The 144,179-nt window shown below is 42.9% G+C and overlaps 3 protein-coding genes across 4 annotated transcripts; 2 read left to right on the top strand and 1 right to left on the bottom strand.

The window, feature by feature from the left end:
• Positions 1-29,897: 29,897 nt before the first annotated feature.
• AKAP2 (A-kinase anchoring protein 2) lies at positions 29,898-51,655 on the top strand. The gene is made up of 3 exons (XM_026061557.1): positions 29,898-32,211; positions 40,404-40,582; positions 51,563-51,655. Exons 1-3 carry the CDS (start codon positions 29,931-29,933, stop codon positions 51,653-51,655), a joined length of 2,553 nt encoding a protein of 850 aa, XP_025917342.1. The 5' UTR covers positions 29,898-29,930.
• A 23,093-nt stretch (positions 51,656-74,748) lies between these two features.
• SLC46A2 (solute carrier family 46 member 2) lies at positions 74,749-82,042 on the top strand. 2 transcript variants are annotated; one of them, XM_026061551.1, is made up of 5 exons: positions 74,749-74,780; positions 74,902-76,064; positions 77,952-78,035; positions 79,595-79,751; positions 81,250-82,042. In XM_026061551.1, the coding sequence occupies exons 2-5, from the start codon at positions 75,002-75,004 to the stop codon at positions 81,305-81,307; spliced, it is 1,362 nt and encodes a 453-aa protein (XP_025917336.1). In that variant the 5' UTR covers positions 74,749-74,780; positions 74,902-75,001; the 3' UTR covers positions 81,308-82,042. The 2 variants fall into 2 exon arrangements, with proteins under 2 accessions (XP_025917336.1, XP_025917335.1); XM_026061550.1 differs by having other exon boundaries at positions 74,762-76,064.
• Positions 82,043-84,372: 2,330 nt separating this feature from the next.
• Positions 84,373-137,330, bottom strand: SNX30 (sorting nexin family member 30). The gene is made up of 9 exons (XM_026061568.1): positions 137,169-137,330; positions 115,750-115,938; positions 109,875-109,985; positions 105,598-105,756; positions 103,011-103,206; positions 102,153-102,352; positions 96,807-96,893; positions 90,085-90,237; positions 84,373-88,113 (listed from the first exon to the last, which is right to left on the bottom strand). The coding sequence occupies exons 1-9, from the start codon at positions 137,328-137,330 to the stop codon at positions 88,054-88,056; spliced, it is 1,317 nt and encodes a 438-aa protein (XP_025917353.1). The 3' UTR covers positions 84,373-88,053.
• Positions 137,331-144,179: the final 6,849 nt, after the last annotated feature.

The raw sequence follows: 144,179 nt of genomic DNA, 5'->3' as shown, positions 1-144,179 counted from the left end.
TCTGTGCAACTTCACTGCCATTTTTAGGTAGTAATAAGAACCTGGTTCTAGTAATGTGTTCATAATTTTTTCTGGGCCCATTTTGAAAAAAATTCTAATTAATTAAAACTTGGCTCAAGTTCCCATTAGAAGATTCTTGCTCATCTTGTGCCAGGAAAGCAAAATAATATCTGGACTTATGGACAAAAAAGCTGAAGTCAGGGTTTTTTTAATCATAATTCCTGGAAGAAAAACTTTTTCAAGCCATAGCAATCAGCAAGGAAAAAAGTTCTTTAGCAAAGTCATAGTAATATACGTGATTAATCATAACCCACCCACACCCAGGCTCCAAATCACCAGACACATTGCTGGAGGAAGGAACAGTACAGTTGGTATTCATGACTCATTATATTCATGGGTTATAAGGCTTGAAGAGCCAGCTGTGATCGCATATTGTGACCATTATTATGACATAGACCACTGGATATCCCCAAATTAGCTCCTGTTTGGATTAGTGCTTATCTTCTAGAAAAACATCTAGTTTTGATTCCACATGTCCAGCAAGGGAGCATTCATCACAGCCCTGGATTAAGTTGTTCCATTGATTAATTATACTCACTGCTAAAAACTCCCTGCTAGAAGATACATATTATTTTGGTCTTGGTCACCCTGAACGCTCCCCAGTGCAGGCAGAAATGCCTTGTGCTCCTTTTTTCCTATGAGGAGTTGGCTCTGTCTGAAGATTGTTGGGGGGGTTCCTTTTCTTCTTGCATGATCTGTGGGCTTTGGAGAAGTTTTGTTTTATGGCTTTAATTACAGTCTGTCTACCTATCTAGAAAACATTCTCAGTGTCTTCCTTTAATTCTTACCTTTGCTGTGATGCCAACACACTTACAGCCCTGGCTGGAAATTGTAATGCTGTGGGTGCGTACTGTGGCCTCTGCTTTTCGTGCATACTAATTTCACTTTGTGTTACCCGGTATTGTACCTTACCTGCATGTATCTACCTCTTCGCTTATCTCTGATTGGAGGCAGTGACCAGGCTTTTGTTGTTAAGACTAGGATAGTGTCTAGTATGCTGAGGTCCACATCTGGGCTGTGCCCAGAGCTGCTGTGCATTCATCACATTCCCTGATGCAGTGATCGAGGTGAGATGTCCCAGTTACAGTTCTGTTTGCTGTTTTGGCAGAGTTTGGGGCTATGTTTACTGTATGGCTTGCAATACAAAGTGAAACGTGTCTTATCATCAGGGACTCTCCTCATCACAAAACTTGTAGTGTTCATAAGGCTTCCTGAAAAGCTGATGTCTCTACCTAGCAGTCTGTTAACCTCCTTAAGCCAAAATCAGGAGAAAACTGCCGGAAAGACCACTGGTAATGCCGTCACTTGTAAAGTTAGCTGAGGATAGCCAACCCGCCYGCCCTGGATGCAAGTGGCCATGCTATGGAGTCACTGCCTGCATCCTGGGTAGTGCTGCACATGCTGCCATGTCTGCGTACTGGGACTTGTAGGGCCATCGTGTCTCACAGGGTGTTGTATGCTTCATCAGCATGTTGCGAGAGACTTGCCTGTCCTTCAGGCACTGTGGCCAAATAGGAGATGGTGCTGGTGGACCATCCACACTCAAATCCTCACAGCAGAACGGGCAGTTTTACAATCAACCTGGCAACACCACTGACCTCAACCAGTGTTATCAAGCCCAGGATGGAGTTTCTGCCAAACACAAGAATGAGGTTTCTCAGTATGAACCAGAGTGGTGACAGGATGCAACAAGCAGCAAGGAGTCTGGGCTAGCTCAGCCTTGAAGATGCATCCTTAATTAAGCAGCAGGTTTCTGCTATCCTTCTGTAATAGCTGGCTGTCATGTCACCYCATAGATGTGATGATCTTTTCTTTCTCCTTTTTGAAACCCTGTAAGAGATAAGAAGAGATGTCAGTGCTAAGAGCTAGATAAGCACATTAGCCAGGTTGTTTCTTAGCCAGTGGCTGAGACACGGAAAGCAGTAGTTCCCTATTTAAAAGTATATATTGCCTTCAAGTGAATTCTGCTTAAGTGATGTACTCAACAGGGCTGTGTGCGGATTTGTTTTTGGAAGTTACCAGCTGACATTATATGAAATACTTCTTTATAAATGTCTGTACAAAGGGTCCAAAGTGAGAAGGTGTTTCCAGAGAAGGTGGTGCCCGTGGAGCAGAATACCAGGATGCTGTGGAAACCGTTTCTGGGTGGAATAACAACACACTCTTCCCATGCTCTGACAAAGCAATCCAAAGGACCCACCTAGCGACTAAGTCAAGTTGGTGTTTCGTTCTGCAGGCTGAGTACTTCCCCTCCTACCTGGCAAGGTGAATAATGATTGTCCTTGGTTCAGCAAAGTGTCAACCCTTGGACTGTTGTGTGGTGTGTTTTAAACTAAGCCATCAGCACACTTTTTGAAATAATTTGTGTAACTTCCCCATTGAGGTGGTAATAAAAATTAAGTAGCGCAGTAGACCTTTCCTTCCAGAATCTCTGAATTCTTAGACATTAGAAGTTACATGAATAATCAGACTGGCCTTCTGGCACATATTTTATTTTTCCTTTGGATAGGACCTTGGCAAATCCCAAACAAAACACTTGAAGTTCAGCAACTAAATCTGAGTGTATACTTATAAATAAGGTCTAACTGTATCACCTTCGGAAAGCACTTTTTAAGGTGGCAGGACCTGAATTTAGGAGTTTCGCTTTTGGGCATCAGGGTTCCAGCGTTTTTTTCAAGGGCCTGGTGTGTACTCTTTGTGGTTCCAAAAAACAATGATCTCTGCTTTCAATACCTTTGGATCTGGTCCAGCTTTTCCCCTCATTGCTCTCTGCTATGTTGGTCAGTGTACAAGCTGCTGCTCACCATTCYAGAGGAGGGGCTGCTTCCCACATTCAGTCCATTTAAAGACTGGAAAACAACTTTGTTTTCTTCAAGTAGCTTTTTCAGTGAGGGACTTATTAATGGTACATTTTTATCCTTATCTTCACAGAACTGTTAACATTTCATGGCAATTTTGAAGTGGTGCTATGATTATGAGCTTAATTTTATTTGATTTTTAGTACTAGACCTACTAAGAGGATTCTCTTTTTTTCATCTGTGATGTAAGAAATGTTAAACACTATCTGGTGAAAATGCATTTGTTATTTATAGCTAAATCCAATTACTCAGTTAGTTAATGGATTTTAAAATTAGCTACAAGAAATGGTCCTTCATATATTTTCAACCTACTGCTACTTTCTCCCGTAAAAAGCATCCATTCTGATTAATTGATTGGTGAGAATCCAGCTTTGTGAAAAGGAGAACCAGATTTGTTAGTATAGCTTTATCTTGCATTATAGATAACAGACAAACCAGTGGTCATTTAGCCACCCTGTAATTGCATTAGTCTGTAAACWTCTGGTGGCCTGGTTTCCTTTCTCCTTAAACTGAATGAGAAGAATTGGAGACATGCTTGGATACTTGCATTTCTAGATTAGAGATTTCCTTTTTTGGAGGTCTGTTTTACTGGCTTCTTTTTTCATTAAAAATGAGATGTGGTTTTGGTCTGTTATTTTTTGTTCAGCTAGAAAACTGTAATGCATTAAATCCTGCATGTAAAAAATGTTCATTTGTTCTAAGTTTATTTATAGCCCACAGATCTCACGTAATGGAGTCTGCCAGATATAAGTCATCCCAAAGAACATAAACTGAGTTCTGGGATTAGCTGTTGTATTTATTGTTTTAGGTATTATAAATACTTTAGGTCCCTGCCTTATTTTGAATATGTTTCAATTTTGAAAAATGATACTCAGTTCATAGAGTACATGCAGCTTTGCTGTCTGTCATTTACTGAGTTGCACAACATATTCAGAGAAGAATAAAATGCACATTTATACTCCTCATAAAAGTCCCTTTTGAATCAGCAAGCTTTTTGTTGGCCTGTCCATCACTCAGGGAAACCATCAAGACTAACTCTTACTTGGAAAAAAGAAATGTCCTGCATTGATTCTTTTTGTTCTGTGAAAATCAGCTTGATTTCTTTCCAGTGTCCTGAGCTCCTAGGTTCCTATATCAAAACCAGATAAGCCACTTATGGGCAACAGAGTTAGACAGGTGCTTACACATTTTTCAGGAGTCTAAACCAAGAGGAAGGAGTTTTGACCTGCAGACTCCAAAGGCACACATCACTGCTTCAACTCACAGCTTGCACTGCCCTTGCCTGTTGCCTGCTCCCTGCAGTTGTTTATTTAAGAAAGTAAACAGTTAAGATTTGTCCCAACTCTCCTGTATGACCAGAGAGAACCCTGCTGTGACAAGAGCTAGTCAAACACCTAACAAATAGACAGTTCCTGCTCCAAAAGGCTTTCAGCCTAAAATTGATTACAGTTCCAGTATGTTTACAGTGACTATTATTTGTGCCCAAGAACTCTTATTGTTAACCCCTTCCCGAATCCTGAAGCCAGTCAATCAATCTAAACAGGGCACTGAGAAAATGTGTAACATAAAAATGAAATTAATACTCAGGCTAAGTTATGACTCTAGAAAGGTAGACAGTGCCAGAAACTCCATGGAGTCCACTAGGGTGGCTACTATTGCCCTTTTACAAGGATTTTTGCCCAGATGTTGCAGGGAGAAGGACCAATACAAAATCCTAAAAAAGGACTGATGCTAGCATGGGCACTTCAGTTTTCCTTTGGTGGAGAGAACATGCCAAAGAATCAATAAAAAATGTTCTGAACGACAGGTAGAAGGGGAGACACTGAAGACCTGTGCATACACTGTGGACAACATCTATAAAACAAAAACCTTTAGCAGAATACCTGTACAGCACATGGCTGAAGTGCTTTATTTAAAACCTTTATAGTTTTGCTCAAAAATGCTCTCCTGTCATGAAAAATTTCTCAGGAACACCACACTCCATTTTACTGACCACCCATACTTGCCCTTGCTATGATTCACTGTGTTTTAGGGAGGTGGGAGGCCCTGGAATGGACAAGTTATGTCCAAATTTTTTGCTGGAGCAAAAATGTAGGAGCAGAGACATGAATCATGTGTTTTCCCCTTCTCTGTGATTGCAGGCCCCTTCGATGACTGTGTTTCACTTGGTGGTATTCCACCAGCAATTGACAAGATAGTAATCCGCCCCTTCCTGCCTGCCTTTGCTGCTGCTCTGCCTGCCTCCCTGTTCCATGTTGCAATTTTGTGGTGATATTTTGGTTCTCTTTATCCTATTACTGGAAAGGATTTCTCACATTGGAGGGAGATGAGGCATTAGCATAGAGCCGTTTGCCAGCAGCTCTCTGATAGAATGGAGTGGAGATATCTCAGAGCTTTTCCAGTATCTTGGGTGCAGTCTCATAGCTAAAGCTTTAACACCTGGGAGTCTAACACACAAGTGTGGTACCTTGCCATGACTCGGACTTGCCATTTGGCAAACTGCTTAAGCTGCTATTTTTTCAAGTACCCCACAAGTTTTAGGTATCCCGGTTTGGTGGCTGCCTTACTTGAGAGATTCAGGGGCTAAGCATACGCAATCCTGGTAAAAAGTACCAGGAGATGGTCTCCTAAGAAAAGAAGACATTTTTTAAAACATTGATATAGAACGCTTTGTAAAATGGAGGCAACATCCGGGAGTGTTGTGAAGCACCTTAGAGCTTACCATGTGGTTTGAGGTCCTTGTATGGAGGGACTAGAGAAATGCAAGGTGTTGCTCTGTCCATCATCCCTGTAACAGAAAAAGAAATACAAATGGGCAACATGTTTTTTTTGTTGTGCCTGCTCTTTTCCAGATTGCAGCCTTTACTACCTGAAATTGCAGTGCCATCCGATATTTCTCCAGCTGCCTCTGTGCAGATTGTTACATTAATCATACAGGAATATAGGTTGGGAAGGCAGTCTCAGACAGTCTGCCTTCCCAGACCTAAAATTGGCATGAGGTGGCATAAATAGAGCCTTGCACAGATGTATGAGACAAAGTCCAGCGTAAAGACATCCTCTGAACCCACAGTAGCTACCCCTGTGGGTGCTATTCCCTATTTCTTCTAGCTATGTCAAGATGGCAGGAGGAGGAAGAGATTAGCTCCTTTCCCTACACAAGTATGATCACTGTGACTCCCAGGTGTATCCCTGTTGGGGAGAGCTTTTCACTGCTCCTAAAGATAGCTGCAGACAGGACACACATTGTTTACAATTGCTTTCCAAAACCCTGCAGCCTTGTCATTGTTAGAACCTTGATTTGCACAGCAGCTGGGTCAGGCCCAAGAAATCATTATGGGTTGATTTTACTGTTGTTGTTGCTATTGTTGGAATATGAGGAGGGGATTAAAAGCAAATGTTTCTGTGCTGATGTTTGCCTAGAGTGTGAGACAACACATTGCTTTAGAGACCAATACATTTCCCCAGACTGTATGTGAACACTTAAAGATATAAGCCCGGAGGAGTGTTGAGCAGTTTATGAGACATGTTTCAGTGTTACCTTCTGAGTGGGATCTATACACAGAATCTCAACAGGAGCCAATTTACATAGAGATGAGAGAAGCTGACTCAAACCACAGTCCCCACTCTTGCAAGATTCTGGGTGAAAATAACTAAACTTGATGCACTAAACATGAACTCCTGCACCAGCCAAGAGTAGGTGGTGGATGCAGGAAGCTAGAGGGGGGAAAGAGGAAGAGCTGACACTGAAGAGAAAGCTGAGGGAAAATAAAGACCAAAAAGAGGAAGAGAAATCATTTTGGAAAAACTCAGAAAAGAGAAATTGCAGAGGGGTATGTTTATACGAGTAGTTGTCATTCCAAGTTCTGCAAACTCCCAAGAGGCAGCAGCTGCCGTTTATTTGTTCGTAGCGATTGAGCAGCAAAGGTCTCCAACTTCCCCCATGGAACTACACTCACCACTGCCCAAGAGAAAGCTTATTCTAAGAAACAGGAACGATGGGAGGTCTCATTTCACGAACTGTGGTTTCACAGTCTCTTGTGCAGTTGGCAGGTCTTCTGACAGTGGTGATTACCTTCATTAAAAAGTATGGCTTGAAGAAACCACCACCCACCGCAGTGTATCCAACACTCCTGCCCAACATAGATGTAGCAGAGTGCTTGGACTATGGCTTTCAGCAGCTAAGGAGCCATCATGTTTCTTCACAGGTGTCACACCTACTAAACTGTTGCAGCTGCAGCTGCTCGGCCCTGCAAATTGACATCATGAGAATTTTTGATGGATCATTTTAAAGAAACTTCTCTGTGTGTCAGTAAGGCCAGAATCCCCTGATTTTCCATTATAATGTATTAAAGAAAGAGCATGTCCAAGCTGAATTCTGTGTAACCACTTCTTCAAAACATGATGTCCCCAGCACACCACTCAAGCAATGTGAAGGGTCTTCAAATTAATATTTTATGTTCACAATGAGTGTTCCAGTGCGTTCACAACCACTGCAATGTCTTTTTATCTTGTCACAGTGATACAGACAAGTCTTAGTCTTAGGAGAATTAGCTCTTTTGGAAAAAAGAAGGAAGAAAGATAAACAGTTGCCCAAATAATTCTTGAGTTAGTAAATTTTTTTAACCAAAAGCACAGAATTTATATAGAGACAGCTGAGGCCTGCCAATATCTAACACTTTGTAATTTGTACATCTAGGACCTAATTCTTGATATTTGAGTCGAATTTGTAGTGAAAAGAAGCTGACAAATGTGGCAAAACAGTCCAATAGGGTATTGGAAACAGTTGCATAAGCTTTCTCCATTTCACACATGAATATGGATATACAGAGAACTCTTCACCTTTGGTCCTTAAATGAGGAGAAATAGAGTTGTAAAAGAATAATTTCATAAAAAATCCTGTCATAAAGACATCGTGTCGTAATGTTCTTAAGTAATAACAATAGGCTCTCTCAGGTATTCAAGTTTATTTGCACCATGAATTAATCATTTCACATACCAATAAAAGATATCTGTAGCCCTCTCTTTAACAAGATTTTGTGATTATGAATCTTTTTATTGCAGTTGTTTTTTCCTTTAAAATACACATACTTCCTTGGTCTCAGATACACTTCAGGATTAAGCATGTGCAAACCTGTATGCATCTCTACACATATATTGACTTTCAGAGTATCTTGCCTATTTTTTTACGATTATTTGAATTTTAAGCATATGATTTCCTGACTCTGGACCTAGGTCTTTTTTTTTTTCTAGGACAAGTTTTGCCACTTGGGCATTTCTTTGTGTGACTCTTCTGCCCCAAAATGGAAATGTTCCTTCCGCATTCTTCTTAACCTCAGTCTCCAAAGTGCAAAAAGCAGTTCAGATATTTCCAACACAGCATTTTTTTAATAAGAAAATATTATTGCATCAGGAGGAGTATGCTTATAGTGGAACATGGTGCTTGTTTCAGTGTATTTACTGTTGGCATACTCATTGCTGTTTTCTCTTACTCAGTTTGGTAGTTAAAGTTTGTGTCTCAGAACATGATAGAACTTCAGGGAGACTGTGTAACCCCGGAATTGATGTTACACCACAGTTACATCTGATTAGAGAAAAAAAAATGCATTGATTACTTAGTTTAAGAATTAATTATGTTTTAACACTGCATTTCTGTAGAATGTCATACTGGAACCATGTTTATGYCCTTTTGCACAGTGCCATCAATTTAGTGGAGCTTAATTTTATAGCAGGGAGCATTAAGAAATTTCTAATCATCAGAAAAAATGCCAGTGCCTTGATACCAGCTCGTCGGTGAGGCATTGCTGGAAAATTTTAAATAATTGCCTCTAAAGACTAGGAAATCATTGCAACTAGGGAATATAGGTTCGTGTTTCTTTTACAGTTAAAGATTCCTTAACATTTCCCTGATATGCCCTTCCTGATTTGGTAAGCAGCATCGCACTTGATACTGTCTGTTTTATCTGGAACTTGTAGTTGAAGAATACCGTGGTCGTCCCCTTCAACAGGACCCTAACATCTCGCTGGATGGCATCATCCTGCACTGAGGTTAGAAATATGAATCAGATTTAAGCTGTAAACAGCATGTATCTTATCTCTTGTGTTTGTTTGCCCCCACACCTTTCTGGAGTCATAGGAATGCAAGATTACGGATGTCTGAGAGGTTTTATTAAAAAATCGTGAGTTGGGTTTTTAGACTGGGAATAACCAACCGCACCTCCTGAGCTGCATGCGGCTGTTTTTCAAGGAAAATGCAAATCTTTGAGTTCTGGCTGACGCTGAGCCTCTGAAACTGCTGCCTGACACAGGAGAGACGTAATGCCAGTCAGACTGTCAGTCCGACTGCCAGTTGACCCATCAGCATCATTTTGCTGCTGTGCAGGATGCCCACTGAACTCCTAACCCTGCTCAGGCTGAGTGATGGTGCGGGGCAGGGACTAAGGATTTGTGCTAGGAGGAAGAAAGGCCAGGGAAAAGGAGTCCAAACCCTCTTTCTCTRCCATAGAAAGTCATTTTGTATTGCTGTTGTTATTTAATAAAAAGCACAGCTATGCTATTAGAAAACAAATCAATTTTAATATACCAAACGTGTGTGTGTTTTGACATTTACCAGTATTAAGTATAGAAGAAAGGACAGCTGAGTAATTACAGTAAAAGAAGCAGTAAATAAAACTTTAAAATATGCACTTTTTCTAAGCTTATGGCTGTTTGACATTTTGTACTGTTGATTCTTTGTCTGTAAAAGGTTACCCACCTCCAGTTTATATTGGTAATTTGCCCTGTGCTTCCTACTGCTAGTGGTGCTTCTTAAGTAGATGGCAGATAGCAGTAAGGGCTGTTATTGCAAGTAGGTGTTCCTTTCTTTACCGAGCGCTGGGGTTTCTTCTTTCTAATTTTCTCTGCATACGTTTTGTTAAAGTACTGTATTCGTTCAAAGCTAAGGCAACCCCGCATCTGAAACAACCCTACACATTCTCTTGTTCTGCTTAGAGAAACATGCCTTAGGTCTGTTTTATTTATTCAACAGGGGGTAAGGGCAGGGTGTCCTGGTAATATCTGGCTTAAAATGCATGTCCTGAAAGCATAGCTAGGCTGAAGACAGCCTGAAGGATTTTCACTCTGACTTCAGACATCTATCTCCCCATAAACTCAGTAGGTTCTTGATAAATGTGGAAGAAGGTTTAACTCCATGCAAAAAGTCTGAACTCCCATAACCCTGAACTGTCCCYTCTCTGCCTGTGCAGGATGTGGAACTCCTAAACAAAGCATCAGAGTTAAACACTCAGATTTCGATTAAATTAATAGAAATTAACAGACATTACTCCGACTTGCAAGACTGGGAGTTACCTAAACATTTTGTTCTGTTTGAAAACAAGCATTTTTCTGCTAGCTTTTTCAAACTTCCCCAAATCTTTGTTTGCAGCCACCCTATCTAAACAAATCTAAACAAACTCTGTGCACGTGCTCCTTGCTACCATAATAAATAGCTTGTTTAAACTAGTGTTTTTTCCCCCCCCTTTTCTTTTGTACTCGTTTGAAAAACAGCCTCAGCATGTAAGATGGCGAGTCATCTCCAGTACTAACAATATTTAAATCAGTTCACGGTAAGCTTCTTAAAACGAGGAGGCAAGGGCCTGCAGAGGACGGTTCCCACAGGGCTCCGCCGCTGCCCTTGCGCAGACCTGACACGGGAGCACGGAGCAGCTGAAGGCGGCTTGTCCGTCGGTGGAAGGGCGGTTAGCCAGCTGGTGTTTGCTGTGAGATAAGACTGCGCTCCTTCAGCAGGGTGAGCACAGCATGGCCTGTTTGCCGCTTTACGGTGACCGTGCATGTGCGGTCTTCCCTCGCCACAGAGCACAGCGGCTTCCCACTCCTCTGCAGAGAGGGTGAGCCAGGCTGTCCTGAGTTACCTCGCCTGTACCACAGGGTAGAAACCCAGCTATTTGCCTGCCTCTCTAGCGAGGGATGCTGAGACAAGCTTAAGATTTTTAAATCTCTAAAGACTGGAGGGGAACATTTTACCTTGGATTGAGGTGGCTGTAGCACTTGTTACAGTGTGCCACAGGAATTGCACGGGGTAGCAATGCTTGCCGGTTGTAACTGCTTGCAGAGCACAGTTTTCACCCACCTCGGTACCCGCTGCAAAAGAGTGTACATAAGCCAATGCTTTTGAGAGCAGCTAAAAAGGGGGGGTAAAAATGAGGGGGGGAGTCTCTCCCTCTATATATGGCTTATAACAAACATAAGCAGTTTGTCACTTCATATTCGTTTTTTTCTCAGAAGGTTAGATAAACAGATGAACAGGCAAATATCTACTGTAAGTATATGAGAAAAACAACTTAAGTGGAATGTAGTATGGCCTTTCTAAGCTTGTTTTTCTAGCACCATCTTTTCATGAAATCTTGCACTTTGGCACTTATGATTCCAGCACTAGTAATTTTGACAAGATACTTCATATTTTCTGTGGCAGGAGTAGGAACCGTGTCATGTGATGCTTTCCGCCTGAATTCAGAATGCCCCTGAGCCCCAGTTTTCAGGGCAGTCAAGCGTGAATACATCTTTTAAGAAGTTTTTCCTGTTTAGCATGGGAAATAAGAGTGATCGCACACCTTTTTTACCCTTGGGAATAAACTTCAACCCAAACAGCATTAAGAGAGGGCCTCCAGGTATTCTTTGAGTCAGGCTGAACACAAACTCTCAAGTTTTTGCCAGGGTTAAAGGTTTTCTGCTGCGTGAGTCCATGCTGCTTTTACTACCAAGCCCAGCTGCCTGCACAAGTACGTGCTCTTGCTGGAGGGATTTTCTTTCTGATGAGCCGCAGTCCCTCTCTGACTCAATAAGACACAACCCTGACAGCAAGCAATGGCAAAACCTGACCCTGATCTCCTCCCCTGTGAACGTGGGTGAGAGCAAGAGCGGCAAGAGCTGCACCTGCCCACTTCAAGTCGCTCAGCAAATGCAAAGCACCAGTGAAATGTAAGAGCCCAGTGCTCCCATATCAAGGTTTAATGTGACAGCTTCCTCTTAGAAATTTATTTCAGTGGCCATTCTGGGATAATTCATTCAGAGCAGTTATTCTCGTGCAGTTCCTCTGACAGACCGTACTCCTGAAATATGAGTGTCCACTGAGGGATCCGTTCTGGAAAGGAGAATTTTGAAATGCAAGTGAGCTGCCCATGCAGCCTAGTCTCAGAAATTGTTTTTATTTCTGCTTAATTCCAGTTGTCTTTGTAAGAAGAACAGCAGGTCTGGTTACAGCACCAGGGGAAATTAAACTGACAGAGCCAATTTGTTCTCATAAAATAAATAGAAGTGGCCTTTAGATTTAAAGTGTGTGATTTCTGAGGCAGGAGAAGGAAGAACAATTAAGATTGCTCACCAGATTAAATTCCTTATAATTGCTGGTTATAAAATAGCCACTTAAACATGAGGCATCATCCAAGAAAACTATTTATTTTAGAAAAGTATTTGTTACAAGAAAGAATTCTGTCAGATTAGCTTCCCTGCCTGCTGTAAGCAGATATGTTGCGCTTTCTGCCGAAAACTGAAAATTGGCTCATGAGCAGGCCTGACCTGACCAGAATCACAGATGAATTGAGACCTGCACAGAGGACTGTTTCCCCTTGCCTGACTTGTGCTTTCTCCATCCCTCACACTCTGTGGGACTTGTTTTCTAGTTATGCAGGGAAGTTAGAAATTGGAGCTAGATGTGGTAGCTAGAAATGGCACTCATGGATTAAATTCAGGTTCCCAGGTCTGTCTTACAGACACAAGCCTTAGAAATATAGAAGTCCAGAGTTCTGGTTCATGTCAACATTGGCCTGTCAGTCCTTACACCAAGACTGGGAGGCAGAGGAGGACTGCAGGGTTATTTCTGTTTTACGTGGAGAGAAGCCCAAAGAATGGGGCAATTACCTGAACAGTGGAAGACCACAGAACTATCAGTGACAGAGATGGCATTAATATGGAGAAACCTTACTGTATTTCCTGTAGCTTTGTGTTTTCACTCTGGATCCCTTGGACCTGATATTCTGTGACCTACATAACCCATATTTGCTTCTCTGCTGGCTTGGTGAGGTGGATTTGTAGAGCAGGTATGAAAAATGAGAAGGAGATCTTTAAAATGTTTAGTAATCTTCAGCAGTTGTACGCTCAAGCCACAGTCTTACTTACAGGAGCCTGCCATCTGGGGCACTTTTCGTTTTATAGCCCCAGTAAAATTTGGCTGTGACAGAAATTTGTGGAGATGATATAGTTTGAAGATAACAAGCTGCAATGGTGGCAATGGTGAACTTCCTTCATGTGCAAGCAATTTTGTTGTGATGCAGAACAGAGCGATAACACCTTCTCTAATGAGATGCATGTCCTGAAAAGGTTGTTGATACAGAAAAAAGGAAGGCAATAYTTCTGGTATTTGTTTTCATCCACTGTTGTGCATTTTGAATTTAGTGGTCAAATAAGTGGTCTCACAAAGTCACGCAGAGCATTTATTTCCTGAACAGGAAAGGAACCTGCAATAGGATTTATTTAGTTTACATTAAGCTTTTATACAATTTCCATAAAGAGGTGCACCTCTTTTTTTTTGTTCCGAGTTTGTTTTAAGAATTAACCCTTTGCAACAGGTTGTAACTCTATCAGTGTAATTCAAATGCCATGGTATCTCTCCTGTAGAAAGGTGTTTGAGCTGGTGAGAAAGAACATGAGAAACTACACTGGTGCCAAGGACGTGTGTCCCTATGACTATAAGATCTTGGGCGTATGTGAGCACTGTAGATTTGGTGCTGCTTAATGAGGATGTATAACAGTGCAAATCTCTGCTTCTGCCAGATTTTACAAAACTTTATGGCCCCAGCTTGCCTAGCCATAAACACAAACTATAACCAGTATTTCTCCCAGAAATACTCTTAGCATAGTTTGTGCCTCATGGAGTACCTTGAAGATTCACCAGTGAGGGTTGCTGTGACCCAGAGGAGCACCGCAAGTTTAGGGGGTCTTTGCAGAGAACGTGGCCCTGCATCTTATTCTTTGATCAGTTGTCCTCTTGCTTACTTGTTTCTTCTGGCTGTACAGGTTTCGTCCTGGCCTTGACAGGGGCAGCTGTGCAGCCAGGTAGAGATCTTTAAGCCTTTCTCATTGAAAAGTTTTAGATGAGCACTAAAACTACACATGACCTGCCGTGCTGAGAGACACTTTTGGCTACAGACCCGAGCATCCTCAGATCTGCAGCCAAAAATAGGATCTGCCTGTCCCACGTTAGTTTTTAGTATACATAGATTCAGCTGCAAAATTGAGTATCCCTTGCTTTAATATGCATTTGTGATCCAAATTTGGAAGACCTAGMGGCCTGAAACTGGTAAATCACTTTGCATTGCAGTTTTATTATTATTACAGCAATATGTAGGAACTCTCTATTCTTGGCTGATTTAACATATATTCCACATTTAATTATTTTAAATGTCTGTGTTAATGCAGGTCAAAAACATTACATAGAACAGAATCACTTACTCAGAATGTGGTAAGTTAGAGATTTCATTGCAGTATAAACTGCTTCTGCCAAAAGGAAAGCAACACACTACCTCTTTTGTGGTACAGGTTTAAAGATCAGTGTTTGAAAACACATAATGACACAGTGTGGGACTAAGATACAGGTATACTCCTTTTTTCCCAGACACTGGGGCCAGCATCACTCTGTCCTTAATAATTTTGTCCTTGATATCTCCAGAAGACAATACTTGTTGATTGTTCTGTGAATCTGTGATACTTACGTAGACTCTCTACTGGAGTTTAATCTTCGTACCCTTGCCACCTTTCAATAAGGTGTGGTTAGAGGGCCCTGTGATTCTAGGACATGTCAAGAATCTTTGCACTTCTAATAAGTCAAAAAGGATCATTTTAAAGTATTTTTGGACTACTCTGAGATAGACTTTTAGTATTTTTATTTGTTTCCTTATCATTCAGATTTTTCAAGTTTATGTCTAAGCTTTTCACTTCAACCAAGAGAACTAGAAATAATATTAGAAAGAAACCTGAGGTTCTCTTGGAGGGGACTAGGGCTTTAAAGGGAAAAAAAAAACATCAAAAAGCAACCTATTTAAAATTGACAGTAATGGTGGGTCTGAATTCCTGAGGAAAAATGTGGTTGGATGATCTGTTTTGCTTGGTTGGTTGGTTTTGAAGCCAGCTATAGCAAAAGAGGGTTGAGTATTGTTTATCTGCTGTCTTAGCTACTAAGCTACACCGCCATATATATAAGGTGTTCATTATCAATAACCAGTCCATTCTTGCAACATACCAATATGTTAAGGAAATGTTGTTATTCTTGTTTTACAGAATTAAGTTGTATGAGTAACAGCTGTTTTAAAAAAACTATTTCCCAAAGCAGCTCTTGTAGATTTTAATGAAAACTGAGTATCTGCATGTCAAGTGGGCAACTCTTGTGGAGTCTATAGCAAACTAGTGACTTAAGTACTGTCTCCTGCATACCTAGACAGTGCTCCGATTACAGCAGTGTCCTCCAATGACCTCCAGAGCACACAGGGCTTTGGACAGTCTGTGGCAGGGACAGTATATAAGATATGTATCTTGTGACCTTCTGCTCCTTCAGTGACCAAAGGTGGAGTGGGCTTACTTGAACTCTGTATTTTTTGGGTGGTAGAAAGTGACTGATAGTCACTTGCCTAATGACAGGGCATGCAGACCAAATTAGGTAGAGTTTTAATGCCCCTTCTTTACTCTCAGCTGGTTCTCCTTGTCTCTGAGGAAAAATGTCACATAATTTAGCAGTGAACAAATCAATATGGAGCTGCAGAAATTGCATTAAAAACCTGTAAAATTGAATAGAGAATTCAGTTTCTCTGTAAGGTATTTATCCCTCATTATTCTGTAGAATTCTTGAGTGATCAAAGGAAAAAAAAAACTGTATGGAARAATTGTCATTGTGTATTATGATTTTGGTTCCTTGCCCAGATAGCTGATATTTCTGCATGAGGTGTGGTATATGAAAGTACCCAGTATTTCCTGTCATTCTGAGCTCACCAAGGACAGTTTTGTTTTTATGTTAGGACGGGCATTTTGAATGAGAACAGGTGGGGTTTTTGTTTTTGTTTTTTTTTTTTCCTGTGAGAACATTATTTCCATTCTGTTTTCATAGAATTATTCAGCAGATGACAAGAAACTTCTTACTTACCAATTTTAAGACTGTAAAGACTGAGGGTTGGTCAGACTTGCCTCCTTTACCATGGTTTGGATAGGTGGTCAAGCGTAGGATGAAGTGAGCTACCAGGTTCTTCAAGGGTTCTCAAGGAAGAAATTCCCACTGCTGTTCTTTTTAATCATTGCTGGCAGAGGATGTCTGGTCAACAAGCTCGTGTTTTTAGTTTTAACTATCAAGCCTCCAGGAAACCTAATCCATGGATACTCAAATATCACTAGCCTACAGGCAGCAGTAATGAACAAATACTGTGCTATAGAAAATATTGTACTTTCTGTCACCCTCTATTCTAATTTCCTAATTATCTTCATCTTCAGATACATTACATGTGGCTGATATATTTCCTCCAGGTCTGAAGACCATTGCCCTAATCTGGGTCTTCTGAAAGCATAAGGTTACCAAAGTTGCCCTRAACATTTCAGTTAACATTTAAGCCTCACCTATGGAAAGAATATAGTCAATTCTTTCTTGTCTCCTAGTAAGTAAAAATTACTGCTTGGAGCTTGTGTCTTTCACAGCAGCCGTTCTTGTAATTGCTCCTTTGCTCACACAAAGGCAGCCAGCCGCATGCTGTGTTGTTGGGTTGTTCCCCCACACACACACACACGCTTAAAAATGTAAACTCTTACTTCTGCTTGTTGAAAACATGCCTTTGGGTCTGATCTACATGATATTTTTGAAGGGAACTCTGATGAGGTAGCTCTGCACAGGTAAAATGAAGTCATGCACTGTTTGAGTAGCCCGAAGTGGCATTTTCTTCTTAGAACAGCCTCTTTGTGTGAATGGGCTAAGGGAGTGGGCCGCCTCATTTTTTGAAACCAGCCCTCCCTCAGTCCGTGACATCACAGTCATGTAAGGAGCTGGAGAAGGAGTTTGACTTGACGAGCCAAAAAAAGTGAAGGCTTTTGTGGGAAAGGACACTTTTGGGTTTTGCTTCAGAGCTTACCGGAAGAGAGAGAGAGAGAGAGAGAGAGAGAGAAAGAGAGAGAAAGGGTAAGCTAAGTTTTCTGACCTAAGAACTTGTATCTTCATTAAGCCTTTATCATTTGAAAGAGGGAGGAATATTTTAAATATCAGTCATTTTTCCCTGTGACTGCTGTGGAATTCATAGCTCTTTGGCTGGCCTGTCCACTATAGACAGTAGGCAGAGCTTACTGAAATTTACAGCTTTCTTTTTACTTACACATAATACAGTAGAATATTGGTTCTAGAGATAAGAAATACTATTATATCTCCTGTATATGTGACAACCGAAAACCACCCACATGTTCAGTATGTGTATTCTTTAGACATTGCTAGCAACATCTTTTAGCTGAATTCTTTAATTGTTCTGGAGGGATGTTTGGGTGTTTCCCACTAGTTAAATGTGTTATTATCTTTAACACCATAAATCAAGCTTTGGTTGGTAAATACGCTTTCAAGAGTATCTGTTCAGCTTCATCTTTTAACTGTTTAGTACTGAGGTAAATTCAGCACAGTACTGTGAGCAGTCACATTTAGCAGCGATGACATTCCTGGTTTCTATGGCACTTGATACACACTGTGGCTTTTTGTTGATACCTCTGTGCATGAACCGGGATAGCCCATTCTTTAGCTCTTGAGAAATGAGGAAGGATATTTTAGAATAAAATAACTGAAAGCCAAGACAATATGATCTTTTCTTGTAGTTTTCCTTTGGTTTTTTTACGTACACAGACTCCATAGTGCCAGTGTCATTTAATCACTTCAAATGTTGAAAACTTGGTTACAGATGGAAGAGTGGACTAATAAACAATGCGGTTTTGAGCTTACTTGGGTAAATGATTTTTGTCTGTTCCCTTTCCCCTCTAAAGCAACTTGACCCAGAATGTGTCAGATTTCTGCTTGTACAGAAATCTGAGGTGTTGCTTACTGTTTAATGGGGAGCCTTTTTATGACTGTTTTAAAATACTCCAAGCAAACATTTCTGATCAGTTTAAAAGTCTGAAAAGTACTAATGACATGAACTCTTCATATAACAGCTCACATGACTATAATGATCTTTTCAACATTAAATGAATTAATTATTATTTATTTGATTTTTCTCTAATAAAGGAAAAAGAAAAACCTCAATTTAGGGATTGCAGAGTTACACTCTTCAGACTGAGCTGTTTAAGCTGGAATAGAGTCAGTTCAGTTCACAGCATTTTTCTCCACCATTATCTTAATTCTCCACTTTGCTGAAAGAGCAAGTGATGAATGTCTTAATCAAATAATATCCTAATGTAGTCCAGATGTGCTGTAGGTCATTTAATCAGTGGCTTTTCAACAGGAAAAGAAGGAATAATGAGTCTTTGGTTGAAAGGAGGAGGGGGTGCAGGGGCAGAGGGACGGGAAGCAGTAGGTGCTGAAAGGGAATGTCTTCCTCCCCAGGGTTTCTCAAGTCATTTTTCCAAATAAGGAATTATGAAAAAAAAATCCAAATCGAACTTGCAATTAAATATTCTTCTACAGGAGATGGTAAGATGACTGTAATGCATAGTTTGTGCTATGAACAAAGCTTAGATGAAGTTGCTAACTGCTCACAATGCCTGACTCACATGGTAGGTCATTTATATAGCCTGGGGACAGCAATGGCATGTGGAGAATTTACCAACATCCTCCTTACAAGAAACTGTAGACTTTTGGCCTCTTACTAATAAAACTGTTCTCTAGAACCTATATAATCTGACTTCTTTTCCTGTTAAATGTTGTTCTTTTGCTAGCCATTTTTTTAAATGGTACATTAAACTCCACTGATTATTTTGGCTAGTTTGGACTGATTTAACATGATAGCAGTTTTCATTTTGTGGGTGTATGTTTTTGAATGGGTATTTTGTGTGTGTGTGATCCGGAATGTGAAATTATGTACATGCCCTTAAAGAAAGGGCTCCACGGATTGCATTCCATCAGAGTTACAAGGTTTTGGCTCTTTGGTAAAGTCTGTAGCTTGTAGCCCAAATGCTGTTTTCACTGTTGCATGTTTCTAGAAAAGGGCACTAGAGTGAAAGTGTTTTTGTGTGGTGCTGTTTTCCTGAGGCACTCTGGAGCACAGGAACCCATTGGAGCATGTGGTTCAAGCGAGGTGGAATTCCTGACTCTTGTTGGAAATGGTTTCTCATCCATAGCCCAGCTATTGACTGAGACTTCAGTTATTTCCTTTGATCACAGAATCACAGAATGATTGAGGTTGGAAGGGACCTCTGGAGATCATCTAGTCCAACCCCCCTGCTCAAGCAGGGTCACCTAGAGCACGTTGCACAGGATCGCATCCAGGCGCGTTTTGAATATCTCCAGAGAAGGAGACTCCACAACCTCTCTGGGCAACCTCTTCCAGTGCTCTGTCACCCTCACAGTGAAAAAGTTTTTTCTCATGTTGGAAGCGTCTGTGTTTCAGTTTGTGCCCGTTGCCTCGCGTCCTGTCGCTGGGCACCACTGAAAAGAGTCTGGCCCCATCCTCTTGACACCCTCCCTTCAGATACTTGTACACGTTGATAAGATCCCCTCTCAGCCTTCTCTTCTCCAGGCTGAACAGGCCCAGCTCTCTCAGCCTTTCCTCATAAGAGAGATGCTCCAGTCCCCTAATCATCTTTGTAGCCCTTTGCTGGACTTGCTCCAGTAGTGCCACATCCCTCTTGTACTGGGGAGCCCAGAACTGGACACAGTACTCCAGATGTGGCCTCAGCAGGGCTGAGAAGAGGGGGAGGATCACCTCCCTCCACCTGCTGGCAACACTCTTCCTCATGCACCCCAGCATACCATTGGCCTTCTTGGCCACAAGGGCACATTGCTGCCTCATGCTTAACTTGGTGTCCACCAGCACTCCCAGGTCCTTCTCTGCAGGGCTGCTTTCCAGCAGGTCAACCCTCAACCTGTACTGGTGCATGGGGTTATTCCTCCCCAGGTGCAGGACCCTGCACTTGCCTTTGTTGACCTCTCCGCCCAGTTCTCCAGCCTGTCCAAGTCTCTCTGAATGGCAGCACAGCCCTCTGGTGTATCGGCCACTCCTCCCAGTTTGGTATCATCAGCAAACTTGCTGAGGGTGCACTCTGTCCCTTCATCCAGGTCACTGATGAAGAAGTTGAACAAGACTGGACCCAGTACTGACCCCTGGGGGACACCGCTAGCTACAGGCCTCCAGCTAGACTCTGTGCTGCTGATCACAACCCTCTGAGCTCTGCCATTCAGCCAGTTCTCAATCCACCTCACTGTCCACTCATCCACTCACTTCCTGAGCTTGTCTATGAGGGTGCTGTGGGAGACAGTGTCAAAAGCCTTGCTGAAGTCAAGGTAGGCAACATCCACTGCTCTCCCCTCATCTACCCAGCCAGTCATTCCATCACCAACATATATTCATACTTTCCACTTGTCCAATTCAAAAGATTTTTAAGCTAAAGTTCTTTCTTAATGTCCTCTCAATTTTCCTTCAGTAACATACTAGTGATCTGGTTTTGCCTGAGTCTGGAGGTAACAGCTTAAAATACATCTGGGACAGAGATGAATTATAAATTTGAGCCTTTCTGAGCTGCTGCGTGCACTGATGACTCATTACAGAGAATTTTAGGGGTCTTTAGCCTTAAGATAACTATTTCCTTCAACTGCTGGGGAGAAGGTAATCCACAGGGTGCTCAAGCCTGCTGGGTGGTTCAGCTTTGGTACTCTAATTCTCCCAAGACTCACTGCCTGCAGTAAAATAAACACTGTCCTGCTCTTCATCTTCCGGGCAGACCAGGCTGCCAACCAGTCCAACACCAGTTACTTTGGCTTGTCTTTGCTGATGAGATTTTGCTGTGTCTGGTCTTACTTGGYGGGTGAGAGCAGCCATAACAAGTCCTACTGATAGAGCCAAAGCATTAATAATAATTCTAAACCTTTTTCAACTTTCAAAGAGAAATACAGAATTAGTCTTCTTTCCCCACATTTATGAATATAATTTGTTGCTTTATCCCTCTCTACATCTTCACTCCTTACTATCAAACTCCAGCAGGTCTTGAACAGTCCTGCCCTTAAGAAGTGCGGTAAGTATTAGTTAGGCTTTAGGAAATAGTAAGTAAAAGGCACTATGATCTTCAGCAGTTCAGGTTTATGAAGTAGGGAAGTGAACAAAAGTGAAAAATACATCTATCTTTAGCCTCATTTATGATTGTTCTTGGGTACTTACTTCAGTTAAAACATTCAGTTCCTTCTATATTGTCCTTGAAAGTAAGCAGTGAAAGCACTTCAACACAGATATATGAGAGCTCACATATCATCTTTCAGATAACACAGTTTAGGCCATTTATGAAAGATTTACAGAACTGTATCCGCCAGTGAAAGAACCTTTATCATCAGAAGACTTAAATTTTGTACTAATACATCTCAAAAAGCCTCCTTGCAAACTTACTGCACGTTCATCTCTGTTCCTCCAATTTATTAAAACAGTTTTCTCTGCAGCCATCAGATCTGCTAGGAAAATAAGAAAACTGTATTGCTTTTTATGTCCGTTTAGTGCCTCCTCCTGCCTCTGCCTAACCCAAATTCCTTCCTGAGGACATCTCTGACTTTCCCATGTATCCAAATGATTAACAAGCTCGTATTTTTCTCAAGATCTCACATTTACAGAGGAGGGTTATAGCTTCATTCTTTAGTTGGAATGGGAAGCCCCTGATTCAAAAGACTAAGGAATTTTGGAAATCCCATTGTCTTATTGTTTCTTGTGCAAGTGACCGTAAAAGGTCACCCCTTCCTTGCACTGGCATTGTCTTGATGTGTTAGAGAGTATAGAAAGCAAGGCTTAGTTTAGCATCCTTTCCACTCCCTGCTGAGTTTAGATCGTGCTTTACCAGAGCAATTGTTCCATCTTTGACATATGTTACATATATTTCAGCTGCAGAATTGTGTGAAACTGTGATTTTCCATTCATACATGTTCTACTCAAGTCAATATCTGTATTGGGCCCACTATTAAGTTGAATATCTTTCTATCCTTATTCAGCTGGGATTTCTCATTCTTCACTTAACATCAAACCAGTGGCCGAACATAAAAGAATACTCCTAACAACAGAGCTCTGAGCTCAGATCCACTAGTGCTGACTGAGCGGAGTCTATCCAAGTGGCCTCAGCAAATGTAACAGTTCATGGTGAAAGACGTCTCATCTGTGACCTTTAATTGTGAAGAGGAAATTCTCCTTCTGTTCATTAAAAATTGTATCATACTTTGTATTCCCTGCTATATAGTAACTGAGTAATGCTCCCTATGTGTTAGTAAGATATGGCTTCTTCATTTCTTCCAGCAAACTGTTATACTTTCTTTGGTAAYCATATGCTTCAGGAGATCACATTTACCATTGTAGGTGACTTAGCACCACATGCTATGTAAATGAAATATCCCAGCTCTTGGAAATTTTCGTTCATGTTTGAACACAGACAGATTTTAGAGGCAAGGTGATGAAAAGTAAGACTTCAGAAGAACGTGTAAGAGCTAGAAAGTAATAACCAGTCAACACCACTGTTGTCAATTAATATGCTAATATTTTTCTACTGGTTTATTTCCCATGCCTTCAGACAGGATGTGCTGTGTGGTTATTCTGTTCTGGGGAGGAAGCGAGTGAAGCAATCGAAGAGATAATATTTAGCTGTGTTCTACTTTTGAGATAGAAATCAATTTGGAAGTGAAAGGAGCATCAGCATTGGAATTTTTAACTGATGAAAATGATGACAGTTGAGAAAAACATTCTTCTGTATGAAAAGCCTTCTTATGCTGCATTTACTGCTCTAATTTAATTGCACTTTCAGGCTGACCTATGTTGCAAGAAATGAGCAGTACAGAGAACAAGAAAATGGTCTTTTGAATACAGGTTCTTGTATCTGAAATCATGTTATCACCATTTTACTGATCTCTTGTGTACCAGAAGCTTCCGTTCCCTCAGAGTTTGTGAAGCACTATTCTAGAGCTCTTCAAAGCATCCAGTTATCTGGTGCTGATAGAAAATGGGGGTGGTGGAATGTGACATTATGAAACAGTGCTGCAGTTTCTGAATGAAAGTTTAATCACAGCTTCCTGTAATTTCAGATTTGCATCTTGTTTACTTTACAGCCAAAAAGGGCTTTCACATTAAAGCTGACCGGCCCCACGTACTGTAGAATCCTACTCTATTCAACCTGAATATATACTGCGTTGCCTAGCACCAGCTTTAAAACAGCCATACTTAAACACTTAAATGCCTTGTATGACCCCCCTTTTTTTTTTTAATCAGAGGAGATATTTCTTCTAGTTTAGCAGTTGGCAGCCTTTTGGTTGCTAAATATTCATTTCCATGTAAGTCATTTTGTCCATGCAGGTGCTTCTTACAATTACAGTTCTTTGCAGGAATGAAAGTATTTAATAAAAAGTAATTGGCCATTCAGAATTTTTTTTTTCCAACAGCTGCACAAGCATTTAATTGCAACAGGGAAGGTATCTATTGTTCTTTTCCCAGCAGCAATAATGGAAATCCAAACAGATAGGGTTGCAAATTCTTCACAGAACCCAGGTCTGTATTTTTAGAGTAAGAGAAAATAACTGGCTTAAAAGATATGGTCACCTCATACCTGGAGAAAACTGCTTCCAATTTACATACCTTGGCTTTAGTGGAAAGTAATTGGGGTTATTCCAGAGATGGAAACCTGGCTGCATAGAACAAGCTTCAGCCATTTGTCACTGAGGGCACAGAATATATTTGAGCTATAGAGAAATGTTTAAAAAATAGCATATTGTTCAATGCATGCTCATCATTAAAATAGCCTGCCATACAGTATATGCTCATGATTAAAGTATTCATTTTTTTTCTCTTTTGACCCACTTTTCTCCATCCTTAATTTATTACATCAGAAAAAGAAAATTGGATTTTGATTTGATAAAAGAGCCTTATTGTGTATCACATGGGGAAGCTGGAGTTTGTGGCTCAGCTGGAATGAAAAATAATATTGCAAAGCCTTTCACGTGCTTTCCAAGCAAATGCAATCATAACTTCTTCACTAACATAGACAAAAAACAGACATATAGAAAACCACTCAGAAAATGTCACACAGCAAGTTCTCCAAGTAGCAACTTATTTGCTGTCTCCCCACATACTTTATTACTATCTCTGTTCCAAAAGAATGCCCTGATCGTTTTGTTTTGGGAGATAGTGTGAGGTTGCATTGACTTGGGGCTGTATCGTGTGTTTTTCTGAGGTGATTAGAAGGGGATGAAACTGCTTTTCATAAAGAAAATTTGCCAGTAGTATTGTCTCACTAGCTCAGTCAAGTCACTCCAGACTGTAGCCAGTTGCTCACAAAGAACATTGCTTTTGACACTCAAAGCTAATGGGTTTTAGTCATCAAAATGGTTTTCATCAGTGTATTGAAGACACTGTGTACTGCTCTGTGAGAGGGACAGACCAGGTTTTGCTCCTTTGCAAGTGGGAGGATTATGAGTATTACTAATCAAGGGAATGCCAGCCTCTGTCTGACATGTTTTAAAATCAAAAAAGTTTGGCCATAGGATTTTGCGGAATTTTTCTTTTCTGAAATTTGAATTTTATCCAATTTCATTAAGTGAAAAATCTTAGGGGTTTTTTGGAGAACATTTCAATAGTATTTTCAAAAGTATTGAGGAGTCAGTCAGCATAAAAATGTCCTACAGAAAATGCAAGTTTTTCACACAGGAGCAAGAAAACAATACTTTGTTTTTTTTGTGGGGTCTTTTTAATGAAAAGACACGATTCTTGCTGGAAGTGTCAGTAGCAATCCCATTCCTCTCCCTGATTCCCCCATCACTGTCAGCATCTCTTTTCTTTTCCAGTTCCAGGATTGGAGTTTTCCCTTGCTGCTGCCTTCTCTTAACTCCCGGCAACTGCTTTCCAAAACACAAGTGTTCGGCCCATTTCTCCAAACTAGTGTCTGCACAGACTCCCACCTGCAGTGGTCCTGTTCCTGCAGTGATGAGGGGGACCACTGCATTTCTGGAGCTGGATGGGGTGGCTGCGCCCTGTGGGAGTGTGTGAGGAGGAGGCACCGCAGGGCCGGGCACTGCCGTGCTTCAGACCATGATTCTCATCTAGAAATGGTGGGATGGCAGCACCTTTCTGAGCCCTGGGCTGAAGAGCAGAGAGATGAGAGACTGGGGTGCACAGACAGGTAGTTGAAGTTACCTAAGCTGCAGAAAAGGTTTTCCTCCATCTCCTTTGCATAGTAGTAAATGGTAGCTGTGAGTGCCAACACCTTGACTCCACCACTGGGGTAGAGTTAGTACAACTTTGCTTTTGCTTTCCTTCCTTGTAAAGAACTGCAGCACTTTTCTGTAGTGCTGTTCTTCTACAGAAAAGACTTCTGTGACGAGATACTTGCTGTTCAGAGAGTGAGTGGGACAACCCCCAACTTGGCTAGGAAGTTTCTCACTAGACAGGGTGGCTGTCTGGGAGTAYGGCAGTGCCGATGTCTTCAGTATCTTCACGGTGCTTGGAACTGTCTCCATCTGTGGTGCAGATGGTGACTGCCTTCTTCAAAAGGAGAAGTTGAATGAAAACAGCCGCTTTCTTGAAGTTTTGCCAGAGTCAACCCCCAAGCAAATACATCATTTGGTTCCTTCTCCTATGCAAGAGGACATTGGAAAGGCAGGCCAAGATAGTAGGTGAGGAGAAATTAGATGATTCACATCAGCAGGGAGGTGTAGATTAGCAAGTCAACCATACACAAATGTGGTTTTACGTTACACTTGTGAACTCCTAGAGACATGGTGGGCCCAAGGGGTAGATCCAAGAACTGAGGGGAAAGGCTTGAACAAAGCACTGACAGTGATCAGGCAGTGAGAAGAGAAGCAAGGGCAGCACAGGACCTCTGCAGAAGAAAACAAAATCTGAAAAAATGAGAAGTGCACAATGCTAACGATGCCAGGAGATCAACAGTGTTAAAAATCTGTGCTGAAACATGGCTGGAGTAATTGGTAGAAACCCACAATGAAGAGACTATGTTTTAGTTTTCCTAAACTACAAAATGTTTTTAATTAAGGGTTTAATTAAATCTCTTTTTTTCCCTTTCTTTTTTTGTCATGCTGTTGCTTCAGAAGAATGTGGATGTAGCTCAGAAGGCCTGCCTCCCACTTATTGTCATATGCTTTTTCTGTTGCATGAAACAAAGGAAGGCACTGGCAGTGTATTTGCTGGATCTTGCTCGTAGTACACCCACATTTTTTTCCTCCTGAAAGAATTGATTGCCCAAACACTTACACTTTTGTAAATGAAGAATTCTACCCACAAAGAAATATGCTAATCATTCTCTAAGCCGCTAATAACTGCAGCTTACCAAAGTGCAGTGGCATTATAGAAATGACACCAATTACCCTGTTGCATCTTGACTTAAACAGAGGGAGATGAATGCGCATTCAGAGACTGTTTAAATGTAACAGTGACTTCTGGAAAGCCTGGATCTAGATTAGCAGTGTATGCCAATCACTGTTAACACTGTATTGCTCACTACAATTAAGATTGAATGCAGGCCTTTTCCTGACTTACAGGCCTTTGTAGTGATGCAGGCTCTGAAAAGCGTCCTCCCTATAGGCAGCAAATACAAAGCTGTTGGTACATATTTACTGCACATGGAACAAAAGCAGTCCTCTGGCAGGCTGGCTTCCTTCTGCAAAACAGCCAAGGCGGGGGGTCCATGTGCCTCTTGCTGCCTTCTTCCTCCTCCAGGCCTCCTCCCACCCACAGTAGTGTCATCCCAACATGCACCATTTTCCCAGGCCCTTCTAGACCCTCCTGAACTGTGGCCTGGACTGGCTAAAAAAAAGTTTGTTTTGTCAGCTATTCCCATCCTCATGATTTTCTTGGTTATCTACTCCTGCTAACTAATCAATAGATTGGCTTCTGCTTTTCATAGGAATATATGGAGTATTGCCTTGTTATCTTGATCTCATGAACGTGTCCCCAGATCCTATGAGAATGTGTTGAGGAAAAAACTGGCATTTTTTTTAATAATATTTTTCCCTCTTCCACCATTCCCCCAGCATCTCTCCGCTGCTGAGAGCCCTCCTCCCTGCTCCCCRTTCCTAGTCTCTGGCAAAAAAATTCTCCTTCCCATAAATACTAATTTTTCCTGGTATGTTTTACTGTCTAAATAGATATTTGCTCTATTACATGTGCCACACTAATTACACAGACACATGTGCTTTCAGAATTTGTTCTGTCATAATTGCATGCCCTGATTAGATAGTTACTTGTATGCCTTGATTGTGAGCTACGGATTGCAGCCATGATAAGAGGATGGACTTACTCATTAAGAAATTGGCTGATAAAGTACTTCACCTTTGGTTCTGTTCTCTAAAAGTAACTTGAATAGCCAAGTGTTACATGACCTGAAATGGTTCATTCATTAATACAGTGATGAAAATTGACCTGCTTTATTGCCTGGGGTGTCTGGGACAGTCAGATGTTTTCCTAGCTCCACTGTACAGTGGAGTGTAGAAGTACAGCATTCAGTGGTCCCTCAGGTCTGGTTCAGCTGCAAGTTCAGCTCTGCAGGAGATGTGATTTAGTGATTGAGTGTATTGTCTGGGATGCATAATTTCATTACATCGTTTTCTGCATCCATTGGAGACATGGCTGCCGAGGATGTGTAGTTTCAAATGTCTCTAGTGGTTTTGATCCATCTGATTAGAAGCAGTTGTTATGTCCCTTCACACAGACTGCGCCAAGTAACAGCATCCGTGGTTCTGCACCATTGAGGCAGCCAGAGCAGGTTTAAACCTTAATATCAGACTCGCTGTGTTAGTCCTGTTACCTGAGTACCTGTTGTGTCATGTCACCAGGAGTTCGGCAGGCTGATCAAGAGCARTTTTGCCCTTTCACATTAAAAGAATGGTTATTCTTTCATGCCTGCTGTGCCCACTCAAGAGTCAGGACTTCTTATACTGACTCTCCTATATTTGTTTGCAGAACATGTGATTTCTCCCATACATCCTTAGTGGAACTAAGGAAAAAAATGACCACATTTAGATGTTTAAATAGTGAAAAATATAACAACCTTTAAGAAAAGCACTGCTAGAAACTTAAGTTAGAGAACTGTTAGATTCAACAGAAAGTGAAATGAAACCAGGTAAGAGGTCAACTAAAGTAAATAGACAAAAGCAGGTTGATTGATTGTTTTTTTGTTTGGAAAGTTTTTTCCTGCTCTGTGAGAACAATTAAGAGGAAAATGTCTAATGGATGAGGCCAGCATTATCTTCAAGCATGTACAACTGCATAATTTGACAGAAAGCTCATTCAAAGTGTGTTTAGAAATAGAGCTCTTCTGTCTGGCTATAATTCTCTGTCAAATGCATTTTATTGCCTTTGTAAACCCAGAGGCAGTGTGATTGCTCAGGTCACTGGTAAATGCCATTCTGCTCATAGCTGATCATTTTCTGCTGTAGAGTTTATTAATAACATGCATAATAAAGGACAGCAAGGGAGTGTGACTAGCAGACAGTGGTGGCCATTGTTGGGTATCCACTGTGTTTTACAGTTTTGCTCAGTGTTGTTTGCTTCCCAGACCCGTGCCTCAGCAGTCATACTACATAAAAACACATGTGGAAAAAGGAATCAGGGGAACAAATGTATCAAGTTGCTGTTTTAAAATGTTAGGCAAAGCGAACAGACCTGCCACTTTCAGTTGTTTTCATATTGTACTGTGTTCTGATGAGGAGTCACCAAGTTCTCCTTCAAAAGCAATGTAGAAAATGAGATTTCATTTCTTTTGGTACTTTCTTACCTGCCTTTCAGTAATTAAGAATTATTGAGAAATTCACTAATTTGTTATCAGCTTAATCAAAAATTTCTTCCAACTTTACTCCCAGGAAATTCAGTAGGCTGCTTGACAGGTAAAATCTGCCCCATACCAAAACAGAAGCAGTATTTGTTACAATACCCTCCTTGAGACCAAAGGTGACCCATCAGGGAGGAATATGGATCCAGTGTGTCTGCAGCATAGATTGAAGCTGTAGGAGGGAGGAGACCATGACGCTGGTCCCCGCTGTGTGTGCTGTGGCTTTGTTCACGCTGTGGGAGTTGCGAACACATCCTGTCTCCCAGGCCCTGTTATGCGTGGGTTTCCGTGTGGGCTGCAGAAGGACATGGTGCAATTCCACGCCTGTTTAATGACCAAGACTGATCCACTGAGAAATGAACATCCCCTGCTGTTGCCATGTCTTTTTATCTAACGTGGGATGAATCGCCTACTCTTCCTGCTCCTGTATCTGTAAAACAGGGGCAGTAATACTTTTCATCTGTGGAAGTATTATGAGATTTCCTTGGGATATGGAAAGCATTTTTTAAATACCAGGATGCTAGGTGTGGTATGCTGCATGTGTGAATCTTTGAAGAACCTAAACTCTCTAGTCATTAATAACTTGGAAATACAAAGCTAATTTTTTTAGTGGCAAACCGGAATGCAAGCATAGGTGAGAGGGTGGATGATAAACAGATGGGAGATACTTAAATGAAAGACTATTGTTGTTTTAGAGCATTTTCCAGGTTAGGTAAAGCAACTTTCTATTTTTTGTAAGAAAGTATTAATGATTTGCCCTGCTTTCCCACACTGTGAAGGGCTGCTTTAATTTCAAGTTTAAGAAGTGCTAGGATTTGTTTTCCAGATGGTGTTTACTCTGCATAAAATAAAATGTTGCTTCTTAGGACTTTATCATCATTTTGTTCTCTTTCATTTTAGAAATCTTCCAGAATCCCTGAGGATGACATCAGGTTGAAAAAAAACAGAGACCAAAACTGTGCCAATTTCCTGGAGCCAGCTAGTGTGCTTGCTACAAAGGAAGAGAAAATGGAAATTGAAGTTCCAGTTTCTGAACACAAAAGCATCACCACAGTGGCTTCACCACATCCCGTAGACAATCAAACCCACTTCTTTTCCCCTGCTGCCAGCCACAATGGACTTAAGGACAGGCATGAATCTCTGGACAGTGAAGTTGCTAAAGAGATCAGATATCTAGATGAAGTGCTGGAGGCAAATTGTTGTGATTCTGCTGCAGATAATACCTTTAATGGGACATCTTCCCCTGAACCAAGTGCGGTCTCTGCTGTAGATGGTTCAGGAACATCTGTTAATGTTACCAACGATTCAGTACCCAGTGAAAGGGATGAAAATGTCGCTGACAAGCAGACACCCTTGGTGGTTGAACAGAGTGAAGCTAGTATAAATGATGAGAATCTGAAATCTAATGGCCATKCTTCAGGGGGATTGAAAGAAGACACCAGGGACAGTCTGAGGGTGCCAGGGAGTCCCGCTTCTTCAAACAGTTCTAGAAGATCTTCTAAGGATGGAGAAACAACTTTTACAACCCTTAAGAAAGAGGCTAAGTTTGAACTACGAGCCTTCCATGAAGACAAAAAGCCATCTAAGCTCTTTGAAGAGGATGATGAGAAGGAAAAATACAGGGTCCGGAAAGTGAGACCATCAGAGGAAATGATGGAACTTGAAAAGGAAAGAAGGGAACTTATTAAAAGCCAGGCTGTCAAGAAAAACCCCAGCATTGCCGCCAAATGGTGGAACCCTCCCCAAGAGAAGACCCTGGAAGAGCAACTGGATGAAGAGCATCTGGAGTCCCACAAGAAGTACAAGGAGCGCAAGGAGAGGCAGCAGCAGCAAGGTGCAACACCAACATCCCCCAAACAGGTCAGCTGCTCCTTTGTACCATCGGAGCCGGTCAGTATCAAAAAAGAGGATATTGTCACAGAGCAAATTGATTTCTCAGCTGCCAGGAAGCAGTTCCAGCTAATGGAGCATTCAGGTCCATCTCAGGGTCAGGTCCCACCAAGGCGATCAGGGACACCCAAAATGTTCTCCATCAAACCCTTTTACAAGAGCCTCAGTTCTTCACATGTAGACAGGCCACTGTCCTCCATGGCAAGACCTGTTTCTGTCTGTGGACAAACAGGACAGCTTGAGAATAATGATGTCACTGTTGTCAAAGCGCAAAAGGTCTCCTGTACCTCAGAGGATGATATGAATGCTCAGACTAACACTGCTGACCCAGTAAGAGAGTTACCATGTAGTGACAGCTCCAGAGGTGGTCAGACCTCAAAACTGTGGTCAGAGGATGGTGAATTCATGAGTGCAAGAGCGGTCTTCACCATGGTGAAGGATGACGGACAGGGTGTGCTAGACCAATTCTCAAAGTCAACCAGCGCCTCTTCCCCTCCAGAGGAATTGGACTCTGGCTTGGATGACTTGTCTGTAAGGTCTCAGGATACCACTGTCTTGGAGACCCTTTCCAATGACTTCAGCATGGACAACATCAGTGACAGTGGCGCCTCCAATGAGACCATGAGCGCCCTCCAGGAAAGCTCGCTGGCAGATTTCTCCCTGCCACAGACCCCCCAGACCGACACTCCCGCAGAGTGCAGAGGGGAAGGCGTTTCCAAGTCATTCAGCGACCCAGGCTTTGACTCACCTTCCTCCACCTTGGCAGACTCCATGCTGATCGATGACCAGCTGGAGTATCATGCTGGCCTGCTAGTTCAAAACGCGATCCAACAAGCCATAGCTGAGCAGGCAGACAAAACAAGCCGTAAGCAAGAGAAAATCATGGCAGAGCAGGAGATCTCAGTCGAAGAGCAGCCAGCCACTGGGCCAGTGCCATGCTCTGAGGAACAGCAGAGCCCCACATTTGAGCCACCCCAGGTGTCTTCTCCTGTTCAAGAAAAAAGGGATACAATACCAAAGACTTCAGAAGAGGAAGACTCAGGACTCAGGGAACGGAAGACTTTGCAGCCATCACCCATATCCTCAACCAGCCAGCCATTCCTTGTGGAGGAAAATAGGCAAGAAGTCAGCTATTTTAGCAAGTATTCGGAGGCAGCTGAGTTGAGGAGCACCGCCTCCATCCTTGCCACACAAGAGCCGGAAGTGACCATGGGCCCTTTTAAGTTACGGTCGAGGAAGCAGCGGACATTGTCGATGATAGAAGAAGAGATCAGAGCAGCCCAGGAAAGAGAAGAGGAGCTGAAGAGGCAGAGGCAAGGTCTACAGGTCGCACCGAGCCCTCTTGTGAAGAGCGCACCACCCCTGCCCACCAGAACAGTGTCTTACAAAACTGCACCAGGTAAGAGCCCAAAGCGTAGAAGGGGAAATGAAACATCACTAAGGTCAGGTCAGATTCTTTCTTTGTCCTTTTCAGGTGAATCTGTCATGTTTGTTTTGCCAAGGGCAGAAGGGTTGCCATGATTTTTTCTTCCTGGAAACAGAAATATTTGGGGAGTGGGGGGAAGGGTGTATTTCCTCTGGAGGAAGGCCCATGACAATCCCAGCTTTCTGTCTGTGAGCATGCATATGGACATTTTTGCTTTTTCCCACATGTATTACATAAGGAACTTACCTACTATACTGATCAGTCTATAAAAAACCTTAGCGCTATTCATCTCATGCCATTTCATAACGTCATGTTTGTCACCGTGCTGGTCAAATCACCCACTGAAATTTAGGATCATCACCTGGAAAGACAGCAACATTTTTCACAGCTAGGTGACTATTTGAAAGGTGAGCATACAAAGACGTTTTTTATTAAGGCTTTATATTCTCTTATAAGTCATTAAGGAACTGTAAAGCTTGCTGAGACCTACAGATTTGGGGGGGGGGGTTGCATCAGATTTCTTTTTGTATTTTGCTTTGCTGTTATCTGATATTTCTTGTTTTTTCTAATGAACTTCTGGTAAAAAGGTCTCCAGAGCTGTGAGATGCCRTTCAGTACTGGAGTTAAATAGGAGTACTGGAGTTAATCAGAAAGTGCTTAATAGATTCATTGGAAGTCCTCTTCTTCTGACTGATTAGCTGTTGTGTTCATGTGCTTGCATTCACAACAGTTACAGTGTAAAAATCAGTAGTAAATTGCTCTCCCTTGTCCCTTTCAATAAATAAAACCAAGATCTCATGCTTTCTTAATATATCATAAAAAATACATCATAAAAAACAGAAAAAGACAAATGCCCAGCTTGTTTCTTCGTAGTCATTATTGTGAAGATAGATCTACATATACTTTAGAAGTCCTTAAAAGATTTTGTCAACAGTGATCTTCATGAAGAAATGTAAAATTAGCCAGAGTGCTTAAAGTCCATCCTTATTTCTGGTGATGTAAATATGAGCCAGAGATGCTTGAAAGAAAATGTGGGGGATGAGCCTTTTCTTTTGAAAGCCATGGCAAGCTTGAGTTGGGTCTGGGTTTAGTCTGTTGCCCAACCTGATTTTGAACTCGGAGTGTTATGCAGTGCATAAATAGCTAACACTTGGTTTTGTTTCTTCTGTTAAGGGAATGATTTTAGTCTGTGTTTCTTGCCAAGACATGTAACAGATGTGATAATTTCTTTGAAGTGCTATTATTATTATGCCTATAGAACAAAAATATTTGGAAGGGAATATCTGGAAATTGTAACAAATGGGTTGTTTTGAGTAATGTTGTCTTGCAAGATGAGAGAGACATAGGACCATGGGCCTCAGCTAATATAGTTCTTTGTTGTGAGGTAAGCTCAACCCTGCCTTCAAAAAATGCTTCATCTTTAGTTTGAAATGAGACTTAGATTGGTTGCATTTGACTTGCAAGTAATTTTGGAAGGACTGCTTGTCTTCAGTGCTTACTTTAATGGAGTATCTGGGAAGACAGTGTACCTCTGCTACTTCTTATTTCTCTGGGTAACAAAGCATTTGCTTTGAGTTTGATGTTAAAATGTTCATTATAAATTACATTTTAATGAGAATGTTAAACTCATAAGGAACCATTCCAGACAGTGTCTTTTAAATGTCCAATTGTTCTATGTTCAGGAAAATAAATGTGGATCTTTGGCCGATRACTCAAACTACTGCGATTTGCAGCTGGTAACAATTCAAAGAATTACTTTTTAAGGAGATATGTCTGTGACAATCTGTAAGCATAGCATCCATAAAAAAATAAATAAATAAACATTGCCAACATTGCTCTYAAATCTGCTATTTCTGGTGCTGTTTTAAACAGTGGATGCAGAGTTCTCAGCTGTTGTAAATTAGCCAGGCTCTCTTGGTCTTCCAGATTGAATAGCCTCAGCTCACCTTGTCCTTGCTGTCCCTTTATTCAGCTGCATGGCAGCTAAAGTTGCAGTCTTTATAAAAGAAAGGGAGAAAGGATACCATGTAATCCTTAAAGACTGCAGCAACTTTTTTTAATACATATTTACAGTACCTTTTTAATATTTACAAAAGCAGGGGCAAAAGCTGCTTCAGTGGAGGTTGCAAAATCTGACTGTAAAGCTTCATTGACTGTCAGTTACAAGGTGATTTATAGAGCAGAAACGAAAATCTACTTGTGATAGTTACTATAAAGAGTGTGATGTAAAACATGTCTGATGTTGTAATATCTAAATTCACAGAGAAAAAAGTAACGATGATTGAAGAAACAGGCGTTTCTGTCACCAAAGTGCCTTTCCTAAAGAAAGAAGTAGCACTCTTCTTTTAACATCAGGGTACCTAGGCAAAAAGGGATTAAGGGGTCATGTCTAAATTTGAAAAATCTGTAACTAATCCTAAAATGGGGAGGCATAAATTTACCAGAACTCTTTTGAGAAGATGCAGTGATTAATGTCATTAGAAATGACCTACCTATCAGGTTGCTTTTCTGCAGTAGACTGGGCAGAGCAGCTTTACTAGGACTCCTAGTGGTCCCCAGTTGTTTATTATTCCCATCCGATCTCACTGCTTTGAACTGTCATTCTGTGGATAACAGAAACACGAACCACAGAAAAAGGACTGCAGTGAACTGAGCTGCTATTTTGACTGAAGTGTGGAGGATTAATGCATTCATGTGGGYGTACGTGTGAAATAGCTGCTAATTACTTCAGATAACAAACAAGCTGTTTTTGCCACCCTGACACACAACTTTCCATCACAGACAGTGACACTGAAGTTTGTGTCTGCCAACTGCTCAGTGCAAGCCAGGGTGGCTCCCAGTAATAAACCTTTTTACTGTTGACATTTTAGGTATTTCCCATAGTAAAGGTCAGAAGGTACAATGAGTATTGAGGAAAATGCTTATGTATAACCAGTGTAAGACTGGAACACAAAGGGAGAAAAAAGCAATCAGACAGCAAGCATCCTTTAAAACTGTTTGGGCTGTTGAGAAGCAGCCTTTTAACCCATCTTGAGCCACCAGAGCAAGACATACTGTAATTTCATTGGAATGAGGACTAAGTGTTGTGCATACACAGGACAGTACCCTCTCCAAGGTAATGTGAGAAAGGAGAAAGAAAGAATCTTTGCGAACTTTTCGCAAAAAGTGACATTTGCATGAGCAAACCCAATAAAAGGAAAAACATTTGCTTCAGGGTGCTTAAACATAGAGATACTGTGCATCCCAAAAACTCTGTGGAACTGTATTTAAATATGAGCAGTTCCTAGGCTATTTTGCTGCAGCACCTGCAGCACTGGGCAAGGTGTTGAGTAGTCAAATAGCAATGCAGTGGTTTTCCTCTACCATATGCAAGGCAGCACACATTGCCTCCAGGCCAGAATGTCAGGGACCCTTCAATAGTTTATTTAAACAGGATGGTGAGTATGTGACATGAGATGCTCCAGTGTACATTTGCTGGTGTGGTCCCTTGTTCCCTTTATTATGAGTACTTAGACTATGAAGAATTCGCATCTAACTTGATATAGTTAGTACCTGGCCCTGGTAATCCTGTTCATCATAGGAACTGTATTTTTGAGCTATGAAAATCATTACACACAAGATTTTGGTTCAGTTAAGGCTTTTTTGTTTGAGAGAAACCCTTTGTGAATATTTGCCGTCTCGTGACCAGCCATGGGAAGTCCCTAACATGAGAAGCCATGCCTAGTAGAAGCTTCCTGAAGCTGCCACATCTTCTTTTTTGACATTTGTGAATAAACCTCTGCCTCACAAGGCAGAAGGCCTGTTGCACTCCCTGCACTCGTGGGCAGGAGCTCAGCACTGTCTGCATGCACATCAGGGGGCACTTGTGGCCAAGCAGCCATCTTCTGTCATTCCCAGTTAATTAATTAGATGGGAGAATTTCAGTGGATGGCAAAAGCCCGGGGGGGTTGTTGCAATTTATGGATGCAAGTAATCACTGATCTTTAAATTTCAGATAGCCATTCCTCCCTAAGGAATATGTGCGTGCTGGCTTTCTTCTCCTCAGTAACAGCTGTAGATGTAAGTCTCTGTCAGAAGAGCCACTTGCTTCTGAAACCATTTGCTGCTCTCATTTTTCACCAGTAAATGCCTACTGTAAGGAAACTTCTCAGGTTCTACCACAGCCTGAAGATACTTTTTGCGGGGTGAGAGGAGAAGCAGAGACTTTGGGACAAGGTATTTTCACTGTCTGTGGGCAGTACAAAATTTCTAATGCGCAGCATAGGTGTAAAGAATAAGAATCAAGTATAATGCCCATGCGTGAACACCTTTTTAAAAAGAGAATTTTGGGGAAGGCCAGAGAGGAAATGAAGCCTTTGATTTTATGGAAGGAACCATTTCCTTACCCCTTCATAAGCATTAGTATGAAAAAAGCAAAGTTCCTCATTCTCTTCTACAAGGATTCTTCCAGGGTGCTTATCTGTTACCCCCTGAGCACCTACAGGAGAGCGTCCTGCTGGATCAACGTCCTACCCCAGCTCATTTGTCAGTTATTCTCTTATTCCCTACCTAGTGGAAAAGGTATATTAAATGGAAAGGTCTCAGAGTGGGGCAACAGAGTTGTTTTCTTCTGCTGGTGTGTTTGCATATTCGTGCTGCTCAYTTGGTGCTCAAGAAGATGAAAGAGGCCCACCTTTCACCTGAAGTGGTAATGAGGCTCCACATTACCAGAGGGGTTTTTTTGCACRTACTTTAACCATCCCATGGCTCCAGCAMTGACTAGTTTCCTAAAACAACCTGTCTTGCTGAAATACCTTCTTTTGAAAGGTATTTTTAAGGTATTTTCACTGTTGTACAGTTGTCTTAAAAATGCAGACAGTGTCTGTACAATAATTGCAACTGTTAGATGTGTGAAATCCCATTTCCCCCCTCTCCTCTGTACTGTAGTTACTGCTACATGCTTGTACTTGGTACCTGCAGGTTACTTCATGGTGATGAGTGCCTTTGTCCCAGAGCCTCTCCTCAGCCACTTTTCTTTGCCCTTGGTTTTGCATCCAGCCATCTGGGCATGCACAGCCTATCACTCCTCAGATTGCAGTGAGCACTTGGATGCCTGTCAGGCTCCAAGGGGTGGATAAATCACTTTCTTCAAAACTCCTCTTGCTCCCCAGAACTGTGCGGAGGTTTTGCTTAGGACGAAACTGGTCTGGACCTAGCCCTTCCACACCTTTCGTTTTGCACAGAGGTGTTTTCCAGCCACCAAACTGGGACATAACAGCAGCTCTGAGTTCCCTCTTCTCTGAGCTTCTTTCTCTTCCCCTCCCCAGGGCTAAGGAAGAGCATTCTCTATAAAAACAGCTGTTCCCTGCCCCCAAATAGCACAAGAGGCAGGAAATGCAGAGAAATCAAATTCCAGGAGCTTCCTGGAAATTCAAATTCCCTAGTTTCTTGAGGCCAGAGAGTGAAGGGAACTCTCGCCAGAACTGAGGTCATAGAACATTTTTCAGAGACCCTTTAAAAGAGAGAAAAAAAAAAAGGTGAAAATTACAGGTGAAGATTTCAGATGTTTTAGCTTGTACTCAATATGTTGCAATAGCTCCAAAAGTGGCTTCAAGGGACTACCTGAAGAGGAAGGTACTACTGATAACTACTGTTAAACTGCAATGACGATTTGCAGGCTGCAGTTTTGCTGGTATCCCACAAGTGTGATCCTATTTCCTTCTGAGTTAGACCGCAGCACCATGTTTATTCATTTTAGATTTGGGCAAGGATCACCAGCAGTGTCTATGTGGATCAGGTGTGAGTGTATGACCGCAGAAAAAGAAAGAGCCTGTTAGCATGGCATCTTATGATGGGTTTATGCCTTTTTGCTAGATGCATAAGGACATCTACTGCACCTTTTCTGGCTGAAAACCTGCCAGAAGAATATTAACCCACCAATATTTACAACACAGCCTGAACTGGCAAAGTAAGTCTCTGCTGGATCACAACTGTGCTTCAATTTCATAGTGTTTTTCTGTGGTGGTTCTGAGAGCCCTGGAGCTTCAGCCACCCCATCATCTAACCACAACCTCATCAAGGGTTTTGCCAGTTACTTCTGCCAGTGTTTTAACTGGTAGGACCTCTCTCTTTCACCTGCTTGCCTTCTTTCACAAAATTTTTAGGAACTTAAGAGAGAGACTAACTTTTCTGTCGAATGTAGTTGAAATTAGGCCATGAGTTGCCAAGTTTTTAGTGGAATACAAATACATACGCAGAGAAAATGATTGTGTAAGTTTCATTTCTTCTGGATCCAAGCCAACAAACTACCATTTTGCTGTGGGGGAATCTTTTTTCTGTCTTGGCTTCTCAATTTCTGAAAAGACAGCTGCGACACTGTTCAGTGCAACGCTGTGCACAACATGCCCCAGACAGGCGCACAGTGCTGCAGGATTGCTGTAGCAATACAAAAATTGATCTCCACCCCCCACCCTACCCCCAATCAAGGGCAGATGGATCCTCTTGGAGAGATCCCTTTCAGAAATGCAGATTCCCGAAGCCTACACTTTGCAGTGTTTTCCAGAGGGAACAGGGGTAGAATGAGCACTTTTCAGGCGAGGGGTTTGTCTGTGGCTCCGAGCAGCTGTGACATGATGCCTGAGTCCTTGGGGGAAAACAAAAAAGCGGGTGGACAACTGAGAGGCTTGATTCTTCCCGTATTGCCTGCATATGTCCAAGAGAGTTATTTATTAGTGTAAAAGTAAAATAATGCAGCAATGTATCTGGCCCCTAATCAGGCCCCTTACTTTGAATAGATTTTTTTGCCCTGGATCTGAACAGCAGCGTGAAAGTTCTTACTTTTTTCTTTTGGATAGTCTTAGCTAACATGCATGGATGCAGCTGGAGGGCTCAGGACCTCTTGTTGGTCCCTATTTTGGCAGTGTACTTCTCAGATATATGTGGGGCCAGGCTGGTATAACCAAGAAGAACCTGGGTCTGTAGAAATGCACCCCACAGCTCTGGAAGAGCAAGGCTGGGTTTGGGGATGAAATCCGAGCCTGATCCCTGCATGGGCCAGTTTAACCTAAGGTTGTAACAAGAAACTAATGATACTGGGATTTTCCATACTGGTCAGAAATGAAACAAACCCGACAAGGGGATTTCTTGTAAAAGGCATCTGTAGTGTTCACTCAAGTTTCGCTTCTTCAAAAATAAATCTGTCTGAGCGTTGCAAGAGCTTTCAAAACTGCTCTCTAGTGGTTGCCACGGTTATGACACTTTCTTGAGGAGCAGCTGGATTTTTCATTTGTCTCAGCAAAACAAAGTTTGATTGAAAATCCACCACAATCCTTCTGGTTATTTTACTTATTTATGGTTTTTTTTTCCATTATCTCCCCCACCTCCTTCCCCATTGCTTGGACAATCTGATTTCCAAGAGCTTCCATGTCATGGAAAAAGGAACCTGATTTTACTTCAGGATTTCTTTTCCTCATCATAGCGTATGTTTCATTCTGGTGTGAATAGATGACTTTCTCCCCAGCCAGAAGAGTGGGGGTCCTCAGATTCTTCTGTCTCAACAGAGGGGGGGGGGCACAGAGGTCACATCCCTTTCTGCATCATGGTCCTTTCCTTCCATCATCGCTTCCGGAGTACACTCTGCACTTGCAGAAAGTAGTTCCAAGGAATAGTGATACTGGGAACCTACCCAAAGCCGTTTAGCTCTTAAAAGCAGATAAGGAATACCAAAAGAAGAAAAAGAGTCAGCAGGGTTTAACCAGACTGCCTTCTTTGGACTTTTGAATGAGTGCTCCCTGAAGTACAGCTCAGGATCCTGTGCATTTTATTGTCTGAGCCAGAAGAAAATCACCCTGTAATTTTCCAGGTCATGAGTCCTGTGRGAGGGAGCGGGGAGCCAGATACTACTGTAAGCACTAGTCGTRGGTTAGATCTGCATGGTATAATTTGGTAACTTTGCTAGGTTTTATAAAAATATTTTGTAATCTGTTGATATAGTGGATTTCAGGAAGAAGGGGCCCCTTTTAAACACCCGTTGACCATTCTGATTTACCAGATTGCTTCATAAACTTCATTCCAGACTGTTTCTTTACTCAGACCTTGATGAAAATATTTCTCCAGTTGTATTCTTTTAGAAGCAGCTTGCAAGGCCATTCATTTAGAAAGGATCATTCCTTTTCATGTCATTGCAGGAAAGATAGAGAAGATCAAGCCTCCTCCATCTCCAACCACCGAGGGCCCCATCTCTCAGTCCGAGCTGCTGCCCGAGGAGCCTGCAGGAGCCCAGCGACCTAAGAATTTGATGCAGACCCTCATGGAGGATTATGAAACACACAAAACTAAAAGGCGAGAAAGGATGGATGATAGCAGTGTAAGTACACTTTTCCTTTTCACTCTTTGCTGTGCAGTAGATACCACGGGTCATGAGAACCAAGATTCAGAAAATAAAATATATAGCTACCTAGAACCAGCTCAGATCATCTTGCAGGGGTTTAATGGAAGGATAAGGGGTAATGGGAAGGAAAAAAGAGTGTTAATGCAAATATAAAAGGCAAATCATATTAATTTTCATTTTAATTAATTGATTTTATTTGAGTTAATAATAAGGGCAGTGAGTAGCTGCCCTGCAATTGGCCAGCTGCTATAATTCACACATCATGAAGACCCTGCAGTGAGCCATTTTAGCTGTTCTTTGACCTTTGTGAATCAGGCATGTGTTCCTGCTGTGCCTGTTGACTCCCAAAGTCCAATCCCAGTGTGCTCAGGGTTTCAGTGTAAGCGGATAATTTCCCCACAAATGGTCTCACACACTGYGGTGGTATTGGATGGGGAATGTTTCAAGAATTAACTTGGATTCTTCAATGGACAGCATGCTGTTTCCCACTGGAAATATTGTCTTTCTTCCACACAAGCAGAAATGGAAAATTGGCCCAAGTTCTGCTTTCAGTTTATGAAATGGGTGCCTGCATTTTAGTGGTTACTGTAATAGAGTTTAACCCAATTATGATGTTCTTTACTGGAGGCAATAATAAGAGCAGCTATGAATTTCAGAGCTGAAAGTATCAAAATGTAGGTGCATACGCTATACAACCTGTTTCCCAGCAAAGCACAAGCTGTTTCTCATTCAGACTCATTAATACTGTGGACAAGGAATGCAGAATGTGTAAGTGAAATATWAAATTCCTTGAACACACACAGTTGTTAAGCATTTGTKGAAGCAGCCACAATTTTCCAGGTATCTCCCAGACATTTCAGAATGACAATCCCAGCTCCAAGGAGCTCACACTCCAAACAAACTGCTTTCTAATAACTTTCATTTAGAGGTGGAGTCTTACAAGGTCTATAGAAGTGAAAGTGTGTAATGTCAATACTAGCACACATAAGTCTGGCACTTTTTAATCACTGCTGATGAATATTATGCAGTAGCATAAGATACTTAAAAACAGAAGGAATGACATGACATTGCATTTCTGCTGGTTAACTTAAACACAGTAGAAGAGCTGATCTGAAGTGTAAACAGATTAATTTCTGACTTACACCAGAAAATTGAAAATTGAAAAARTTCCCACTGGCTTCACTGGAGCAAGATCAAATTGTTGATCAGGCTCCCTGCCTCTCTATAGAAGGAAGCTCACACAAAGAAACTTGTCTTATTCTGCCTGACAGTGGGGTCATGTCTTGCGAATAAGTTACTCTCCAGTTTCACCTCTCTTTCCAGAGCACTCTGTCATCTATCACCTAATTTCACCTACTGTAAGGGCAGTTTTTATTAACACCTCCCCAGTATTTCCCTGGGTTTCCGCTGTCCTGAAGTGTCACTGAATGTGGCTCAGAGCCATTTGGGAGACATGTCATGTGCTCCTTCTCATTCCCTTTGCAGAAACTAGGAGTAACTTTTTTTAAAGTAAGAGGCATAGGACTTAGGTAATCAAAAGAAAAACTGGTCCTCAAGAACCCTGCAGTTGACTTTGGTCARTCTTTTGGTTTAATATCTTGGCACRGTGGAGAAGCTGCTTTGCTTAAGAGGTAATGCTCAGCTGCACACTCATCATGTGCTTTTTCTTGACCGTCATGATGAGTGAAGGTGCCTTACCCAGCCCRCTAAGCAGTGGTTTGTGGTTGAAATCTTTTCGCGCAGTTGTGATGTAGTTACATGCTGTTTGWTGTACGTGTTTTAGCACATATGAGACATTATAAGATGTCATTAGTGTGAAAGGCTAAACTCTCTCTTCTCCATTACATGAGTGCAACTCCGCTGATGTTTGCAAAGTTGCACATGTGCCTCCTAGAAAAGAAGTTGGCCAGAATTGCCTTGTCTCTTCTTGCAATTTGAAGCGTGCCCTGATGTCTTGACTGAGAATGCCAGTCTGGGCAGTGTCTCGAAGAAAAGGCATGCTGTGGGTATCAGCTCAGCTGTCCACTGCTGCTAAAACTACTCAAGCACTTAACTACCCAAGGGTATACTGCCAGAGCATTAGTACCAGTCAGACAACTTGTGGGCCAGATTATTTTCTGGAACAAATTGTCAAGGCTGCATTGAATTTACAGAGCCCCACTGAAATCCTGTAGAGTTGCAGTTTGTTTTCATTCTCTTGTTCTCTAAGCCCATTACGTGTAGCCAAACACGACTGACACTCTTGCTGCTGCCTATCCAAAACCTTATTAGGGACAGTATCCTGCAGAGTTCAGGGACAGCATCTTCAAACTAGCTGCAATGTTTGCTTTCTTTTCCCTGTCTTTTTCTTCTCTCCTTTTGTAAATAATTCCCACCATGGACAGGAAAAAGAGAAATCAAATTAGAAGTGTGCTTTGCCTTGCTGCACTCGCACCACCAACCTAGTATTTTACATGCCAGGCTAAGCAATAATTATTTAAACAATAAGTAGTTTTGATTCGTCAGCAGAGGCCTTTTGACAATGTGCTCAGGAAAAAGATCCCTGGATCAAATGAAACAGAATAGCGCATCACTGGCCTGTTTTAAAAATGTATGAAATAAAGTGTGGGAAGGAACATAATTGACAACCTGATAGGCAGCCGCCACTTTGGGCATTAAGTCCTGAGAACTGGACTGTGGCTCAGCATTGCTGTTTGTTCATGAGGAGTAGCAGAGACTTCCCCAGATACCAGGAGGAGACAGTCGCTGTGCCACCGTGCTCTGCCGCACCTTGCAACCATGCAAAGCTGGACAGAGCCAGCACTGCAGGTGCAGAAGTGAGCAGCCGCAGTTACGGAGATGGGATTGTCCAGAGGTTTAGTGTCCATTGACATGGAAATTCTGCAGCAAATGCTGAGCAAAACAGTAGTACTGGCGTTTAGAGCTTTGGTTTCTTCCTACACAAAACACACCAAAAAGCAGGAGAGTAGTTTCAGCAGGACGTCTACCCCAGCCTCTGCTGTAAACACCACTGCTGCTGTCATACATCCCAGCTCCAGCAGTTGCAACGTGGCAGTGCCTGCTGGGGTCCCGGGTCTGCCTTTCAGAGACAGGGCAAATCAACTGCATCTGCTCTTGGAAGAACCCTCCTGCTCAGACCAGGGGCAATTTCTTCTGAAGAGGATGTGTTGCAGGAAAGGTGAAGGCAGGTGAGGAAAAAGATAAGAGAGCAGCAGCAAGAAAGCTGTTCAATCACCAATGGTAAACAAGACTGAGACTGGCCAAGCAATGTCATTAAAAAAACGCTGAACTGACTAATCTTTTTTTTTTTTATGACACCAAGCTGCTTGAAATCCTGTACTCTGGGATGTGCCAGTCCTTGCAATTTCTTTATTTTGTTCTTGTTTCCTAGTTGTAACATGCTTGTTCAATGTACTAATGCTGGTCTTTTCCCTTTTTACCAGTACACCTGTAAATTACTGTCTAGCAAGGTTACTTCTGAGGTACTTTTCAACTGCTTGTTTATTTTTGCTTCCTCTTGCATGGTGATTCCAAATGCATGTTGCTGCAATTTGCATTTTCATGCTGTGTGCCAGTGCTGTTTCATATCAAAACYGCGATGCAAATGGGGGATATTCCTTCTTATCTCCCATAAACAAATATTTGTGTGGCTGGTTTTCTAACCCTTGGATTCTTGTTACAATTTCTGGAGTGGGAGGGATTGTAATTAGAGGGATGGGAGCTGCTGCCCAGGACTGGGACATTCCTGGGATGTGAAATGAGAACTCTTCTGCTCTCTAATCCCTGCTGTCATTTAGCTGGCAAAGCTAAACCTCAAGCACCCTCAGTTGCTGAAGAAAAATGCTGTGGCTTTCCTTTATCTGCAATTATAGTGTATATAACAGTATCAAAATACACAGCATTTTGTAAGAAAATCAACACACCAACCTTTCATCTTTGGAAGCGCAGTCAAATCCAAGCTTGCAGTCTTCATTTGGTGAATTTTGTGTACTTGTCCTTGTCCCTGTGCGTTATCATATGATGACTGATCACAGTCCCACAGCTTAGCACCAATGTTGGTCTCTGCTTAGAAGAGACCCAGACCTACTAAAGAAAGTGTGTTTTCACTGACACTTTGGTGTTTTACCACAATGTGTGAGGCAGAAACTTGCACAGTCTTTATCTCTGCAAAGCTGGACTCTGCCAAATGCTTCAACTTTAGGAGCAGGAAGTTGATACCAGCTACATTTTTGCCATGTTTTTAGGGATTATGTGTCCAACAATGCGGACACTTGAATTACCTGTGATTTTCTATCTATGCAGATGTGTGCATAAATCCAGACCCATCTAAGAGACACAAACAGATCCTGATGTTGACTTTCATCTGTCCAGAATCAGTGTTTCATTACAAACACATACTTTCTGCTATTTCTCCAATTCCCTAACATATTTTGATCACATGAGCTGCTCCAAGACAAGTGTCTGAACATGTTATGTCTTCAAAAGTAAAGCAAAGTAAAATCTAGCCCATTTCCTGTTTATGAGTGTGTGTTTGTCTCACTGATACAATCCAGTGATTTATCTTGTGTAGAACATCTACAGAGATTTAGTCAGTCCAGGATCAGTGTATTTTCCGAGACCTGGTGTTAAACATAGGCTGAGCCTCTTCTCCCTCATAATATCTGTGAAATAATCTGGGTTACAGTTATGAGTAGTCAGTAATGGCCAGAGCATCTGATGTGGTGTAGGAGGCAGAAGCTCAGGTGTGGATTTTGCATGGCTAACTCACAGCCCCTTCTGCTGGGAACGGTTACATGTCTTCTTATAAAATGGATATTGACACAGGGAATGGTAAGCTGGAAAAGAATGGGTGTAAATGGGAAAGGTGTGAAAGATGAAAACTGCTGTTGTAAAAAACCGTGATTTTGTACAGGGATGAAAATATGCCACCTGCATWATCTCCATTATTAAGCCTCAGTCTCCTGAAACCGTTTTTCAGTCCCAATCCTTTTGATAAGGGTTCTCAGCTGCAATCAGAAATCTCTGGAAAGAAAAGGCTTATCAGCACTGCGGCAGTCCACTACCACTCTTAAACAGGGAGTATTCCCTGCAAACCTAAGTTAGATGGTTATTTCAGACATAGAGGCAATGCTCAGGACACCGCCGCTTCCCCTCCATTATCGACCCCGTGGTTGAGCACTGGTTCGTTCGCGGGAGCCCCCCTGGTCCCCTGCAGCGCAGGCAGGTTTTAGCGAGCTTCGTCGCAGTCACCGTCGGCAGCCCCCGAGGCTGGTGGTGGGCAGGGAGGGACTCTCGTATGGTCAGTCTCATACAGCTCCGCTCATATGTGTGACCCAGCAGCAGTAATGAACAGCAGCCTCTGAAGTTAAGCTGGATGCCCACAAACCGCATAAGTCTTTGCTACTATTTCATTCATCTGATGTGGTTTATCGCCTTAAAAATCTTAGAGCCCGTGTTAAAAGCGCATCCTTTTATTGTTTTAAAGAGGTGGCTGATAACCTGTATGCACGCACATGTACACGTTGCATTTATCCTTAAGGTCTTCTACTTTTGTCTTTTAAATTTACCAGGCATTATCCTGAGTTTACTTTATGCCCACCATGCTGCAGGAGATATTACAGTAAAGTGATATTTAYGGGATTTTTGAAAGTGGCCGCTAAAAATTTAAGGATTACAAAATAGAAAAACAACAGACCGTATTTGGTGGCAGAGGACACATAGTTTATGTTCTAACAGTGACCAGCAGTAGCAATAGCAGGTTCTTTCTTCATAAATAAATTTTTGTTTCAGATTCCCTGCTCCTCACTATGCTCACTAAATTTCTGATATATCCAGGGATTAGCACTATRTAGGTACAGTAAAGAAAATGTCTTTATACTGAAGGAATAGATACTATTTGTCTTGCAGTAGTTTTAGTTGTCTGTTAAAGCATTTAGCTTTTCGTTACTGGGAAGGAGTGGTCATGTCTACAGGAACAGTCAGCTTGCTTCCTGCATTTGTGTTTCTGTTTTTTTGTGCACTGTGTGCTTCCATGAAGGTGCCTTGTGCAATGTTTTTGTGCATGGAACTGGTAGAATTTAGAGACTCCGACATTTGCATTTTTTTTTCTTTGCTTAAAGCTTCTTCCAGATCCAAATGGGAAGAAGCAGTAAAACATTAGGCACCAGAAACATCATTTTGCTTCCACATCAGTGTTGCTGCTACTATTAAATAAAAATGAGCCTGTGCAGCATAGTACTAAGTGCCATTGAGCACCAGGTGCTTGGGATAAATATGCTCTGGACTAAAGCATATCCCTGCTTTGCTTCTTAATAACTCGTTACTAGTAAGAGAGTAGCTATGGTTGCATCTGTTGGAGGGAAATGGCTTAACTCAGGAAAGACTGGTCTCTGTCTCTGTCTCTCAAATGGATAGATTAATCTTGAGCCTGACTATGGTAGCTGTTTCAGTCTTCTTCTTTTTTTTTCCAAATCCTCAGTATCTTAAATGAAATCTGTCAAGAAAGAGCCCTCTGTAATTCCTAGCAAGAACTCAGAGCTGCAGCCACGAGATCCACACATCAGTTCTTTTACAAGGGGAAGGCAAAGAACATTTTTTACAGCTCTGTATATTTTGGTATATTTGTCTCTCCTTCACACTTATTTCTGCTCTCCAAATTCTTCTTTTAATGCAGCTGGTGGTCAAATTGTTATTCCTGTGTGAGACATATTTTATATCACGTTGCTTTTTTCACTGACATAGTATTTCCTTTATGAGATACCATGAGTCAAGCATCCACTTCAGGATCTTTCCTGAGCTTAAAAGCCAATTTTAGTAGTCATTCTAGACAAGTGATAAAATGCAGAGAACAGCAGCAATAAATGAGGTGTCTATTCCCATTTCTGATCTTCAGTATACGCCTTTGGCATGTGGTTATGTGCCTAACTGCCTTAGGTTGCTCTGGCCACCCAAGCCATGGTTTGACAGGATGGGGATAATTTTGTGGTCAGCTACCTCCACTCGGTGGTATCTTCAAAGAGGCTGCGGAGGTGCGGCTGATGCCAGGGGCTGGGACTCAGCAGCTGCACGAGTATTGGGCAGCCGCTTGTTCCATGTACAGGTCTGTGAGTCCAGTCTGTTTGCTCCCCTTGCCAGGGCGCAGCAGTGTTACTCTCCAGACAGTGCACAAAGCTGTAGGTGATTTTGGGTCCAGCGTGCAGGTGTTGAATTTAGGCCAGGCCTTTGCGGTTGATGCCGAATGAAAACCGCAGTAACCTCACAGGCAGAAGGGTGCAAGCTGCTTAGGGCTGTCACAGGGTGTGGGGGGGCTCAGATTTGGAAATCTTCACCCCAGAAGGGGCCCTACTGGGCTGGTGTGCTCAGCRTGGTGACACAGGGCATCATCGGTGAGGGCATTTAGGAAGTCTTGAGGTAGCATTTTGCAACATGGCCCAGAATGGAGTATGTTACAGACCTCCAAAACAAGCAGAAGACTTTCCTTCAGCCTGCCTTGGAGAATCACCGAATGCTGGATTCATGGTAGGTCTACAGCCGATCCTGGTGTCTGCTGAGAATATTTTACAAGGGAAATCAAAGGGTGCTATTGTAAGCAAGTGGCTTCTTGGATGATGAATGCAATGCTACGCTGAGGAGACCTGATCGTCCACTCAGTCATTGCAGCCTTGTACTGCAATTACCACATTGTATTCTGTACAAGATGTAAAACTGAAGTGGAAGAGTAAAAATGAGGGCTGTTTTAGATCAAAAACTCTTTTCAGTAAATTAAAATAAGCCTTCTGGCTAATGGCTAAAGAAGCTAATGTAAATGGATCTTTAGCTTAGAAGCCTCTGCTCTAATATTTAATAGTAAGTCAGATATGAATACTTGTTTTCATGCAAAGGCCAAGTCCATGTTCAGTGCCCTCTCACTGGGCTGTCAGCGCTGCGCAGAGCCCAGGGGGACAAATGGTGCAGGCAGCAACACAACGTGTGTGGGCAGCCTCTCTCCCCCAGCCCACGGGTGCTGCATCCTGGGGCGAGCTGCACTGCCCTTGGGTGGCAGTGGCACCATCCCTGGGCTTGTGGACCTCACCCGAACCTTCAGCATGAAAGTAACAAAATTTAGGGAAGTAAATCCGTATAATATGTTCACAACATTAAAATGATCACAGCAGTGTTTTAGCCATCATGATCTAGGGAGAAGGGAGAGGAAAGGTTGGGATGAGGAGTAACAGCTGTTTTTGCAGCAACTGGTGAAGTTTGCAGAGTGGACAAGCTTTTGGGCACATGGGCAGACAGGTAATAAATGGAAGAAAGCGTGTTCTCCCCATCACGCTCTCTTTTAAGACAAAGAAATGCTGACTGATCCAAAGCAGAAGTCTGCACAGTTTCTGTTTCAAACCAGCATCAAAGACCTTTGCAACATGTTGGTTTCCACCAAGGTAGACAGTGGTCAGAAACTGTAAATTATGTAAAATTTATTTTATATTCAGCTAGCCTAAATCTAAAGGCCAAATTCAGCAGACAACATTTAAGTATGTCATTACTCTGTGACAGCGGTAATTTCAGTCTGAAATTTGTGCTGAATTTGGTATTTTTTCACGTATGTTTCAGTTCCCAATGGAGGGGAAAAATGGATTTTCTTCATTTTCTTTAGTCATTATGTCATGCTGACCTTGCTGTTCTGCTGCCCAACCATATTTGCCTGCTTGCCATCTAAAAAAGTCACTGTGTTTTTCCAGCTCATTGCTAACCCTGGAGCAGCTACCCTGTTGTCTTCTTCTGCAGAAGATAATAAGATGATACATACACTGATGTCCAATCCCAATTTTGTTTCTCCATTGAGCCTCTTGTTCAAAGGGTCAGTTCCTGTTGCCATTTCTTGTTTTTGGCAGTCAGAATCCCAAATACTTAATTTAAACCATCAGTCCTTGGTCTTGCACCTGGAGCAGCCTCAGTACACTGCTTGTCAGGTGATGTCTCAGATGGATTTTTTCAGTGTTTTGTTGTTGTTCTTGTTTTTTAGTGAAGTGTTAGGTTTGCAGGCATATTTGCCCTCTGCTGGATGAAATGTAAACTGCTCCAGCCTGTTCCCACTTTCCAGTGGTGGCTCTGCAAAATGTGGAGATGCGATTTTGAGCAAAATTTCAGCAATTAGTCCTCTGGGTAACCTGGACCAGCTTTGTAGTCCTGCTCAGTGGTAGGAAAGCAGCTGGAGCTTCAGATCAAAACTATCTCTGTTGGCTGAATTTTACCTTTAGTTCTGTGTCTTTTTTCATGGCCGTAGTTGAAAGAAACTAGGAGGACAAAGAAAATAAAGGCAAAGAAGTAAGAAAGCTTGCCAAACTTCACCTTACCTTCAGTTTCTGAATGGAGGTTTGGGCCTTAAGTTAGATCTAGAAGGATGTTTGTATTCCCAAGGAAAATTATGGCCTGTAATTTGAGCTGATATTGTTCAAAGCTGATTTCCCAATGTTACCTGTGTAAGAGCCTGTAGTACCTGTCTACTTTTTCAACCGTAGCTTATTACAAGCTGAAAGGGCAAATTCTGCTCACCCATCCCCCTTCAGCTGTGCATTAGATCTGGTAGCTTTAGACTTAAGTTATTTATTTTCTTTATTTTTATTCCAGTCAAGACTTAAGATCTCACTGCATTTGGCTTTCTACACACAGGCATGAAATATAGCATCATCCTTTCCCAAAAAGCCAGTTACTCATCTGGAGTCATACAAAATGGGTTGCAGAGCAGCTTGTACAAACGACAGGCATTTGTTCAGTGAACAGTCTGAGATAGTGAGCTTTGTTTTCTGTTGTTTGTTTTTTTTTTTAATTTGACTCTTTAAACATCTCCAAAGTTTGCTCCTCTGTCAAGCAGAAGACGGCATGCGTTACGGAGCAGCTTGTGGAGGCAACTAGGGGGCTGAAACGACAGGCATTTGTTCAGTGAACAGTCTGAGATAGTGAGCTTTGGTTTTTGTTGTTTGTTTTTTTTTTTAATTTGACTCTTTAAACATCTCCAAAGTTTGCTCCTCTGAGCGGACTGGCTTAAAACCCATTAAGGCAGTGGACTTTGGTGCAGCTTGGTAGTTTGATCAGATGGCTGTTCTTCAGTGTGGGTCAGGAAATACCACTGCCATGTGCTTCTTCGACAAGGTCCCAAGCCCCTGTGCGTGCCCCCACTGCCATTCATTGTTTGCAGAGGAGTGCAACGCCTAAACTCCACACCCTCACACCTGTTGTTCTACTCTGAATGTCTTTTTCCTGCTTCAAACATATATTTAAACTGTTTCCAACTTTCTTTTTAGTTGTTTTTGTGTGTGCATCGTATACGTATGAATAGTATATATATGGTATGTATGTTTATACAGAGAGATATGTGTAAGTATATATACATATATATACGTATCAAAACATATGTATATATTTATACATGTATGTGTCAAAACATATGTATATATTTATGTGTGTGTGTGTGTGTGAAAAACATATGAGTACATGAGTGCCCACCTTGGACCAGCCTCTGCAGACAGCGGAGGCCCTCCTTGTGCAAACCCCCTTTTCCGTGCACCAGGGGTGGCTTTTCGCTCTGAGCGCGCTGCAGCCGCAGCGTTGAGGCCCCCTCCCAGCACGGCCGCAAGCCAGAGACCAGGAGCATGGGGTGCCCCGAAGCGAGCACCGGGCTGTGCGGCCACGGCTCCCGAAGGTCCCCTAGGGTGCAGGGACAGGCGATCTGCCTCCTCTCCCCCCCAGTGCCACGGCTTTTCTCGGGGGCCTTCCCACCAGCAAGCACGTCATCACGTGAGCAGCCCCGGTTTGCAGCCCCACGTTTGCATGCAGAGCCCGGCGCAGGTAGGCTCTCTGCTCCGCACATGGACGTGATGCGCGGCGCACCCCAGCGCTGGGGCCTGGGCCGGGGCTGCAGCCGCGGCTGTGGGCAGCTGAGTGACACGGTGTTTTCTGCTTTTCTTCCTTTACCAGGTCCTGGAGGCGACCAGAGTGAATCGGAGAAAGAGCGCTCTGGCGCTGCGCTGGGAAGCTGGCATTTATGCCAACCGGGAGGAGAACGAATAAGAGTGCCGTAGCGTGAAGAAGGCGGGTAGGGACTGGTAGACGAAAAATAAAAAAAAAAAAAAAAGAAAAAAAGGAATAAGAATAAGCAGTAGCATTTTAATCCAATATTTATTAAAGATACAAGAAACTCAATGATGCACATAGACACAGAAATGATCCGTCTCCCAGCAATCCTAAAACAACAGGAAATCCCACCTGGAAAACACACGCCCTGCCCCCCCCCCTCCCTTCCCCCCTGTGAAGTGCGGCAGCCAGGAGGCCACGCGGCGCGGGACCACGCGAGGGATGAGCAGGCATCGTCCCCGCGGGGAGGAGAGGCCGCAGGCGAGCGGCGAGGCCAGCGCGGAGCGCCACGGAGGCTCCGGCCGGGGCTCGCACGTGCGCTTCCCTGGGGATTTACGGCGCGGCTGCGTGGCCGGGACGCCCGCGGGGTGGCCCCGGGCGGCAGCACGCGCGGGAGCGCACGGGCTCGCCCGCCGCGTCCTCGTCTCCCRCCGGCGCCACGCCAAGAGCAGCAGTGTGACCTTGGTGTGCTCTAGCCAGCCGTGAGGCACCACGATATTACCTCCTGTTGCTATTTCTTTTAGGGGAGTGAAGGGTGGGGTTTGGGACTGTGTTTTGTTTTGGTTCTTTTTGAGGGGGGGGATGGGAGTTTTGCTCCCCTTTCTAGTAATTTATCTGTTTAAAAGGAGGAAAAAAAAATGGGGATGCAGTTATTGCAAATGTACAATCCAGTAGACTCAGTAAAATAGTCCCTTGTGTTGCAAACACAAGCCATCATAATTTAGGAGTGGAATAGATGGGGATGAGAGCCAAGCCAAATGGATTATCTTAGCTTTAGGATCCTGTATGCTTGCAATATCACCTGAGCTCCAGGTTCTCAGAGCATATTTACATAGAAAAGTTTCTAAATAGAAAATCTGTATTTAGTGGGTGACAGCTATTTTTTGATGGTGGGGAGGGAAAAGCATGGCTGTATGCATAAAAGCTATAAAGATGGATAATTTGAAGTAGAAATGTAGTGGGAAATGAATGCAAATAAAGGACATTTAATTTTTAAATGAGGCAATAATTGAACTGAGCCAGACTCTGGCCTAGAAAGAGGTATGAAGTAAAGAAGAAAGATAGTTACATCTTTAACTATATTTATACAACGTAAAAGGCCTTTGGAGTTAATGTAGAGTGCTTTATGGAAGTCTTCAGGTTTCCAGGCAACAAAAAAGTTGAAGGGGGTAGTGAGTGAGAAAGAGTGAGCAAGGAAGAGCACACGAAGAAAATAAGCATTATTTTTGCCATTCAACCAGTGTTTTCAGCGCTACAAGCAAACCGTAGAGCCTTTAGTTATTGCATAGGCTTGGGATCAGCAGTGAAGGATTAGTGTGAGTCTGTGTGTGAGTGTGGGTGTGGGTGTGTGTGCGCGTGTGCTCGTGTGTGAGCAGGTGTGAGAGGGTGTAAGGGTGTGTGAGACTGGCATACTAGAAAGAGTACGGAGGTGGTTGTACAGATTATTTTCTCCAAAGCTGTTTGCCAGCTGTAGGGGTGAGTGAGAATTTCTTTTTTTCTGAAAGGGGATATTAAAAAAAAAAAAGCACTGAGTTGATGCAGTATTTGTGATATTAAAATTTGACCCAACGTGGTATTTGCATGAGTCACAATTGCAAAGTATTCACCAGTTTTGTAACCTGACAATTAGAAAAAAAAATGTGGTATTTATTCTTGTGCTTTGTATTTGTATGTAGTGTAGAGGCTGTGGGTTTACTCTTTCTTTTCATGCAAAGCAATACAATAAGAATATTTTACACTAGGAATCATAATTTCTGGACTAGAAATGATCAAGTTTGGGAGGGAACAAGAAAAAAAAAGATACTGAGCTTTTTCTATATATAATGCTCTATCTTTTTTTATAAACAAATAATTATTATTTTGACTTCTTTTTAAAAATCAGCTAAGATGCTGGTCCTCTGTTAAGCCTTTCCTTGGTTTCATGACCTGCTATGCTGTTTATTCTGAAACAGTGAGCTCATTTAAAATGAGTACCAATACTGTGAACATATTTCTGGTGCTTTTCTTAACCAAGTCAGAGCTTGCAACCAAATGATCCTTGGGTCCCCCCACCCCTGTTTCCTCCAGCATGTGCTTTCACACATGCAGAATATCTTTCATGTTCCTTTTTCTCTGTCAGTTGACACTATCATTTGAGGCCTATTTTCAGGGAACTGTAGCAGATGTGATTAGAAGTACCTGTTGACACAGTTCCATGAATTTTCTCTCTAAGTGCTATTTAACAAAAGAAAACCCTTTTGAAATGAGAGTTCACTGTGAAAAAAAACAGCGAGCTTGTCTCATGAATACTCTTTAAACCACGGTGCACTGGAGTGCACCACATATATGGCAGAATTATCTACCTAAAGAAGGGGGCTCGTTGTTCAAGACATGGCGATCAACAGTAAACTGTGATTCATGTCTGTAAGCTGGGTAGATGTTACCATAAAACTGTAGGAAAAGCAATGCCACCAATGCAGCAGTCCAGTAGGATCATCCGACATGTAGCAGCATTCATGAGCTTCACACATCTGTGTCAGGAGGAGCCCTGGCTCCCTCCACGCTTGGGAAGGACATGGGCGAGCCTGGAGAAGGGGGAGTTTTTTGAGCAATATCTTCTAGCATCCTGCTGGGGATGGCCCATGTATTCATGGTGAGATGGTCTTGCATCAAACCATGCTCTCCTCAGTTTGTCCTGGCCCTTGCTCCCTGAAATGGGGCTGCTCTGGGCTGCCTTGTAGGGAACATGCATCTTTCTTCTTAATTTTCTTTAGCCTGGAGATCTGCTCTTTCTTTCGTTCTCTCATTGAAAGTCACTAATGTTAATCATTAATCACGGTGCATCTCCTCATGCTTTGCCACATCCTCCTCTCCCACCACCATTGCCGCTCGGTGTTTGAGGTGAGAATTAAATCTCTGTCCTCGGAAGCAGATGGGGTGGTGGGGAGAGGCCACGTGGGAACCCTTTGCACTAGAAGCATTTGCCTTCACCCCCTGCAATAAGAGTATTTGCATGGACCAATTCAGGACAGCTGAGCTTTCCACCCAGCAGTGTTTTTCTCTTCCAGAAATTATGGAGACTCATTGTCAGCAGCACACATTCGGTGCTGTGGTAACGGGAGTGCTATGCAGTTTACTCGCCTCTTTGTTATTTCATTTGCATGCTACCAAGCTTAGGTGTTTATAAGTATATGCCAGTAATACATATCTATCTATATATACATATATCAAATGCAACAAAGGAGCACTATTGCAGAATTAAGTTTGTCTCCACAAAAGAAACACTCAGTTCTTTCCCATGTCAATGACTGGTTTTAATGAAACTGTGTATTGAAAAATAGTTAAGCATTAGCTTTTGTGATTGTAATCAGTTTGGGGATATGGTGCAGGTTTTCTGAACAATTCTAGTTTTAAAAGGCGCCAGTTTTGGCTTCATGTTGCTCCGTATTGACATAATTTGACAGAAAATACAATAACATTGATTTGTTCGGCAACCAAAAGATGGCATCCTTGTCATGACCAGTTCAACAATACCTGGCTTTCTGTATATGTTAACCACTTCAATGTTATCCTGCTTCTGTTTTTTAGTGACTGTGAGGCCTACAATGCAAGTATATAATTATTTTCTCATTAAAACAGAAACCTGTGTTGTGTTTCTATGAAGACGGCTGTTCCTTCACGCTGCTGCAGTGCGTCGAGGCAGCGCCGACCGCCAGCCCCGGGAGGTGGTCTGGGTGCTGCAGCTGCGGGGGGAGCCCCGGGGAGAAGGAAGGTGCATCCCTGCCAGCAGCAGAGGGGAGGGAAACGGTGGCTGCTGTGCCCGCTGTCAGAGCGGTTGGTCTTCTCCCCAGGTTTTCGCTCTTCTTCTGCGGGACTGAGGCTGAGGACAACCAGCGATTTCAGTGGGAGCTGGCAGGGCCCAAATGCAGCATTTCAGTCACGCTCCCTTTAACACGAGCCCTCCTTCCTATTTCCCTGGTGCACACTGCATCAGAAATGCCTGCAGAGACAAGTCACACGTGGCTTTCCTTCCTTGTTAGTGAATACAGCCAGAAGTCAGAAAACAAGCCTTTATCCATCCATTCTAGGCTCTGTATATATGCATAGAAAGTTGTTACTATCTCTTCAACACATGATCTAGGAAAGACTTTCTACTTTCATCTCCCTGTCCCTATGGTGTGCTAAGGAGATTGCTTCAAGGACTTAACTGATCCATAGTGGCAAAGGATATTCCTGCTGGAGAAATCCCTTTGAATTTTCTGAGAAATAAAAGCAGAAATCATACCTCTGAGGGGGAGCACATTTAGACATTGTAAAACTGACACCATAACATCAGGCAGTTCAAGCAGCTCGGAAATTTTCACAACAAATTCTGTTGTTACGAGCTGTTAATATTTATTCTAATAACAAGCACTTGGAACATCTAATATTCTCTGTCACCCCATTGTTCAGCCAAATGGCACTTGCGAAGCTTTAGAGTATTTTGGCAAAGAAGTCAAGCAGTAAAAAAGAATCGTTTCAGCCATCATTTCTGGGGCAGTCGCATAAAAGGTGAGACTATCCCACCCTGCCTTTGCACTGACCAACAGAGTCACAGGAACGTCCATTAAAACCCAAGCCTTTTTTTTTTTTTGGGGGGGGGGGGGCAGGGTGGACCTGGGATACTTTATGAATATTTAGAAAAACTCATGTCTGGAATGTTTTAGGCATATTTAATCCAACTATGGCCAGGCAGTTAATATAACCTAATAAACCTCCGTGACCACAATTCTCAGCTCTGGTAGAGGTGAATGTTGAGGTTTTTTCATGAACAATTAGCCTTGCTCAGGTGTGTCTGTGGCCAGTGGTGAGAAAAGCAAAAAAAACCACCACCAGTCACTTGGGCTTATTTTAACTGACTAATTCAAACGAGAAGTTGTACACAGACATCCTGAACTGAGCAAAATTTTGCATGCATGTGTTTCTTTGGGCGCAGCATGGAGTACCTTTGCAGGTCATGCTCAGAAGGGGGGACACAGCTGGTCACTCCCCAGGCATATTGTAATTTCTGGCCCATCAGAAGTGGGTGAGAAGTGCACCACACCGGTAGCTCACGGGTCACACTCTGGAAAGCCGCTGGAAAAACTGCTGCGTGTTCCAAAGGAAAGCCACCAGATTAGACCTTACAGAACTGCAACACAGCAAAAAAAGATTTATTTTTTGATTTTTGATTATTTTCTTCTTCATTAGTGGCTGACTTGCTATAACACTGTCTCTAATTCACCACATTGGGAAAGCAAACAGAGAGGCTAAGGGTCTGTGAAATCACAGCTCTGCCCTGTTTCTCCTCCTTCCTCTCCAGAGACTGGATTGATTAAACCACTGTAGAAAGCGGGAGAGCATTTGGTGCGCTGTGGAGTTGTTCCGGGAGGTTGGGACAGGACAGGCAGAGGGGAGGCTGACCATGCCTCTCCCATCGGCTAGTGCATGCCCCATAACAGCTTTTGGGAAGGCATCCAAGGACCTGAGACTTGGCCTAAACGCCCAGAGGGAGCAGTGGTAAAACAGCCCAAAATTTTCAGGTCTGGAGGTGAAAGAGTGGCAAGTGTTTCCTCCCCAGCCCTGCAGACAAAAGTCAGTGCTAACTCTCGAAGCAGGTGGCCAAGCAATCGTGTCCCCTTGCCTTTCGCCCCAGAGGCGCTCCAGCAGAGGAAGGACAGGGCAGGGCATGACTAAAGCTACAAATATTAACACGGCCATTAACTCTAAAGATTACTTTCAATTACATTCTAATTGTTAAATTGACTAGGCTTGGCAGTCTGGGAAGCTCTTAGCAATGGGCATGTGTCACCAAGGAAGGGTCGAGCCCTGCACTCCTCCCCAAGTTAAAAGGCAGGCAATATCCCAGTCTTGCATGCAACAAAAGACCACAGGGCAGGAGCTATATTATCACATGTGCAATAGCACCAGGGATGAAATCAAACAAACAAAAAGAAAACCCCAGACCTCAGCAGCAGAAAAACCCTAAAATGCCATTCGGATCTCAGGGTCTGCTGCTAGCTTTGACTGAACCCTGATTAATTGGTAGTGTATCCCATTGGCTTACAAATTGGGTCTCCAGGAACAGACCTGTTACAAGAAGCATTAAATCACATATTAATATGAGAGCTTCTAATCTCAGACCTAGGCATGTGTCATCTTCTATAGTGAATTAAGCATGGTGTGCCACCAAGAGCTGGAATTGTCTCAGGCCTTGTTCCAGTCCAGAGTCTGGCAGCAGGAAAAATTAATGAAAGAAAAAGAGATGGACATGAAGCTACTTCATCAAAGTCTCCATTAATGCAAACTGCCTGGACCGGACTGCTTTGTGGGGATTTGTGCTGCAGCAGTGACATCTGGAGGGCAGACTACACTGAACATGGAAGGACCTTCATTTCTGAGGATGTATCCTGGAAGTCAAATCCTGGGAGTAACTTAAATCCAGGACTGATTTGCTCATATAGTATTAGATATTTTACATGTTCTCAGTGATCCTCACAAACACTGAGCTGGGGAAGAGTGAATCTGTTGCATATGAGGATCGACTGCCAGGCCCGGCCAAAATTTAAGTTGTAGTGATGCTGTTCCTTGCCTTTCACAAGTAGTCCTTTTGTGTGACATACACCAGCCTATTATTTGGAACGAGAAAGATACTTATCAGTGCATCTGTACCCTGGAAATCAATCATTCAATTATCAACCAATAAAATCCTCCACTCTCTCTTCTCTTATACTGCAGCCACCACAAGTAAGGATAATGCTACCTTTCAAGTGGAAATGCAAATCCTCCTGGGTAAACGGAGATAAACACTTGCAGCAATGGTTATATTGAGGAATGGAGGAAGACTTCAGATGTCCCCCTCCTGCAAGGTGTCTGGAAGGCACTCAGGGGAGGGAATCATGTGGCTGGCTGGAGTCTCTGCTGAAGTTCAATGTAAGGGTCATATCAGCTGCCAGGTCCACTCAGACGGCACCTGTATTAGTAAAGCAGCAAGSCTTGCTGGGACTAGGGGCTCCCAGACCGTCCTAGCGCAGTTTGACATGGAGTGTGGCACATCTCACAATGTTCCTGGAGGGAGATCGTGGGAAATGGTTGTCCCAGAAACGCTTCGTGCTTCGCATGCAGCCTGAGTCCTTCAGCTGTGCCTCCTCCTGCAAAAGTTCCTTGGGTGCACCCAACACTGCAGCCAGGCCTCATGTGGAGCAATTGCAAACCCTGTATCGCCTCAGCAGGCAGTCTGGTGCAGGCCTGCAGCTGGGCATGTAAAATGCTGCGAGAGAGTGTGCACTGGGCTGTACTGTGTTGAGTCCTGCTGAGGGAACTGTTACTGGCCAGGAAGGAGGCTGCAGGAGCTGGAGGGAGGTTTGGGAGGCTGGAGGCTGCTCCCCGAAGACCGCAGGGTTTTGCTCTGAGCTGGAGAAGCCAGCCCTTGCCTGAAGGGTGACACGCTCCTCCTTGGGGGGTCAGCGAAGAAAAGTGGCTGTGGCACAGAGTGAGGGAGGATGCTTATGTAAAAATGGCTTCAATAAGCAGTTCTTCCCTCTCTTTGAAGGAAAGCTGATCTCTCTCCACCTTACACTGAGATGAGCAAAGTACTCCAGCTGCAATTGAACAACAAGGACACAGGAAAACCCTAGCAAAACAAATGGGTAGTGACAAAACCCCCGTGAAGTAGCACTTCACAGCACTCATGCAAGGCTTTGAAAGTGTTGCAGATGAGTAACCAATCATTAGTGAGGAGGGAACAGATCTGAAGTATCATCTCCATGGAGAAAGGTGGAGTTCCCAGATGTGCAATGGGAACAGACTTGCATGACGGCTTCGTCACCCCAGCATTGTATGGAGGAGGCAGAAAGTATTCAGCCCTGCTTAACTGGATTGAAAGAAAGGTGTTAAAGTAGGGCACTTGCCCACTCCCTAGTAAGGCTTGTTTGCTTCTGAAGCAAACAATGCTCTAAACCGTGCTGGGATGGTCTGGGTGTCTCTAGTCCCAGGAAGGCTCACTGCTTTAGTAATAGAGGTGCCATCTGAATGGACTTGGCTGCTGATATGGCCCTTATATTTGCTTTGGGGCACAGCATCAGTGCAAGGCCAGATCGACTTCCACAGCAGCACCTTTCCTGCTCCCTTGCAGCACATCTGCTTGTTGTCTGCTGATCCCTTCTTGTTTCTGTTTGTTCCTACTCTTTTTCAAAACATGGCTATTTTCAAGAAGCAAGACTAGATGGTTCCCGTTAGTGTGGGGCTGTCACGCTTGCTTCCACTGAGCCTCATGGGAAGGAAAAGACCTTCGATCAAACTACATCTCCAACTGCAAACCTCTTACTGACAGTAACTGCAAGTCCTCACCAGCCTCCAGTCAGGCCTCATCCCAGACTGGTTTCTTCTTGTTTCCTCAGATATTTGGCTGGATTTACATTGTTCCCCTTTGCTGAAAGGCCCCATGGAAGGTGGTTAAACCAATACCCATGCGACTAACTTTAAGTGGAGCAGACCCAAATGTACAAAAATATTTAGTTACCTAAATACACCTGAGGACCTTATTCTTTGAGGGCTACGTGGTGCTGAACTCAGCTGGAAACCATTGGATTCATCAGTGCAGCTTAAAAACTGGTATTAACAGAAGCATCTAGAAAAAGCAAATGTTCTTTTAAGCAAGTAGTTTAGGCCTTGCTTGGGTCTGCTCATTCCCATTTGCAAATCCAGTTCCCACAAAACCTAACCGTGATATGAGTTTTAAATTCAACAACTCAACTCAGGAGGAAAGGACAAAGAAAGGACACCCCACAGAGCTGCGATTGCTCCTCCATCCTTTCTCCCTTCCAGCAAAAAAAAAACAAGAGGGGTAGGGAGAGACATTTGAAGAATATGATGTGGATATTTAATTGGAGTCAACTTAGAAGGTTGTTTGAGGGGAGCCAGGGGAAACAAGTACCTTTTCTTGGTTACATTAATCATGCCAAAAGAGGAATCATAACAGCTTTTCTTTGATGCAGTGTTTGAAGAAAACAAATGAGCCAAGCTGAAGCCCTGGAGCATTCCAGTGAAGGCAGATAGAGCTTATATAAGGTGGAGAGGGCTGTTTTTGATGATAGGAAGTCGATGAGGCCTTCTACAGACAGCTGGAAGTAGCCTCACGATCCCAGGCCCTGGTTCTCATGGGGGACTTCAACCACCCTGACATCTGCTAGAAAGACAACACAGCTAGGCACAAACAGTCCCGGAGGTTCCTGCAGAGCATTGGTGACAACTTCTTGACACAGGTGGTGGAGGAGCCAACAAGGAGAGGTGTGCTGCTGGACCTCGTACTAACAAACAAAGAAGGACTGGTGGAAGATGTGAAGGTCGGGGGCTGCCTTGGCTGCAGTGACCATGAGATGGTGGAGTTCAGGATCCTGTGAGGAGGCAGCAGGGCAATAAGTAGGATCGCAACCCTGGACTTCAGGAGAGCAAACTTTGGCCTCTTCAGGGACCTACTTGGAGGAATCCCATGGGTTAGGGCCCTAGAAGGAAGGGGGGTCCAAGAGAGCTGGTTAATATTCAAGCATCACTTCCTCCAAGCTCAGGAGCGGTGCATCCCTATGAGTAGGAAGTCAAGCAAAGGAGGTAGGAGACCTGCATGGATGAGCAAGGAGCTCCTGGCAAAACTCAACCAGAAGAAGGAAGYATACAGAAAGTGGAAAGGGGGACAGGCCACTTGGGAGGAATATAGGAACGTTGTCAGAGTATGCAGGGATGTGACGAGGAAGGCTAAGGCCCGTTTGGAATTAAATCTGGCAAGAGATGTCAAAGACAACAAGAAGGGCCTCTTCAAATACATCAGTAGCAAGAGGAAGACTAGGGAAAATGTGGGCCTGCTGCTGAATGGGGTGGGTGCCCTGGTGACGAAGGATGCAGAGAAGGCAGAGTTACTGAATGCCGCCTTTGCTTCAGTCTTTACTGCTCAGGCCAGCCCTCAGGAACCCCAGGCCCTGGAGGCAAGAGAGAAAGTCTGGAGARAGGAAGACTTTCCCTTGGTGGAGGAGGAGTGGGTTAGAGATCATTTAAGCAAACTTGACACCCACAAATCCATGGGCCCTGATGGGATGCACCCACGAGTGCTGAGGGAGCTGGCGGACCTTATTGCTAAGCCACTCTCCATCATCTTTGAAAGGTCATGGAGGACAGGAGAGGTGCCTGAGGACTGGAAGAAAGCCAATGTCACCCCAGTCTTCAAAAAGGGCAAGAAGGAGGACCCGGGGAACTACAGGCCAGTCAGCCTCACCTCCATCCCTGGAAAGGTGATGGAGCAGCTCATCCTGGAAGCCATCTCCAAGCATGTGGAGGACAAGAAGGTGCTCAGGAGTAGTCAGCAGGGCTTCACCAAGGGGAAATCATGCTTAACCAATCTGATAGCCTTCTATGATGGGATGACTGGCTGGGTAGATGAGGGGAGAGCAGTGGACGTTGTCTACCTTGACTTCAGCAAGGCTTTTGACACTGTCTCCCATAACATCCTCATAGACAAGCTCAGGAAGTGTGGGCTGGATGAGTGGACAGTGAGGTGGATTGAGAACTGGCTGAATGGCAGAGCTCAGAGGGTTGTGATCAGTGGCACAGAGTCTAGTTGGAGGCCTGTAGCTAGCGGTGTCCCCCAGGGGTCCGTACTGGGTCCAGTCTTGTTCAACTTCTTCATCAGTGACCTGGATGAAGGGACAGAGTGCACCCTCAGCAAGTTTGCTGACGATACAAAACTGGGAGGAGTGGCTGCTACACCAGAGGGCTGTGCTGCCATTCAGAGAGAGCTGGACAGGCTGGAGAGGTGGGCGGAGAGGAACCTCATGAAGTTCAACAAAGGCAAGTGCAGGGTCCTGCACCTAAGGAGGAATAACCCCATGCACCAGTACAGGTTGGGGGTTGAGCTGCTGGAAAGCAGCTCTGCAGAGAAGGACCTGGGAGTGCTGGTGGACCCCAAGTTAAGCATGAGGCAGCAATGTGCCCTTGTGGCCAAGAAGGCCAATGGTATGCTGGGGTGCATCAGGAAGAGTGCTGCCAGCAGGTCGAGGGAGGTGATCCTCCCCCTCTTCTCAGCCCTGCTGAGGCCACATCTGGAGTACTGCGTCCAGTTCTGGGCTCCCCAGTACAAGAGGGATGTGGCACTACTGGAGCAAGTCCAGCGAAGGGCTACAAAGATGATTAGGGGACTGGAGCATCTCTCTTATGAGGAAAGGCTGAGAGAGCTGGGCCTGTTTAGCTTGGAGAAGAGAAGGCTGAGAGGAGATCTTATCAACGTGTACAAGTATCTGAAGGGAGGGTGTCAAGAGGATGGGGCCAGACTCTTTTCAGTGGTGCCCAGCGACAGAATGCGAGGCAACGGGCACAAACTGAAACACAGACGCTTCCAACATGAGAAAAAACTTCTTCACTGTGAGGGTGACAGAGCACTGGAACAGGTTGCCCAGAGAAGCTGTGGAGTCTCCTTCTCTGGAGATATTCAAAACCCACCTGGACACGATCCTGTGCAACGTGCTCTAGGTGACCCTGCTTGAGCAGGGGGGTTGGACTAGATGATCTCCAGAGGTCCCTTCCAACCTCAACCATTCTGTGATTCTGTGATAAAGTTAATTGCAAGTCCTAGGACGGTACATATGAAGAAGTGAGAATTTCTGACAGAAGCAGGGGGAGTGGAGGATAAATAAAGCGGGTTGGGGGAAGTGTTATAAGTAGTGGAAAACAGAAACAAACAGAAAGAGAAGTAGGTGGAAATCTCGCTGACAGGAATTTACTCATGCAGGGAGCCCTTTCTGAAGCCAGCTAAAAGAAAGCTCGGCCTGTGTTTGAGCAGGGATTGTAGACATATGAGAGCAAGCATATTTAGCCAAGCTCAGTGGAAACCAAGCAAGAATCTCTGCCAGTTACAGCACAGGTCACACATGCTGTCAGAGGCAAGCTATGGTGATGCAGGACAAGATTCAGCCCAGGTGTCCTTCCTGGCTGTTGTCTGCTGAACCAGTCTTTAGCAAAAAGGAGTCAGGAAATAGCTGAATGATAGCATTGCTCATGGGACCTGTGATTTATTGACATGCAGACTCTTCAGTCTTACAAATTAAAAGCAAAGTCAATATATGCTGTCTAAGCTTTGCAGGGTATTTCCAAGGAACTTATTATAGAGATGTCCCAGCACTGACAGGTCAAAATAGCATTTCAGTGCCTCAAAGGGCTTGATTTTTCAAGCATTCTTCAATCTCTGTTCTCCTTAAAGAAAAAATGTATTAAATTGGTTTGCTGAGAATTTAAATGTAGATGAGGTCACTTTCTGGCTTTACTCTGTAGGCCTGCTTTGCCTTGGACTGTCCTAGGTTATGTGTCCTTGCAGAGAGCGCCTGAAAGCTGCAGCCAGACGGCTGTGAGCTGCGTTCTGGTAATGGCTCCCACTGGCACCTTGGAGGTGGCATCCAACATGAAGTCCCTGAGGGTGTTGAGTGGGGAGAGCCAGTGACTCTTATACAGTGGTGATATGAAAGTGCAGTATGTGTGGCAGCGAGAGGCATAAAACCACACGACCTGCGCACCTGGGAGCAGCACAGCAAGGCCCAGGCCCTGCAGAACATGTTGCAGCCAGCAGCTGAGTGCCCTCGTCTCGCAGCAGAACAAAAAGAGCTGGTGTCCAGGGAAGAGCATGCACTTGACATTGCCCCCAGCTGCAGCCTCTGGATTTTCAGCTAGCAGCATGGTGTCAGGTCTCACAGCAACTGGGAAGCCCATTGCATGTCACCAGCCCTTTGGAGGAGGCTATACCCGGCAGTGCTTCTCTCAGGGGCTTTGGTGCTGGCCAGCAGCCCCATCACAGGCACACAGTGGGTGACCCAGGGGCGCTGCCTAAAGCCATTCTGAAAAGAGAGCTACAGAGAGTCTCCTCTGTACTCATGCAGTTAGAGGGAGGTACAGAACCACTTGGAGGAACTTGCCAGGAAATGAGGAGTTTGTTGTCATGAGAAGTGGGTGGTCAAAGCAGTACTTTTACCTGATACTCTTCTTCAGCTCCATAATTTCCCACAGATACAATGGGACCCCTCAGAGGAAGGAGAAGAGGAGGAATATTACAGTGCCATTAATGCTTTTTTATAGACATATTGGAGTCCTAAAGATACACCAAATCTGTCAGGGCTGTTTGTAACATGTTCATTAAGTCATTAGCTGCCTAGGAAGAGAATAACTAAAATTCTCCAGACTAACACACAGTGAGACCTGCATAGCCATATGTATGTGAGATTTCTCCTGAGGGCTCTTCTAGTGAGGTTATCACAGCCAGGAGTGCCTTTCCTGCCTCAGCATTGCCAGCCAGGGCGACCTCACGTGCATCTGCCCTGCATACGGGACAGATGTGATGCCTGGGCAAGTGGTTGCACAGCCTCCATGGCCCTCACAGCTTTCCTAGGAAGGCTCTTCCAGCACAGCTGCTGCAACATGCCTACTCGGGGCCCACCTCTGCTGCCCTGCATAAAGAAGATAACCTGCTTCGTGCCATCTCCCACCAGCCTTGCCCTGGGCTCTCCCATGGACCTTTCCACTCTGTCCATCCCCCAGCAAGGACAACCCCTGACGAGCGAGTGAAGAGTTAGCAGGACTGAAGAAGTCTGCCAACTGATATGCACAAGGACTGATATGCTCAAGGCTGTGGAATAGAAGAGCTAACAGGACTGAAGAACTCTGCCGCCTGACAAGGCCAGGGAATCTGCATGGACACGCAGGGAGGGAAGAAGCGATATGGAGGTGTTGTGGTCTTGCCTCGCTAGCAGGGTCCTCCCAAGCAGACAAACAGACAGTCCTGTGATTGTGCAACTCGCAGAGGTCAGCAAAAGCAGTGCTTGCCCAGAGCCCCAGCCGTATAAAAAGAGACTTGGGAGCTAGGAGAGTTTGAGCAGGGACGGGAACGTGATGACTTGATCATCCTCTCCGGCTGGACCGTGAGTATCCCCCCCCTCCCCTTTTCCTGGGACGCTGGGTTAAGGTAACTCCTCGAGGTTGAGAGCCCTCTCACTAGGAGAGTGAACAAGAAAGCTTTCAAGCAGGGATAAGCAGTGCTTCCAATTAATAGCGCAGTAACTGATGGTTTTGGGTTATCCTTTCTAAATTAGTAAATGACAGTTTGGGGTTATCCTTTCTAAATTAGTAATCGCATTATTTGAATGGATGTTACTAATCCAAGAGCTTGCGTGAGGAAACAAACATATTTTTTATTACGTTACTGTCTCAGTCGTTGCTATCAAACCTTCATAGCGTGACATCCCCATCTCCAGGCTGCTGCCTAGATAAATAGCCAGGCGGGGCTGACACATGCTTTAAAAAACAGGGTTATCCCTCTTCTGCCACGCCTTGTGCTCAGAGGTTACCTGGGAGTCCTCATCCGGTGCCAAGAACTGTTTATGAGTGAGATAATGATACAAACATGATGCCATTGCCATGCAAGCTTGTATCCTGAAACCGCTGCTCTGGCAAGCACGCTGGGCTGAGCCTTGCAGGAACTGCTAGCAGCTTTGAGGTTCTCAGGAGTCTGTGAAGTATCTGCCTGGCTCTGAACAGCTAGCGCTCTTTAATCAAGAAAGCGGTTTCAGTTTGTTATTTTTTGAGCTGCAGAAGTTCAGTAAACATACCCCACTGAAAGAACTGCTGCATGGAAAAAGAGAGCAGTTAAGCTCATAAATGTCACAAGAATGTACTTCAGCATCTGTAGTTTTGGGGCTGTGTGTGCACTTTTTTAAACAGATGAAGTAAATGTGTTTGACAGGATGTTTTGCAGAAAAGAGTCTGGAAAATTTAAACACCCAAGTGACTAAAACCACAGTTAATTTTTCTTGCCAATTTCTGTTTTCAATACCTAGTCCAGCAGGGTAAATAGACACTGACTTTGAGGAATAAGTTAAGATCTTTCTGCTCTGAAAGCTAGGAATGGATATCACTTAGGTCCTAATGTGGCTGATGACTTTTACCTGCCTTGGAAATGTAAATTTAAAGAAGACACAGGTACCACTAACCTGAGATTTATAGGGTGAAAACAGCTGTATTTCCAGGCAAGGTTGCCTCCAAAAGGACTGAACTTTAAATAAGAAGTCTTTTGCCTTCCCTTCCCTGCTTAAAAGGAGGAAAATTAAAAAGAGTATTCAACATTACAAAAGCATGCAACAGAAGTGGGCAAGTACAAAGAAGTACCTGTATCTTTACACATTTACGATGTTCTGGGTTATCTCCACCTCTCACCCTGGAAAATGGGGTGGATTCACCAGGGGCTGCCCCTTTTCTTTCTGTTGTCTCCTGACTGACCTCCTCTGCCTGCCTGCTGCTGCCACCCCCATGGAGCTGTAGTCTATCAAAAAGACTTTTGTGCTAGCTAATTGTACCTACCTAGGGCTGAGCTACCTGCCAAAGGCCCCCGAAAAGGTCCCACAGTTCTCAGCCATGAAAGAAAGAACAGCTCAGACCGCGTGGGTGCCCAAGGCCCCTATCAGGAGGATGGCTGGGCCGGGGACCAGGGGTATGGCGTGGGGCAGCTCCTTCCCCACTCAGGACAGCAGGGACACCCCTGCTGCACCGTTGCCCCGGCGATCGTGTTTTGGATGGCCACCCTCTTGGTAAAGCTGTCACAGGGAGATGACTGGGGAGAACAGCCTGAAATAGGTCGAGTCTGAAGGTGCCAAGAGGGAGGTGGCATGGCTGCAGCTGCAAGGGTCTCGGGGAAAAGGACAGTGTTTCCCATTGCCTGCTCTCTGAGCTGGCAGAGGGACCTCCAGAAGAGGTGTTAAGACCTGAAAAATTAGCATTCATCTTTCCTTTGCTCTTCTTTTCTTCTTTTTCCCCTTCATTCCCCCTCACCAAAGAAAAGCTCATTATTCCTTTTTCCTCTTCTATTCTGTCACAATAACCTTTTTAYTGCTCTCTGTGTAGAGCCTTCCTATGATTGACTTATGTCTACATGTAACACCCAGTTCCTCTCTAATCTCATGAATCCTGAGTCAAATTTACACACCTATTCCTTTTTCTATAGGGCTTTTTCTCATCTTTAATATCTTTTTTCAAACATCTTATTCTTAAAGTGTGTTTGTGGGCTTTTCAGAACCCATTTATCATGCCACAAAAGTTTGTAGACCTAATAAAATACAATTACCTGAAGTAGATAATCAAAATTGTTTTTGTTTTTGAACTGAGCTTTTAAGAATATTAACTCGACTGAGTTCAGTAATTATTTTTTTTTATATTCATCTTTTTTTTTGCTATGGTTATTTCATCTTTACTAACTTTCCACTTCTGCTTTATTCAACATTGAATTGCTTAAGCTATAGTTCTAGGGTAGTTTGTTTTATCCCATTCCTCAAGTCTGTCACTGCCTGCATACTGTTGAACTTTGCAACTCTTCCATATTAAATCGAAATGCACTGCCAACAATTTCAAAAGGAGATGAATATTAATGAAAAGCATGATGTGCACACAAAAACATTTAGCACAAGGAATGTCTGGATCTTATAGAAGAATTACGGCAGGATTTGTTCTGCAGTCCAGCTGATTAAGCAGACATGGGATAACACAAGAAGCTTTTTCCTGCTTCCATGCAGAGGATTAATGTGAAGAGATACAGTTAACTGTCAGCACTATTAATCACCTAAATTCCTTGAGCTAAAGAAAAAAAGAAAAGAAACAAACTCAGCAAAAGCGTATGTTGAGGATGCTGTGTTCAGTTTTTCCAGTAGAGGGAGAAGCCTACAAGAGAATCCAACCAGATAAGAACACTGAATGATAAGAAAAATAAATGAAAATAAGCTATCTGAGGATAAAAGCAGAAGAGCCCAGACTTCTGGTACTGCTTTGTCTTCAGCACCTTTCCCAAGTGAAGAAGTTCTGCTGTTTCCAACTTCCTCACTGGTCTTCCATATTGCTCTCAAAGCTGTGGGGAGCTCTGGTGTCCTCCAGGGGGAAGGTTGGCGAATCTCTCCACTGCCCATGGTGTGGGGGACCACTCATCTCCGGTGCTGAGGCGTCCCTCCACACTGCACAGCATGTCAGCACAGCACAGGAGGTATCACCACAGAGCAAATCCTTTCTCTAGCTCTTTTTCTTACTGAGCATAGCTTTGCTCATATATGCTTGTGTGTATACAAGTGAGATTCTTCCCTGGAGAGCCAAAATCTACCCAAACAAAACACTGACAAGCCTGGGTGAAGTATATGCTATCTCTGGCAATCCAGGATCTACCCCCGCCCCCTCTCTCCGTTGTCAGCTGAGGGCATAGCAGAGAGCTGAGCATGACTTCAGCAATGGGAGAAGGTGAAGAGAAGAGGCACAAAAGCAAATCACAGATGTCCACTTAGGTAGGATGTCCCTGGTCCTGCCTTGCAGGCCAAGTTTTGTATCCAGCAGCTTGTCCATGATATGTGGTAGAAGGAGGGTGATGTCTCACCCACTGGCATGGGTGGCAGAGACCAGCGCTCTCCATGCAGACAACAGGCGCACAGCTGGAGTAGCTGATGCTGGTGCAGGTGAATTGCTTGGGGCTATGGGTGAGGCCTTGTAGCATGAGGGAATGAGGTCTCATCTGGTCGCAGTACCTGTGGTCTGGGCTTGTACATATGTGTCTGTAGATGATCTCAACACATCTGGTAAGGCTCTGCCTCCTGAATGCCAGAGGCTGGCAGATGCTGGTGCAGATGTCTCAATGTCTCAGGCACCTCAAGGGACACCAGTGAGGGCATGGCCTTGCATCTTATTATGGTAACAGTGAACTTACCAGGACTGAGCTGTTGTGCCACAGATTCATGGGCATCTGGCACAGGGAGTTTCCATAGGGCAGTGGCCATTCATATTTGGATGTTGTTTTCCAGTGCCAGTGCTGCATGGGTGGCCTTTTGCATCCAGAAATTAGCATCCTACCACTGATCATTGTAGATCCAAAAGCTAACATGATGACTCCCCTGGACCAGGGTATTATAACCCCTGTGATGAGGCAGGCAGTTGGGAGGAACCACTCCTCCCTTGTGTACCTAGCTTACAGTACAGCCTCCAGCTTCTCCTCCTGTCTTCCCTGTCTCTGTGAGTAGCAGCAGTAACTGCAGAGTTCAGAGACACTCAAAGGGACCTGACTGCACTTCGTAAGGAGAGCCATGCCCAAATTCCCCTTGTCAAGATGGGGCAATATTTAATTGCGGTACTGAAAGTTCAATGACCAGCTCTCTTTGGGTCCCATACAAACCAAACAGACTCTGGTCTCTGGTGAGCAACAGGGACAAAGTGGGAACTGACATCTATTTTTGTCGGGGGGTTGTGAGTGCTTGTTTTAAACACCAGCTGGTTAAGAAACCAGGCTTCCAAACCACAGACAGAAAGAACATGACTTGGCAACACAAACATCATTTATGATGAAAAAATATTTTCCTAAGGAAAACAGGCCATTACTGAAATAGCTACTTATTCCCCAGTGTTTTCAATCAGCTCTCCTTGTCTCAGGTACTATAAGGCCACTACTGCTCTACCAGACTCAGATCTGGGTGCTATCCAGTTCACAGCTGTGTTTTGCCTCCTTGCTGCCATGAAGTTGCAACCTGTGTCAAAATACTCAGCAAGTGCCAAGGGACACTAGGTATATCAGTATGTGGAGTAAACGGGGAATGAGTGCACCACAGAACTTTTCTTTTCAGACCACAGCCAAGCAATGGGAGATGAGGTGAGAGGACTCAATATCCCTGCCACATGACAGCAGTCAGTATCCAGACTGCCGCAGGAATTTCTCCAGCTTCTGGTCTCCCAGGACCACTGTGGAGGCTGTCGCAGCTGGGGCAGAGGATGGCGGTGCCGCCCCCGTGCACTCATGCTGAACCTGCGTTTGTGCAAATTCCTGTACCACCAGCAGAGCTGCCGACAGGCAGGAAGCGCTGGGGCTCCCACCACGCTTTTGGGAAGGTGAAGAGAGGGGGAGGTCGCAGAGCTGATTTACAGCTTTCTTGACGAAACATCTTGCCAGCAGGAGACAGCAACTGCCTCACACTGTAAATCGTGAATCCCGTGGGCAGACTTGGGCATGGGGAACAAGGAGGGCTTAACAGCTTGTGTTGGATTGCAGCTCCTGGGTGCCAAAATCTGACCTTTTCAGATGGAAAGTTGTTGAAGTCTGAGCTCTAAAATGCTGGTGCTTGCCAAGCCTGGCTGCCCCAGTATACCGAGATCCCTATGACAACCTTGTTCAGAAATAAAAGGTGATGTAACTGTCATAAATGGTGAGGTTACAGACAATAGCATAGGAATGCATAAGGAGACATTAAACACCTATTATTTGACTGGCCAGGCTGACAAATATCCAATAGCTGATGCAACGTGGAGCTGACCAGGGCTCTAGCAGGTCTGCAGACAGGATGAGTCTATGGTGGGATGCCCTGAAAGAGTGTTTTCCTTTTCCAGTTGGCTATGCCACTGTGCTATTGTTTTTAGGATTAGTCTCAGTAATTCTGTAGGTGCATTAAATGTCAAGAGCCACTGCTCTTAAGGCTCCATTGTATTTATGCTGCATAAATGTATTTTAAAATGTATGCTAATGTCTCTATAAATATTAGTACAATGAGAACTGGGCTGTGGGGAAAAGCTGATATTAGAGAAGAGTAATTTTGAAGTCTTCTTGGCATGAAATGAATATGGTATTCATGCAAAGTATTTTGCAGTGGAAAATATTCTGGAGCCTGTATTAAACCTTTACTTTAGCACTCGCTTTGCAATTAATTACATGAAATTATTTCCTTCCATAAGAATCATTTCTAAAAAACACATTCAACATGAATGAACATTCAAAATATCCTGAAAAAATATATATATATAATCCATGAGCTCGTTAATGGTATTTAGCACAGTCCATTAGCTATATAGATCTGAATAACATTGACCATGACACAGTATCACCTAAATCTCGAGAGTGTCAGATGAATAAGCCAGACAACCTGTACATGCAAGAAAGGGTGGAAAGAAAAATATCCTATTTGTAACAGCTGAGCAGATTTGCAGTCGCTCAAGCTCTGTGCCTGTAACATACCTCTGCACTCCAAGGTAATTGAAGTCCCAAATCAAAGCTAGAAGGGGGCAAAGGCATTTATCTTTCTCTCTAATGGTTGATAGAAGAGACCAGGCTCACTGAGTGAAATAAAACGTGGCAATTCATCTAGTTGCTTTTATTGCTTAAACTGTTCACAGGCTGATGCTTTGCATTTTTTAGTAAGGCTTTCTGGAATTTCCATCCTGTGGAAATATTCCAGGTTTCAGAGTAATAGCTTTGTCCCACTTCTAAAGAAGGGCTAAACAAACCAAACACCTTTTTCAGAAAATCTGGGGAAAAAAAAATCCAAMCAGTTGGAACAACCCAAATTAAATTTTACAGTTGGCTAATAGTCTTTTGGCCTGGCAGAAAACTAAAATCTCTGGCGTAACTGAAATTATCTAGCAACAAATCATTCTAGCACATAATTCCCTACTCCTTTCCATGTGAGTTCTTGGAATTTTTTCCCAAACTGAAAAGTAAAACAAAAAAACTGCACAATTGAGCTGGGATTGAAAAAAAAAAGAAACTCTTGAACCATGAATACACAAGCATTGAGTAAATTTCACCTGAATCAATACAAAGTACAACAGATGGAGGTTTTAACATTGTTCTTCTAAATTAATTATTAATTTGTATTTTAAAGTAATCATCATAAATCTTCCTATAGCAGATTATGTTATTCTGCCTGTTATGATTCATCAGACCAGAGGAGAATGAGATCATTACCATTTGAGTTAGCATTTTTGAGGCTGCCAGATATCCTCCAAGTATTTCCTGCAGCTGGGAATGCATGTAACTTCCTCGGACCTGACAGCCTGTTTGTGCCAAACCCTGCTCAAAGAATTTCTGTCTCTGAGTAATGAGAGCAACCTCCCTGTAGCTCATTCGGTCATCTGGTGGGGACCCCAATCCATTTGCAGGAAGTTGCCTCACTTGGCCCCCTTAGATCTCAGACCTTGCAGCTACATTCGATGCTGACTTGGTCATTTGCAAGACCTTTGGAAGTAGCAGATCCAAAAGCACCAACTGCTTGTCTCTCTGGAGGGTATTTCTGGTGCACCAGCAGAGGCAGATCTAGCTGTAGCAACACAAAGCTTTATGAGAGGTTACTAGGCCTTATATTGACATAGTGTTTTGCATCCCCCAAGCAAGTTCTGTGTCCAGCAGAGGGGAAGGGACCAATTTCAACACAGTGACTTCCTGCCACTTTCCATGTCCTTAAATATATTTTGCAAATCCTAGGCATGGCAATAGGTAAGTATATAGTCACCCTAGCTGGGAAAAAGGGGATAGGATTAGGAGGAGTCAGCACCCCGTTAGCTGCGAAATGCCTCCTAAGGCTGCTACATCCTCAGTCTGAACCTGCAGAGCAAAAGACCAAGAGTCACAGGAAGAAAACAGGGCCTGGGATTCTCAGGAACTGTGGTAAAACTGTAAATCTCCCAAATCATCATGGAAAGGGCACCATTGCCCTTTCTAAACATAGGGTGCTGGGGGAAGCAGTCAAATTATGAGGTAGACCTGGGAGAAAGAAAATCCCCTCTTGGTCCCTGTGACTGTATTAGCCCCGAGCACGGGATGGGACACACCAAGCAGGCACCTCACAGTTTTAACATTTCTAGGAACGACATCCTGCATACATGCTGTCTACACATGGGGCCAGTCTCCAGTGTTTCAGAGGCAGACAACACCAACAACTACATTGCGGCCTCCTATAATCAACCAATACAGGATTAAGACCATAAATGTAGTGAAAGTTAACACTATTCTAGTATTCTTTCATGCCCCCATGGTGTGTGAACCAAGCAAATCGTATATTCAAGGATTCATAACACAAACTGAGTTTTCTGTCTCCTAGAAATTCCTACCATGGCATGCAACCCCTTCTGCAAACGGAGTACTGGACTGCAGCATACTCAGTCCCAATTTCCCTGCTATGTAGCTTAGAAACTTTATATGCTGAATAATGGTTTCTTCTCCTTTGGGCACGTTTCCAGATAAGCACAGAGGTTCTGCTGAGCTTAGGGAGAAATGCAGGGAGGGAAGGAGAAGTTCTCCAGTGAAAGCTGCCTTCAGCCTTTCTGGACCAGCAAAGGGGCAGCAGATATCTTGAAGGAGAGGAGCAGCACCATCCCCCATGCCAGGAGCTTGCAGGAGCATCAGCCCTTGCGCTAGGCAGGCGGCACCGGCCTGGGGAATGCAAGAGGCCAGGGACGCTGTGAAAGCACTGTGAACACGCATGTGGCATCAGCGCCTGCAAACACACACAGCTGCCCAGCAGCACGTAACTGTGTGCATCCTGCCTCCTGCTACCACCCTGAGATGTGGCTGACGTACAGTTTCCACAAAGCGGCCACTTACTCACCCTGGCTTCCCACTCTACTCACTGCTTATTCACAGCAGAAGCCAATTCCAGTGTATAAATCAAGGCTTTTCTCCTCCTCTTAGAAATTCCCAAATTGTAAAATCCAGAGACAAAAGCATTTGGAGAGGCAGTTGTAGGAGAAAGATTGCTAAAAATAGGCTTTTTCTCATTTCTTTTTGGTGCAATTTCCTGATTGCATTATTGAAACAGCAATGACAGAAGGGGTGAGATTTAGCAATAACACAGAAAGGAGCAGGTAAGTTCAAAAGAGCCAGCTGCACCATGATGTGGAAGAAAGGAAAAAGGGCTGGAGGCAGGGGGAATTCATGAATTAGCTGATAAATAAACAGACAGCCTTTGTCCACCCCCACATCTAGGTGTGAGCCTTGTTTCCCCAAGATTCCTCTCACACATGAGGGATGCCAAAAGGAAAAAAAAACTAATTGCAGCAATTACATGATCAGGTCATTTTCACTTCCTAAACTGGGAGACAGAAATTCCCCTGGGTCATATGACCTGTTTTGAAACTCTACCAGGAAGATCAGCAACAGCAGTGAGCAAGTGCAGGGCGTTCTCCATCTGTACAAAAGCCTCTCTTGCATGAGCCAGAGATCAGAGCAGTGTGGGGATGTGCGTGTGTGCACAGATGTAGCAAGGTGCTGTGCAAATATTCTCTTATTCAGGTTTGCAAAATTCTCTGATTCTGTGCTATCTGGCAGATCTTTACTTTTTTACTTTTTTTCTTTTTTTGATTCGCCTCCACTGCTCCACTTCAAGTATGTCTCCAGAGCAGAACTTCTGAAAGGGCATTTCCTGCAGCACATCTCCCTGAAAACAGGTCTCCCCTCTTCTGAAGAACAGCCAGCCATCAGCTGCCATGGTGGGGATAGCAGTAATGAGGACATGGATTGAACCAGTGGTTGCTGGCTCCCAGGTGGCCAGTGCCTTCTACGACACAGGGCTGCTACTGGTGGTGAAGAACTACTACAACCAGACCAACTCAACCTCTCCCTCTCACTCACTACAAGATGCTCAGCAGAAGGCTGTCTCTAATTTCTATATCATCTACAACCTAGTCCTGGGCCTGAGCCCGCTGGTGTCAGCCTACGGCTTGTCTAAGCTGGGGGACAAGGTGCATCGGAAGATTCCCATCTGCTTCCCTCTTTTTGGCTACTTGGGCTCCAAATCTCTCCTGCTCCTCCTGATCCTGCTGGACTGGCCAATCGAGGTGATGTACGGGGCTGCTGCTTTCAATGGGCTGACAGGCGGTTTCACCACGCTCTGGGCAGCTGTCATGGCTCTGGGATCCTTGGGCTCCTCTGAGAGCAGGAGGTCTCTGCGGCTTATCATTATTGAGCTGGTGTACGGCCTAGCTGGCTTCCTGGGAAGCATGGCATCGGGGTACCTCTTCATTGGCTTCAGTGATCGCTATCGAGAGGGCACTGTGCTGGTAGGCTGCAGCATTGCTTGCTATGCTTTCTGTCTCCTTTACAGCATTTTTGTTCTGAAAGTCCCCAAGCCAGCAGCTCCCTGCTCAGCCAAAGCCGAGAGCGCAGGGGACAGTGGCAGCCAGCTACCAGCGAGCACAGGAGCCTCAGGGAATTTCCACTCTTCTGAGAGCGGCAACCTCGCTCCAGTAGCACCCTCAAAACTTATCATTGTCATGCTCTTTGTTGGGGCGATTCTGTATGACCTTGCAGTGGTTGGTGCAATGAACGTGCTCCCACTCTTCTTGCTCAGGGAGCCTTTAAGCTGGAATCCCGTGGAGATTGGCCACGGCAATGCTGCTGGGTATGTGATCTTCGTCACCAGCTTCCTGGGGGTATTTGTGTTCTCCAAGTATTTAAGAGATACTACAATGATCATGATTGGAATGGTATCCTTCAGCGCTGGCATCCTCATCATGGCCTTTGTGCGGTGGACCTTCTTGTTCTACATCGGTGAGATGAATTGCTGTGTGTGGGAGTGAGTGTAGTCTGAGAAAGGGGCTAGGATGTTTCTGTACTAAGAGAAGGGTCTTTGCTCTGTTTTACTGGGAAATCCAGGGCAGGAAGCTCAGTAGAGAGTCACAAGAATAGTTCACAAGAGCGTTTCGTTGTCATAGTAAATGAGATGAGTTCAAATACTGAGGTCAAAACACTGTTCAGCATGATAAGCAGCTTTCTCTGGTTTCCCTCCTCTTTTCTCTTCCTCATAGTCATCTACTTTACCTAGCAGCAGGACCATCCCCTCTTTCAGCAGCTCACAGAATAACCAGATTGTCATTCCCATGCCCCGTAGCCCTCCACTCACTTACGATGTAGGCAGCTACTTTGAGCTACCAAAATCTATAGGACTTCGGAGGCAAGGGTTTCATCATTCCCCTTCCCAATGTTTGGCTTCAGATTGCTACACTCGGCGCCCCAAAATATCCGAAAGAGGCATCCACTTTTGTTAATGCTTAGTTTCAAGGCTAGTTAACTTGTAATTTGTTACTTGGTCATAATCCAAACCTGAGCAGGGAAACAATGCTTACAATGTGTGGGAGTAGGAATTCTTGTTGGCTATTACTACTAGTCAGACAACACTGCTGCATTAATACAAGGCATGTGCTTGTTGTGAGGAAAGGCTTAAGGCTACAATAGCAAAAAGTTGGCAAAGATTTCCTATTAAGTGAACATCTTAACACATGATTTGTTTTTGTTGCTGTAAGACATTTATGGCTGATGGGAAATTTAATAGTGGAACACTGGATCTGCTTCAGCAACTAAAACATTATCACAGTGTAATGTACAAATCCTACACTACATATAAATGACTGAGGGACAGGTAACAACAGATGGGCCAGACATCCCATGAAAAGGAAAAGGCAACTTTATTATTGGGAGGTAGCCTCCACAGGAACACAGAAAACAAAAAACAAGAACAACATCCTTTGTGGCAGTGAAATGGATGATTCATATTTGACAAACAGAAAGAGTATGTCACATGGCTTCCAGGTCCTGTTTCTGAAAGTGAGGAAAAGATGAAAGAGAAWTGACCTGAAGAGATTTTCCTGTGTGTCCCTAGAGGGAATGAGAAATTGAAAATCAAACTAAGTTATTTTTAAAGGCAAAGATAGTAGGATATCACATTTGGTGTACTAAAAGCAGATAAAAAGAGAGTGTATTTTTTAAGAGATTTTGTTTATCCACTTGGCAACCAGGCTGGGGAAAAAAGACAAAACAAAAATAATATAATACAAATGTATGTTTAAAATTAAGCCCATCATCAACACATGCTGCCACACCATTCACAAGATGCTTGTTCCTTGCATTGTAGAAGCACCTCAGCACACTAGACATGGACTGAGTCTTTGCTGAGATCATTTCTGCTGACAGGAAGCCAGCTACTGTTCCCTAAAAATTTCCACACTAGAGAGAGCCTAAAATACTTTAGCCCAAGCCAGAAGCACCATGTTACTAAACCAATATAATGTCATACTGTCCTGCAGCACAGGATGCTCTCTCTGCTTGTGAGATATGAATCATCCACCTCACCTGTCACAGAGGACAGTGCTATATTCCAGCTCTGTTGGGATTTCAGGACAGGCAGAGACCAAGAAACTCTAGGTCTAGGGAAAGTACTCTGCCGGTCGGAGAGATAGCTCATGTAGCCACCATTTCTGGTACGAAGCAAGGACTTACACTCCTATTACAGGTTTGTACTGCTTTGTGGTACTCCAGGGACAAGAAAAGGCAAAGCAAAGGCTCTGTCCAAGCCTCAGGCATGTAGTCTTCAAAAGCGATATTTGTATTATGAGACAGGAAGCAGGTACTGATGATAACTAAATATTTATTGCATTACAGCACGGGTAGTGATGCTCTTTGCCCTCATCCCCTTACCAACCATCAGGTCCATGTTATCCAAGCATGTTGAAGGATCATCTTATGGTGAGTTATATTATCAGTCAAACACCCCCAAGCCCCTCCATTCAGCCTAGAATACAAAGGCAAAAATAAGTTATTGCTACCAACTGCATATTACATGATAAAAACAGAGCAGTTGGTACCACAGAAGGGAAGGGAGGAGCAGAAAAACTTGCTGAACGGGATTGTCACGTAGAAACTTCTCCTCCCTAGTTATTTCATCATACACCCACAAAATTTTCAGCACATGCTTTAAGAGATTACCATTAGTGTGCAGCTCAAAGGCAGGGAAAAAATACCAGAGCTCAAAAGCACAGTGCTCCAGGGAAAATCAAGAGAAGGAAGAAGTTGGAATGAAGCAGCACAACAATCACACCATTTACGTTTGCCTTCTTTTACTTCCAGCTTTTAGAATGATGAATTTCCTTCATCTTTTTTTAGTTACACTTTCTATCTCTCCCAAATGATGTCATATTTGGATATCTTACAAGCTCAGTCAAACAGATGCAGAAATCAACCTGCGGTGCTACTGTACAACATCCAATTTCCTTATCCGTATATTGATGGATAATACAAAAATAGTCATGTAGAAGCTGTGCTCTGTCACCAGTTCATTCCTATTGTTTGTGCTCCTTAAAGTTGTCTGTAACAAACCCACCTAGTTGCCACAAATAATGCAACTTGTACACCAGATTAATCAGCACGCTGTTTGGATCATATGTCAGCCTCTCTTGTCTTTAACCTTCAGCATGAGCTACCCAGGCGGCACTTGGCTACGCTGACAGATGAGTTCACAAGCAGGACAACGCAGTGGAGCAGCCACTGCCTGGGGGTAGCTGTGTCCTTAGGCTGCGGCAGCTGGCACTACGCAGGTGGAGAAGGCAGTGAGGGCGACAGGTTCATTTCATAGCCCCGAACCAGCCCCCAGTTTGCACACGCCCGGGGGCTGCATTGCTTCCCCTGCCCCCACTTACCATCGCAGAAGCAGAACCCCAAGCTTAAGCAAGAAAGATTATTCCCAAGCTGTTTCAGTTATAATTCAACTTCTCCCTTCCCTCCTCCCTAAATATACAAACTACACTCAATGCCCACAGTGGACATGAGCTATCCTCAAGACAGCACTGCCACTGACACCACCAATGCTCCAGAAATCAGGTAGTATTACCATTTTAATCCAGCGGATCAGCCTTCTGGCTTACGACAGAAGCAGACCCTGACTAAAATCTCCCTTATCTTAAAGATGCTAGCCCAGGTCCTTTCTACATCCTATGGAAATGAGCACTTTTATTTCCCAATCTATTGCTGCTTTCTCAAGCAGCTACCTCAACATCTGGAATAGCTCAGATTAGCAACTGTTTAAGTAGCCAATTTTCTAGATAGTTCTTTTGTCCTGTGCCTTAAAGGATAAAACAAGGCATTTAATTCTGGTCCAGAACAACAGCAGGTACAAGATCATACTATCTGGCATTTGTTAAGCAATGACCACATCAGTCTTCCATGCAATGGTGATCTGTGTGGAGTCTGCAAAGACATACCACAGCAATTTTTTCTCCCCAGGGATAACCTATTTTCTTGTTTTACAGGTAAGGTGTTTGTTCTGCTGCAGTTGTCCTTAGTCATCACGGGAGTAGTGACATCTGCCATCTACAACAAGATCTATCAAGGCACAATGGACTGGTACAGCGGGTTCTGTTTCATTCTGTCTTTCCTATTTGGCTGCCTAAGTCTCCTCCCTGTAAGGTAAGGAATGGAAAGGGTCTTGTTAAAAAGCACATTAATTTTTCTTTATTATTCCTGATTCTAGGTCTAAAATGTACAATGAAGACTGGAAAAAGAAAAATATTTTTGTTTAACAACAAAAATTCTGCAGAACTAGATCCACAAATATCAAGAAGGTTCAAAGAATGAAACTTGCAAGTGGTTTAACCAATGTTTTAAATCTTCTTTTTGTTTAATGTAACATGAATCGCTGTAGGAGGAACATTTAGCTGTGCTTAAGAACTAATAATCCCAAGGGACAAAGCCTTCATGCAAAAGCAGTGCTTGATATTACTGAAACAGTAGTAAGTAGAGAGGGGGAATAAAGCTTTATAAAGTAAAACTTTTTTTTAAAATCCATTACAGGTTATTTATCAGTGTGATAGAAAAGAGTAATTTCAGTTTCCCTCCAGTGTTTCTTTCAAAGAGAAACCATTGCCACACAGTTGTGGAAACGGTTACTCTTCTGATGCCCAACTGAATTGCTCAGCTGAACAGCTAAAGAATGACTGAGATCTATATTTTCAAGAGCAAGTTCTAAGCACAAAATCAGCTTAGTTTAATTTCAGGAGAGAAAGCTGAAAGAGCATCTCCAGGACATGTCAATCTACTCTCCTAGAATGTTTATGAGGGATCTCCCTCCATCTCTCCCATGTCACTGTCCCCTCACCAAGTCCCTCCAGCTCATTGCACTCCTTGAAAGGGCAATATTGTCCCAGTGTGAAGTTGAAGCGGACTACGATAATATATTTGATCCATGCAACAACAATATCCATATTCAGATATAGGGCAGATGCTGGATAGACTACCATCTGACCTGAACCAAAACTCTTGCAAAGTTTTGTTGTTGCTTAAAAAAAAAAGTAATAATAGCAGAAAGTCTGAGGTCACCATGTATCCTCCATCAGCTTCAGTACTATCACTGAGATATGAAGAGTGGAAAAAAAATTAAGGAAAGCTCCTACACTATCAGCTGTCTGTCTAGTCCAGACCACTAGATCCTTTCTGGACTTTTCAGCATATACCCAGTGTCAGCAGGAGTGCAAGTGCAGGAGAAGGCTACTTCATTCTCCATCTTTCCCAAGGCTCTGCTTTCCTCCTCATATGTTCCTGATGCAAGAGTAATCCGTTTCATGTGCACAAATCTGCAGTTTAACAGAGAGTCACTGCTAGATACTCAATTGCTTTTAATGTGGTCTACAAGTAGAAGTTGAGCATTGTTACAAGCACAAACACAGGTACCAGGACTTCAAATCTGGCAGATGACAAATGGTGTCCATTTCATTGCTTGCAAATACAGCAACTTATAGAGAAGCTGGAAGGTTCTCCTAAGGAAGCCCATAAGCGCTCAGCCAGCTTCAGACACCTCAGCAAAGTTTAAACAAAGCCAAAGACTTAATGAGGAAAGAGGAAACTCTAGTTTTGGGAAGTAGCTTGCTAGCTTTTCTCTTGTAATGTGTATCTTTATTGTTCTTTACAGCATTGTGGCCTTCAAACAACGTTCAACCACTGGTTCCCTTCAAATTCTGACAGCCTGACAGAATTGCAGCTGCTAAAACATCTTTTCAATTCTCTGAGCTGCCCAAGGGGAAGGTTTGATAACCATTCAGTCCCTACAGATTTGAAAGTGAAAAACATCTATGTTCCTATTTCATAGCACTGCACAACCTCTTAGCCACTAAACTCAGCCAGGACAGAGAAGTTTGCCTTGTTACTTACTCTGTGAGATGATGTACTGCAGAGACATGCTGGCTATTGCACACCAGCCGTCTTCAGAGCATTTTGGTTTCACTCYAGGCTGCTTAGCAGTATTGACTTAATAGTGCAGACAGACAAGAAGAGCATAAAAACAAAAAAGAAGGTTTTAGCCATGCTGTTCAATTTGGAAGAGGGAAGATGAGCATCAGGCTTAGTTTTCCATTAGTTCTCTTCTTGTCTGTTCAGTTAGAAATCTCGAGGCAGCCCTGTGACTTTGGCTTACGAAGTAGGGGTCCACAAGTAGCATGCTGCATGTGTGGGGGGGTCTGCAGGACTCCCTTACTCTAATGAGTGTTAGAGACAAGTAGAGAGAGTTGTCAGCCCATCTAATTGATGTTGCAAGGAAGAGCTCTAAAATATAGTTATATCATTAAAAAAAAAAACCCACTATTTTGTAATCTCTGCAATAAAACACTACTGAACAGATGTTTGTCCCTGATTTCTGGGAGATTGTAAAATGCTTTAACAGAGCTTACAGCAGGACACCTATGATTTAAGAGCTGACATTGACATTTCAACTCATACCACCAGGACCTACTACACTTGTAACAAGTTAAGAATTGGTAAGCGAAGCACACCAGTACAGTTTTTATGGAGGCATAAGGACCCTGATGTCAGGTAGTAGTCATCTTGCTAGATCAACCCCCTTTAGAAAGGAATGCTACGCAATATAGCAACTGGCATGAGACATTATCAGCTAAATGGTTCAAAAGCTAAACAAGGTTCATAAGACTAGCATGCCCTAGAGAGATCAGGGTCTAGACTATGTCTCTGCTTACACACTGATTGAATTAACAAGGATTAAGTTGTTTCCAACCCCCAAGCTGTGTAAAAGTAAGCTAAAAACTCTACAGTAGCTGCATTAACCAGGAAGCAACCCAGGAAGTCTCAGTCTGAGCCAAGGATCTGGCAGGCAGAAATTGATTCCTCACTATGCAACTCCCCTGCTCAGAGGGGGTTACTGCCATGCCCATTGCCCCCTACAAGTCCTATTGCACTCTTTCCTCACCTCCAGGCTCCACTTTCACAAATTATTCTACAGCAGTGGACAGCTGAGACGTAGTTGAATCAGCAGTGCAATAGGCTTTCAAGGGAAGCATATTTGCAGTAAGATCACGAGCTGCCCAGCAAAGCTACTGCACACATCATAACTTCAGTCGTGAAGACTGCAAGAAAAGAAACATTTATTCTAGGTAAAGAAGTCATCTTTTAATACATTTATTGGTCCATTCCATTAAATTAATTGAGGTAAAGAAATGGTGCATTTTTTTAAAAAATGTACACACTAACAGAGCATTACAAACAATTTTACCTCAAAGTGTTTTTCTCCATCAATACTAGTTCCATAGTAAACAATGCACAAAGTATATTTATACAGAGATATATGAAAGGGAATAGAAGCATGCCAGCACCAGAAATCAAGACAACATTTCATAACCTGCTAGTCTGAACAAGAGCATAGTTGGTAGATTTGGTTGAGTACATGAAATAAAAGCCTCATTCCCATTTTTACATCATTTACTTGCTAATTCACACAAAGACAAGTCTTTTCACAGCTTTCATTTTGTTTTTTAATGGTATGAGTATGCGAAGTAAACATGTTCCAGTGAGCAGGTTTTACACAGGTCAAAAGTAGCACACAGTTTGCACAACGAGCAAGCAATGTTTCAGTCTTCAGTACTGATGTCTTGAACATAACGAGCACTAACTCGGTCAAAGCAAGCCTGCCTTCATGCACAAGGCATAGCTCTACAAACCTTAAGAAGGGGCAGATGGATGCAGGTACAGAGGAAGGAAAAGAACGAAGGTGGCGCTGCGCTATTTTCAAATGCTAAAGAACAAAACCCTGGTTGTTCACTGCTGTAAGAAAAATATCTGTCCCTTTGAGTGGTGGGAAAGTGGCACTGGCTCCAATCCTGCACTCAGATCTGAAGGTGTGGATATGTATACCAGTGGCAGAGTTAACAAAATGGTTCATCTTTAAAGTGTAGAGTACCAAGGCCTCCCAAGTAGGCTTGGACAGCTCCTACCTTTTAGAGTTTTGGCAAGTCATTTACATAAGGGTAAGTAACATTCGGACAAGTAACATGCTTTAGTCAAGCAAGCTTAAAACTAGTCCAGTTCATTACAGAGACTTATACGCATCAGATACACTGGCAGTACTCCACAGTGCCAAGTGTAGAATTAAATACATCTGTATGATTCCTTAAAATTGGCTAAATAGCACCCCAAAAAAGTTTAAAATGCAACCTTCACATTCCCCAAAGGCAAAGAGTTTATTCCTGCAGTCCCCAGTTTTACTGTCAAAAGTATTTCGCAAGTACTAGCAAGTCTCCCACCTTAAAAAGAAACCTCAATTCCCCTACTGATTGGTTATTGTAGTAAAAGGTTATACACCAAGGGAAAGACTGTTCTACCTTTAGGATTTAAGGAGGCTAAACATCTAATGAGCTAATTTAGTTCATTTCTACCTACCGCATTTTGCGCATTTTGAGTGGTCATAAGCACCAGTATCTTAGATTTTAAAAGCCTGACACATTAATCATGCACAATTTCTTGAGAGGAATGAATAAGTTTCAACAAAAGCATGGGTCTTATCAAAACATGAACAGTCCCTGTGGGGCTGGGATATCTTTGTATGTTGATATCTGCAGGACTGACACCTGAGGCAATACACCATGAACAGGCTGGGCAGAGCCACTCCTCCAAGGTGCTCTCACAGTAGTTCTGCAGCCCCTTCACTGCCAGTTACACTTTGCTTTTGTTCCTCTCTACCACTTGTTCCACCGCTCTATCCCTAGCAGAAGCATCATTATGACAAAAAAAAAGTCAAAACAGACTGCACTGAAGAATCTGTAGTTTATTTTTTGATGCAACTCATGCTTGAAGAATTAATGCCCTTAAAGGCTATACCTAACACCATTTTATTTTTCAATAGATACCTGAAAAATCCATAATGATGTTTTAGTGTCTAAGTTTATTGCAACAGTCAGAACCTGATGATGATATGTATGAACAACACAGTTCATACCTGAGCATGAAAACAGGATCTCAGTGCTTGCTTTATTGTGCTGGTGCCACTTGAGGAAGAAACAAACAATCCTAGAAACAGCATGCAAGTAACCAGGACAGCAGTGAGTTATGCGTTCTCTGAGACAAAAGTTGTTCTGGCTCTGGATTAAAAAGAAGACTGGGTTAATTTAAGTGTTTAAGGACCCACATCTTACATAGGCTTGTAGGAAGGGCGCAACTACTTTTGATGACATTTTACTGCATGCAGAGAGGGTGACCCTAAGTGACAGAACACTCAAGTTACTCAAGATGAAGCTCCTGCACTACTCGCGTCTCTGCTTTCCTTTCACAAAATCTTTTGCTTTTCACCATTAACATTTGGGCTCTTCAAATATAGAGACACAAAAGGTCTACAAGATCAACATTGCAGAGCTGCACTAACAGCTCAGTCAGATCTCAACCTCCCAATAACAGCAGTTAGTTAAGTGTACTCTTTACATCTTAACGGAATTTCTTGCCTGTTTGTAGCTTGCCCACTCTGCCCTGCTGCATCACATCTCAAAGTCAGGATTCTCCCCACACCTCACAGCCTCTCCCACAGTAACCCTGTGGTTTACAACAAGAGCTCTTTTTTAATAAGGAGACTCCTTAGTAGCCCATAGGGGCCAAGAGACCCACTACTACACACTCTTCTACACAATTCTTGCAGAGGACTCTTCTTTTTAATGTTAAGTTTTACTTTCCACGTAGAAGTTTGAGAGGTTTTGTTTTTTTTCAGTCATCCAAGAAATCTTGTTGCAGGCCACAGCCTGAGCTAAACGTTCCAGCCTTTCCTCCGGATTAACTTGGTAGGTGCCACAGAGCCACATAATGCAGCAGGGAAACAAAGTCTGCCTGCCTCTCAACAGCTTTGCCAGAAAGGGATTTATCTGAGATGAAAACACAACTTGGTCAAGTAGTAGTTTAAGAGTCAGACTGCAGAATCAGGAGCCTCAGATTAAAGAAAATCTAAATAGAAGCTCCAGCAGAAATAGTTGCTTGTTGATTTAAACTTAACTTGGGACTCCCCACTGTCCATTATGCTCCTCGCATACAGCTGCACTGTCCAGTACTAGCTTGCCCAGAACCTCAACCCATTTCAGTTTTGACTCAAAACTGCAGGGAATAGGACACAAATCTTATAAGGCATCAGAAAGTCTACTCACCTGTTTTTAAACAAAAACAAAAACAACAACAAAAAAACTTTTCTGCTCATCTTGCACTGCTTTTTGATAGGGTAGAGGGAATAATGTCTAAATATCAGTTCAAATTAAGTTTCACTTGACTTGCAGTGATGCAGAGTCAACTGGGAAACTCCATTTCACAGAAAGAAACCAGGTCACAGAAGCTTGCTAAGGAAAAAAATCTGATGTTTTCCCAGTTTGTGGGAAAGAAGGAAGGCAGGACTAGCCTTTTGTTTACAGTATCTTATGAGTGCTGGAACTGAGAACATGGCTTGTCTACTGACTGAAACCCTGAAGGTGGTCAGATTGTTAATAATATGCATTTACAAGAACTTAATTTACAAGGGAAGAAGGATGGAGAAAAATATTGGATTACTGCTTCAAGAAACCTTTTAAACACTCCCTTTGAAAAGCAAGAGTGGTTGGTTGTTCTACACCTAACAGCAACCTAAAGCAGAATTCCTTGTTACACCAAGTAAATGTATGAGAAACTGGCAGCTTAAATCACAAAATGTAATTTCTGTTTAGTACCCCAAAGCTGTCAAAGGAAGTCATGTCAAATACGAAAACCTCTTAAAATGCCTTAAACTTGACTTCTCCCACCCAGGGAGCACCACCACATTAGCCTGACAGCCACCACATTGCAATGATAACTCATCTTGACAGTTGCTATAAAGCCTCCAAGCTGAGCAGGGGAGCTTCAGGCACATTTAGTGTTTAAGGACACAATCCAAACCAAAGTGATATTTGATACATCATCACAGGATAACACAAGAGTTGTATATTTCCAATAACTGCACTCAGGTTCTTTGCAAGAGATCAAGTAATCGCTCAGAAGTTTAGCACTAAGCATTCAAAGCTATTTATTCCTCCAAATCCTGATGTTACTTTGACATGAGCCCCAAACCTCCTCACTTCTTATAGATAAAGAGTTAATCCAGAATTATCTGCATGCTGTTAATTCAAAAGGATCTCAGATTCACCATGGCAGCATTACATTCTCTAGAAGGTACCTAAGGCCACTAACAACATGGAGGCAGCTACTTGAGGTTGGACCATAAGGGAAAGGGAAAGGAGGGACTTGAATAAGCAGTTACATTTAAGGCCAACAAAAACTTAACAGGAGAATAGATCTGTACCAAAAGAAGTCTCAAAAGACTTGCCATGTGGCTCAGAGACAGCTATGAACACTACATGTACCTTATAGGGGTAATACCTTATTTTTTCCCTATCAAACCTCACTGACACATTTAAGGCAGGTTTCACACTCATGATGATGCTTGCTGTAAGCAAGCACTTGACACTTTTTGGCTTTTGGCTGCTGCAAAAGAATAGAGAGAGAAAGCAAAATTCCATCTTTACTACAGCAGGCACCTTCAGCAACCAAGCCCAAAGGGGCTCTAGTTCAGAAGAAACAAAATATTCCTAATCCATGTTTAAATCTACTGTGTAACTTCCAGAGCTAGCTTTAGTAAAGAATACAATAAAGACTCATACTTGCTTCCATCATTCCCAGAAGCTTTGAGAGGCTGCTGTTTAACTCACTCCCACACCCAGGCCTATTTTGATCCCCAAGTCAGTCACAAGTACACTTCAGCCTACTGACATTACTTCATAATCACCACGGTAAACAAAGATATTCAGTATGAACCAATAGCATGCCACACTCACAAAAAAACCCACAGTTCATGCTTGCATCACAGGCTTTCTGCAAACGGTGTCAGTATGTTCTATCTAGAACCAGCCCAACCTCCACACAGAAAAGTCCAAAAAATCATTTTATCTAGAAGGACCATACAAGTGGTAGCAAAACAGAAAACATTCTTTTCCAGCCTTTCCCTCTCCTTCCAAAACATAGATAAGGAGTGGTTAGGAAGTACTGTATCATGGGAGTAATTATCTTTTTTTAGATCAAACAAAACAGAATGGTACTAAAGATGTCATTTGGCACCTTGCAGTAGAGTTTATTTTCATCTTTTTAGTGTTCCACTCATCAGTTCCTTCCAGACTAAAGAGGTAAGTTTTATTGAGATCCCTGTGCACTTTCACTATGAGCTCAGGATCACTCCATAGGATGGAGAAGGAACCACTCAAGGTAACTCAAAAAGATGAAACATATCCCAGTTTAAACACAGACAATGAGRAAGAAATTCAAATAGTTTTCAGAAGGTCTGTTCCAGCCTAAACACAGCTGGCACTTCGGTTAACTTGACAAAAGAGTCCTTCATATGGTTCCAGTATGTCTAGTGGTACTGAGCACAGAGGTGCTAGACTGTCCATGAAGGTACTTCTTATTTGGTCTCTGGCTTGTCTTGCAATAGTGGTATAATCGACTCCCACGCTGTAAGGCACTGAAGAAAAGAAATAAAGATTAAAGAAATTGATTGTATACAGCTTCCTGTAATTTTTGACCTGTCCAGATCCAAAGAATGCAAGTTCAGGAAGACTAGCAGGGTCTTTTATAGACTATTGCAGGAAGGAAAAAATAAGAGCTCAAACAGCAAGGAAGTGTTAGGAAAAACAGTTTTAATCTCCTTACCTCCCCCCCCCCAAAAAAAATTAAAGCCCTCCAAGTCATCAGCTAGCTCAAGTCATCAAAAARTCTTTCATAATAACCAGGATTTCCAAGTATCAGCTAGGTTCCACTGAAGTTATAAAGAAAACAGCTATCAGCTAGGCAGACAGACTAGTTTTGATAGCAGTTCACATTTTTGTGGCATGTCTGTGGGAGATGGCTGTTTTAGTTGGTAGTTTATAACAGCAAGTATTATAAACTACCTCCACCAAACTTATTTGAAAAAAAATCTAAGGACTAAAGGTAAGTACTTCAGAGATACACGATATCCCAGTAGACTTCAGAGACTTGACTCCACTGCATTTGATTAACTTGCAATAGTAAAATAAATGTGGAGTCTGGCTTGCGGGCTATTAGAAGGTTTCTCCAGGGTTTGGACTTGTTTCCCCAGACATGCATACTTATCTGATCTATGGCCCTTGCTTTATGTCATTACTCTCCTGACGGTCCACAACTCAAAACGGACAAAGTAGACCATCAAATGTGTTTTAATAAACACTGGGAATAGGCAAACTCATCTCCAGCTCTTACAGTCACAAGTTACTATTGCCAAGCATCTTTTTCCTAATCTTTTATTAATTGTACTGAAGGTGAACAGAGTACTTCTAGTTGTGTATCCTGAAGTGATTAGGTGCTTTCCTACTAAAAATATTCCTTGCTGCGGAAATGAGCAAAACTAAGATGTACAGATGCAACACTCAGATGCAGGGACACTGCTGGACATTCAGTTAGCCTTTAATCCCTTAAACAGCAGCCTCAGAAAAGGGAAGAAATTAGGGTGAAGGAAGTTCTGTGTGACTGGCTATGAATTAGAGACAAGATATGCACTAGAAAGGGCAAAGGAAGTGAATCCTAACATTATATAGAGACATAACCCAGCACAGGAGGTTGTTTATAAAGTAAATCTGAAAAAAATGCAATAGGCAAGAAAATCAAATATGTTACCATACATAAGCCTAGTAGAGTATGTACTAACCAGGGCACTGGGTAACATTTTCTCCTAATATCAAGGAAAATTAGATGAACAGCATATACATTTGAACTCCAAGGGCCTTTTGCTTTAAAAATGATCACCTGATGTTGAATCTCAGGTACACGTACTCCAAATAAAGCATAAAAATCAGGTACAGGTACTTGACTAGGAATTTCCAGAACTAACATACAAGCATTTCTTGAAAGCAGGCAGAAGTGCAGGAATTGTCATCCTGGGCAGAGTCTAAAACACCCAACTGAAGTGACAGAACTATGTTCAAGGAGATGGAGATTAAACTTGTTTATTCATACCAAGCACAGTCTATACATGGACCCAAGGATGTATATTAACCCATGTAGTTTGATTCTTAAGAACCACAATCAAGACATTTACTAGTTTTAGTATCACTAGCATACACAATTTTTGTTTTTCATCACAGAAACAGCACCACTAACTTTAGGAGACAAATTACTGCTGCTGATGCAAAAGTCAGCGGTTCAATCCAAGAGAGACAAGCATCCAGTACTAAGTGCTGTTACAGGGTTACCCTGCAAGAGATTGCTATTCTCATACAGATCACTTGAGCATGACCAGCAGCTCAACAGGTTACAATAGTGCTGTGGAAGCCTCTTTTTGTCAGCAGCTTTAAGAACTAATTCAGGCATCCAAGATTCTTTTCTCCTAGACAGATGAACACTTCCTGAAGAATCATCGCTACCTCAGAGGAAATCAAACTACCCTTATTCCTGCCAATGCTATTGCAGTGCCACATACCTTCTCATAGTACTGGATGTTTTTATCTGCCATCCCCATGAGTAGCTGCCTAAAGTCTTGTCGCTTGTTGTTTTGCCATCTCTCCATATCTGCTTTCAGGTCTGCATTGAAACACTCTACTCTGTCTTGACATTTCTCAACGTCTGTGGGTACCTGAAGCAAAAGAAATTAAGATTTAAACAGTTGCTGAGAGTGCTAGATTCCTGAATTAGTTCAAATCTCACTGAACAAGGCTACAGATAAAAGGGTAAGTGACAGTCCAGTGGTTACCCCAAATAAACTCAGTTATGGCTGCAGGGAGAAAAGCCCCAACAAGGCGAAGACAAGATTGCTTAACATGTTCTATGCTGTTTGAGGTGGCAGGCAGTTGTGTTAATCCATCTCCATGCCAGAAACTGAGATAGACTGAGAAAGAACTTGCTGGAGGCACATGAAGAGGAAAGCCATTCCACTTAAGTGCTGGGTGCCTAGACTTAGTTTCTGATTCTCAAACTAAGCAGTTTGATTGCAGCTATAGAGCAAGCTTTCTCTCCCCCTTCTCATTTACACTTGAACTAGATATTTCCTCATTTTCATAGTGCAACTCACACAAGAAACATTTAGGTTTGCCCAATGAGTTGGCCAACAAAAGCTGAAGTGCTGTATCTTGACTGTAGTAGATAAAGAGGACAGAGCATTTCACAACACCATTGCTAAAGTAGCACAAATCTTAACCAAACAGAGTGAGAAATAGCTTCGTGCAAGCTAAGCCAAATGTGGGAAAGCCAAAAACAAATGAATGCAATGGACAATGTGGCATTTGTTTTGTTCCACAGCCATCACCAGAGATCAACTACTCTTTACCTGCAGGTCCCAGAATGGAATATGACAAGGATCCTCTACAGGGCTTCCAACATAGAGAAGTTAAGAACCAATTTTAGATAGGGAAGCTTCTATGTGGAAGAAGTCTTGAGAATTTACCTGCATGCTTTTGCTACAAAATAGCAGAGATGAAACCCTTTGCAAGAGGAACTGTATCCACTATTTCTGTGGATAGGGATTTCTATTCCCTCTTCCTGGGCACTGGCATCCCTTTTAATGAGGACATTGTAGATCGCATTTTAGCTGCTAGGACCACGCCTCACAGGCCACAGCACCCCAAAAATGGGCAGAAAAGAAAAAGTGCAGCAGTTCCTCATGCACAAAACTTGCTTTGCTGCAAGCAGTGATCAGCATTGGCTGCAGAATAAAGTTTCTTCTAAGCTTCTAGCTTCCTACCCCAGTTTTAACTTACAGGCTGCCTAAAAAAATGCAAGCACAAAGCAATTATGATCACAAAGGAAAGACAACTGGAGCCATTTCACCATGGATTAACTAATGGGCCACTGGGCTCAACACTACACACATAGTCAACCACAAGTAATGGGAGAAAGCCTGAAAGATAGCCTATTACAAGGCTACATAGAGATTTAAATGGATAGGGATAGTAGTCATGAGGTCAAGATAAAAGCAAGTAAGGCCAAAGATATTGGTATTCTTTGCTTATTTTGCTTATCAGCAGCTACAGAATCGGTTTACAAGTGTTTCAAGATGAGAAAACCACGCACTCTTCCTTTTCCCCTTCACCTTTCTGCTACCCAGACCCCCACAAACATTAGTTCTTAGTAAAAGCAGCTGCTTTGTATTACAGAGCTCAAGACCTGATGGTTTTGCTGTTTATTTCTCCTCTCCRCAACAGCAATGCAAGTACTTCATGATTCAGCCCAAGACAGGGGCTAAAGGAGAGAGCTTTCTCCTCTCCYTAGTAGGGCCAGCTTTGACACATCAGTAAAGAGAAACACAATCAAGAGACCTAAGCTTCCATAAGTGATGAACAAGGCTGTAAGGGATTTCTTTAAGTTCAGGGGCTTATCTCCAGAGCTAAGCAGGAAGTAGGATGCCCTGATGAAGTCAGTAACTGCTCCTGGCATGCACATCTACGAAGGCYAGCCTCTTGTTCTTATTAAGCAGTCTGCTGGTTAGTTTACTGGACTAGCAAATGTCTGTTGTATTAGGCCTCTCTAAGACTTGAATGCTTTAGATGCCAAAAAAATGCTGAAAGAATTGCCATTCACAAAAATTTCAGGCTGACTGTGGTGTCTTAGAAGAAAAAAAAAAAGAGAGAGAGAGAGAAAAAAAAAAAAAGACTTCTATCCTGTGTGCAGACACTCAGGACTGCCTCCTTACTAACGTATTCTCTCCTGCTTCCATAATAGTAAGAACAGGAAAGCTAGGCCTGCCAAACCCCACTGAAATAATTTGTAGTAACTAAAGGCAATGACTAGTGGCAATAGAATGATAAAGCTTTAAAATCCTACTGTGTGCAGAATTTTTGCTTAATATTCCTAGCTAATTTTGCTTGAGACACACTGTTTTAACTTGATCTTCATATTAAAAAAACGGATTATGCTAACCTGGAAAACTCCTTCTAGCATTCTCTAGGTTTCAGATCACTTATTGAAGCTTTATAGATGCACTAACACTGTGCTTGCAGAGAATTTTCTCTATGCAGTTCCTGTAAAGGAAAGGACTTCACTCAGCTTTAAGTGTTCTCTTCAGCTTCCAAGTCCTATGATTTTAACTGAGTGCCACTGAGGTAGCGCCAAACATCAGTAAGCAGAATGAGTGTATTAGTTGCTACTATTTAATGTCAGTTTTCCAGCCTTAATTAGCAATGTCATGGGAGTTTCAAACAGAATAACTCTCCTTCCCATTCTCTATGCATTGCCCCTTGAAGCTGGAAGGGGAAAGATATCTCCTTTCAGATGATTGTACTGCATGGTCAGTTCAGAGAGGAAGCATGCCAAAATATGCAGACTAAGCCCATGACCTCAGAAGAGGAAACCTCTGAGCTCTAGCATCAGTGTGACAAGTGGACTTCCTCTTTGGAAGCTTGATTTGCCAAAAGCCTAAGAGGATAATAAGAACATTGGCAGAAGCTTGTAGTCTTTCCTCACATAATGGATACTTTCAGGAGACGGGCTTTTTCTTTGAGGGGTAGGAGGAGCGAAGAAGATAAAATACATAAGAGATTTTTCTCAGGTAACAATATAGGAAGTCAGGAATTTGCTACTACATTGCAGCTTGGCAAGATACACGATTCTGGAAGAAATATGTCAGCTCTGGYTGTTCTCCAGGATGTAAACTAGGGCTGATCACTGAAGTACTCCAGAGACTAACAAGAGTCAGCAAGGAAGGGCCAATATTTTGGCTCTGATAAAGCTGTTCAAAACACAAGCAGCTCCTCCCTCAAATTCATGAGCTTTGAGTATTCCTTTCTTCACATGAGTAGATTTGCACTACAGGCAGTTTGTGGAGTCAATAGTTTCACACTTCTTCCACTGCCTCTAAGCACTATACTTCTGGCTACATAATCCAGACTGCTATAGCTCAAGACATGAAGTTTGCTTGTAAGCTTTGGATGACAAGAACTACCAAGCCAGCTGCTGGAAGGCTTAGAAGATGCTCCTTTCAAGGCAAGCATACCTTGTGTCATTTGTAAGTACTCTGCTGTCTTAATAGGAAAGATTAGGCTATCAGAGAAAGACTCAGGAAGTCTGGGAACAAAACCGTATATGATTTCACAATTCAATTAAGTTAGTTTCTAAGCACTCACCAGCTTCCTCCTCCTTCTGCCATGATCTGCAACCACAAGGTTTTACAAGAATCTGTTCTTGTTCACAGCCAGTTCTCCTGCAGGTTAGGCTGAGAGCGTTGTTCAAGTACAGAGCTATAGGGACAACCCAGTCCTCACCGAATGCATCATGAATGTTCTAATTAAGGAATGGCAGCAACAAATTCCAGCAAAATCTCTGCAGGCTTCATGAAAGCAGCCTCTGCAGGTACACTGGTCCTATTCATAAGAGTAAATACTTTTCCTTCCAGAACAGCAGCATCCCAAAATGGAAGTCACAACTCAGTAGCAGAACCAACATTTTAACTTAATCAGCAGCTTTTAAGTATTTGACATCTACCGTAAGGTTCAAACACCAAATCTGGACATAAGTGGAATCAACTTTGATGCTTTTATCTGCATCTGCCACTTTTACCAGTGGATAGTATTTAATATTAGGCCAGCAGAAAAGCACTGAGAAAAAGGAGACTGGACTTTGGGGGAAAGTAGCTACAACTCCTCCAGATGGCTGCTCTCAGTGGCTTGAATAACTCCAAAACCCAAGTAATGATAACTGGCTCGACCTCCAAGACATTCTAGAAGGGCACATCACTATTTCAGTAGCAAACATTGTCAATGTAAACTGAGAAGAGAYGTACATGCAGGCAAGACTTAAAGAATAAAATTGTATATTCAGGAGTTTGGCCACCTCATCATATGATACATAGCTGCATGCCTAAATGTATTTCCTTTCACGTAATTCCTGTGAAGACCAGTATTTTGAGCGTCTAAGTGTGCACCACTTCTAGAATTCAGCATAGTCAAGCACAGACAACATTACTTAACAGCATGAACATGTCAGCTCTTTCAAATCCCCTCTACAGCCTCATTACCAAGTAAAAAATGGTCCTGAAGCGCAAAGAAACCAGCATTTACTAGGTAATTTATATCTGTACATGACACTTCCCAGGTCTTTGGAAACATACATGGTTACAAGCCTGCTTTCTCTTAACATGGCCAGCTTCTACTTCTAGTTCTGTACTGTCATATTACTTTTCCCACAGAACATCACACTGCAATAAATTAGGTCATTAAAGGGTAATATCATCCTGCTAAGAAGAAATAAAATCTGCACTTCACTATGCTAGTTAGACTACTGCAAAAACAGCTCCAGCATGTGTCAGAAATGAGCAAGAAGCACTTCACCACTGCACTTGCTAAAAAAACAGTATCGCTGCAGAGTCTGCACCCTTTCTTTTAAACTAGTAAAAAAAGTCACAGGAGAACCTATACCATGCTTTCAAAGGAAACCTCAGTATTCTGAGTAGTATTTGGTGGCAGACATTTGCATTAGCTCAGTAAGACTTCTGAATTTATACTCTGCTGAGTTTTAAGGTGATCAAGTAAATTTGAGAACTACCTGATGGCACTTGATCGAGTTTGCAAATACATTCAAATTATGTGTACAATGAGTCCCAGAATGCCCTCCAGTGGAAGAGATTAGTGAGAAGAGATAGGCCCTCATTTAGTGATTAAAAAAAAAAAAAMCTTAAGAATGGCCTAATGTGTGTGGGAGGGGTGTTTGTTTGTTTGTTTTTAATGTAATTCCCTCCAAATCAGCTAAGTATACTCAGAGGAACACAAATGCAATTCACTGCATTAGTGCCAGCAGGTCAGAGCTAACAGTGAGAACTCACTGACTGCAAAACGTGTTGGTAGCTACAGCTCCGGCAGATGATCAGCTATTATAGATAAGGTTAATCCACTCAAGATGGAATGGATCTGAAAACTGGGAACTAGTAATGCATGAACACAGGAAATTGTGGGGGGGGGGGGTTTCCCCCAACTTGTAAGTGCTACAAGAAGATATTTACTTTACAAAAAAGGTATATCAAGTTGCCAAAAGAAATGCTTATGATACTCGAGAGTCAAGTATTCCAAGAAGTTTTTAAGATAGTTATGTAAGTGTTGTGCTTTACACAACATTCCCAGTAAAATGTTAGATGCAAAGCCTTCTAGCAGACGAGAGATTAGCACACTTCAGCAGTTCTGCTTCCTCAAGATCTTGGTAACATCAAATGCCTAAAGAGCTTCACATGGCTTGCTGGATACACTAGATTCAGTTCCATCCCTCCTACAGGCAAATTAGAGTATCTGCTCACATAAAACTACACTGAGGAAGTAAGAGGATATAGCACACCAGCTAATATTGGGGCAGACAAAAAACAGTGCCACCCATCTTAATAACACTATTTGTAGAATCTGTGACAAACAAGCACAAGACTGGGAAATACCAGTTAGCCTTTCTGTGGTCCTCCACAGCTTCTGAATTAAAGACATAATGCAAATCTTCCAGTAAGAGATCATACAAAGTAGTCCTGATACTGGACTCAGTATTGTCCCTCAGTTATTAACTGAAAGAGGAAAGGGAGCCAAAAAACCCAAGCAGAGAGAGGGACAGAACAAAACCTATTCTCATCACTGGCCAAAGTCATATTTAAGATACAGCTGTCARGCTTCATGCACAGGCAGGCAGGAGCACAAGTACACTGGTTTACAGCTTTGCTTCTGCATGAAGCCTGACCAAAATCTGTTACCCAGTGACAGCTGCTGTATCTGTTCAGCATCACATGAGAAGATCGCCTAGCAGAAGGGTAAATTATGTGTCCTACAATATAGTTCAGCAGCGCCAGGGCTGAGGAACTTAATTCAGCCAGCTGACATGTGGCTAAATTGTCAGGGAGTGTTATACCACTGTTACAGTCCATGCCACTAAACACTCTCCCAAATGAATTCTGGGTTTTGTTCAGATGTTACACAGGATAGGAATCATTCCCTACTACTGTCTGGATGCAGCCACCCTACTCTGAATGGTTAGAGATCAATTAGCAAGGATGTAGCTATACAGGCAATATATGTTCACATCTAGGTCTTCCTTTGACACTAGTGTGCCACCAACAAACTCTTGTTCTGACAGAAATCACTTATACTGCAAAAAGGAAATCAGACCTAGACAAAGCAAGCTTTCTTCACTTTCTCAGAAAGCAGCTGAAGTGCAGGGTGCTTTCGTAGAGTAGTTTTAAGTGCTAACCTTTGGACGTTCTTCTTTTTTCAAAGCTACTGCTTCCAGTTTTGCTTCATACTCCGCTTGAACTTGGTCTCTCTTCTTCAACACATTCTAAGTGCAAGAGAAAAGACAGCTGTGAGATGGATCCTCTCGTTCTTTCCCTCCCCACTCTACAGAAAACTGCAAAGAGATACAGCTTAAGTGCTAATTCAATCACAAGTCTGCCTCTGAGTGTTTTGTCCTTTCTTACAGGATTTATGAAATAGCTTTTAAAAATAAAGAGCACTAATGCTGGAAGCCTTCTCCTGCAGTTGGAGGATCGGGGGTGGGGGGGGTGGAAAACAACCTTCAGACAAGCTGGAGGAATGAAAGGCACAAGCTCTCACATAACCATCAACATAAACCTGGTTAAGTCAATTCATCAGTTGACCTATTACTAGCATGAAGAGGATAAACAAAAGCATAAAATCTGTCAAGGATTAGTCCAGAGCTTTTGATATCCTCAAGCAGCAGACAGATAATAGCAGAGGCTGACTCAGAAAAAGACACCACAGAAGGTAGTAACATCATCCTTTTCATTTACAAAGTCCTTTACAATGAGCAGTTACATTCCCATGTTGAAACAAAGATCAGCATGGTTTTTAGACCAGTTTGGGGGGTTTGGAGTGGGTAGGGGGGGAAAAAAAAGAAAGAAAAGAAAAAACACACCACAGACATGGAGGCTTATGAAAGGCATACTTCACGTGAAAATATTGTGTTGAGTGAGTTTCATGTAGTAAACATTTTACTGACAGATGCTTCTCAGAATAGACAATAAAAGATGCTATCTTTATCCTGTACTGCATCCACAGGCCATATTTTTCTTATAGTTTAGAAATGGCTAACAGAAATTAAGCCTTTTTAAGAATACACTAGTATGGAACAAGCAGTTCTGTGTCTGCAAAAAGTGAATATTAGTCCCATACTGAGTGACTTGTTTCTTCAGTCTTCACAAAGGAAATAACCAGTAATGTCTTCTAACTCTGCTGATGAAAGTTTTTATAAAAGTGCTTAGAGGGAAATTAGGCCAAAACTCACTGCTGAGGCAGCTGTAAATTAGACCTCCTCTTGCAGCCAAATTGACCAGTTCATGCTTCAAGGGTTATTGTTCCTTTCTGTACCCCAGAAGTAATTACCTCACTAGGACAAGAGGAGGTAACTAGTCATTTTAACAGTTTCGGACAAGACTAATAAAAGAGGACTAGTCATGTGGACTGCTGCCTAGAGAAATATCCATTTGAAAGATTAATTAACCAGATCTCAGAGGTCTAGAAGGCAGTCCAGCCAAGATTTGTTTCTTAATTAGTGAATATTAATGTCTGTACACTTTTAATCATCTTTGTCCCTTTTCTCCCTCTTAAGCCAAGGGAAGATCACCGCTGCAGTTCAAAAAAAAAAAAAAAAAAAAAAGTCATTCCACCAGAATGAAGACTACTGCTACTAGATTAGTGGTAAGAGATATTGCATTCAATATTCTTACAAAATTCAGTCCTTGATAAACAAGAACAGCAACCCCCCAAAAAGTTGAAACAGTTTATGTAAGAAAATCAATTTATTATTTATATAAGAAAATAAATCTTCAGTAGTTTAAGCCTCTTTTTTGTCTCCAAAGGGATGTAAGCAAGCAAGATATTAGCCATGCTTGCTTGAAAAACACAATATTCTCATTGGTTTCAGAACCTAAGCAACTAGGCGGAACAGCCCTTATGTGTTTGAGGTTACCAATATAACAAAAGCATGAGTGATATAACAGGTATTTCTACTTGGTACTGCTTCTTGAACTCAAGTCAACTGAAATTTCTTCTCAGAAAAGCAACTGCCTCCAGCAATTGCATTCAGTCTTCATGACCATAGTCAGTACAGTAAGCTAGATCTGTACCCAGATTAGCCAATGATTAACAGGTATCAGTAGACTAAATTCAAAGGGCAGGTGTCCTATTTCTCCCCGAGCACTATGGACCATTAACTATATGCTTCTGAACAGAGGTTTAGATATCTATTAACCACTGACTTGTAAGTGGTGAAAAAGATACTGCTTTTCCTTTTGTCTCATATAAAAGGAAGATTAATGCTTCAGGAGCTTTTCAGAAAAGCTCTGTACTACTAAGTGCTCCCAGACTTACCACAACCCATGCAACACTTCTGCTAGTTAAGGTCTTATTTTATAGAGCAGTAAAGTTTAAAAAAAAGTTGCAGAAGGAAGTTTTAGCTTCCTTTCACATACCACACTTCAGTTAGCTGGGAACAGAACTAAAYCACTAGTCCCAGTGGAGAAAGCAAGATGGGCCTTGCTTCTATGAGACAGGTCCTTCACTATTTTGTATTGAGTTGAGACATTTCACCTTGGCCTATGTCTTTGAAAGAGCCTCGGGAGCTAGCCATGAGCCTCCTTTCTCAAGGTGCAATGCTGTGCTGTTCACACTGTACATAGCTTCCTACTATGGCCAGACCACATGAACGAATCCTTATTTACAGCACTCTTTCTTTAAAGAGACAGTTAACTATTCAAGTTACGGTTGCTTTAAAAATGCATTAGGAGCAATGCTCAAGCACACAGTTGAAGATTGCATGATTTGATAGGCCTTGCTGGTAGTGTCAAGTGTAGAGAGTTCACACAACATTTTAATATCAGCACAAAATTATTTAGAGCAGAGTTTATAATGTGTCTTCCAGTAGAACACTGATGTACCACAAAAATGCTGTACTGCACATTTGCTGATTAGCACCTCCTCTGCACTAGGATTTCACATGTGGTCTGGATATCCCACACATGGCCTCTGTTTTAAAACAYGCCTCTCCCACCCACAACCAGTATGCATTTTAACTCAAGCCCACAGTGCTAGCCTCTTCCAACTTCTGCAGAGCTTTCAAACAAATACACTTGTCAGAGCCAAGAGACAGGGATTCCCTGGAATGACCTAGTATCTATCTCAATCAGAATTATGGGGCTTTTCCTCCCTGCATGCTGGCCCCACCAGGTAGAACAGTGCTCTTCAGCACACTAAAGGGAACATCAGTCACTAAAACAGTGAAAATTATCTTGCACTTCTTGCTCCGAGGGGCATTCATCTAGCTAGTTACTCTACAAATCAAGCTTCCCTACCTACAGGTGGGGTTCAGCTTGCAATAGAAAGAGCTATAAAGGCTGCATTGACCTCCAAGTACCAAAGGTTTACTTTCCATCAAGCGTCCTGTGGAAAAAAATCTTCGTTCTGAAGGATCAAAACATTCTTTAATTTCACAAGCAGGCCTCACAGCAACTGATAATCAGGACTGCACTGCTAGTGAAGAGGACAGCTCTTTCAGTAGAGAGTCTCTTGTACTTGAAGAGTGGCCTCATTTTCAGTTACTTACTGAGTTTTATGGAGCCTGGGAAGATAATGTAGTACCTGCATACTGCAGAAGTGATAACAAATTGACATCCTTCAGCCTAGAGAAATTGAGTTCAGTATGACCTGACAGATTTCAGCTCTGGCACTTGGAAGGGATGGAAAAGGGGGACAGTCTGTCTTGGCTAGCAACAGTTCTTATTCTCATTTCTCAGACAGAGTAAAGCTCATGAGACACCCAAGCCTTACTTGTTACTAACTGCTATTTTGCAGGTGTGATAGATCCAACCAGTTCCACAGCATCAACACAATTGATTAACTCGTAGCCAGTTACCAAGGAATACAGAGGAGGGGGGTAAGTTCTTTAGGCCGCATGAAAGCCAATTCAATAACCTAGAAATTAAGTGAGAAAGCAAGAGTTTCTTGGGCAAAAGAGGTACTTTAGTTAAAGAACATTTAGCCTAGGAAGAACAACTCTGAAGACCTGCAGCAGAGAGACAAAAGACTATCTATAAACTTGGAGACTGCATTTAGTGTCTTTGTTATCATCTGACACTGTCTCACTTGAAGAAAAAGCTTTTCCCCCYTCTACATCTGTGGAAAAGCATCTCCCACTACTCAGTCTGCCACTTTAGTTGCCATCTTCACTAGGCTGTGACATAGGTAGCATCAAAAAACATATGTTCTGGGGTAAAAGCTTTAACCACTACCCTCATGCTCTGCTTATTTGTAACACACACACACACACCTTTTTCCTACAGAATGAGGATAAGTCTGAACACCTTGGGACAAGGCTTCTATCCACAGCTCAGAGCGTGCTAGCAATGCTTGAGTGTTAGCAGTCTTGTAATGGAAATGCATTTGGTTTATGCTGGGGTCAAATGCCATGACTATGAAATGAAGGATTAGTGTCAAGCCTTGTGCAAGAATACTTTGCTTCTCCCAGGGAAGACAGAAGTCATACAACTAACCACACGAAGTTGGGAAGAGAAACCTGCAAATGTTTCAGTTCTTAGTTTGAGAAGTGTAAAAGGACTAAGATTAAGAACATGGAAAAAGTCTACTTTATTCAGACTTCAGGTTCACAAAAAGCTGTTAAATACCTCTAAATGAGTCAAACCGTGACCTTGTAATGGTTCTTCCAAGAGGAAATTCCTCAGGAGGAATTTGCTAGTGCTCTATGTAGGGACTGTACCTACATGCTGTATCATGGATGTGCTGCGAAAAGCTGTTACATCCAGAACTAGAGTTCTTTGTTCCAGCTTTCAATGCTGTTAACTCAGTTATTCTCTTCCTGCTGCAATGAGATTTGCTACCAATGCTCCTTAATTTCATGAGACTAAAAACTGTAATAAAAGCTATTTTAATATTTTTCCATAAACAATAAGATATCATGTTCTTAAACAGATTAATAGTCACAGAGCAACGTCTCTAAAAAGTTACTTGGTATGCAGAGCATGTTAATAACTCAGCATTACACACATCCTGCTGTGGGGGGAGGAGGGGGAACAGTATTTGTCATTTGGACACACGGTTCCAAAAGGAACTATCCAACACTGCTGCATACAAATGACAGCTTACACAGCTGCTAGTGCTGTTTTTTTGCAGGGCCAGGTCATGACCCAATACTCAAGATCTGAGATACACCTGATTTTCTAACAATTCAAAGAGTGCTAGGTAGCCATATGATATCGTCTATAGAATACCACCTGCCACTCCATTAAAGGAGTGACTCACCAATATTTCATATGCACACTAGCTTTACTGACCTTAGCTTGCCTAATCAGCAAGCAGATAGATACTACTACCCAGGTAGTACTCCACTAATAAATACACAGTTTTGACTTGACTATGAAAATGATCCTACTTTAATGTAAAGTATTATTTATTTCCTTCTTCTCCTACCAACAAGCCTTCTCACAACTAGGAAAAAATGAATTGACTGACATATCACCCCATGCAAACACAAGGGCACTTTCTTCTGCCTCAGGGCTCCCTTTACCTTCATTGATTCTGAGTACAATATATACTCCCTAAGCACAGGCAGGAAGTCTTCTGACATGTCTTCGCTGAGTTCTTCAAGAGCTGTGCAGCAGTTCCCAATGCAGGCAGACACCCCTTCCAGTGGCTCCGCCAGTTCAACCTCCAGCCCACCCCAGGTTGAATAAACAGGTCCATATTCTCGTAGTTCCACCAAGTATTCTGCAAAAGCCAAAGGAAAAAAGTAGATTAATAAAGAAAGAGCATGGTACCGAGTTCTGCAAACACTTACAGAGAGCAGGAACCTACTATCAAGCCTGGCAAACATTAACTCTGCTAGGGGTCAAGTCTTGTATTGCATTAGCATCTTAACAGTCAGAGCTCCACAGCTGCATAGGTGACTGGTCCAAGCTACCTCCTGCTTCACTGACTGCTCCTACAAGCCTCCAGTACAGAGACACTTGCAACTGTGCAGGAGACAAAGTCATCTTTTAAACATATGCAAAAGTTGGTTTTGCCAAKACAAGTCCATGAAGATTATCCTCCCATTCTTGTAATTCTATCTGGACTCTTCAAGCTGGAATCTAGACTGTTTTCCAAAAATGACACTTTCCAGAAATGACACTTGCAGTAAGAAAGCAAGTCTGTATAATGACAAAGCTATTTTTGAAGAAATTTAGAGAGTTGAGCCAAGATAAGACATTTTGTGAGCCTTTGGACCTGTTTTAAAACTGCAAGAGCCATAGATTTTACCGTCAGTGTATGTGGCTGGTTACAGGCCAAATTCATGGATGCAAGTTGTCTCAGCTGTGTCATCAACCAGAATAAGATGCAGAGCACTCAGTGTGAAGTATTACGACAGAATACCATATGTCCTTACCCAACTGCTCCTTGATAATCCGCTGTGCTATTCTGTCAATGGTACCAAGCTTTAGAGAGAACGTGTCTAGATACTCTCCAATAGCTGCAAACTCCAGCGGCCGACTTCTTAGTTTGTAGCCTCCTGTGACATATTTGACAGACTCCCCCATCTTTGACAGCAATGCCATTCCYTGCTTTTTGTAAGCATTAAGATCCTGGCAAGGTACCAAAAAAAAAAAAATTAGAAATATTCTACTTGCATATTGGAAGATTAACAAGTGAAGAACACTCTCCAGTCAAGACCAAATGTTGTAAAGACAAAAGATTGTATCTTACATTTAGTCTTGGACTCATGCTCACTTTGTACAAGTTGCACAGCTAAGCACTGTTTCAAGACTAGCTCTAGACAGAGATATTCTATCCAAGAGAATAGCATGAAAGATATTATAAGTGAGCACTAAGCAGCCTCTCTTGGTGCATGGCCAAAATTTCTCTTGTTCCTGTACTGTCACCAGAGATATAGTGATATTAGCGCAGGTTTGTTTCCATGAAGTCTGTTCACGCCATTCATTCACACTATGCTAGAGATGGCATACAAGTCATAGTCCACAATATCAGCAGCACACAAATTCATACGACTTTGATAGCTTAGTACAGAGCTACTCACTGCACTTAGGCACGTCTAGACGCTCAGCAACCTACTCACCTCAGCTGTGTGGCCAGATAGTAGGTGGGGAAAGACAGCATACAGAAAAAGCACATTACAGGGAGACTAGCACAGCTACTCTGCAAGGCAGACTGTAGCTCAGGCTGGTCTGATGTAGCCTGCAGACTAAGCTTAAGTTTTCTTGCTAAGGCTTTACGTGTTTGCACAGACAGACAAACTCCATGAAAGAGTGTGTTTTTTTGTTGTTGTTTGTTGTTTGTTTGCTTTTAATAAAACCATACAGCCTTTAGAGGATTTCATTTTGACAGCACATCAGAAAACAAGGGTTTTAGTTAGCTAAAAAGCCATCCATTTTGCATTTTACTCCTTCCAGCAGAGGTCACTATTCAACACCTCAAAGCAGGCTCAAGAGTTAATGAGTAGGTTTTTCTATTCAGCAGGAAGATTTTCAAACTGAATAGACACGTAGAGATCAAGAACTGATGCATGGTATTATAGACAGACTTAAAAMTTTCAGTGTTTTTTAAAAAAAATTACAACTTCCATCTTCAAAACGTATAGTATACTATTCTTTCCAAGCACTTATGCAAAACAAAGGTAAGTCTGATTAAGAGAAGCAGACAACTTAGCAGCTATTATCATTCTGAAAGATGCTTTTTCTTAAACACAGTGGTTTCTTCATGTTTAGAACAGATGGAAGACGAGCCATCTGTGAGCAGGCATCATATAAAGACCCTTTAGCTCCGCCACTCTTCAAGTGTTCTGGTGTCTTACTGGTCCACATGGGGTACTCAAAGAAACTTTGGTTTCCCTATTCAGCCAGGAGAGGGTCTCATGATTTCCCACAGTAAGTCATTCTGAAATCCTAGTACAACAGAGTAGTATCTCATTGCTGCAGTAAAGCATGTCCAAGCACTAGAGACAGCCAGCAGAACATACCTGCTTTTCTCTGACCACCAGTCCCCACCCAGCCTCTCATTAGAAACTCTGTATACTCAAGGCAAAATCCACCCAGAGCTAAGGATGAAGCCTTTATCACTCATTTGGGGGGGCAGAGGGAGGAGGAAGAGGGGGAAGGGGAGGAAACAAGTAAGAAGCTAAGAAAGTTGCATCACACTTTGACTGATAAAAAGCAGAACGATGCTTTCTGTGCTGAACTATCCAGGGCGCTAATCAACTTCTGCATTTTGGGCTTGCTTCAGCAGCTAAGTTCACCATTGGTGGGGCGGATTGGAGATTGAGTCTCACCCTATCAGCAARAGTAGGGCACTAGTCTGAAGTCAGCTCAAAGTAAGTGTTACATTTGAGTGAGCTAATGTAATGTGACATTGGAGAGAAGTGCTTTTACAGCTCTCCTCATTTATCAGGTCAAACGCAATCCTGACTGCAGGTCCTCCTGGTGTTATTTAAAATGCGATTTGAATGATGGTCAAGGAAAGTTACATAGTTCATGGATACTTTATGCAATAGATGAGCATGAGGTTGGCCAAGAACAAATGAGAACAAAGTCTTCACCCTTAGTTTTGCACAAAAGAGACACCTCCCCCCCTCCTCACCTCCCTTTCATTCTCCCCTAAAAGAGGTTTTTTGTTTTGTTTYGTTTTTTATTTTTAATACAGTCTGTGATTTGCTACATTCTCAGCCTCTCTTGCACCAGAGGAACATGTTCCAGAGACAGGGATTCAAAATAAGCAGGTCTGGGGAACTGAACTCATGAATCTGCAGACCAACCCTCTAATGGATGGGAACCCATATGGTTATGTCACACATGGACAACATGCAGGGTCCCCCAACACCTTTTTGCCATATTAGGGGGAAGTTCTGACCAGCACATGCAGTTTTATTAATGCTGTTTTAACTTCATTTCAAGTAAGATTGCAAGAGGGCTTGTTTTACTGCAGTCCCTGTCAGTGACTGGGTTTGGAAGTTCCTGGCTTACCTTGGCTGTGAGAAACACATTGAAGTGCTCATTAAAAGAAAGCACTGGATGATCAGTGATTCTTTTCAGGAATTTGTCTAGTGCTTTCCTCCTTGTCTCCACAAATTCTTCAGAAAAGCGATCAACAACACCCTTCACCACAAACTTCTCAGGAAGAGGCTGTGAGAAAAGACAGGCAAAAATGTACAAGATTCAGTAGAGCAGACAATTGCTACTGCTACTTGGAAACATACTAGGGAATCAAGCTCCCATATTGATGGTAACTGCACTGCTATGTTTGCTAACAGGTATTATCCATCACAAAGAGGAGGTAAGCCCTGTTCCAAATTACTCTTTAATAAGTCTAGGCTAATCCTAGCCATTTCACTGACTGGCTTCAGCTGAGAACCACAGAAGTGAAACCAGCCATTACTTACACTAAGCATTACCAGTGTAACTGCTTCCTGTGTCCAAGCTGCAGCTCAGAAGACATCTTTAGCAGAGCTACCCACTGTTCACTATGGTAATGCACATACATCTTTAGCTGACATTCAAGCAAAGTTGCTCTATCCAGGGAAATCTGGAAAACCTAATGACTTTACTCATTTCTCTCAGCTCTACCAGTAGATCTGGCTTTGTTCTCTCTGGACAGCATGCACATTAAAACTATTATCAGTTTTAAAATTATGCTTTATTCTTGTTGCCTTACTATCCTAAGAATAAGCAGATTATCTGTCTGGGCAAGTTATGACAGCTATCTTTACTTAATTCAGGAGTCAAGGATCTCCTTCAAGACGTTTGTCAACTGAAATCAGTAACAAAGATCATTCAAAGGAAAGTTATGTACACATGAGCTTTCCCAGAAGACAACCGAGCTAATGTGAGATGTTCATGAAGACAGCATCTCCAAAACAATAAAAAAGCCAGCATAACTTAACTTCAACAAAGCTTGACATTCAGATCTGTTGTTCCAGTTAAATCAGTATAAGTCACATCCTAATTAGACTTCTTTAGAAGAAGAATACTTAGTGTAGTAGACTTCAGGGAGCAACAACCTTGTTTTCCAGTGCTTTGTAAGCTTTAACTGGAACTCTAGAAACCTCAGCACCATATGCAAGAGAAAAAGGACAAGCTGGGAGATTGGTTTAAAAGAATCCCTTTCAGCCAAACACAACCCAGCTGGAACTGCTTGGTGTGCCAGTTTGGCATCAATCACTGGAGTCTGGGCATTTTTCAGACCTACAAAAGGGTATACCTTTATTACAGAGGCTTCTGATATTTAACACTGTTTAAGCTGACTGCATTCAGACAGGCTTCTCTTGCAAAAAGAGTGGTCTTTTACAAAAATTAACAGTGCTCCTGGCATATAAGTACTTCAAACTGTTTCAAAGCATTACAAAACAGTCCTGCCAACATCACCATTAGCCTTTGGCAAAACCCAGCAAATCAGAAACAAGAGTGCATGAAAGCCTCCTAAAAGACTTCTCCTGCCACATAGGCAGGAGGCTTTTGTTGTTTTAGATACTGTAAATAATCCAGCTTGCTCTTCTTACGTGMTTCTTATTCTCATCTTAAATACCAATGTCTATACTTCAACATGCATCTTCTGTAAAGACAGTGGAGAAGAGTTACTAATTTGCCCTCTAAAAGCTTAGAATGAGGCCTTTTATGTTAAATGGGCTCCGAAATACAGGTTTATAAAGCAAGGTTCACTTGCTTCACCACAGAGATAACTAACAAGCAGAGAGGAAGGTGTAGGTACATGCTACATATAATAACTAAGTTCTACTTTCACCACAGTCCAACTTATTTCAGCAAATCTGTAGGCTGCAGGACTACCTGCAAGTCACAGTAGCTGSACACAACAGCTGTGTTTTGGTCGTCTTTTAGAATCAGATAAGAGGAAAAAGATGTATGAGGCAAGAAACCAAAGCAAGTGCTTTTAACAAGTAGGAACTATAACCCTTTACTTCAAGAGGCCTTTGTGATCTATCCCAAGCAATCAATATATACAGCTATCAACTGATAACCCACTTTTACTGCGTGCTACTGCTCTACCTTATGGTCTTCCAGCTTAACAGCCTACTTTTCCCTGCTGTGATATGGGAACGGTAGTGTTCACTGCAGTCAGAAATGTTTTTAGTTATCTAAGCATCACCATCCAAAAGACAAGATCCTTGGCCAAGCTAGGGTTATCTTAGTCTAGACGACAGATCTACCGCTGACCAATTTATACTGTTGCTTGAAAGAACAGATTAAGAGAAGTCTCAGATAGTTAAAAATTCAGTAACCAAAGAGATTAAGAGGAACCCACGTTCAGCTTAGCTTGGACAGCTGTCTCAGTTGAGGCTATCACAGCTCTCTATACTGAAAAGAGCTTCTTTACAGGAAGATTTCAGGCAGTCACTGTACCAAGACAAAGAAAACAATCCCCCTTTAGGCATTTTCTTTGACAGAAGGCCACTAGGCATTACAGTATCTGCAATTACATATACAGGTACTCTTACGCAGGCTCAAAACATCCTTCCAGAATACTCTGAAGTCACACTGCATCTGAAATTGCCATTATCCTCTGTTCCTCACCTACTTTTCAGTAACAAATACATAAAGCATTCAGCAGTCTCCATTGCTATAATGCTGTACGGAGGAGATTAATAGGCAATTCAGTAACTGCTGTGACACAGTATTTGTGCCCAGACGGACTGAGAACTACAGCTCTTTGTACATTTCAGCTGCACTTTCGGGGTTCAGTGTGACACTATGCTTCTAGATTTCCTAGAAGACAGGCACTTGAGACTGCCTTGTTCTGCAGCAGGTTCCTGGTCCACTAAGAGAGTCACTTGCACTAAACTTGCAGTTCAGTGTGCAGGGCCTTCCARGTCATCACGAAGTAGTTCAACTCCCTGGCTGTGAATCACCATCCACTACTAGACTATTAGTTGACTGCCATGCAGCCTTCAGGCAGGAGTGGCCATCTGCTGAAATCTGTAGATTAGCTGGAACTACCCAAGTTACTGAGAAAACAGGGAGGGACAGAAGGAGGAAGAACGCAGGCTGACAAGGTTTATACAGCTACGCTGCATCCCAAGAAACAGATGAATCATTAAGAACAGCAGGAGGCTCTGCAGCATTACAACCATTAAATCATGAAGTCCATGCAAGAGTCTCTACAGTACACCAGATAACAGGTGATGAACACTTGGGAACTGCTTGGCAAGCTCCCACGACACCAGATCACAGGCAGCTTTCCTTTTGTCTGACTTTTAGAAGAAGCTAACAGATGAACCTCATGTCTCTACATTAATCCAGCAAGTTCACCCTTTCTCCTCTCTTCTCCCCACCTCCCATTAAACAGTTTTGTTGCCAAGCAGTAAAGTCACATGATTTTGTGAAGTATTTCTTATGTTTGAGAGACTGAGCCACTTAGAGAACCCACTTAGATGCAAGTTCCAGAGAAGCTAAGGACTTAAGTGTGTCTCTACCCTAGAACAATCTGAAGGAATACTTCTCACATGGCCTAGCCCTTGCTGAGGGAGGGAGGGAGGGAGGAAGAAAGACCTTCCCCTCCCYCATCCCAGACAGACAAGTTAAGGTATCGTAGCAATGTTGCTCGATTTCCCTGCAACTCACCTCCTTTGGGCCTTTTTGAATCTCCTTATTCAGAAAAGCTAAATGGCAATTCTCACAGGTTTCCTACCCTTCACATCTACAGAATGAAAAATAAACTACTGAAGATCAGTATCAATCTCTTCATATCACATAAGGTTGTCAGGCTGTGGCAGAGTATTCTATCTACTCTTATTAGTTAAACCTCTGCCTACTGAAAACATGTGCAATAGCTGCCAAGCCAGAGACTGTAACTTTTGTAACAATCTGTGCTCTTAACTGTTAACACAAATGGTTTTAAATCAACTAGCTTAAGACCAACTCAAAAGGCAACTTTGAATACTGATTGAGACTAAGACTTGYAATACCTGTGTAGCTTTTCATAAGCCTCATAGTCAGAAATCTAAACACAAGAATTGGGCAAATAGGTCAAGCACGTTCTATTTGTGCTACGACAAATGTAATTACTTGCAGCATTTTCATATGAGAGGTTGCCCAGGCTCACCTCTCAGATGTGCCACCCAARAAAAGTCTAAACTTCAAAAATCAGTCAAGAACAGGCAGCTCTTCCCACTCTGCCAGCACTGAATGGAATGCTGTATTTAAAAATAAAGAGCCATATCACCAAAATAGCACCCTTTGAAGACAGATACACAATTGTCCTTAACAGCAGATCCTTGCTTACTACCTACGGGAATGAGATGTGTTGGCTGAGACTCCTCCAACTTGTTCCTCAGCCAGTCAAAGTCTTGGTACCGCCGGCGGACAGAATATTCTGGCAAATCAAATTCTGCTCGTGTGGTCTGGAAAACAAGAACAGAATATATTTAGGGTCCCCTAAGAGTAACAATACACCAAAACTTTTCTTTTCAAAGTTTAGCGCTGAATGAAGCACAGCCATCATCAGCAATGTTGAGGCCAGACAACCTTGCACTGGGACTCCATCCTCATATTGAAGTTCACAGCCAGCACTGGAGACAAATCCTTTAGCCTTTCAAGCAACTGGAAAGCCAGCAGTAAGAAAAATGACTGCTTAGAGCTGATGTGTTCTTAAAGTTCAAGGGTACTTCATCACATGTTCTGCTCAAATAAACTTCCCAAGAGAGGACAAAGTAGCACATACCATGTTAAACTCTTTACAGTTACRCTGTTGAGGGGAAGAAGCTGTATGAAATCTTCATTCCAAGGATGAGCTTATTTTAGCAATCAAGAATTAAAAGCAGAGATTTTTCATGACTTGTTTATTCACGGGGCAGATTAACTGTGGGGGAAGAATGTTTCACCACTGTCCTGTATTCCAAAAACCACAGGTTTATTACACTTTTACAAGGCCAAAAGATTAGGACCTAGCAATGGCTTACATTTGCCAAAGGACTATGTTTACTGATTTCTGAGAGGAAGAAACCAGTCAGTTTACATTAAGTTTGTGTACTGGTATCTGAAAATTGGCATACATTAAGTTAAACCTTGAAGGAAGTTTTCATTCTTTAGGGCCAGGAGCCAAAGTTGTCATTACAAGTTTAAGATAGAAGACAGACATGCAGAGAAACTGTTGGGAAGCGTCTGATCAAGTCCTTGAACAATTTGCAGCTTTGAAAGCTAACTTCATAGGACTGCTTACACAGTATGTACTGCAACTGGCTAAAAGCGCTAATGAAGCACCAACCAGGGGATTCTGTTAAAGCCTCAGACACTGTGATACCCCTAATCAGAATGTAGACTTCCCTCATAATTATGCCTCACTGAGAGGAAAAGCTCAGGGAGAAGCTTAGAGTACTGCACTTAGTTACCTGCAGCATCACCAAGACCATTTTGCAATGAAAATGATGCTGCCATGCCAGAAGACTAGATGTTTACAGCTAAAGTATTGCACTCTTGGGAATGCATCAGCTCTCCTAGCACTGGACTGCTATCAAACCCAGAACTAGGCTTCTTTGTTACTCTCAGCATCTACTCTCCCTGCTAAATTCCAGAAGAGGCTTTCTATTTACTTTCAGACTGATTGCAACTGCCCCACACAGCACTATTTGAAGAGGGACAAGCAAAAGCCTTAAAATGCTTCCTACCTGTTCAGTTATTATCTGGATGGCTCCAACTCTTCAGTTACTCCATGTTACTCTCACCCATCCCCAGTGGGGATCTGTGCATGCCCTATGCCAGCAGTCTCCTTTTAGAGGGAAACCAGCAGCCTTAATATGCTATCTACAGAACAGTACCTCTACCATACTACAAACAGCATGCCAATAAGATATAACCTATGCAATAGTTTGGTTTCTGGAAAAGGAAGGCAGAGACAGAAGGAAAGAAGTCAAGTTCACCTCCTCACTCTTCTGACCTGGTAACTATGATAACTTAAGTCAATAGATGAACATAACTGCTCCATTGGTGAGCATGCATTATGTTTGCRGATGAACTACCAACACAAATATCCACTGTGGGTTTGTGATTTAGCCAACTACACCTCAGAGTGGCACCAGCTTGTTTAATGTGGCGGAGTGCCACAGTACAAGTGAAATTACTGAGACGTCACATAAATCATTTTCATTTGTTTTATGTGAGACACTTAATAGTGTTACTCTATAACAAGAACAAGACAATTCATACAGATGTAGACAACCTAAATCAGTCAGTGGTTCTGGTTGCTCTGTTACTACAGAAGGTGTACTTCAGCCTTGCAGAAGGAAACCTAAAGTTAAACAAAAAACAAGGAAAAAGAACTTGTACCAGTTCAGTAGTAGGGAGAGCTTTTGTGAACTGGCTGTCAGTGGGCAAAGACATCTTAAAAAGAAATCATACAGTGAGTACATGAGAGTAATCTGGATCTATATATACACTACAGTGTCTCATCATATAGCATGTGGAAGCAGGTGGAGTGTCCCAGCTGSTAGCTTTGAGAAACTAACTAGTGTTACTAACCAGTGTTATGCYAACCACTAAGGAAACAACACAGATACTGTTTAGTTCAGAAGTGGGGAGGCAGGGTTCGAATAGGGTAAGTCCTGGTGCACAAACTTCCTTAGTTATCGTTCAGCTCTAGAAAGCTGTCCCTGCTGCTTTGGCATCACAAGCAAGTTTAAGCTTTCCATATATAAGGCTTTGGTCCTCAAAGGGACCAACATGAAAGTACATCATAGTCATCAGCATTTCAGTGTTTGCAGTATGAGCTGTCAACTCCAGGCAGCAAATAAGCTTTTCGAAGACTATTTGGACAACTTAAGCACCCTTCAGGATTATACTACATCTCACTAATGCTGAAAGAATTTGGAACCCTGATCAAACTGTTCCTCAGCTTAGCACATTTAGTGCTAAGTTGATTAGTTGATTTTTCCACTGCACACAGAGTGAAGAGAGTCTTGCCACCAGTCCAAGGATGACAAATGAAWTGTGCTTTTCTGACAAAGTCGGATCCCTCTTGCTTTCCTACTAGGATTCATAAATGTCATCTTTCAAGGACACATCTTCTCCCTAAGAAAACAAAGAAGATTGTGTGGCAGATCTTAACCTTCCAAAAATAATGAATAAGGTATTTCTAGTGATTCATTGAAGACATTAGCATGGGTCTGCTAGGTCAGCACTGCAATGTTCCTGGCTCAATTTTAGTTATCGGAAGCATGCAGGGTTACAGACACTTTTCCCCGTACTGTTGGAAGAGTTTTGACTTGAGGCAATGTTAAGGCAAACACCTTCATGACTTGGTCTTGTGCAAGATTCTTGTCTTTCAGCAAATAGGTAGCAGACAAACCTAAAGCTAGCCTGCAATGACTATGTGAAAGTATTTGCACCTCCTAGTTCTGCTCTCTTGCTCACTAGACCTGCTTGTGGGTTCCCCCCACAAACCTGTATTACCATTCAAATGTGGAGCAAGCTCCTTGACTAGAAAAAGAGTAAAATGGGGGGAAGAGGGGAAGATTTAAGTGTTCTTACCAGTAAATCATTTTTTGTCTCAACTAGGTTAGCCTGCCTGGGGGGGAAAAAAAAAAAAAGATCCTAGCACTTGCATGTAGTTCTAGGCATCAAAACTTACATCCCCACCTCTTTCTAGCAAAGAAGTTGTTACATGTAACTGGATAAGTCACACAATGCATTTGTGCTTGGGAGCGGAGGCAGGGGGGAAGGACAGAAGAAAGCAAGACCACTTCTTCAGCAACGACTGGTTTGAAGGCATCTCCACTCAAACCTGCAGTGCAACTGCATGACACTGAGGAATGGCACACTACTGTTCAGACTCCCATGGAAAAGGCACCACAGGCCTCGCCTTCCCAAAAAGTACAAAGAAAGCTAAGTGAGAAGTACTTTTGTTTCCTTCGGGGGAAGGCCTACGTAACATACAGGTAGGCTTGATTAAAAAAGTACTACAGAAGATCCTTCTAACATAAACATCAGTCCACCTGAAGAGCATCAAACTGCTGTCAAAAACACCAGGGCCACTTTAGCATAACTCACTCTGGGACTTAAGTTCATCCAAACCCATGAGGTTCTAGTAACAGCTTTTAGCGGAGAAAAGAGACAGAATACCAGCCATCCCCGCCTCTTCATCCAGAGCTGCCCAAGACCCCCTGGAGTTCAGATATTAGGATTTTCTGCCCCTTAGCAGAGCTCAAATCCCTCTCAGGCAGGGTTTCAAGGAGGAGGGAAGGCATGACCTTACAGAGATGATAGGAGCAAGGTTTCCTATAGAACTTAGTGACCTACAACTTGGAGGTGCATACATCAACATCCGTCCTGATCAATATCTAGGGTTTAGTTTAACGTAGCTTTTGTCATGTTTAATTACTGCTTTCAGCTACAATGGTTGACCAGACAATTAGCCTAAAGGCTAACTGAGTAGCAAGAGGGCTCATTTGTATGGCATGAATGTGTCAGACCATTAGTACTGCTAGTCTTCAAATAGTCTTTTCTGAACAGTAACAGATAGTATTAGACGGGCTAACCCTAGAGATTAGCCAGAAGTTTACAGGAGTAAGGAATACAACATAAGAGGTTAGGTTTTCAYGGTGGTTGAAAAGAATTTCTTAATTATGCACTGTTTCATAGTTGTGTTGTAATGCTATGATATAGCAAGTATGCRCTATAGTGTAATGCAGAACGAAACAAGCATAAAAAGGAAGGTAGGGATATTGTTAAAGCAGAAGAAGGTTTTTTAAGGGTTACCCAGTAATCTTTAAGTAAAGTAAATACCTTACTCACATTCCACAGATCTGCTTCAAGAGGGAATGGGAACCCTTGCATGAACATAGCATTCCAGAGCAACACAACTATGGTGTCACTGTGGGCAGATACCTTGTCTTGACAGGATAATCAGATCTCAATCTAAGGCAGGAACAACTTTAGGTACTTTGAACTTTAGCCTGTGGAAAGTTGCATCTCATATTTTGCACTTCCTATTGTTTCTGATCACATAAAAGCTTAAGGCTAAGCTGGCCTAAGAAAAGTTTCCTACAATACTTGTTAGCATTTTCTAGTGGTAAAGATACAGTATTTCTTGCAAGACTAAGACACTTAGAGCCACAAACAATGACAAGCCTATGTTAAGAGTGCTATAAGAGGTAGCTGCTGTTTTCAAGGAATCGCATTCTCCTCCTCTGCAGCATGAAAGTGAAATATTTTAGTAAACCTTATAAAAATAATTCATCTGTGGCCTAGAGAGGCTTCCTCAGATCAAAAAAAAAAAAATCTCAGCAGGATATAGTGCCTTCTAAATAGGCCAGAGCAGTGTTAAACTTTTTGGACAAGTGGATCAAGTATATTCTTAGAAAAGCTACTGAACACTATTTGTCCTGGGTAACTACAAGCTCCCAAACCAGATGTCAACATCACCTAGGAACTGATGCTAATGAGAACAGGTAGTTAGTAGAAATTAAGTTCCAGTTGTGAGTACAGTGGACTTTCCAGATCACTTCTCCCATTAATGTAATTAGATTGCATTAATGATTGAACCACAACACATGCTGAAAGAACTCTAGCATACCTCTTTTGGTAGGCAGCAGCATTCTTAAGCTACTTTTAAACAGCAGCTATGTAGCCTTCTGTACCAACAGCCATATGAAAGCTAATTTACAGTCAAGGATTAAGACTGATTTTGATATGAGGCTGCTACAGGAAGTGTTGTGAAAGCAACAAGCTTCAACAGTTTCAGCAAAGGACAGCCACAAAGTGTGAGACGATTAAAGGTGAAGCAACAGAAAGGAGATAAACAGCAAGGTACATTCTGCTTCAGGAAAGATAATTCAGACTAAATGAGTGTCAGATTAACTTAAAGGATTTTTCATATAAAAAGTAATGAAAGAAGCTGGTTTTTCAAAATTTACAAACAGTTCTCTCAGAATCAAAGAGATCTAAGCTGACATATTAGAGTACTTCATGATTCCATATACCAAAGTTGTTCCAAACAGTTCTGCTTAGAGAAGTCACACCATCAACACATTAACAAGGTACTAAAAGACCCTAAGGTCTTTAAGGTCTAAGGTTCTTAAGACAAAGAAACACAGGGAAGACGCAGAAATCCAGAACATGCCCTAAGTTTTTTCCARAGAAAAAGCACTAGGAAAGGAGAACATTGCTTTGTACCTTTGTTGTAACCCTGTATGTGATGTACGTCTCCATTGTGCACACATGTTTTTTGGGATCATCAACAGTAACAAAGAGGTCTCTAGTTTCCCCATCCAAATCATCATCCAGCTGCAGTCTGTTGAGAAGAGATGAGGAGGAGGCTGGGCTAGAAGTGTCAACCGGTGTGCCATTGGGCAGGCTGAGGTCCTGTATTGGAAAGGAAAGAACTTTTATAGTAAATCTGTCCATTTGTTAAAGTACAGTATTCACCTCTTTTTCTGGGCAAGTCCTGGGAAAACTTATGGGGTTTGAACATGAAATTGTTCTACTTTTTCCTAAAATGAAGACAAAACACATTACCACCATCACTTGTGGGTGGAGAGCCACAAGAGCGTATACACACTCTCTCCCAGCGATACAGACCCACAACAATGTATACACAGTTTCTCTATGTGAAAAAGCAGAAGTATTGCTGAAGCAATAGTTCCTGATGAGACTGAACCAAATTAGACTCAGAAAACAAAAACAGCTAGGCATACCAAGAGGTCTAGTTATAAGACAGACTTCAGGCAAAGTGGCAGCAGTTCAGCTGACTGGAATGCAGTCAGCCTTCCCCTCTGGAGACCTCTATAATAGAGACTGAAACTTGTATCAGAGACTTCCCATCCAGTCCACTAACTTCTGAGGTGTTGACAACTGAGAACTGCCATCACTTTACTACAGGACAGTTACAGTGTCCAACATCAGTGTCTGTGCACAATTCTCCCTTTTGGAGTTTCAGGACCAAATGAAACTGCTGTGCTTTCCTCAGAGCAGTCTTCTCTCCCCTCCTCCCCCAACTCCAAGAGTATCACCCAGTAGGCAGGGAAGGCAAGGGCTAGAAGACCTAGCAAATGGCAGTTTTAAGAGGCACACAACTAAAGTGTTTGGGCAGTCTAATCCCTTGGAACTGACTCAACAACAGCTAAAAGTCTTGCATCAAGCTTGGTACATTTCCACACCTCCAAGTCTTGCACTTTGAAACAAACCAACTACTCCATACAGCTAGTGGCTACTTCACTTTAYGTAAGTATCTCTGCAACTCCGCATGTGTTCTCTGCTGTGGTTTTGTAGCAGAGCTAGCTGAGGGCATGTGACAAGTTGTATAACACATAGGAACATCTGACACAAGTATTAGAAAGTGCCAGAAATCCAAGCTCTTTCTTTCAGAATGAAGCAGGCTTTTCAGTTGTTTGTTTTTCTAGCAGTGGCACAAGAAGAAATTATCTTCAGAATGTTTCCCTTGAAAAGGTAAAGATTCCTCAGCTTGTGGACTTAGAGAAACTTCCCTGCAGTTAAGCAGCACATTAACGAGCATGTTTTAGTTCTAGAATTACTACTTAGCCCCAGCTTCATGTAGTCTTTAAGTGGTTAAATGAAACATGTCATTTTAGCAAGGCAATGCTGTTTGGGTAAGATCCTGTTTGTCCRTCTTCATGCAACTGTGGTTTACATTCCAATTAGTCCCCATCTTCAAAAGAAGTCCTCCTTTGTGGTTCAGATCAAGGGTTCAGAATTACAGGCCAGAGCTTGAAGTTAAAGCTACTTATGCATGTCTGCATTTGACAATGTCTAAGAAAGAGACTATGCTTCTATCACCCTTTGTCAAGAGTCTATCAGGAGACTACTGGGAGCTTGCAGACAGCCTGCTGCCTGTTCCACTCCAGCAGAACTGTGCTAGCTCTTCACTTTGGGGATTGCCTTATAAAGTAGGGAGAATGCCTTCAACCCAGGTTTTTTGGGAAAGGGGTGATCTAAACAACTGTCATATAATCTCTCAAGTGCATTAAGAAAGCCTGGGCAAGCACAAAGTTGGACGGCATAACTACAGAAGTCTGCACTCCTGTTTGTCCTCCCAAACCGTAGATTGCTCTGGCTTTCTTAATAATCATAGGTGTCTGGAAAATAGCACTAGGAAAGCCTAAAGGCTCCCAGTAACTAACAAGCAAACCCAGTGCCTTCCTCAGACTCCATGATACCAGTCTGCCTGTGCAGTGTTCAAGATGGTCAGGAGGCAACCACATCTCGTCTGTTCTCTACCGAGAGGTTAGATGCATTCTTCCACCTAACACTCAGAAGTAGTTACCAACAGATGAGAGGCATTTCAGATTTAACTGACAAATGAGCAAGATTTAGAAGATAGGCACTCAAATACTCTAAGAGGATAAAGGAGCAAGATGAGCACAACAAAGCATGCCAGCTCATACGTGAGGTARACAGGTTAAACTATATAAGCAGCATCTGGCTTTGATTCAACATAACAGAAGCCTGTACAAGAGGAATATGCAATGCTGCTACAACTCAGGAGATAAGGAAGAGTTCTGTTAGAGTTACGCAAACAGAACAAGCAGAAGCCAGTATAAAATTAGGAACAGAAGATGCTTGTAGAAATTATTCAGTTTAACTAGACAGGAGAGTTTGGCTGAACACAGTTAAGAGCAAAGAAAATGCTTGGATACTGCAGTAGCTGCAGACAAACCCGTTCCTGTTTCCAGAAGGAACAGATAGCTCTTCAATGCCCATGTGCTATAGCCATTAGTATAAAAGGAGCTGTGCCAGAACTGCAGTAAGTCAAGTTCTAAGCTTCCAATATTGAAATGAATTAACTTGTGGAAACAGTTTCAGCCTGATTACTGAGAAGATCTCAAAGGCCTGTAACAAAACCTTTCCAAAAGGGAGCTTAAAGAATATGAAGGAATCTGCCTGAAGTATGAAAACTCTACACCAAGGTCAAAATTGGAGGAAGGACTACAGAAGGAAGCTTGCAATCACTTGCATGAAGTTAGTGACTTTCCTCACCARTTCTGTTGGGAGATAGCAATACCATACTAGCCTGTCTTGCACTTTTTAAGCAGGACAGTTTGTGAAGGCTTGGAATCCATCCCAGTCTACTTGGGTGTTCATGCCCTCACAGGTTCTGTGCATCTGAGCATCTCAGGTGCTAAAATAAAGGCTGTGATAAAAGTTTTGCCTGATCTCAGCCTTGAACAAAACACCCCAGATCTACATCAAGTTAAACTTCTAGGCCAAGTATGCTTATGGGCAGGAGGACTCCCAGCTGGGGTTGTGGGAYGACATGGGAAGCATGCATTAAAATTACTTCTGTGATATACTGCCTCATCTGTGATGGCAGAAACCTCCCCAGTCAGTAATGGTTGGCTTCATGCCCTGCTACTTGGCTAGTTTACAGGAGTGCAAGGCCAAGTTAGGAGGCTCCACCCATTAAGAAGGACAAATAGTTGGCTTCTAGCTAACTGCACAAGATAAGGAATAATGCTGATAGCTGCTGAACATTTCTTTAGCAGTAGGCAGGATCAGTTTGCTAAAGTCTAATGCTCTTGCTAGAAAGAGGTGGTCTTTGCTATGTCATCTGCTGCGACATTTCAATTTAAGTTGTCTCAGCCTTTAATCCTTTTAACACAGCCCCTCTTTGCCATCTTAATTAGCACTGGCTTTTTTCCATCTCTTTTGTGGGACTTGCAGGATTTTTTGCAGTTGGGGAAGCAAGACAGCATCATCTGTTCTAGTTTGCTTTTACCACAGGAAGAGCAGCAGGTCTTGCAGAGCCTGGCAGGAGAGATCTCTGCCATCTGCATTTTTGCCTTTCAGTTTAGTTATCACACTCATAAGCATTTGGAATACTACTATTGACTAATATTAATTGCTTTATATAACAAACTGTCTGACTCCAGTTCCAGGGACTCATGCATCAACTTCATCTTTACTGTGCCAAGTAGCTGCTCATCAGCTGTTCTAATAACTCAGCTGCATTAGCAGAGATCAGTGCAGTCCAAGTTCTAGCAGGTACCTACTGCTTACAACACTCTTCACAGAGGAGGAGGGGGCAGAGGGAGGGAAGCCTTTTCCTTACAGCACCTGTTACTCAGTACAGTCAGCCTGCCATGAACCTGAGCAGTACAACGGGGAGGAGGGTGGCTGCTTCTGGTAGCCAGGTAAATGGAGCAAAGGGCAGGTTCAGTCAAGAGATTCTTCATGTCTTAGGGAGTACCCAAGAAGATCTCCTCATGTCTTACAGCTTTTTCAAAAACTAAGGGCAAATGTCTTTATCCTTTGACCTCCCTCATCTCTTTAGGCCAATCAAATAACTTTGTGATCCAGGTCTTGTTAGACCATCACTGGATCTTCTTCAGCAAGTGACAACCAATAGCAGAAACAGTGTGGCATTCATCAGACCTTCAGGTTCCTGATCTACTGGCCAAGTACTCCAGTCCTTTGAGTACCCATAGGCTGCTGTACAGCTCTGCACAGACTTTGCAAGCATTCCTGAAGGCTGTAGGACTCCAAGACATCTAAGTTTATAGAAACATAACATCAGACGAGTCTAGCAGTAAGGATTTAGTTTCCTACAGTGCAGGGTGGGTATAAGCTAACTGCCTGTATTGAAAATGCTTGAGCCTTGCCAACCATGCAGGTTGCTATCTGGTAAGGAAGCAGCTTCACATTTTTTCATTGGATTATTCAGTCCAAGCACTTTAACTGGTTAGCTTGCCCAGAAACAGACACTAAATCTATCAGGAATTCCAATTCATCCAAGTTTAAAATACAGCCGAAGTTTATAAACTTTAGTTGGCAAAATGAGTTGGGAAGTTTCCAGCTGATCTCATCTTCTCCTTCCTCCATGCCCCAGGAGATTTTCCAAGACTCCAGATTTACAGAGCAACTTGGATCCACCATAAAGGAAAACCTCAATTACTTGGTATTCAGTCTTCTGGAAGGCAGCTACAGTTAGCCAGCCTTCCCCCCACACCCCACCCCAATGAAGTAGTACACACCAGGGAAGGCATCCAGCATTTAACCCTTAAAGGCTGAAAACTGTACTGCAATTCTGTAGGCTTTGGCATATGTTCAAGTAAAGATTATGCAGTTTCCTGCTGAGTTAAGAGCAGTTACTCTATATGCTGGCTACTAAAAATTTAATGTTAAGTTAACTTGATGTTATTGTTAAAGAATTGTTAAACAATGTATTGTTAAACAATGTTAAGTTTTACCTGTCCACTAGCAAGTGGAAGATTTAACCAGATAGCAGAGCTATTTGACAGTAACTCATCAAAGAAGTCAGTAAAGTTCCCAAGAACAAGAACTGTAGAGGCAAGTGGTACACTTAAATCCAATTATTCTTCTCCTCCCTTATCCATTTGAAGTTCTAATCTGCTTAAGCTACTACTACTTACTTAAGCCTACTACTTACTGCTTCATTTCCAAAAATGAAAGTGCCGTACCTTTGTCCTTCTGTTTCAAGGCATTTTGTTCCTTTTAGCCAACCATTTCCCACAGAGAAACAGCCACAGCTACAGTCATGTCAAGGGGACAATGACTGCACACCATGATTGTATCTGGCTTCTTGGAAAGTCTTATCTTTGTATCTCTAGTACAAGACAGTAATAAGTCAAAGTAAAATTGCAGCTGGTAACTGGAAAACGAAACAGTTTTAAATGTGAATATTCTCAAGAATCCTGTTAAAAACTTGCATTAACTTGGCTTTCACAGGCCTGTTCAATGAGACTACTTGTCTCATCTCATCAAGTTTTGATAACAGGCAGTTTCAGTTCAGCTTTATTTTTACTACTGACCTGTACAGGTCAGCTTTGTGCAAGAAAAAGCATGTTTTCATCCTCTGGTTCACCTGGATCGGTGCACTTGTGTCACTGGCAGCACAGTACCATATTAAGAGGATCTCATGGGGTATTTGCATAGTAAAAATCTCAGTCTGCACAAGATTATCCAATACCCACTGGAGACAAGTTTTAAATATTGAAACACCTCTTCAGATGGGAGGCAGGGGAGGAAAAGGAATGTGCTTCCCTGTTATATATGTTCAGTCTCATTCTTTTCAACGCACCAGCATCATACTTATGCTTACTACATGTCAGCTACAGTTAGGTTTCCTCACACAACTCTTCAGTAGATACACAGTACCACACGTCCTATCCTCTTGCACTTGTCTTTGGGCAGCTCCTTTAAGGAAACAGTGACAGAAGTTCAGGCATACCTTGTTTTATTGAGCTTTGCAAATACTGTTTTTTACAAATTGAAGGTTTGTGGTAACCCTGCGTCAAGAAAGTCTGTTGGCACCATTTTTCCAACAGCATGTGCTCACTTCCTGTCTCTGTCACGTTTTGGTAATTCTCGCAATATTTCAAGCTTTTTCATTATTATTTTATCTGTTATGGTGATCTGTGATCAGTGATCTTTGATGTTACTATTGCAATTGTTTTGGGGTGCCACAAACCATGCCCATATAAGATGGCAAACTTAACCGATAAATGTTGTGTGTGTTCTGACTGCTTCACCGACCGGCCGTTCCCCCGTCTCGCTCCCTCTCCTCAGGCCTCCCTATTCCCTCAGACACAACAATATTGAAATTAGGGCAATTAATAACCCTACAATGGCCTCTAAGTGTTCGAGTGAAAGGAAGAGTCGCACGTCTCTCACTTTAAATCAAAAGCTAGAAATGATGAAGCTTAGTGAGGAAGGCATGTCGAAAGCCGAGACAGGCCGAAAGCTAGGCCTCTTCTGCCAAACAGTTAGCCAAGGTGTGAATGCAAAGGAAAAGGTCTTGAAGGAAATTCAAAGTGCTACTCCAGTGAACACACGAACGATCAGAAAGCAAAACAGCCTTCTTGCTGATATGGAGAAAGTTTGAGTGGTCTGGACAGAAGATCAAACCAGCCACACCATTCCCTTAAGCCAAAGCCTCAGCCAGAGTAAGGCCCTAACTCTCTTCAACTCTATGAAGGCTGAGAGAGGTGAGGAAGCTGCAGAAGAAAAGTTTGGAGCTAGCAGAGGTTGGTTCATGAGGTTTCMGGAAAGAAGCCGTCTCCATAACATAAAAGTGCAAGATGAAGCAGCAAGTGCTGAGGYAGAAGCTGCAGCAAGTTATCCAGAAGATCTAGCTAAGAGAATTGACAAAGGTGGCTATGCTAAACAACAGATTTTCAGTGTAGACAAAACAGCCTTCTACTGGAAGAAGATATCATCTAGAATTTACATAGCTAGAGAGGAGAAGTCCATGCCTGGCTTCAAAGCTTCAAAAGATAGGCTGACTCTTGTTAGGGGCTAAGGCAGCTGGTTGAAGCCAATGCTCATTTACCATTCCGAAAATCCTAAGGCCCTTAAGAATTATGCTAAATCTACTCTGCCTGTGCTCTATAAATGGAACAACAAAGCCTGCATGACAGCACATCTGTTTACAACATGGTTTACTGAATATTTTAAGCCCACTGTTGAGACCTACTGCCCAGAAAAAAAAGATTCCTTTCAAAATATTACTGCTCATTGACAATGCACTTGGTCACCCAAGAGTTCTGATGGAGACATATGAAATTAATGCTGTTTTCATGCCTGCTAACACAACATCCATTCTGCAGCCCATGAATCAAGGAGTAATTTTGACTTTCAAGTCTTATTATTTAAGAAATACATTTCGTAAGGCTATAGCTGCCATACATAGTGATTCCTCTGATGGATCTGGACAAAGTAAATCGAAAACCTTCTGGAAAGGATTCACCATTCTAGATGYCATGATTCATGGGAGGAGGTCAAGATATCAACATTAACAGGAGTTTGGAAGAAGTTGATTCCAACCCTCATGGATGACTTCGAGGGATTCAAGACTTCAGTGGAGGAAGTAACTGCAGATGTGGTGGAAATAGCAACAGAACTAGAATTAGAGCCTGAAGATGTGACTGACTTGCTCCAATCTGATGATAACACTTTAATGGATGAGGAGTTGCTTCTTATGGATGAGCAAAGAAAGTGGTTTCTTGAGGTGGAATCTACTGCTGGTTAAGATRCTGTGAACATTGTTGAAATGACAACAAAGGATTTCGGCTATTACATGAACTTAGTTGATAAAGCAGCAGCAGAGTTTGAGAGGATTGACTCCAATTTTGAAAGAAGTTCTATTGTGAATAAAATGTTATCAAACAGCATCGCACACTACAGAGAATGCCTTCGTGAAAGGAAGAGTCAATCGATGCAGCAAACTTCACTGTTGTCTTATTTTAATAAATTGCCACAGCCACCCCAACCTTCAGCAACCACCACCCTGATCAGTCAGCAGCCATCAACATCGAGGCAAGACCCTCCATCAAAGAGATTATGACTCACTGAAGGCTCAAGTGATGGTTAGCATTTTTTATTGATAAAGTATTTTTTAATTAAGGCATGTACCTTGTTCTTTTAGACATAATGCTATTGCACACTTAATAGACTACAGTATAGTATAAATACAACTTTTATATGCACTGGGAAACCAAAACWTTCATGTGATTCGCTTTATTGCAATATTTGCTGTATTGCGGTGGTCTGGAACCAAACGCACAATATCTCCAGGGTATGCCTATACCTAATCAGACTGCAGAGAAGTAGAAGTGCTCTGGGCACAGGGAGAGAAGAGAGTCTTGCTCAGCAGGTAAGGGAACAAACAACATTTAGCTGAAAAATCAGAAAGCCCTATTCATTCCCAGGAGAGAAGTAGCACATCATTTCTACGTTGACCCATAATCAGAACTTTGCTAAATAGCAGTTTGACAAGAGCTGTGAGAACTAACTTCTGAAGCTGGACTTACCCTCCAAAGAAAGGGAAAGTGATTAGATGTACACCAGCTCCTGACAGGTTTCTCCAGTAGCAGAAAGGAGAGTATAGTATGTGCAGGCATACTCACAAGGGGCAAGCTTAAACCCTCAGAAGGTGTCTACATTTCCCACTGTACTAATCAGTTAGAATCAGAGAGCAAGGCTGAAGCTATTTTAAGAACAAGAAAGACTAAGCTCAAATCAGAAGCAAGTCTTCTTGCTTTTACATGGAAGGATGTCAGTGAAGGAGTAAAGATGCCAAGGGTTCAGCATCAAGCATGGATTTTTACTTTTCTGCTCTAAAGGGTATCATATGGCACGTCTGTGGGCCTTGCACTGCTGGACTGAAAGCCCCCTGATTCCAGTGCAACATGCAGATCATGCCTGGTCCAAGCATCACTTCTGCACTTCCAGCAGCAACACAGGTTCTGCTCAGACAACTGGAAAGTCACTTTCTGACTAGTCTGACTAGATGAAGACTATCAATTTGCTCTCAGGATATTTCAAATAGGTATCAGAGTACAAGCATGTTGCCAAGCCATGAGTCTCACGCCCTTGCTCTGCAGTTCATCACTAACTCCAGTATTTCTGCTCTGTAGGTCAGAGCTGCCCAGAGACGGTTACCTCAGGATCCCTGAAAACACAGGGATTTCAGATGTAGAGCTGATCTTAATGGCATGCAACTTGGTGCCACTTGAGACCTGGAAGCAGTCTTGCTCACAAGGGTACCATACTTTGATCAGTGTTTCCTTGCACTACAGCCCATTTGGCTCAGAGAAACATTGGAACTGGCTTCAGAGAGACACTACGTGACAGACAAGCATATTCCAAGCCTTCACATGCAGCTCAGGGGATTCCCACCTCTTCCCTCAGGCTAACAGCCAAGATTTATAGGATGCATTATTTTACTTTGTGGTTTGTTTTCCCATAAGTCATCACAGTTAAGCTAACCAGAGCAAGAATGAGAGCACAGAAGTGTTTCCTGCAAACAGCAGGTTTTCAGCAAAAGCAACAACCCATCTCCTAGCCCTGTTGCAAAAGTCTTCAGGGACTCAGCTACAACTATGGCTCAGTTTCAGCCATCCTCTGCATGCAGCAGTGTCACAGGAGGGTGTCAAGTACTAATCAGACCACCTGTTCACACAGCCTGGCTATTGTGTCCATCTTCTCACCAAGTCTAAGAGGCCTGCCTCTTTTCTCAGTCTGAAAGGGGGAACCGCACAATACCACTCAAAGCTAAATGTAGTTCAGGTTATACTCTAAAAGAGAGTATAATGAGTGGCCTCTAATACATGTTTTAACAGCAGGTAGAACAGTCTCTCAGTATTAGGAATCAGCAGTATTACTGAGCTACTTTGTGCACAAAGGCCAAAAGACTTCTAGAAGCTGGGCACTTGGCAGAGGAAGTGGGTTAAGTTATTGGAGCAGGCATTGATTAGGAAAAATAGAAAGAGATAAAACATGCTGCCTTTGACTTATAAACTCTATCATTAACCTGGCATGTGCTTCTCTATATTCTTTTAACAGAAGTAAAAGTCAGAGGAGGAATGGGGTGTTTGCTTCATCTTATAGCTCCTTTACCATGGCATGTTACCTTAAAATGCAAAAAGATATTCCAACACATCCACAAGATTAACTGCTTTACTGCAAGAAAAAGTTCCAGATCCAAGGTTAGCTTCCAGATATGTTTACAGAACACTAGAGTCCCTGCAAAAAGCTTATCTAACTTCAAAAAGCAAGAAGCTATCCTGGCAACTGTTCAGTGAGATTAGTTAACAGCTGTAGAAAGAGCAGAGAAGTGTTTGTGAGCTGTGGAAGGCAAGTGAGCTTTCAATACTGGGGCAGACTTGGATTTGCATCCTTTAGCACAGCAAACTTGTCCTCTTTCTTCTGCAGTATTCAGTAGAAGGGAAAAAAAAAATCTGGACCCTACTCCATTCTTTCTTCAAAGCACAAAGATTTCTAAGCATTTCTGAAAATATGTAGCTTCTGTCATTCGTGATAAAAAAATGCAGGGCTTTTGAATCAAGCCTCTAATTACTGTCCTCTAGCTCTGCAAGTTTTACGTCCATCTGCAAGGAGTTTGTTACAAGAATATTGTTCACTACAAGAACTGAATTGCCATCAGGAGCATTCCACAGCTGCATGCACAGGAACAACATAATCCATTTTAAAATGCTAAAAAGCACCTTGTTAAGGAGCAAGTCTAACATACGCAGTGCTTTGTTTAAAACTTTGTTTTTAGAACCTGAGCTCTGACCCTCTAAATAGCAAAGCAGCAGCCAGGATCCAGACCATGAGCAGGAGCCCTTTGTGAATATAGTGTATGACTAGAAGTCATCCCCAATCCAAGAAGGCAGATTTATATCTGACTACAGATGGAACAGTTTGTTAAGCCAGGCCAAACTAAATTGCTTTCTCCTGGAGCCATACAGCTTTGTGTCAAAGCACTGCAGACATACCCTGCATCAGTTTTTCCTGCTCATGCTCTAGTAGAAGAAGTAGATTTAACTGGGTCATATATTTTAACCTTTACCTGGGTATCCAGTGTCACCAAAGTGCTGATCTGGCTTAGATGCTCCTGAGAGCAAAGAGTAACGTTTAACCTGAACAGACAAAGAGGTTTCAGAACAAGGGGAGGGGAAGAAAAGTGAAGATGACAGAAAGAAGACCAGGACATACTCTAGTATCTGGTGACTTTGTTTAACAAACAAGAACGCACTTCTGTATTGCATTATGATATAGACTACACACACAAAATCAGTGGCAGTTTCAGGAGGGCAAGTCAGACTGCAGAGTCCTTACTGCACAAGCAGAGGAGGCAGAGATAATCAAAGGAGAGAACTAATGTTTTCATCTCAAACCTGGGAAGAGTTGGAAGACTGTGCTCTTGGAAGAGCTCTCAGAGTTAGTTTACCCAGGTGCTTTTAAGGAATACTCCTCTATCATGTTTGCTGATAAACAAGGCAGCTTCCAGCAAGATGGCATTTGCTCCAATAGAAGAAGGAAACTTTATCAAGTGTTTATCCATCAGAAACAAAAATGCAGTATGACCACTTTACTCTCTCCTTTAAGGGGGGCAAGTGGGGAAAAGTCCTGCAGTATTTCCTCATAGCATGGAAAATAACTCATCTAGAGAGACTGATAGAGGGAAGAAACAAAGGAAGAGATCCTACAGACCAAGTCTGCTACAGGAAGACCCTTTATTTATACAGCCTACACTCCTGACAGCCACTGTGGTACATACAGATGTTTAGCACACATGGCTTCAAATGAAGCACATTGATCCAGGAGTGAGCAGGTCAGCAAACAAAGTCAACACATAAATCCTGAAGAGCCTGTACTGGCCCCTGACAATAAGTGGTATTGATTAAAGCTTTCCAGGGGGGTTTCTTGGTGACAATCTGAAATATAGCTTTGTATTGTCAGTATCCAAGATTTTAACTTCCAGTTGGCCTCACACTAGCATCTGAAAGCCACAACAAAGCTGCCAGTTCTACCCAGAGAAGCATGCATTTGAATATTGCCTATGGTAATCTATCACTTACCATACTCACCTGTGTCAGTGCTTTCACCATAGAGCTAGCAAAAGACAGCTCTATTGCATGCAATGTCAGAGTGGAGAAAGCTTCTCTGTCCTTCAGCAAGACCTGCACTATAGCTTACTTCATTTTTGAGGAACAGGTCCTATTACTCAAACTCACTGGAAGAAGTGAGGCAGACTATGCAGTCAGACTTTAAGTCAGATTTTTAGACCCTGGGAAGCCTTTAAGGAGGATTCAGGAAATTCCATTCAAGGAGTGTAAAGCAGCACTTTCCCATGAGGACGGGGCATTGAACCAGTGTAGTAACAGCTTTCTTGCTAGATGTGTCAAAGATAAGCTTTGTCCCTTACTAGTATTTTCTCTTTGAGAGGCCACTAGCTACTCTTATCAGATTTGCAATGTTAGGGTGGTTTAAGCAGAGCTTGTTTTTCCAGACTTTTAAGTTTGGGCGCTAGAGCACAGAACAAGAATGAGAACCAAGATTAAAGCATATGCTTTAATCCTACAAACCATCCATCACTTATAAGACTATAGACCACTACAACAATTTCCTTCCAAGACAGACACGTTGATCTTCAGAGGGATTACAGTCTTCACAGTAGGACCTGCCTTCTTAATTTGAGGAGCATCATCTAGTAACAGGTAAAGCCAGTTGCTATTTACATTTAGTTCATTTTTCTGGAGAACAGAATGCTACACAGGTTTCTTGGCCCCTTTGCTTCCTTCACTAGTTAGTTCTCTTCTACTTAAGAGGATGCAAACCTGAGTCCCATCAGAAGTCCGTCTTTAGAAGTTAGAGAAAGACACTACCACTTTCTTTCAGAGTAAGTCCTCACCTACTGCTTACTGCTTCATGGAGGAAACAGTATGGAAGCCATCAGTGTGGCTGTAAGACTTGCATCACTAAAAGAACTTACAGTTTGAGGACCTTTCTAATGGGAGGCTCTACTGAGCTCCTTCTTTGTCTGTTATATGAACTTTGGATTATTGCTTTTATTTTCACAACTATTTCAACAAGGCCCTCATCACCCATATGCCTATTCAAACAGATACTTTATGGTTTCTGTGAAATATTCAGTTAAAACAAAACAAAAGAGCTGTGGTACTATGTGGTACCTGCAGCTAAATACAGCTCCTCTTTCCACCCCCTCTCAATTTAGGAAATAAAACAGGTCCCAAGAATTAGCTCTGTCAATAAATTCTTTGGGTTGGCCTGGCATCGAGAATGCTAACTCATTTAAACAGCTGTAACTCACTGGTTTGGCTTTCTGTCTTTAGTTTGTCACTGAAGTGTTGCTAGCAACTAGCTTGCTGTCAATTACTGCCCCTAGTAACTGGAACAGAAACAGGTTCCCCACAGTTTTTCAACTGTGCTAAGAGACTTACTAGCTTTTTTCTCAGGATTGCAGCTGCCACCACTTTCAAGCCTGAGTTCAGATTTTTTTGCCCCTTTTCACCCTAGTGACTAGAGCAGCTTTCCCAGACAACAGCTTGGAGCCTCAGCTATACCGAAACCCCAGATCAGGCAGTCAAGTTAGCCACAGCTCAAAGAGTCGGTATGGCTAAGCATTTATCTTACTGATTGTTCTCTGCAGAGAGAGGAATACACAAGGTCAAATGCCATTTTTAATCAGTGTACTGTCTCCTGCAGACTGAAAGTACATGTAAGTTGCACCATCTAAATTGTGTCCTTGAGACTGTAAGTACATTTCCATGTAGCAGTATTGAGTTTAATCTCACTGCACCATAAGAGCTCCTGTCTGCTTTCCTGACCTATTTTATACAGAAACCACCTTCTTCCATCCAGATCAAGAAGAAAGTGGCTAGTTTCACATTTGAGTGGCTAGATGATTTACCTGAGATTTCACAGAAGTAGCCCACAACGATAGAAGACACCAGAACAATGGCTTGCAGGCTAATTTAAGAACTGAAGTCTCCTAGATCACATAGCAGGTCAATAGGAAGGCCTAGGCCTTTTCATCCTCTGCCTCTCCAGTCATGGATTAGTACAACAATATTACTTGAGGCTTATTACAAACCTTTAAGGCAGCTGTTGGCAATGATGGGCTCACATAGCAGTGAAGTGAGAGCCTCTGAATCAGCCTGTTTATCCTCTGTACTAGACTCTCCCCATCAAGGAGCTCAGAGAGATCTCAGAACATCTAGCAGCTCCAGCAGATTTGATGAGTTCCAGCATGAGTCCTGAAAGACTCCTTTCAACCACCCAGCATGACTTTCTCAGTGGTTATCAGCAAGTTGTCTCTAAGACTAAGCCTTCTAAAATCCAGTTGAAGGCAAGAACCAAGTTCTTTTACATATATTTTTATGTATGTTTTCAATAATCTGTTTGATTAAATCTGAAGCACCCTATTGAAGAGATTATAAAAGCTGTGCAACACTGAAATCAAACTCAAAGGATAGCCCTACCTCCAACAGTTAAGTTGAAATAAGACCCACACAGCTTTTACTGTATTACAGTATTATTACTATATTCAGTTTTACCAGACGGTAAAGTTAAAAAAGTAATAGCACTAAGACAGCTGTGTTGATGTGTCTGACCAAGTTAAGTGTTAATTATTCTTCCTCTTGTACAGAGGAGATGGGAATTGCCAACTGCAGAGAAACCTCACTGTACTGGAAAGTTGAGGACCACAAATAGAACACCAAGCACAATTTTACTGCAATATTGAAGCACTTGCATTGCAAGACACCATTAGAGCACCCCTACCAATAAAATCCTGTTTCTATAAAGGAAGGTAAATGTAAGCAAGTACACTACACTCTGCTGCATGTCCTTCTATACTATCACGACCCAGGCTGGCTATAAAGGAGAAAGGAATTTTGTCCTTTCAACAAGATACCACAGTATTAATCTACCCAAGTGATAATGTCAGTTTAAAGGAGATGAAATAGCTAGAGAAAGCAGTTTTAATTACCAGCATTATGAAAGACAGGAAACAGGATTTAGCCAGCAGCTTGACTGTGGGTAGACTACTGTTGGCAAGCTGAAAACCATGCCAGGTTTGAGTCAGTCCTTTTAACTAGAAGACTAGAGAAGAGCTGCCTCATGCACACAGTGCAACGGGAGAAGAAACAACAGTTCTTTTAAACAGCCATCTAAAACTGATGTTCAAAGTACAAGACTAAGCTCAAGTTAGGAGAAGTGGAAGCAGGGACAGGTGACCCAGGAGGAATACAGAGACACTGCCTGACCAGGCAGGCATATGTTTAGGAAAGTGGAAGCCCATCTAGTGTTGCTCTAGAGTAGAGCAACAAAGGCAGGTTTCTACAGGTGCATCAGGAACAAAAGGAGGACTCTGAAGTGTACTGAATGGGGCAGAGGATCTGGTGACAAAGGACACAGAAGAAGCTGAGGTACTGGTACTGAAGCTAAGGTAAAGGTACTTCTTTGCCTTGGTCTTTACTGGTGAGACCTGCCTTCAGCAATCCCCCAGGCCCCTGAGACCAGTGAGGAAGTCTAAAGCAGGGAAGACTTATCTTTGGTAGAAGATGATCAGGTTAGGGAACATTTAAACTGGACATACACAAGTTCACGAGATCTCATGGGCTGCACCCATGAGTGTTGAGGGAGCTGGCCAAAGTCAGTGCAAGGACACTCAACTGTCTTTGAAAGGTCACTGCAATTGGGAGAGGTTCCTGAGGACTGGAAGAGAGCAAGTATCATTCCTGTCTTCAAAAAAGGGCAAGGAGGATCTGGGGAACTACAGGCTGGTCAACCTCACCTCAATCCCTCAAGGTGATGGAGCAAATTCCCTTGGAAACCATTTACAAACGCATGAAGGACGTGTAGGTGACTGGAAATAGTCAGCATGGATCTATGAAGGGGAAATCATGCTTAACGAACCCGAGAGCCTTTTACAAAGGGAAGACTGTCTCAGTGGCTAAGGGGAGAGCACTGTTTGTTGCTTATCTTGACTTCATTAAGGCTTTCAACACTGTCTCCTGCAACATCCTCACAGACAAGCTGATGAAGTACAAGCTATATAAGTGGATGGTGAGGTGGACTGAAAACTAGCTGAAAAGCTGGGCTCAGAGGTTTGTGATCTCAGAGTCCAGTGGGAGGCTGGTCACTCGTAGAGTACCCCAGGGGTCAATACTGTTGACCATCTTCATCAGTGACCTGGATGATGTAACAGAGTGCRCCCTCAGCAAGTCTGCAGATAAAACAGAACCAGGAGTGGCTGACACACCAGATGGCTGTGCTGCCATTCAGAGGGACCTCAACAGGCTGGAGAGAGGGGCAGAGAGAAACCTCATCAAGTCCAACAAAGGGAAGTGGAGAGTCCTGAACCTGAGCAGGAATAACCCCATGCACCAGTGCATCCTGGGGGCCAATAATCTGGAAAGCACCTTTGCAGAGAGATCTAYGGGTCCTGGTGGACAAGTTGAACATGGGCCAGCAATGCACCCTCGCAGCAAAGAAGGAAGACAGCATCCTGGGCTGCATTAGGAGAAGTACTCCCAGGAGGTTGAGGGAGGTGAATCTTCCCCTCCACTCAGCACTGGTAAGGGCACACGAGAAGTAGTGTCCAGTGCTGACGTCCCCAGTATAAGATAAATAGGGACATATTGGAGCAAGTCGAGCAAAGGGCCACAAAGATGATAAAGGGATTGGAGCAAATGTCATATGAGGAGAGACTGAAAGAGCTGGGATTGTTCAGCCTGGAGGAGAGAAGACTGACAGGGGTCTTACCAACATGTATAAATACCTGTTGGGAAAGTGTAAAGAAAACGAAGCCAGACTCTAAGTGGTATCCGGGGTCAGGACAAGAGGCGATGAGTACAAACTGAAATACAGGAAATTCCACTTAAACAGAGGGTGGGAAAGGAAAGGGAAGGGGGAAACCACACTTTTTTCCTGTGAGAATGATCAAACACCAGAACAGGTTGCCCAGAGAGGTTGTGGAGTCTCCATCCTTGGAGATATTCAAAACCCAACCGGACAGTCTGTTCTAGGTGACCCTGCTTTGAGCAYAGGGGTTGAACTAGGTGATCTCCAGAGCTCTCTTTCAAGAGCAACTATTCTGCAATTCTGCCAAACTTGTTCCTGTAGATTTTTTTTCGACTCATCCATATTGACATTGTTTCAGAAGTTTGCCAATTTCAGTTCCTGACTTTGTTGCTCTCAGCCTCCCCAAGATTGTTCTTAAAGCAAGCTGGGGGTAGACTCTCAGTATATCAAGCTGGTCTAACAGTTCTCATTTAAACAAGCAAGGGAGAGGTTTGGAGAAGCTCAGGCAGATCTATTTTAAACTTTCAGATTATACTGCAGAACGGTTTCATTTGTGGGTGGATGAAGTTAAGAGCAATAATTAAACTAGCAACCAAGGAGGCTGGAAGTAGAGCTCCAGAGTCTCAGAATATTCTTTCTGAGAGCTGCCAGGCTCCCTCCCACAATATAAGTGCTAAGTTACAGCACTCCAGCAAGCACACCCAAGCATTTATACTTGATTAGGTGATAATACAAGCCTAAGGGTTCACCACAGTACTGTAGCCTGGAACCAGATGAACAAGGGGTACACCATCACAGGCAAACAGTAATTCTCAGTAAGCACCCAGAATTTTGCAGCTAGGGTTTTAAAGTCTATGTCCACCAGCTCACAAATTCAGCCTACGCATCTCAAGCCTGGTATTCCATATCCGCTCTGCTTGATATACTACATGTAAAATAGCCTTGAAACTCAGTTCAGTTGTCTAGTTTGMCTAGAATGCCATCTACTTTTCACCTTTTGCTCCAGTCCTGGTAAGCCATTAGCAATGCCCATTTTCTTGGTGTCAAAATCTGCTTGTCCCTGTGCACAGAGAAGATTCAGTATTAAAAGTGACAAACTGGTGAACCAGAGGCACATGCAAGCAGAACCTCCTTTTCTTTTTAAAAAAGGGAGGAGAGAAACCCACACTGATACTTCTCCATTGCTCTCACCTTCCTCTGCTGAGAGGAGGGTAGGCCCTCAACACTGAACAGCAGATCTCAATTAGATTATGTGCCTTCAAAAAACTCTGTAAGAGAGCAAGATCTCAGTTTTACAGCTCACTCTGCACTGGACTGTGCCTTGCATCCTGAGGGATTCTTTCATCCTGCATGTTCTTTCTTCTCAGCTGATGTCAAGAGAATGGGGTCAGTTCTGCTTAAGTTCAGCAGTAGCAGCCTTCGTATTTGTGAGACTGAGCACAGAACAACCACCAAGAAACAAGAGTAACTAAAGCCCTGAAAAAGCTGATGGTGGTCAGACATCAGGACAAAATAAAGTATGCAATTAGATCCATAGGGATCTTTACAGAAAGGTCTGGCCAACACTGAAATATTTCAGAGACAAGATTCTACAGCTTGAATGTTTTAAGTTTGTTGCAGAATCACTATAAAAGTTAAGTATACAGCCAGAGATGTCTGCTTCTGTTAAGAGGTTAGATGCTGCTCAGAAATCAAGGCTCCCTGGCTTCTAAAACAGTCTTCTCTTACAGGTCAGGATGAAGAAGCCATTTCATAACTCTCTTCATCAGATGCAAAATACTTGATACTTAGATGGCTTCTATAACACTGAGATCCTTTAAGACAGCACAAAAACTTTTCCTCCCTTTCCCATGACCCACTGATCAGCCACTGTTCTTAAACAGCAACCAAAGGCTTAAGAGACTATACCCTTATCTAACTTTGTCAAAACCACCAGATTATTCCTACATTTGAATCATAAAATTCAGCAGGAGATATGCAGGCAACATTCCAGTCTTCCATGTTCCTATGGCTCAGGATAAAACAATGTCCTTACTCATAATGCACTGAAAAACAAGGAAAGCATGCTTTAAAGAACACAGAGCAGCGATGGCAGAGGTCAGGCTGCACATCTGTGGCAGTGGAGTTTGAAACACTGCTTTAAGGGCAGACAAACTCCCTCACTTCTGCACCTCTCTTCCCAGAGAATTCAGACAGCAGAGGTGAGAAGGACATTTGTCTTGTAGAAGAGTTCAGGAAGCATTTGTTTAGTGTGGGTAACAAAAAAACAGAGCAAGGAAGCCATCCAGCTCATAGCGATGGGTCAGCACTATCCCTCTGCTAGAGGGATGTCTTGGTATAGGTCTGGCTATGGACAGTAGCTCTTACAAAAGCCAACTAACTCAAACACTTAGAAGCAAGAGACTGACCCAAACTTCTTGTGCTGTACCAATCTGCACTGGAGTYCAAAAAGTCCCCTGGAGAGGCCAAGGGAGCAGACAAGCACAGCCCCTATTCAAGAATCAATACAGAGCAGCTGCAGAGCTTTAAGCCTGAGTCAGACTTGAGTACTGACCTTCCCCTGTTACCCAGCTATTGGAGCTATCCACACATTGTTAGCTGATTAGTGAGCCAGCCTTTCAAGAGATTAATGAGCCACCACCAGAGATTAAGTCCAACAGACAGGCTAACCACCTAAAATGCTCTATTTACCTCCACTTATCACATTTATTCTCCAGCCCACTCAGTAAACAATCCAGTCAAAATTTACCATCACCTTAAAGTTAGGAACACTTCTTTGTTCTCTGAAGTTTTACTAGAGGTGGGAAAGAAGTCTTCTCTCTTTTCTTGCCAGTACTTCAGGTATTAAGTACAAGAAGGGACAATCCCTGCACAGCAGAGCTGCTGGAAACTTTCCATCAAAAGGATCAGACATTGGGGGGGGGGGTTTCTGCTAATTCAGCTAGGAAAAAAAAAATGCTGCTTTTTTCCTACTGGAAATCCTTTTCTTCTACAAGGCTCTTTGTCCCAGTACCATTTCCAGGTCAAGCACAGAACTGCCCCCGAGTCTACAAATCACTCAACTCAGTCCCTTTTTCCTCCCCCCTTTACACAGGACTTGTGCTGCCAAGTGGCTAGAACATGACAGCACTACAAGTGCTAGACCTGACTCACACCGATGTTGCTGGTGAAAAAGAAAAAAAAAAAAGTGAGAAGGTGAGAAACTTCCCAGTGAGGAGGACATTACCCGACTACAGCTAAGGCAGAAGAGGTATTTCTGCTCCTAGATTATACACTTCTCAAATACCTTAAAGCACTAAACAGGACAGGACCCCACTTGTGCTCCAGAAGCCTGAAAGCACTCTAATACCACTTAGAAGAGAGGTTGTGGGGTGTGAGTTACTCCTCAGAACAGAGTGTTACACCAGCTACGCTGCAGCATGGAGGGATACTGATAACAGAGTGGGGGCAGCACCATCACTGTGTCCCTGAGCAGCAAGAAGGCCCACAACGGCAGTTACCAACTCCTGTTGCTACAGGTTGGTCAGAAAGCCAACTAGTTGCATGAGCAAACCCAATCTGTCATAACTAAGGACTCCGTAATTCCTGCCCGCTCCCCCCAGTTCACACACCACATTTTCTCAGAGGGTCGCCAAGTCTTTGACAAGTTATTTAAAGCTAGGAATACGTTCCCAGAGGGAAAGGGAGCCTAGCTTCTTAGAAGAGCAACAGTGGGCAGATATTCAAGAAGACAGCTCCTTACACAGGCTCGGACAAGCGCTGAAACCCTGTAGTGGAGGTACAGGGCAGCTGGAGGTGACACACGGAAGAGGCCAGACCGTCCTAGTCCATTCCCACAGAGTGTGGGAGTGCATCGGAACAGATACTGCCGGCATCCCCAAGGCTTTTGGAGGCTCGCAGACCTGTCCTGTCCAGCAGCAGCTCCACCCTCCTCAATGCAAAAAGCATAGGAAGTATTTTTTGTCACCAGAAGCTCTGTAACACCTCGCATGCACAGCGGTTGACCCCGAACTGCTTGTATTAAGAAAGTTTCTGTCTGACCTCCCTCCTTGCAACCCTTGCTCCCGGGAAACCCTACCTTACCACATTTCAGGAAGTCTGCCCATAGAGATACTAAGTCCTTGCGAGAGCAGCGAGCATATCCGCAGCACCGCGCTGCCGCTGCTGCTTCCACAGGCAGGAATCACCACATCCAAGGCCCACACATGCAAGCAAGCAAGCAAGGCAGGCGCTTCACAAAGCAGCTGGCTTCGGGCGGAGCACGCTGCCGCGCGGCACCGGCGCTCCGGCGGCAGCATCCCTCCCCACTGCACCGCCGTGGGAAGCGGGGCGGCACCTCGGCCCGGCGGCGGGGAGCCGCCCGCAAACGGGTGGCAGCCCCGCTCCTCGGCCGGGCTCGGGCTCGGGCTCCGGCTCCGGCACCAGCACCGGCTCCGACGCGGCGAGCCCCGCGGGCACCGCCGCGGCAGGGCAGGGCAGGGCAGGGCCGGGCCGGGCCGTACCTTGTCGGCGATGCTGCGGGGCAGGAGCAGGTCGGGGCTGGGGGTGAGCGCCGGCCCCATCTCCTCGCTGCTGGACGTGGCCAAGGGATGCGGCATCTCCCGCAGCGACTTCGGCCCCGAGGACGGGAGCGGCTTGGGGGCGCCCGCCGCGCCGCCCGACATCGCGCCGGGGCCGCGGCCGAGCAGCGCAGCGAGAGCGCGGGCGGAGGCCGCCTGCCTGCCTGCCTGCCTCCTTCCCTCCCTCCCTTCCCCTCGCCTCGCCTGGCCTCGCCTCGGCGGGGAGCTGCGGGGCCGCGGCCAGAGCCTGCGCGCCGCCGCGCTACGAGGACGAGGAGCAGGAGGAGGAGCGAGAGCAGCGCCCGCCCGCGCCGCCGCCGCCGCCGCCTTCATAAAGCGCCATCGGCGCCACTTGCCTCCCCCCGCCGAGGAGGAAGGCGCGGGGCCGCCACAGCGCGGCGGCGGCGGCGGGCGGAGCCTCCGGCCCCAGCGCCTCCGAGCGCCCCCGCCCCGAGGAGCGGCGCCGCCCGGCCCTCGCCGAGGCCCTGCCTGCCTCCCCCCTCTAATGCTAAAAGATAACGCCAGGAAAAAAAAAAAAGAAAGAAAAAAAAGGCYTTTTGGGGGGTCCTGTTCACACAACTGATTTGAAACTATCCACGCATTGAAAGGGGAGCTCTCTGCACTAATTTCCAGCCCTCGCGGGACTGCAGCCGGTGTCAGTAACTACACGGACACAGCGACTGCTAAAATGGCAGTGAACCCTTCCCTGTGAATACACAGCTAAGCCTGCGCCTCTTCAGTCCCACCAGGAGGGCCGTAACTCGCAGAGCGACGGGCGGCCGTGCCGTGCCGTGCCCCTCTCTGCTCTCCGCCAGCGCGCTGCTCGCCTCTGCAGCAGCAATGGCAGGCAGCGGGGACGCAGCGGCCTTCCTCCGCGAGCAGCTCGGTGGGTGCATGTCACAGGTGCACAAGAAACGGCTCGCAAGTTAGGCCAGCAAATTAAAGAAGTATGTTCCTTTCAACATCTACCATGTGTTCACTCTCACTGCACGCGAGAGGTCTCACGTTTCTGTAGAGTGGTGCTTCATAGTGAAGCTGTTCGTAATTCACTGCAAAGAATCCTGCTTACATTTGAAGAAAATGAATGTTTAAGAAGACACACTGGAAAGTTTACTCGGATGCTGTGTGGAAAAAAAATGTAATTTTTCATGGAACCTTAAACTCAGGATCTATTACAATTTGTTAAACTAAGTGGAAAGATTATAGCAAGAGCCCCACAGAAGTGATTCATGCGAATTTGTGCAACAGCATGTATCAATTACAAGAATTTAGTGATCTATCCACAGTTAACAATGTGAAAAAAATGTTGAAGACTTTTAAATACTTAATAAATACGAGAAAATCACAGTCTGTTTTAAGATATTCCCTGAGCAGATAAAGCAGCTACATCTGTCTGATAAATTATTCTTTGTGAATAATGTGTTCAGCACTAATTACATGTAATAGAATAACATGTTATTGGGGGGGACAGAAGGATCACTATTAGAAAAAAACTCTTCTATTATCAGTCCTTATGGGTATGTATAAATATATAAAGATTCATAGAAATATATTTGACTAAACAGGACTCAGATGCTCTAAACATTTTTATGTTTAACTTTTCTTAGTGGAGTACAACCCATTGAAATCAAAAGGGCAGCACTACTACATTAAGCAAAATTAGCAAGCCTTAGAGATGTCAACTCCGCTGGCAGTGCAGCAGGACAAAGTTGGGAGTTCAACACTGTGAACTTTCACTACATAAAGAAATGCTATTTATCACAGGGAGAGCTATGAAAAATCATTCCTTACAATAAATAACTATTTAATATTATTTAATGTTCCCATTGTGGTAACACTCAAAAGCCCCAAACAATTCCAGGTCCCAGTGAGAAAAAGGCTCTGAAATATGCCTTGTTATGCTAAAGAAATGACCACATATTTATCTATCAGGGAAAGTAAGCAATACATACTAGCCAGCATAAATGCACCCCAGCTTTCTTCTAGAATATCCAAAACTTATGTGGAAACTACTGCAACAAACCAGCAGGCAGGTTTAATTATCTGTTACACTGCTTTGGAACAAGTTTCCTTCAGTTTTGTAAAAGCTTGTATCTCAAAGGCATAATAGTTAGCAAGAGCTTCTCCTATCTTTTCCTTTAAGCATCGTCATCCAGCTGTGTTACCAGCTCAAAACCCATCTCCAAACGAAGCCTATCAAGGCAGCTTACATCAATACTGTCAAAACCTGAAAATCTGGGCACATGCAAGCTCTATGCAGGTAGAAAAGAATTTGTATTCTTTAAGCCTATTGGCCTGGTGGGCAGCGAGATGAGCACAAGCCAGCAGTACACCCTTGCAGCAAGACCACAGTGTCCTAGGCAGCATGAACAGGAGCACAGCCAAGAGATCAAGAGAGGACTCTCAGCACTCTTTAGGCCACATCAGGAATACTGCATCCAGTTTTGTGCCCCCAGTACAAGAAAGGCATCAACAAACCGGAGCAGATTCAGGGAAGCCCCTGAGCCATCGGGGCTGGGGCCCCTACCCTATGAGGAGAGGCTGCAGAGCTGGGCTGGTCACCTGGAGCAGGGACAGCTTCAGGGCACCTTGCAGCCGCTGGCACGGATGAAGAGGGGAGCAAGGAGACGAGGCCGGCTCCTCACAGCAGTACCTGGCAGGAGGGTTAGAGGCAAGGGAAGCTGAAGCAGGAAAAGCTCCTGAAGAATGTAAGAAAAACTTTTTTCCCCATGAGGATAGTCAGGCAGTGGAGCAGGAGCCCAGCGAGGTTATGCATTCTCCATCCTTGAACATTTTCAAAACCCAAATGGATACAGCTCTGAGCAACCCGGTCTGACCTCACAGCTGACCCTCCTTTTAGGTTGGGCTAGAGACCTCCCAAGGTCCCTTCCAACCTGAATGATTCTGTGATTTATACCATGCCTGTTGCTATGGAAACCATATGTCTAGTTTCTAAAGCAATATGAGGTCATATCTCAATTTTCCTCTACCCAAGGATAAAACTCCAAGCACTCTTCCAGTGATTTATTTAATGATCTAGCTCCCTGTGAATACTGTATGTAAAGACAGTGTGCTTTCTGCCTCTTCGTTTACTAATCACATTTCTCTGCGTTGCTTGGATGGTTTCCGCTTGGAGCTGAAACATGTCATCCTTCCTCTTTTTATCTAACACTAGCTACTTAGAAACATTTTTAAATAACAAACTGGATAAGTATATGCAAAATACAAAAAGATTTATGCCACTGTTGATTCAGAGAAGCTGAATTCTGGCTGGAAAATGTACAGAAGACATTATTAGGAGGAATCTCATCCAAAAAAATAAGCCAACCTGGTCACAATAAAAAAAGACACCCTAATTTGATGTATAATTGGATGTTCTGTCTGCTTTTATTGAGTCTGCTTCTCCCTTTTTCTGCTCTGCACCTGGCATTTAGCATGGAGCAACTTTCCATATTAGGGGGCAGCCTGRTCTGCACAAGAATGCACTCTGCTGAATTTATGTACCATTAAACTGAAAAGTGTGTTAGGTTTTGAAGATAAGATAATGTGCAAAATTAAAATCCATTCTTTCTCTCATTTATCATAAACTTTTGAAGCTTAATTCTGTAATTCCTATCCAGGCAACTTCTGATTTAAAGCAAAAGGAGTCTTGACACAATGAGAACCATGGACCCAATCTTGTGTTATCCTGGTGATTACAGTGGTTATATTCCTAAATTTTCACTGATATTTATGTTTAAATTTCACAATTCCTACACCATAAAGTCAAGAAAGTTAACTGTTGAGCAGGTCTCTTTCCTGCATTGATCCCTGGGTCATTTCAATAGGAATATTCATTCCAACACATTTCTGATAATAACATGCATTTTGTGAAACCAAATATATAGGTTTGTGTATCTGTAAGTCTCTTAAGGACTAAAGACCAAACTGAAAGGCAGGTGCCCACATCTCATCGATTTCAGTGGTTAGTAAATCCTTAAATACCCCTGTAGGCAGGGACCTAGGTTTAACAATTACATATAATTTCAGTAACAGATGCCATCCTTTGTACTGAGATCTAGAAGAGTTCAAAAATCATAAATAAGATCTCAAAATATAAGAAACTTACTTTAAAATTGTAATTAAAAAAATGTACAACTGGCTGATCTTTCTTTGCTGTCTTCTTGGTGAGTTCTTACTACGCACTGAGGCTCATTTTTAGCTTTCTCTTCATCCATAAGAGAAATTTCATTTCCTTTTACATGGAAGATGACAATCTATATATAAACACTTGAGTCCAAGAGCTGGAATTTTAAAAAGAGAGAAGATAAAACATTTTAAGACTTGCACTGAATAATTACAGTTGGCTGCAAATTTTATATCATGATTAAAACTAGTCATGGCTTGAACATTATCAACAGAGGCCCTAATCAACTCCAAATCTCTTGTGTGTGAAACAACAGAGGAAAAGTATGCCATGTAGCTGACTTCTCATAGGAAACTTCTTCCACCCACAAACAGAATGTCCCTAAATTTATGAGCATGTGGGTCACCTGGATCCAGCTGCACCACAAAAAAACTGAGGAAGAGAAGTACCTATTACTCCAAGAACAGAAGCACTGAAATAAATAAATGCGTAATTCTGCTAAGAGATTATGAATGATTAAAAAGATGGTAATGTTCCACTCTCCATTTCCTACTCCCTACCACCAACTGTGGTGGTATAATTTTATGACTGTTATATTTTCTCTGACATGTTTATTGGTAATTTTCTTTTCATTAAGTATTGACCAAGCTAAAACAAATCAGCATGTGAAGCATGCAACCAACAGAATAAAATACAAAATGAGAATGAAAATCAGTGACTGACTAAAAAGAGATTGAAATTCAATGCCTATCTCTTAAATTAATCTGGAAAAGCTGACACACTCACCTAGCAAAACCCTAACTGTTTCTAATGTTTACACACCTCAGATGAGAAGCAAGATTAAACAGAATATGCATGCTTATAACACTAACTGTACAAAAAGGCAAATGGTCACTTTGGACATCAAGAATCTCAGTAATGCAAGACAAAATCCGTCAATTTCACTTATTTTTCTGAAGAAGAAAATTCTGCCTCTGTATCACTGAAACCAAATTTCTACATGCTACTCTTTGGATTGTTAATAGCTTAAATAGATAGGGAAGGGATCAACAGGTAGCCTTCTCATCCTGCCAGGCTAAAGCAGGGCTTTACAGGAACACTGGTGCGGCTCCATTAAGGCTGTGTTAGTAGAGGAAGCACTCCTATTGCTTCTAGTGTTTAACTGTATCTCTTGCTGTCCAGGGCTGAGATACATCATTATTAAACATCTCTGGCACCCACTGGAGACCATTCTGCGTGTGTTACATCTCCTGTTATTGTTACTACAGGTCAGACCTGGGCCAACATAAGCAAGAGCTGGAATTTTGAACGGATTCTACACAGTGCTATTGAGTCAAATTATGTACTAGATATCTGCAGTTGTTTGTATAGAAGCTGTGCGTGCAGTTTGGTGGTGAGTGCTGAAAGCTATATACTTCCTCTGTCTAAATCCTCTAAAAAAAGTCAATTTTTATTTAACAAAAATCCCTGATTTTAACGTAAGTTGACAGATCCATTGGGGACAGCAACAAATATACTACATGGCAGCAATACAACATTAGGTAGCAGCATGCTTTCCTTCATAGCAAGGACTGGAGCAACTCCTTAATAATAATGGAAAGTCACCCTTTTACAAACCCAGAGATAGGCAGCACCAATGGAATACTGCTGTTTTGACCTGGACTGCCAAGTACTGCAACAATAGCACTTAGAATGTTTTTATAATAGCAGGTGGCTTCACAATTACTCAATGTGAACCTGAAAAGAATTCCTTCAATTATCTTGTAAGAAATCTGACACATTCTTTTCGTAATGCTTCTTCCTCTTCTTGTTCAGAAAATGAGACATAAAACAGCAATAGGTTTATAATGACTAGCACAAGGATAACTTCAGGTTGAACTTATTTACTAGACCAGACATGTAAAAACACCTGCTTTTCATCAAATACTCTATTTTAAGCCTAAATGATAGGATTCTTTTCTACAGCGCACACTCCAGGCAATAAAGACAACAAACACTGGTAGCCATACCAGCCAGATCTTCAAGCTCAGCTGGTTTGTCAGGTCAGTGGCAGTAAAAGCTTTCTTTCTAGTATCAATAATCTTTTTTTTGACCACTATCTTTTCACCATGTGCTCTGCTAGGAGAGAATAATGTATGCATCTGTTTACATGTCAGCATATATGAAATTAGTATGAAATATGTGCATTCTAGATGATACTAAGAACTTAAGATCCAGCAGTCTTTTGAGAAAAGGTGCCTTTCTTTCATATACTTTTATAGCTCATATCTTGTACTGCAAAGATTGAAGAAAGTAGGCTTTGGCCCTAACTCAGTAAATCTTATGCACATGCACATGCTTAACCCTATACAGAGACGGGACTGCTTTCAAGTCAACAGCACTATTCATGTACACACACACACTTAAGCTGATGGGTTTGTTTTTTTGCTGTATCAAAGGCCTTCAAAGCTGTCAAATTTTGTGTGGAGGCAATAAACAGAATTATGGGAAGATAGGGCACTTGCAATAAATAATGGAAGTGTGCTAAATTGCTATCAAATGAAAAATCAATTTAGCATGAGTCTTTTAAGCAGCTGGACTCCAACTACTATGGCAACTGTATCTTAAGGCAATGCAACACAAAAAGTAATCCCACTAAAATGTTTAAAAACGCTTTAAAACATTCTCAAATTTGTGTGTTTTTTTGTGACATGCACAATAAATATCAGAAATAARAGGGAGTGTTTGGAATGGACCTGTATGAGTGGCACTGCAGTTAGAACTAACAGTGCAATTCCAGAAGATCCAGAATTCAAGGAGTCATCCCACACAGCCCATTTTCACTTAGG

This window comes from Apteryx rowi, unplaced genomic scaffold (assembly GCF_003343035.1).
Source record: "Apteryx rowi isolate R43461 unplaced genomic scaffold, aptRow1 scaffold_182, whole genome shotgun sequence".
Taxonomy (NCBI): Eukaryota; Metazoa; Chordata; class Aves; order Apterygiformes; family Apterygidae; genus Apteryx; species Apteryx rowi.
Note: the sequence above shows the minus strand (reverse complement) of the source record. Positions and strands in the feature narration are given on the sequence as shown.

What these genes read in the sequence shown, in the direction of transcription:
- SLC46A2 (XM_026061551.1), top strand. Translation starts at nt 75,002, where the DNA reads ATGGTGGGGATAGCAGTAATGAGGACATGGATTGAACCAGTGGTTGCT. An exon ending in GACCTTCTTGTTCTACATCG is followed by an intron (nt 76,065 to 77,951) that starts GTGAGATGAATT and finishes ATTGCATTACAG; the next exon opens with CACGGGTAGTGATGCTCTTT. An exon ending in CTAAGTCTCCTCCCTGTAAG is followed by an intron (nt 79,752 to 81,249) that starts GTAAGGAATGGA and finishes TGTTCTTTACAG; the next exon opens with CATTGTGGCCTTCAAACAAC.